This window comes from Balaenoptera acutorostrata, chromosome 8 (genome assembly GCF_949987535.1).
Source record: "Balaenoptera acutorostrata chromosome 8, mBalAcu1.1, whole genome shotgun sequence".
Classification (NCBI taxonomy): domain Eukaryota; kingdom Metazoa; phylum Chordata; class Mammalia; order Artiodactyla; family Balaenopteridae; genus Balaenoptera; species Balaenoptera acutorostrata.
The window spans coordinates 59630849-59775027 of NC_080071.1; the positions used below are offsets into that span (position 1 = coordinate 59630849).

The 144179-nt window shown below is 42.1% G+C and overlaps 2 protein-coding genes across 3 annotated transcripts; both read left to right on the forward strand.

The window, feature by feature from the left end:
- Positions 1–19689: 19689 nt before the first annotated feature.
- On the forward strand, positions 19690–92163 carry LOC103003536 (aldehyde oxidase 2-like). The gene is given in 41 exon segments (XM_057551349.1): positions 19690–19743; positions 22824–22881; positions 24369–24465; positions 25573–25681; positions 26984–27110; positions 29156–29217; positions 32127–32216; positions 34744–34839; positions 36908–37052; positions 38251–38343; positions 42859–43007; positions 44596–44689; positions 46627–46736; positions 48449–48633; positions 49198–49360; positions 50956–51010; positions 51013–51047; positions 52414–52548; positions 53393–53447; positions 53450–53511; positions 56981–57016; positions 57018–57078; positions 57519–57643; positions 58368–58389; positions 58392–58497; positions 60528–60613; positions 62285–62373; positions 62927–62962; positions 62965–63120; positions 65456–65692; positions 69882–69947; positions 69949–69978; positions 71904–72032; positions 74086–74164; positions 74911–74959; positions 76616–76729; positions 79600–79666; positions 79777–79965; positions 82137–82200; positions 82203–82303; positions 92110–92163. Coding segments are annotated over 41 exon segments (3870 nt in total).
- Positions 92164–122588: 30425 nt separating this feature from the next.
- On the forward strand, positions 122589–135232 carry BZW1 (basic leucine zipper and W2 domains 1). Of its 2 annotated transcripts, XM_007190494.3 has the most exons (12): positions 122589–122739; positions 123966–124039; positions 126134–126310; positions 128714–128808; positions 129609–129674; positions 130301–130436; positions 131198–131307; positions 131441–131611; positions 132066–132212; positions 132731–132869; positions 134245–134367; positions 134785–135232. In XM_007190494.3, the coding sequence occupies exons 2-12, from the start codon at positions 123976–123978 to the stop codon at positions 134814–134816; spliced, it is 1260 nt and encodes a 419-aa protein (XP_007190556.1). In that variant the 5' UTR covers positions 122589–122739; positions 123966–123975; the 3' UTR covers positions 134817–135232. The 2 variants fall into 2 exon arrangements, with proteins under 2 accessions (XP_007190556.1, XP_028024415.1); XM_028168614.2 differs by lacking the exons at positions 122589–122739; positions 123966–124039; positions 128714–128808 and having other exon boundaries at positions 126233–126316.
- The last annotated feature ends 8947 nt before the right edge of the window (positions 135233–144179 follow it).

Below are 144179 nucleotides of genomic sequence, written 5' to 3' on the forward strand. Positions count from 1 at the left end.
TATTTCTCACTCTCTTTTTTCATTGTTTTGTTGTGTTTAAATGCATCAAGTCAAATGTGCATAAATTAAATATATAAATGGCACAACACCACTAAATTACACTAAACAATTTTCAAAGCATTTATATAGATTTTTGTCATTTACTCCATCAAAAATTCTATAATACAGATGAAGAAGAGGATGAAATTTACTTGCCAGAGACTGTTAAATGATTCGTATATACTCATTCATTTATTCTCACAACCATCCTGTACAATAGACACCATTATTATTCTAATTTTAAAGATGAAGAAAAGTCAAGTAAATCATCCAAGATCCCACAATTAATGAGGTACAGTAAGGACCAAATCTCACATGAGCATGATTCCAAAGCATTTTACTTGTTCCTTAAACTATACTTCCTATTTCACAAGTAAAGAAACCAGAGTCTAGAGAATAAAGTGACTTAACTAATACCTGCCAGTAAGCTTTTCTTGGGTGGGGGGGAGCATATGATTTCAAGAAATAGAAATATTATTCTTCCAAAGTGGGATCCTTCACCCTGCAGTTATCTCTGGAAAGCTAAATATGTAAGCTTTGCTCCAAGGTGTCCAAGGTAGGGAAACAAAGGGTTTAAAGTATAAGTCATGCACCATTTTTTTCCAGGAAAGACTTGCCAAGTGTCACTGTATATAATGTGGCTTCTGCAGCCCAGGGATGGTGATGTCCGTCTACAGGCTGCTGAGGAACCACCCAGAGCCGACCCCTAAGCAGATAACTGAAGCTCTTGGAGGTGAGGCTTCTCTGCCTTAACCGGCAGGACCGCCGGTGGGAAGTGCCCAAATAATGAGGGAGGGAGGCCCCAGCCGCGGAGAGAAGCTGTGGCACAGCTTTGGGTTTCCAGGCACCTGGCCAACATGTAGGCCTCTTTAGCCCCTACCTTGACCCAAGTCCTTTCTAGGAAGAGCTATCCTCATTGATGCCAAGAACTGAGCAATATTGGTTTCATTACAAACCTTTCTCCCTTAATGGAGCCTGTTGTCACTCTGCAAAGGCATTCATATAGGCTGTTTCTAACACTTTTAATAAAATATTTTCCAAAAGTAGAAATTTGGGTAGAGTAGAAGAATGAGATTTTTTGGTTTATTTTTAAAGTTAATCTGTTAGAATCATTCATTAACTCTACTTACTAAAATTAATTTTACAAAGAGGATAGATTTCAGATATTTTACCTTTTTATGTTCTGGTTGGGTTCATTGTAAGATCAAGGAGGCCATAGACAGCAATTAGTTATCAGAGATAAGCTTGGTGAGCAACTCAATCTCCTATGACAAAATAGCTATCAAATTTAAATGAACAAACACAATTTACTACCAAAAAAAAGCATGCAAACAATTGTAGTTTTCTGTAACAAACATACTAGGTTCAAGGTAACTGGTTACTAGTTCTTAGAAGAAAGCCGTGAAAGCAAAGCTCTATACATTATAAGAAATCTCTTTGTCCCTTTCAATAAGCAAACCTACACAGAAATTCAGTTTTATGATGAAAAGATACAGACTAAAACAAAGTAAAATTTCAACTTAAGTTTCATGGTAACTAGAATATAAATATTTGCTAATATTTCCCCTTATCTCTCATCAACTTTTACACTCAAAATTTTTCAGTTTTTCATTAAGTACTATGAAAACTTTGGCCTATGGTTTCAATCATAATTTTAACTAAACCTGACGAGATTTGAACAGTAGATAATCTTTGTTTAATAAAATAATCCACACTAATGAGATATTTAGAGCTTTGAAAACCAAAGATCTTGTGATTTGCCTTGCTTTTTGTATGTTTCTTTGCATATGCACAGATAGTCTTATAGAGATTAATTATTTTCTCCCAGATTCTACGCCTATAACTCATATAACAACCACCAGGAGATGGCATTGTAAAGTCTGGCTAAATTATATAGATAACTTATTCTAGGTGTGGATAACTTGGAGAGTATATTTTGGTTCACACTCCATTTACTTGATTTCTTTCTAGAATTATAAATGCTAGCCACACTGATAACCTTTATGTTCATATTTTAAGAAAAACAATAAAATAAAATAAAATTCAAAGGAATGCAATTAGGTATGGCACGTGCCTTCTAAAATGATCAGCTGATATAAATCACCACTTCATTTAATCTTGTCTTTCCCTTCAAGATTAAAGAAAGAAAATTTTTGAATTTCCATGTTTTTCTCCCTTAGAATCAGAAGAATTTCTGCAATGGGTGCTATTAGTTTCCCTTGGCGGGCCTTTACTAGGGCTTTCAGACTTAGCACTGACTATGTGGCAAAGAACAAAATCAAAAAACTCTGATACTAGCTCTCTCTAACCTTTAAATTTTTTTGTAGTTTATCAATGAGAAGGTGTCCATTGTCTCTTAAATACTTCAATTTCATGCCATGTAGTTACGTTCTAGATATTTCAGCTCCTTTTCTCTACTCCAAAGAGACATTTTTAATTCACACACTTCTATATTCTTTCTTCTTAGCAAAAGGAAAGATAAAATATGGAATCTGAATCCAAATTCTTGTGCATGTAGTTTCTTTCTAAACAATTGTTGTTCGAATAAAAAAAAGGAGTAAACCTGTTAGCCGGTTTTTCCACATGACTCACTAGCATCAAGTTTCCACACAACACTTTACTTCTAGCTGACTAAACCTGCCCAGTCCACACATATACATTGCTTCTGAAATTTTTAAATTGTATTTGGACATAATAATCTTAAATTTATTTTTAGAATAAAAATAATGCATTCCTATTATGAAAAAGGAAAAAAAAAAGTAAAAGACAAGGAAAAAACTCATTCATATTTCTGCCACTAGAAGACAACCACATTAGATACTTCTATTTTCTTTCAGTCTTTTCTCTGCATAGTTTTTGTTGGCTTATTTTAAATACTTGGGACAATTATGTATACAATGTTATATTATATATACAATTTTAACTGTATAACATAAGAATTTTCCCATGTTATTAAAACCTCTTCATAAATATCATCTATACTGGCTTCAAAATTTGAATGTACTTTTTTAAAAGACAGTGGTTTCATCATCCTTTCCACCATGCTTTGAAATGCTGACTGATTAAAACAATGCCAGGTACTTATTGAACACCCAGTTTGCTGTGCTGGGAGGATTCAAGAACATCTAAGACAATCCTTGCTTTCTCCATGAGCTTAAGAGCCAATGAGAGAGATGAGGCATGTGTGTAAATGACCCTATTCCAACACAGTCAGTGATGGGCCTGCAGAAGGATCCAGGCAATGAGTGTACAGCCCTGGCTGGGGTGTAGGAGCAGCCCCCATGGAGAAGGCGGGCTGCAGCCCTGACAAATGGACACATTCTCCCCAGGAGGACATTGGAAACTACATGAGAGAAACTTAACAAAAGGCCACACATGAGATGTTATGTGGGGATGGGGGGGGGGGCGGTGCAGGTTATGTGAGTTAGGGCAGGGGTGGGAAATAAGGCAGGAGGAGCTGATTGGGAAAAACTATAGACATCTTTGTGATATTTCAGGAAGAAAATGTAATCACAAGTGCAATCTATTTTTGAAGAACATCTCTGTTTCAAAGAGCCATTTTGCTGGTTTGGGAAACAAAAAGTAAAAAGTAAAAAACTACTAATATAGCTATTCCACTGAAAAGAAGCACACATATGCAATATATCTCTATATCATTCCTTAAAAATTGATTTCTTCTTAATCAGGTAATTTGTGCCGCTTTACTGGATACCGACCAATTGTAGAAAGTGAAAAAACTTTCTGTGTGGTAAGTTATAATAAAAAACATTTTTTCAGTTGATTTAACATGTTAATAAACCTTTGCATAAAGTTATCTCTTGCAGTCAATTGTCTCTAAAATAACCCCATGTTGACCTTTCTAACCACTAAAAGTTGTTAAATGCCACTGTTGGTATTTTTTAAAATAAACCTTTAGCATCTATCTTGTTTATAGCCCTAAATTAGGCAGTATTGTTAGAAGTAAAGTATATGGTCCATGACTTCAAGAAATGCAAAGTCTATTGAAGAAAATGAAACAAAGACTAAAAAACAATAAACACATAATTGAAAAGCAAGTTATTAAAAGCTCAATATATCCTCTCTACCATGTAAATAAGTTTTAGAGGAACATGGATTAAAGAGAATTAATGAGTGGGAAGGGAAGACACAGAGGAGACTTACTGGAGAAGGAGAGTTTTGAGCTAGGTCTTAAAGGAAGTGATATAAACGGATGGGTGAAGAGAGGCCAATAGAAAATTCCCAGTAAGAAAATGTATGGAAGTAGGAAAAAGAAAGATGTCCGAGGTTCAACTAAAAAATTGATGGGGTTAAAGAATTTAGGCTTAAAGCTGACACCTAATATATAGTCATTATCTGTTCTCAAGCTAGCAGTCACACAAGAACAATATTTCAAAAGGAAAATTCTTGGCACCTGCCTATAAGAAGAATAAGCCTGGAAAGAAAGGGTGGGGATGAGGGTACGGACTAGTGCAGTATCCCACGTGTGAGGGAATGAGGACCTAGACCAGTGTGGTAGATATGGGCCCAGAAAGATAACTTCTGGGAAGGGGATTGCCAGAATCATAACCTCTAGATGAAAAAGGATGCAGTGAGAAAGAAATCCAAATCACCTTCAAAGCTGCGAGATCAAGGAATCAGATAGGATGAAGGGAGTTGGAAAAGGATGCTTTAATATATGGTGGGGGGTGGGGCGTTGTTTGAGATAGACTTAGTTTTCAGAAAATTAAATATCAAGAGGAGACATCGACAAGCTTTCAGTTAGGGTGTTTTTCATCACCCATTTTTTTTGGTAAAAATTAGTTTTATGTAATTTTGGTTGACCAAAAACAATTCAAAGTGTACAAGTTAATTCCAAATACTAAAAAGTGTTTGAAAAAAAATCTACTTTTAAGCCAGGAATGAATAATTTCAAAAAGCTTTACAAACTTCAGACTAGTTTATTTTAAATCCTGGGTAACATACTATTTATGTTGCACGATATGCATGGCCAATATGCCACCATTTTGACTCACAAAAACAGCAATTCCATACGATTCAACCTATTACTATTTTCCTGGAGACAAAATCTGTAGAATGATAGATATTTTTGTGACACTCACTCTGGGTCCCCACGTTCAGCCACTTGTTAGTCCCTTTATTGTGTGTAATGTTGTCTCAGTCCAAATTTCTTCTTAACTCTGTGGACAGTTACCTTACGAGTAAAAATATCCACCACCACTTCTGCAGCACTTCCTATGTGTCAGATACTGTGCGTACCTGTCACATATTTAAATCTAACAAACCTTTTTGGGATGGGTTTTATTTTCCTAATTTAACAAATTCAGCCCAGCCAGTATGTGTTAAAGTGGGAACTAGAACCCAGGTCTCCTTGACTCCGTGTATAAACCAAACCATAGGTCTCCAAACTGCCACAGACCCTTAGGCTATGTCTGCACATGAACAGGGCAAACAAGAATGATAAATTATCTGAGGGTTGCAGGAACTGACAGTGAATTCAGGCCAAAAACACTACTTTGGGTCAGCATGAAATATCCTGAAAATTAAGGCAAAATGTTCTGGGACTTTATTCCTCCAATACTTCAGAATAGCTCCAAAAACATCCAAATAAACTCAGGTTTTCAGTCTATTTATATTTGTGTACCGGAAATCTTTTTTTTTTTTTTGAATTTTTGAATTTTATTTTGTTTATTTTTATACAGCAGGTTCTTATTAGTCATCTATTTTATACATATTAGTGTATACATGTCAATCCCAATCTCCCAGTTCATCCCACCACCACCCCCGCCCCCCGCTTTCCCCCCTTGGTGTCCATACGTTTGTTCTCTACATCTGTGTCTCTATTTCTGCCTTGCAAACTATGTACGGGAAATCTTAAAGGCAGTTTGTCCTCCCAGGACTTCATTAAAGATACACATGTGGGCTTCCCTGGTGGCGCAATGGTTGAGAATCTGCCTGCCAATGCAGGGCACACGGGTTCGAGCTCTGGTCTGGGAAGATCCCACATGCCGCGGAGCAACTAGGCCCGTGAGCCACAACTACTGAGCCTGCGCGACTGGAGCCTGTGCTCCGCAACAAGAGAGGCCGCGACAGTGAGAGGCCCGCGCACCGCGATGAAGAGTGGGCCCCGCTTGCCGCAGCTAGAGAAAGCCCTCGCACAGAAACGAAGACCCAACACAGCCAAAAATAAAATAATAAATTAATTTTAAAAAAAACAACAACAAAAAACTAGGCATGTCTTTAAAAAAAAAAAAAAAGATACACATGTATCACCCTTATGATGAAGAGCCAGCTTTTTGGCTTTCTAATTACCACCTTATAACTATACTCCATTTACCTCGCTTCGAGTAGGAAGCCTTAGCTGGCTGACCCACCCTCCTCTAACCCCTTTGTCTTCTCCTGAGACTTGAGTGACACCATTTACAAGGCCCTATCAGGAGCATGTTTGCACACTCCCTGTATTTTCCCTGATCCTTCAGTGATGGAATAGCTTGTACTCTGTCCCACCCCATTACAGAGTCCTTGAGGGCAAGGATGAGCTCTATTACTTCTTCCATAGCTCCTGTAGGGCCTGGGAAGTTCTGGGTACTCGGGTTGGCGTTTAAAGAATTGACCAATGAATTTGTTATAAACTGTATTACTTCCTAAGGAATCAACTGTTTGTCAAATGAAAGGATCAGGAAAATGTTGCATGGACTAAGAAGAGAAGTCTTTTGCGAATAGACAGGAAAAAGTAAGTACCTGATATTCTAATTCAGTTGGGATTTACTGAAAAATACCCACAACAATCCAAATTTATTCAAGCTTTCTATGCTTTTCAGTGAGTAAAGTATAAAGTAAGTGAACTCAGGGCATAAGCAGCCTTTAAAAGCCCCCCAAATTAGCAAGCCCATGACTTTCACGAGGCCAGTCACCACAGAAGGCTGTTTTCCTTCAGAAGCATTACAACTTTCTGTGCCTTAATCTGGGTTCACCCCCACTCCCACCCCCCAACTAGCACTGCAGGGGATGAAGGCAGTGAGGCATCTTCATGCTCATGGCAAATAAACTTCTGTCTGTGATACCTGAGACCCAGCACAGAAGCTTAAACCCCAATTCCTGATGCCAAAAGAGGAAGCCCAGGGCCCAGCAAATCTGCCAGGGAAAGCATCAGGGTCCTCTGAGGGTGGGAAGAATTCCACCAGAGCTGCCCTGTGGCTCTGGCGCCTGCATTTTATATCCAGAATGTCAGAGGTGTAGGCTCTGACTCTGACGTCTCACACTTAGAGACTCCTATACATCTCTCAGCATCTCTGAAGTTCCATTTGTATTTTGTTTTGTTTTGTTGAGATATGTACCAAACTGTACAGTGAAGATGAATTCCAGCCCTTGGATCCAATCCAGGAACCTCTATTCCCTCCTGAACTGATAGTAAGATACTTTACTTTTGTTGTCTTATAACATGATGTGGTATAAGCCTTTTTGTATTACACTATGAGACTACTGAGCTTTAGATATTAAAAGTTGGAAGTGTGCCCAACACGATAACCCATTTTTAGAAACATGTTCAGCTCCACTGTGAATAATATAAAACAGCCAGCTTAGGAGAGTGGTGCTGCCAGGACCACAGAGGTGCTTTGATCTACCCCCTCCATTGAAGATCCTGAGCTCAGAGAGTGTAGGTGACTTAACCAAGGTCACACAGCTACAACTGTAAGATGTGTCAAAGGCATTTTGTAAGACTAGTAAAGTAAAAATCAGATGATACTTATCATAATGGAATTTCATTATTCCTACTATAAACCTCTGTGATCTCAACTCAGTGGGGAGGAAGAGAGAATAATACAAATAGCGTGGTAGGCCCATCATTCTATTCCATGACTATGCTCTGGAGACAGCATGAGATGAGGGATATGATTCTACTGGCTTCTCAGAATGTCTCAGTCCCTGTGTTACCAGCCAGGGTTCTTGGCCTCCTTAATCAATAGAATTGATCAGAAGCCAGACAAGAAATTCAGGCAAGGCTTTATTGGGGCCCCTGCTGCAGCAGAGGGGAGCGAGAACAAACAGCAGGTTCCCTTGCTTGCTCGCTCCCTGAGTGGGGGCGAGCTTGTTCCTTTTATGGGGTCAGGGTAGGGGGGGTGTCCAGGGGTCGGCTCGGTTGGGGAGGGGTGTGGCTTAGGTGGTTTGCCCACCCATGAGGTGGTGGTGTGTGCAGGGGGCATGCACAGCACCCTGCTTTTGCTCCCAGCTCTTCAAAAGAGGCAGTTGGGTTTTTGGTCTCTTTGTATCTTTTGTCCAGAATTTGCCCCAACCGTGCATGCACACAGTTATTTTTAGTCCCATATAGTTTCCTTGTATTTTGTTGCTCAAGGAGAGGTTTGTCCAGGTGCAGGCATTGCAGCACTGCAGCAAAGGGTCCCAGGTCCCAGCCTGTCTCACCTACACACCCCTCAGAGCATGAGAACTTGGACACACCTAGTATTTAAAGATTATATATAGATATGAATATGTAGATAAGACATGTATTTTAATATATTTATATATGTTATATGTTAATATATAAACATATTAATATGTATTATATATATATACAGAGTTGTAAAAATATTCATTTACACTCTACCAGGTGAATGATTTAAGAGATTTTTTTTCAAGGATAATTTTGCCTATAAGCAATTTCTGTCCTACCAAAACATCTAATCCCCAAAGGAGAGGCCCCCCTGAGCCACTGTTAGGGCAGAACTAGAACAAGAAGTCTGGCCCTTTCATTCCAAGCTAAGACAACTTCACTCGACCATGCTGCCTCCTTTCGGCACTCACTCCACAAATATGGAGTTTGCTCTATTCTATGTGCAGCTGTTGATGGACAGACACCTATTATGACATTTATTCAATGATGCTAACACAGACCTTATCAATCTAGGTAGTTTCAAACAAGGCCATCCTTCCCTGATACCTAGAAGTTAGGTTGCCTCAGAAAGCTTAAATGATGAGCAGGCCCCTTGGATACCCAGAGAAGTGGATATATTCATGCCACGTAGTTCAACAGCCTTACTTGAAAGCCTATTGGCTTTGCTTCCCTGTAGAGAATGGCAGAAGATCCAAACAAAAGAAGGCTAATGTTCAAGGGGAGAGGACAACCTGGATCATCCCTATAAACTCGAATGATCTTTTGGAGCGGAAAACCAATTTCCCCAAAGTCCCCCTCGTCATGGGGGAACACTGCAGCGGGTAGGTGGTTTTTAGGTTTTTAGTTTTTTAGTCTAGATTAGATAACCCAAACATCTGTGTCTCTTTTTAAACTCTTCATAAATGAGATTCATTTTTATTAGTGGATACCTGTGATCCTTTAGAATGTTTTGTTGTTTTCTTTTGCAAATGAGATGCCTTGTAATTTTCACTCTGAGTTATCAGCCAGCAACATATATTAGCACCCATTGTCTTTCTTTTCTGGTTGCTTTAAATGCTTTTCTCCTTTTAAGGACCCAGCATTAAATACAAAGATGAATTCCATCCAGTTTTTATATCTCCAGTTGGGCTTCCAGAACTATGTTTTGTGGACAGCACAGATGATGGTATGCACCTTTTTTTTTTTTCAAATAAGATGTAACCATTGGCTGCTAGTGGGCTGTTAATGATCAATTACATGCACTGGGCTAATTTGAGAACTTCATAGAATATCTGACCTCATTTATTCATTCAAAAGTATTTATTGAGCACCTATATGTGTCTCCTATGAGCTTTTTCAAACTGACCCACTCAGCTGTGTCACTATGTGCTACATTGTCATAGAAGCCGTAATGATGGGAAGATGGCACATAGCTCAGCCATGTATGGAGAGATTGACCGAATAAGAAGACTTAAGACATTGGCTGGCCAGTAGGAAACGTTCTTGCCTGATATTACTCCCTGATTCACAAATTTGCTTGAGGCTTATCCTATACACATACATATTCACCAAAAAGAGAAAAGATATGGGCCACAAGATTTGAAAATTTAACTGTAAACAACAACCTTATTTATTTTTATACTCTTTTCACAATTTACCAAGTGCTTTCACATTTCTTGTTTCTTTTGATCCTCACGACAACCCTGGGAGGTAGACATAGCAGGTAGCCTTGGAATCTCCATTCTCCCAAAGAAGATATAGAATCAAAGGGCTTAAGTAACTTCCCAACTTCACACAGCTAACACATAGTCAAGTCAGGACTAGATCCTAAGTCTTCTTATGCCTAGTCAAGTATTCCTTCCTTGTCACGCACTCAGTAAGGCTGTCTGAGACACGTATCCCACTGTCCACTACCCAAACTCAGCATGTGAATGGATAACACGTTATAGAAGCTAAAAATCCTACATCTGAGTAAATCTCAAATAAGTAAACAGAAATCAAATGGAGAATTTTTTGCTTTCCCCTCTGATCTACCAATCTCAGTCTGCCCATTCTTTTTTTTCTTTCTTTTTTTTTTTTTTTGCCTGTTGGAAAGTCAGTATCAATGGACCCACAGGAATAGGTGGAGCAAGGGGAGACCAGGCTGAACAGGGGAGGGCTGGAAGGAAGGGACTTGGTTAGGGTGGGGTAGAGGTGGAGGGACTGGGCAGGTAGAGCCTGCAGAACTAGATCAGTATTTCTCTACCTTTTAATTATTGCCTCTCTAAGGAGTGACAGACATTTTTTCTCTAATCATCCCTCCATGAAATTTTAACACCACAGATAGACTGTATATCTGTATGTGTATCAGGGCTTTATACATAAAAAGAGTAAGATGTTTTTCACCACCTCGGGGTCAGTATTGCCCCCATTGATGATGCATGAGCTAGATGACATCACTACTCAAAGCACTCCCTGTAAGCACACAGGCAAATGAAACCGACCCAAGGTTCGGACAGCTGTCTGTTCTTGTTCTGATAAGGAAACAATAGGAAGACATGACTATGGAAAAAGGGCAAATGGGTAATGCAGATTTGCAGGTCAACTCCCATTTAGGTGTAATGATCTTTTAAAAGTCTTATAGGACCTTGGTTGAAAATTTCGCATTTGATCAATTTATTCAGGAAAGCACTAAATTGGGAATAAACAATGTAATGAATTTCAGATATCTGTGGTTGAGTTGTCCTAAAATGTTAAGGCATATATAACTGTATACATGACTGAGAAACATATTAAGTACCAAGCTGGGTACTTAATATTTGAGAATAAAGCAAATTGCCAAAAATATCTTTATCTTTGTTTTCTGTCTTTCTAAGTTAATATGAAAAGAGAAGATATATTTGAAAGAGTGTTTCCAAGCAGCCCATGCATCTCGTTACCATCCACTTTAAGTTTATATTCCACAACCTTACTTTCAGGGGTGACAATAGGTGTAGGATACAGCCTGGCTCAGTTGAATGATGCCTTACATTTTATTGTTTCTGAGCAACCAAAGGAGAAGACAAAGACCTACCATGCTCCCCTGCAGCACCTGAGAACGCTTGCTGGAGCCCAGATTAGGAGCATGGCGGTATATTCTCTAGTGTTATATGAAATAAGCCACATTTATACACAGGCATACAGTTCTGTTCAGGCTAGCAAACATTACTCTGAAGAAGAATCTCAAGTCAATGTCAAACAAGTCTCTACAAAATGGGTATGAGTGTGTGTGTATGTGCCCAAAGTGAGAGGTATCACACTGTGTGTACGTGTGTGTCCAAAGTGAGAAGGGGCATATTGTATCACCAGATTATGGTACTGGAGTCTGACTGTGCCTAAATTCTAATCCCAGCCTGTCATCTATGAGTGGCCTGATCTTGGAAAAGCCACTTGACCTCTTTAAGCCACTCTTTCTTCATTTTAAGAATTAAGGTTCAACTAAATGGACCATCTCTAAGACTGTGTGCAGCTCTGACAGCCTATGAAATATGTCTTAGCCAAGGTATAGTAAATAAGAGCCTACATTTCCTAAATACTCTTTTTTTGGCTAGTTCTCCTTTTAGACCTTTGCACTGAGGTCAGTTTCCAAACATGTGTATCTTGGGTGTCTAACTTGGATGTGCCCCAGTTTTCTAGCTTGTTGAGGTTTCCTCATTATTTAAGAGTTAAGAGTAATTGGTGGGAACTCCTACCCATTCCACGCAGGGTGGATAGTTCAGCAGGATTTGGTGGAGGGCATTTCTCCTGATTGTCTCTGGCTCTGTTTCTGTCAATTCTCAGAATCGATCATATGTTTTCCCCTTCTGCATCTTCTGTCCCTTTTTCTGCACCACATTGTTCCTTTTGACATAGCCTTACCCCCTTAACTCCCCTCAAAGGTCCTCGTTCAAGGCTGTATCAAAGCAGCTTTATTGACAGTTTGGGACAACAAGAAGAATTGCATTGCACAGCAGCACAGCACACATCTGAATGTGAATCTACATATCCCGGGTCTTTAGTTTCCTCAGGCTCCAATCTCCACTCTCCCCCATGTTATTGGACACTCATGCTAGGGTCAGCTCTCAAAGAAATTTTTCTCCTCGTTGCACATGGAAAACCAATATTTTCTCAAGCAATAAGTTTGAACTGGGATCAGGGGGGTGGGAATCTTGCACAATGTGTTATCTAACTATATTTAGCTGCCCCCAAAATTTGCCAGATCTTTCTACGAAGCAAAGAAGGGAATTTTTAAAACTTACACAAGATCTCTATATACATAATTCCTTATTTGTCAAATAACTAAGTGTAGCTTTAAAAATGCCATCTTTTCTTTTTTATTTAGACTTTAGGACATGTGCTGAGCAGGCCTAAATCTTCTGACCTAAATCCCATTTTAGCAGCAGGAAATGCTACCATCAATCTGATATCTAAAGGTAAGAGACCAAGCTTTCGGCATTTTATTTTATAATCATCACATCACTTATGTAGCTCCTTCTACAAACTAGGAACTAGGAACCCAAATATACCTAACTTAGACTCACCAAATATGTATAGGCTATATCTACATTACCTCAAACGTAAGGATGAAACCGAGATCAATCATCCTGTTCTCCAGATGTTCTCTATCTTGTAGATCAGATAAGTTACTGCACCTGAAAATTTTTCTGAACTATTTGGCCACATTTATGCACAGTCCAAATTTTAGTATCAAAGCAGTTAAAGGAAAATTTAATGAGATGTATATATGTGATTTTAAAGTCTTATGGCATATTTCATTTTGGAGCTTCATAAAGGTGAAAATTTTCCTTATAGTACTTTTCATTTTAAACAAAATCAAGTTTGTGGGGCTTATTACTCATTACTTCTCTCTTTAGTCAAAGATAACTTGAGCTTTGCCAAGGGAAAATGATTTAAACTTAAAGAAATAAAGACAAATGCATATTACTCATGGGTCTATTGATATGATACCCTCTCTTTGATTAAAATCAAATTTTAAAAATTATGGTGGATCAAAAAAGAGAGCATGGTAAACTGTTTAAGGGGAAAAAAAGCTATATATCAGGCATTCTACCTCTGCCATTCGTCCCATATCTAGCTCTTTGGACAGGTCGCCTAACCTCTCTGGACTCTGGGCCTCAGTTTTCTGGTTTGTGAAATACACTGTAACCATTGTACCCATTTCCTATTTGTGAATCTACATTGTACTAGGTTGTTTCCAAATAGCTTTAAAGTTCTTTGAAGCCAAAATGTTGTGTGGTGTATAATGGGCGATAAGAACCAGAAAAGAGTTGTCAGCGTATTGGGTCCAACCTTACCATTCTGCAAGAGGAACCGGAAGCCCCAGAGTTTCCATAACCTGCATCAGCCAACCCAGCCTGGGAGCGGGACCGAGAACCCACATCTCTGGCTCCCAGCTGCACTCTCTCTTTCCACCAGATGCTTTACGTCTGTCCCTTGCAGAATATTCTCCAATTTGATAAATTCATCCTAATCAAGGTCATTTTCTCTAATAGAAGGAGAACGGCAGATTCCTTTAGACAGCCATTTCCTCAAGAAATCACCTGAAGCCAGCCTCAAGTCGGAAGAGGTTGTATTATCTGTGTATATTCCACACTCTACTCAAGTAAGGGCTCCCTAATCTGCCGCCCACCACAGGGAAGCCCAGCTCGCCCTGAGCGGTGGGTTGCAGACAGGATTCCAAGGGAGAGGTGTCCTCTCATATCCAACCAGCTGCTGCAGAAAGCCCTCTGGGACTGCTCATAGGAAGGGGTGCATTCCCAGGTGACCATCGGATTTGCTTTCATATCAGGGCCATGGTATGACCTCGTGGGCCCTAGGCACTTTGCTTCGTGAGTCCCTTCCTCCGTAAAAGATAAAATAAAGTAAAAAATATAAATGACTGTGTCAGTATAAGGATAAATATAATCCAGGCTGCCTTAAATGTTATATATGCATTATTATTATACCCACTTTTTTCTTTTGATTGTAAAAGAAATGAAAACATTTCCATGAGCCTTATCTCTCTGCCTAAAGGGTACGTTAGCCCTGCAAAAGGAGAGCCCTTTGTGTGAAGAGTTGAATTTGGGGTTTCAGACAAAGATGCAACTTAGCCAAGATTGAGTAAAACTATAGTCAACATCATCTACAGCAGGTTTCTGGTAAACTGAAAGTTCGTTACCATAAAGATACTTTCTAGTCAACCAATATTTATTAACCAAATATTTTAAATACAATTATTTATTTATTAACTACCTACCACTCTACATGCCAGGCACAGTGCTAAACTCCAAAGACTACCAAGGATTTAAAAGATACAGCGTCCGGTCTTCAAAGGTCTCTACATCTAAGAGGAAGGGCTTGAAATAGGAAAAAACTAATCATGTCAGACAGGAAATGAGTGGACAAAAAGCTGGAGTAGTTCTGGTGACGGGGAGAGCCCCACCCTGGTGTTGTTAAAGGTGAGGGTAGGCAGTTGAGATCAGCACAGATCAGTGGAGAGATGGCAGAAAATTTAAGCACTGTAAAAAAGTACAAAGAAAATAAAAATCACCCAAAAACCCACCTCCTTCAAGATATAATGATTCTTTTGTTGCAGTTTCTATAATAAGATTAATGTACAAATTGATCTAAGATAATCTAAGTAGATATTATCTTCAAAATTCCACTTTTAATTAACCTGAAAAATAAGTAAATGTTTCCAATACTGTGTCCTAAGACAGCTAAAGATGTCCTTAAAGAGCTTAAAGAAGATGAAATATTCCAAAAGGTTAATTGGCCTTCCTCCTGTCATTCTCATTATTTCTAGCATTTGGACGGTAAGTTTCTGAAGTTCTTCTAACTAGTGCTTTTACAGTAATTTTTATCCACCCATCATATTCATTGTCAACAATTAGAACTTAGTGCAAGTTTTTTCTCAGATACTAAAATAAGTAAAATAAATGCTTTCAAAGCATTTACATAGAAACTTTCATTCGTGAAAAATGTTGCAAATATCATCAATAATTCAGTCATTTACCAGTCATTACCTGTGTAGTGTATGTGCCAGATGTGGTCTAGTTGCTGGAGATATAGCAGTGAACAAGACAAAGTCCCAGATTTTAGTAGTTTTTCTCATCCAAGCTATTTGAGGTAAATCAACATTCCCAGGCCATGACATTAAAAATAATAAAAAAAAAACAATCCAATTTAAAAATGGGAAGAGGATTTGAATTGACACTTTTCCAAAGAAAACATATAGATGGCCAACAAGTGCATGAAAAGATGCTCAACATCACTAATCACAATGCACGTCAAAACCACAATGAGCTATCACCTCACATGTTAGAATAACTATTATCAGAAAGACAAGAAATAACATGGGTGGAGAAAAGGAAACCCTTATACACTGTTTGGTGGGAATATAAACTGGTGCAGCCACTTTGGAAAACAGTATAGTGGTTCCTCAAAAAATTAAAAATAGAACTACCATATGATCCAACAGTTCCACTTCTGGGTATTTATCCAAAGAAGATGAAAACACTAACTCAAAAGACATAAGCAATCCCATGTTGATTGCACCGTTATTTACAATAGCCAAGATAACGGAAGCAACCTAAGTGTCCATTGATGGATGAATGTATAAAGGAAATATATACGGATAATGGAATATTATTCAGCCATAATAAAAGAAGGAAATCTTGCCATTTGTGGCAACATGGATGGACCTTGAAGGCATTATGCTAAGTATGGTGCAGAGAAAAACAGATACTGTGTGGTCTCACTTACATGTGGAATCTAAAACAAAACAAAACCAAAACTGAGCTCATTCATACAGAGAACAGATTGGTGGTTCCATAGGTGGGGTGGGGTGGGGTGGAAGATGGAGTGCAAAATGGGTGGAGGGCGTTAAACAAGTACACACTTCCAGCTATAAAATAAATGTTACGGGGATGTAGGGTAGCGCATGGTGACTATACTTAATAATACTGTACTGTATTTTTGAAAGTTGCTGAAAAACTAGATCTTAAAAGTTCTCATCACAGGAAAAGAAATTTAGTAACAATGCGTGGTGACGGATATTAAATAGACTTATTGTGGTGATCATTTCACAATATATACAAATATCACATCATTACATTATATGCCTGAAATTAACATAATGTTATATGTCAGTTACATCTCAATTAAAAATTAAAATTTTTAAAGTAATATTAAAAAAGGAGGACTTGGTAGGAAAATTTGGGAACCACTGCATCGGATTCTAAAGAAAGCTATTGAGATATTTGAGGATATTTTGTGTAGACTTCAAAGATGGATACAGATTGCCCTCTATCTCTTCTTGCTCTATTAGATTACTGTCTGTCTCTGCTTCTTCTGTGTAATGTTTACACTCTTTCCTACTAGTAGTGGCAATGGGACAAACGAATGCTGAGTGATGCTTGCCGAGAGGTCCTGGATGAGATTTACATCCCACCAGCAGCTGAGGGTGGCCTGGTAGAATATAGGCGAGCCCTCATCATCAGCTTACTCTTCAAATTCTACCTCAAGGTGAGGCAAGGACTGAATAAAATGGTAACTGACTTCTCTGGGTCTCTGGGTGCCTTGGCGTTCTGGGCATGAGGCTGCACATGAAGGACCTCCCCAGCCTAGTTTTGATAATACACAGAGAGTGTCGAGTGTGGGGCATAAAGGGTGACACTTCCCGGCCTCCAACGGCTTTCTCCTGGCCCTTCTTGTCTCTCTCCTTCCTTCGCCCTCCTTCACTCCTGAGCTGAGAAGGGGACAGCCTTGTTATTCCATTTGCCTTATAATTTGTGTGACAAATGCTAATATGCAATATCAAATTGATTTATAGTAGTGAAGAGCCTTCAGTAAGTAAATTATATCTTTTTCTATTTCTTCACATTTTTTTAAAAGATTGATTGATTGATTGATTGATTGCTATGTTGGGTCTTCGTTTCTGTGCGAGGGCTTTCTCTAGTTGCGGCAAGCGGGGGCCACTCTTCATCGTGGTGCGCGGGCCTCTCACTATCGTGGCCTCTCTTGTTGCGGAGCACAGGCTCCAGACGCGCAGGCTCAGTAGTTGTGGCTTATGGGCCTAGTTGCTCCGCGGCATGTGGGATCTTCCCAGACAAGGGCGCAAACCTGTGTCCCCTGCATTAGCAGGCAGATTCTCAACCACTGCGCCACCAGGGAAGCCCCCTTTTTCTATTTCAAAGAAAATTTTCTTATTAAAATAAGACCTGCTTTAATACTTTGAAAATATAAATAAGACAAAAAGGAAGAGAAAATCATCTATAATCCCATTGCCTATACATAACCATTATTAATATTTTATTGTGTATTCTTCTAAACCCTTCTTTATGTACAGGTACATATGCATTTAGTATTGCTTGCTTATTTTGCTTAGTAACATAAACATCTTTCAATGTCATTAAATATTCTCCAGTGACCTCATGACATAATGGTTGCATGGCATGTTTATAGATAGTTGTGCTGTTATTTGATCTATATCTTATTTTGGGACATTTAGGTTGTTTCCAGTTCATGAGTGCTCTAGAAGACTTCACCATAGAAACACCCCAAGGAATTCAGATGTTCCAGATCGGTGGGTAGGGTTTTGTGTTTTTTGATCTGTTTATGCATGTAGATGTATGTATTATGCATATATCTCCCTTCATTTCAATAACTATATTTTTTTATTACTTGTAAAGATAAAGTCTGCTAAAGCCAGTTGATGTTACCCATTGTCACCCACACATACCTTGCTTGGTTTAGCTTCTATGCTTTTTCTCAAGGCTACACAAGGAATTAGATTCTGTATCTCCTTTCCCTGCTATTTTCAATTTTGCTGCTTAAAATGTCCTTCCTTTCTTGGCCAATGTCTGTCCTTTCTTTAAAATCTGACTCAACATTTACTGTTTCATGGTGGGGGAAACAACCAGCTGCTTAACCTCCAGGAGCTTGTTACCTAATTGGGAAAATGAGATACGAACATTGATAAGCCAACAACTATTAGTAGCAGATTAGAGACTGGTTTCCTGGTTTATTAAGTAGAAAGTAAAGAAGCAATTGGTTGGATCTGCAGATGCTTTTGGAATGAGAGAGAGCAGTGAAGGGAGGTTTGATGCTGCTTTTTGATGGTAAATAGAGAAGGAGGGAAGATACAAGGACAAACAACCACAGCCGGACAGGAACAGGGTTGCTATCACTGCAGCATGGAAGAGCCTTCTTTGGTCACTTAACAGGTACTCTTTGGGCATCTATTCTGTGCTCGGCACCATTCCAGGCCTGGGATACAGTGGTGCCCTCAGGGAGCTTACATTCTAGTGGAGAAAGCAAATAACAGGTGAAGAAGCATCCACGTCAGGTAGGACTGAGTGCCATGAAGAAAACGAAACAGAGCTGTTAGGCGAGTGATGGACATGCTCCTTCAGACAGGGTGGTCAGGGAAGAGCTCAGACCCAAGTATCCAGAAGGCACAGGCATGCCAGCATCTGAGAGAAGAGAAGTCGAGGCGGAACGGGTAACATGCACCAAGGCCTAGGACAGGAACGAACTCAGCACATTCAAGAAGTAGGGAAAGGCCAGTGTGGCAGAGACGACAACCAAGGGAGAAAGCGGTGAAGCTGTGCTCAGAGAGGTGGGTCCCAGTTTATTTATCTATTGAGTGGTTACCTAGACTGGATCACTATTTTCCAATGGAATAATCCTGTGGGCCAGGAGGAAGGAGGAAGGGTGTCAAGGTGCTGAGTGGATGCAACACCCTACACCTCCACTTCAGGGCACAGACTGGACTTGTCCATGCAATTTCCTATGAGGAGACATTTCTGCAGCTAGAATAAGAAAAACGTTGGGGCAAGTGGGAGGTCTCTGAAAGCCCACTGCTAGCGCTCCATGAGAAGGAGGAAGTCCATCCAGGACATGCCCCTGGGGCGGAAGCAGCATACAGAGTGGGTTTAAGTTTAGACAGTTGTTTATGGTTTTCACACTGAAGCCCTCCAACTTCTGAGGAAGCACGAAGAGGTGTGGGCTATTCACGAGCAAGCTTCAAAGCCAGGATTGGTGGGAGGCAAAGTGAGGCATGAGCTAGGAGGCCAGGCCACACTGGTGCCCTTGACTTAAAAGGCCACGAAGCAAGGGAGTCTCCACCCCCTGCCCTGCTCTCTGGGGCTCCAGGCTGTCTGCTTCCACACAGGGAGAGATTTCAGTTGCTTGGACCTAAATCCTTTCTGCTCATTTCTGCAGCTGGTGCCAAAGAGCATTCCCATTTGGAGCTGTAAGGTGAACCTTTATCTACGGGGGCAATGCCTTGCCCATCGAGATCGGATGAGTTGGTTTTCTTTGTGAATGGGTGGAAGGTAAGGGTTGGGTGTCACTACCATAATTTGCAGAGACAACAGGAAACTTCTAATGTGAGGGGAGCACTTGTGGCCTGTTTGGGTTGAGACCGCTCCAATCAGGGACAAGAAGTCAGAGGCTGGGAACCAGGCTAATTTGGCCTGTTATCCAGTCCGCCCAGGCTCGGCCTCTGGGAATGTGGGGAGGCGGTAAAGCATTGGGGATAATGGCACGTGCCTCGGTGTCAGACAGCTTTGGTTCCAAGTCAGCTCTGCCTTTTACTGGACAAGCTTCTACAAGTTACTTCACCTCCCTGAGCCTCAGGGTGCCCGTCTTTAGGGCTATTGTAAAGATTAAGAGAGAGATGCTTCTTTCATTGATTAGGAACCTCTTAAATTCTTATATGAGGCCCTTAGCACTGGGCCTGATAAACCGGAGGCCCTCTATTCTAGCAGCGTATACCGATTCTCAAACTCAGGAGGATAAGAAATGGAGCGCTCTTTTTTTTTTTATTTTTTGAACTTAATTTTCCTGTTGAGTCTCCATTATACAGAATTAGTTGACGTGTAATTGCAGTCAATTTCCAGGCCCCCTCTTTCCCTGAGTTGCAGTTGAATTGCGGGAGGAAACTCTACAACACTTTTCCCTGGCAGCCACCCCTCCAGGCCTCACCATCAGTCCACACAGGCCACTAGTTAACCCTCAGTGCCTTCTGCCAGGCCTGTTCCTCTCATGCGTCTCTCAAGGGACCATTCTGTGCTCCAAGGCATGCAGCTTCTCTGGGGTCTTGCCACCTCTCCTCCAGGGCCCCTCAGCCTTCCCATCCCATGAGCTTAGCTGGAATTTGGTCAGGTACCTCCACGCCTGCCCCACGTGGGGGCTTGGCCCAAGGAAGAAGACAGAGCAGGGCCTCTACCTTCTCATTACTTTCTTTTTAACTCTCTCTCCTGTAGCCAGTCTCCACTGCCAGCAGCCACCAAACACTCTTCCAAAACTCTCACTTACAAGCTGAGTCCTTACTCACTTGTTCCACTGGCCTGGGCTTTGGAGGCTCCTTCCTCTATTTTCTGTCCCGCATCCCTTCTGAGTCATGAGCCCAGAATAAAGTGGCTGCAGCCCGGACAGGGAATAAGTCAAGGGTTAGAGGAAACACAGGTTGTGTGGTAGGGGTGGAATCAGCTAGATTATAAAAATATTATCCAACCACTTTCTCATTAAGTGCTTTCAAAAGACCTGGGGGACTTCCCTGGTGGCACAGTTGTTAAGACTGCGTGCTCCCAATGCTGGGGGACGAGGTTCAATCCCTGGTCAAGGAAATAGATCCCACATGCATGCCGCAACTAAGGAGCCTGGATGCCACCACTAAGACCCCGTGCAACCAAATAAATAAATAAATATTCAAAAGACCTGGGATGAAAGTAAGGGCAGGCAGATGAGGGCTGCTTCTTTCATTGATAGCAGCCCCTAGAGATCCAGAAAGCTCTTGAATTGTAATATCTCAACTTGGAAGCATCTTCCTGTACTATTTTATTCTTTGAGGTCTACACAAGTTCATGTTTTTCTTCTGGGGAGAAAGAAGAACCAAACATGAATGGCCCACTGTAGCTTCCTTTCCTCTGTTACAACAAAATGGCTGGAGGTGTTTACAGGACACCCAAAGAAAAAGTGAAAGGAAATAAGCAAATGGGAAAGAAGCAGCAAAGAAGCTCCTTCCATGGCTTTAGAGTGCCACATCCCGCACTTTTCAAGGTGAGGGAGGGAGGAATTCTAGTGTTCCCCCAGAGCCTCCCTGGGTCCTGAGCTCGGGCCACAAGGCTCACCATTGGCCACGCTGCTAGTGGCACATTCAGGGACCGCTCCAGGATGGTAGCAACTCCCTCACCTCCCCTTTCTGCCACCAAGTCTTAGGATCCCTGATGTTATCAAACATACGCCCCACAGGAGGTGTCTCAGAGGTGCCAGAATAGAAACCTTCTTCCCTCAAGGACCCTTCACACTTACATACACACACACACACACACACACACACACACAGCATCCAAGTCCTTCCCCAATTTGAAGTATTTCAAGAGTACAAAAGACTGGGTTCAAAGACTCCACAAAATTAGATAGTGGAGCAAACGTGAAGAATTTAAGTGCCAGGGGCATTTTTTTTTTAAAATAGCTCTCTATTGGAATATAATTGCTTCACAAAACTGCGTTACTTTCTGTTGTACAACAAGTGAATCAGCCATACACATACATATATCCCCATATCCCCTCCCTTCTGAGCCTCCCTCCCACCCTCCCTATCCCACCCATCTAGGTCATCACAAAGCACCAAGCTGATTTCCCTGTGCTATGCTGCTGCTTCCCACTAGCTAACTAAAGCAATCTACAGATTCATTGCAATCCCTATCAAACTACCAATGGCATTCTTCATAGAACTAGAACAAAAAATTTTACAATTCGTATAGAAACACAAAAGACCCCGAATAGCCAAAGCAATCTTGAGAAAGAAAAACAGAGCTGAAGGAATCAGGCTCCCTGACTTCAAACTATACTACAAAGCTACAGTAATCAAGACAGTATGGTACTGGCACAAAAACAGAAATATAGATCAATGGTACAGGATAGAAAGCCCAGAGATAAACCCACGCACCTATGGTCAACTAATCTATGACAAAGGAGGCAAGAACATACAATGGAGAAAAGAAAGCTTCTTCAATAAGTGGTGCTGGGAAAACTGGACAGCTACATGTAAAAGAATGAAATTAGAACACTCCCTAACACCATATACAAAAATAAACTCCAAATGGACTAAAGACCTAAATGTAAGACGAGACACTATAAAACTCTTAAAGGAAAACACAGGGGCATCTTTACACAGTGGTAGTTCCCAACTCTAATCACATATAAGAGCACTGTTGCCACAGATGCTTGGTGTGTCTTGTACTCCATAAATGTGTGTAAAAGTTGTTTGCCTGTAGAGCACAAAAAAAGAGGCAAATGAAATCAGGCCTAATATACCCCGGTCCATAAACCAAGCAGGCCATGACAGGCATTCCTCTGGGTCACCCATTCAATTCCCATAATATTCTCTTTTCTGTTTCCAATGCAGGTGATCGAGAGGAATGTGGACCCAGAAGTCACCCTGCTGATCTTCCTACGAAAGAACTGGACCCTTTTGATCAAAGTCTTGGCCGTGTCTGTGTTTGCCTTAAAACATAGGCCAGCTACAATTATGAGAAATAATCAAACCTCTCCATCCCCACACAGCCAGGTCATGTGGCCCTTGCTCTCTATTTGCTTTTGGCAATGGTTCTAAGGATATTAAGTTAATTGAGCTATTTGGAGAGGATAAAGTTTCCCCAGAGCTTCTTATATCTTGATTTAATAGCCATGAAATAGAAGCTAAGCTCTTTCTTTCAGCACTAATTATTCCTTTAAATGCCTTCCAGATCCCCAAGAGGGTGGTTATGTAATAGAGGTTTGTGTTGCATGTACTCTTCCCTGGAAGAAAACCAAATTCTCCAGATTCAGGAAGAGCACATGTCATAGGAGAAGATTACCTTTCTCTACATCTGTTTTCTCACAACAGATTTTCCCCACCATTCTATATTCTGAAATTTAGATCTTCATAATGGCAAACATATTTTAATTGGTAAATCTAATGGATCTCTCAGAGAAGCCAAAAAAAAAAAAAAAAAAAAGACAGAAATTACAAGTTTTGTTTAAAAGCCCACATAGTTTTTAATTCGTTGTCAGTGTTTGAAAATTAGGAAATCTCATTTTTTTAAAAAAAATAGGAATTTCTCATGAAAAACGGGAAGATAGTCCTTCCTGCCTGGCAGCAGTCTTGCTTAGAGCTGAGTGGGGCCTGTCTGTCATCCTCCGTCTAAAATGGGGCACAAGCTCTCCAGTCACACCCAGCCCACTCCACTCATTCACACACCTCTCTGATAAGCATTTATGGTTATGACTTAATTTAGATGAGCAAGCCATATGGCTTAAAAAAAAAAAAAAGCCAAAGATTCCAAAGTCTTCTTAGCCAGTCTAGTTAATTACATCCAATCCATAAACTGTGTGGAAATGGGCCACAATCAGGGAGAAAGATGACTAAAGAGAGGAGCAGAGGCTGAGCCTTGGGATTGGACCTGGACCAAGCAGGAGCAGAGGGACACTCCAGGTGGGATAGGAAAATAAGGACGGGAGTTTTCTCCGAAGGCTCACTCACTTGGTTTCAAATGCAGTACAAATTACTGGGCAAAACTGGCAATACATTAAACTGCTAAAATAAGTGTTTCTCTTCCAATTACATGATTGGAACCCAGAAGAATACCTATAATGAAATAGGATTTTTCCAAGGGCTTTTACTTCTGTTATCCTACAAGATGCTTATGCTAAGCCTGTGAAGATAAAGTAGGTATTGCCTTTCCCTCTTTGCAAGCAAGGAAACAGGCAGGGAGAGGTTCCTATGTCCAGTATCACAAAGCTAGGAAGATACAGAGTGGCCTTGACTGAGGCCTGCAGGCAGGCGAATGTCTTCTCAGATCTGCACCTCACTCCACAAAGGAGACTTTCCTCGCTGGTGACACCTTAGGAAAGCAGCTCTAATGGAGGCGACGTGTCCACCTGGGAGTCTTTCCTTGACCACCCTTCCCAGTGCACCTGACAGTAACCAAGTATGCCTGCGGAAGAGGAGGCTGTGGTGCCTGCACCGTGATGGTGTCTAAGCGAGACCCCGCGTCCCAGGAGATAAGGTATCTGCCCAGATGCCCAGAGGCCAGGCTTGCACTCTCATCTCACAGCTGATGAAGATCTCAAAGACCTTCCAGCCTTGTGATTCTAACCCTCTCTAGGTCTTAGACCCCTCCGAGAAGCTGATAAAATCTAAAATCTATGAGCTTTTACAAAAACTAATAACATTTTGCACACAATTTCCGGGAGATCATGGACTCCCCAAGGTCCATCGATGCATCCCAGGTTAAGAATCCCCAATTAAGGGACCTCCCTGGTGGTCCAGAGGTTAAGACTCTGTGCTTCCACTGCAAGTGGCACGGGTTTGATCCCTGGTCAGGGAAGATCCTGCATACTGCAGATCCCACATACCGCAGATCCCGCATGCGCACAGTGTGGCCAAAAAAAAAATGAAAGAAACCGCAATTTAGGCCAAGCATTCATTTTACAGATGAGGAAACTGATGTCAGAAGGATGAAGTGACTTGTTCAAGGTCATGCAACTAGTATGTAGAACAAAAACTTGAGCCCACGTTTTCTGGCTCTGACACTAATGCTCTTTCTACTGTTGGGCTGGATCTGGGCCATGATTCCAGCCTTTCATTAAGGGCCGGATTCCAAGACTTGGGCTGCTCCCAAATCCACTGGACCAAGAAATCAAGAAATGGCCTTAGGACACAGGCCTTTCAACTCTGCTGAATGACTTTACACAGACAGTTTAAAATGAACAAGCAAAAAAATTATCAAATATGGTTAAAAGACAAAGGTGCGCCTTTTACCTGTTAAGGGATCAATGTGCTAATGTTCACTAGTTGACGTCCAACCGTGTTCCTGATGACACGAGTCCATTCCCACTGAGACCAGACCCAGGTGGGTCTGTTCTAGGCTTGGAAAGTGTTTCTGAGGTTCAGAATGCCCGCATTTCCCTTAAGGATCCCAATTCTTTTAGATAATACAGAGTCGGCAGAGAGGACTCTAAACTCTCCCTCCCAGTCACTCCTCCAGGTCCCCATGCTCTAGGCTGAGTGACAGGGAGAGGGGGTGGTGTCTGCTGCCCTTCTTGGTTCCCACATTCCCCACAGGGCAGAACTGTGTTGCTCCTTTGGATTTTCCTTGTGCTTCTCATATAAGACACTTCTCTGTCACCGTGTGCCGGGTGCCCATCTGCTCTCTGTATGGGGCTGCTGTCACCACTGTGAAAGGTGTTGGAAGCATCAAAATGAGGCTTCACCCCGTACAGGTAAAAGCACATCTTAAATTTCTCATTTCTTAACTCTATCTTTGTAATCAACGCTGTGTTGACTGTGCCTCCTGGGGCTTCTAGGTTGTGGTCCAGTAAGTAGAAGCTTTGGATGCATATTGGTCAAGATAATAATATCTGTTAAGTGATTTAAAAGAAAGCTAGAAATCCATCTACATTTCATTAGCTGATCATCTTTCTTCTTACTTTTTCTGCTTGAATGATAACAGCATGATCAAAACATTGATTAATGCCAATTAGACTGTGAGGCAGAATAAATATTGCACAAAGAGCATCGTGCATAGAATAAAACATCTCTGAGGATAACAGGGTAAAATTCAGGATTATTCCCTCTGGCGTGGAGTTTTAAGAGTACTATGACATGCACTGGTATAAACACACCAGTTCCTCTGTCATTGTCACGGGGGTTTGGAGAGTCATAGGTCCAGACCCATTAACACTGCGAGGCCTTCCAGGAAGAAGGAGTCTGGATTTAACCACATGAGTCAATTCCAGGAAGGTCAACAAAGGCAAAAGACCCAGCAGAGTTTACTAGAGTCTCTGAGAAAGTCAGAGAGGATGTTCTCCCCAAGGCCAATAAGCCCAAATCCTGGAATTATACTACATTCTGAATCCAGAGCAAGGCTTTAATGTGCCCAAGAATCAATCAGCTGGGAGCTTGTTAAAAATGCAGATTGTGAGTCAAGAAGATTGGAGCAGAGGCCTGAGGTTCTGCATTTCCTAAAAGACTGCAGGTGGAACCAACACCACTGGTCCACGGACTGCACTTTAAATAGCAAGGATCTAGAACACAGACCAAAATCGTGGACCTTTGAAAGCAGAGCTCCTTTTGAGCCACACCAGAAGAATTTAAAGAAAGTAACGTGAAGTCCACAGTGGAGAGTCTCCAAGTTAATCAGAAAGAGGTGACCCCATGCTCAGAACCAGGCTGGGAAAGATATGGGGGTGCTCAAGAAAACTGTTTTTGAAATTACACACGCTTTCCTTATAATTACTGATTTCTGGAGAATTCTTCTCACTCTGGGAATGGAGGTTGCGTGCTAATTCCCAATTAGAAGGATCTGGGCATTCGAGCTTGAGAAGTAATCGTAATGCTAGAACACGGCTTCCAGGTCACCTCCTCCAGAAGGAAAGGGGATGCCGGCCCACTCTGCCCAAGGGGAGGGTGCACTGCTCAGGGAGAGGGTTCCACCATGACAAGAGAGACACAGGATGTGGACCCTGGCAGGAGGCGGTGGCAGCAGGAAGGCAGGGCCTGTGACCATGCCTGTGTCCTTCCAGGAGAGGATTGCCAAGAGCCATGGCACCCGGTGCAGGATCTGCACCCCAGGGATGGTGATGCCCATGTACACGCTGCTCAAGAGCCACCCGCAGCCTTCAGAGGAGCAGCTGCTGGCAGCCCTGGGGGGTAGGTCTGACTTGAACAAGCCCACTGCCCGCCAAAGCCAGGTGGGGTCATGCGTCAGCCAGCTCCTCCCCACCCACAATGCCGCCCCAGCCCCGTTCAGGGACCCCTCGGCTGTTTCCGAAGTAGCTGCTTTCACCCAGGAGCAGAGAAGAATGTCAAGGTGTATCTGCTTATCAGAGCACTTGCTGCACAGAACTAAAGAGCATGTGTGGCTCACACCCGCATCTTGACACCCTGCTTTTCTACCCAGTGACTTATGTGGCTGCCTTCATTCGGGCTGTCATAACAGAGCACCTCAAACTGGGGGTGTTAAAACAGCAGGAATTCCTTCTCTCGCAGTTCTGGAGGTGAAGAGTCTGAAATCTAGGCTCTAGAAGAGGACTCTTCCTTGCCTCTTCCTAGCTCCTGGTGGTGGACAGCAGTCCTGGCGTTCCTTGACTTAGAGATTCATCACTCCCATCTCTGCCTCCATCTTCTCGCGGCCTTCTCCCCTGTGTGTCTGTGTCCAAATTTCCCTCTTCTTACAATCCAGTCACTGGATTAAGGCCTACCCTAATCCAGTAGGACCTCATCTTAACTTGATTACATCTGCATCACAGCAGATTTCCAAATAAGGTCACGGTCACAGGTTCCAGAGGTTAGAACGTCAACGTATCTTTTGGGGGGGGACACGATTAAACTCATAACACAGCCCTTCACCTATCGAAGGGATCCTTTAAAATTTGCAATGGGTTTAAGTTACTAAAGAGTTCATGGGAATTCCTTGGCGGTCCAGTGGTTAGGACTCCGCATTCACTGCTGAGGGTCTGGGTTCATTCCCTGGTTGGGCAACTAAGATCCCACAAGCAGCACAGCACAGCCAAATAAATAAATAAAGAGGAGTTCATAAACATATCCCTTTTGCAGGATCAATAAAGCTCACGTTCAGGTGTCAACAATCCCTAAACCAGACATCTGTTACACAATAGATATACAAGTCCTTAGATTGAGGCCTGAAGGGTGAGCATCACACACTCTCCTAATCTGCCAGTTGCCGGTGGACTTCCTTTACTCTCTCTGCTCCGTTGCAGAAAATCAGATCAAGTCACCTAAAACCCTGCCTTCCTTAGGTCCTTCCACTATTTGAGGTCCTTACCCCTCCTTACCCCTCATGTGGCCACGCCTACCCTCCTTCACCCGGCATTCAGAGAAGTCCAACAGCTGGCCCCCCAAACTCATTCTTCCTCCTCAGCTACATGAGTCCCTGCTGGCCAGTCTCCTCTCAACCCTCAATCCTCCGCATGTTTCCACTTCTGCACCTTTACTTGTGCTGCGCTGTGAACCCCGAATGCCCCTCCCCTGCTCTCCACCAATCCATTGCTTTCTCATACTTCAACCCAAGCTTCTTTGTGCAGTCTCCCCCGATGAACTCGATTCCACACTGACCCTCCTCCATCCCACCCTCCCCCATGCCTTCATCCTTGGAAACCTGGGTTTCTTACACTTTACCATGCAATAGAATTACCCGCAGACCTCTTAAATGCAGATTCCTCCACTGGGACCCAGACATTCTGATTTAGGAGAATTGGAGAAAGGCCAGAGAGCTGCATTTTAAACAAACAGCAGAAATTCTGATGCAGTGACCTAAAATCCACTGAGGGGCACTACTAACAACCTGTCCGAGGCATGACACTTCACTCATATGGTGCCTTAGAAACGGCCACATTTTCTTGTTTTGGGATCTCTTGCATCTTAAATGGTATCTGAAATATAGTTGCTGTCTATAAATACATGTTGAATGAATGAATAATTTAATAGATGGATGCAACTGAGCTCACCAGATAGACTATCATCTTCTTTAGAACAGGGAATAAAACTGGAATTGAGGTGGTGGGAAGGATAATTATCTAAGAAGAAGAAAAAAAGCAGTGAACAGCCTAGTGGCTATTTAAATATTCTCAAAAACAAAACAAAACACCTGTGCTTGTTTCAATTTTCTAAAGAAAAATAAATTAAAAATCAGTAAAAATAAAGAATACTGATAACTTTTCTTCTTCTCTGATTAGGTAATCTATGCCACTGCACTGGGTATTGGCCAGTTCTTGCAAGTGGAGGGACCTTTTGTTTGGTGAGTAGGAGACTACGGGGGCAACCTACAGAGCAAGAGTGACAGTGACAGCTGGTCCAGGCTGGGAGCACAGGAGGTGAGTTTTTTAGACCATCTAAATAGACCATAAGGAAGACCAATTGAGTTAGCTCCAACTAACTCACGGGAGTTTGAGCTCTTTGTTGAGAGAAGGGTGAACGTTACACCACCTTTGATGCTCTACATCACACCACTGGGAAGCTCGGTGGTCTAGCCGGCCAGCCAGACATCTTCCATGGCTAGTGCAGCAAGGCCTCGGGACAGGACATGTAGGAGGGCTCAAGGAAACCCAAGGAGACAAGCAAAGACCTGGAGTTTGCTTTGGGGAGGCAAGGTTAGTTCCAAGAATCCAGACCAGCTGGGAAAGTGTGAGCAGATAAAGAAGCCAAAAATCTAGAGTGGAATCCAAAATTCACCCCAAGTACCAGAGTGCAGGGAGTTTCCCCCACCAAAGAGCAATATCACACTAGGCTGCTGTGAAAATCAAATGAGAAATTGCAGGCTCATAACAAAGTCTTCCTTGGCACTTAGTAAGAACTCAACAAATAGTTACTACTGTATTGAGGATGCTTTCCACACTATGAGTAGTGTTTGCCAGGGAAGCCAGACAAGTACATCTGATCACCCTCTACAGAGGGCAGGATGGATGTAGGCAGTACTGCCCTTAGACCCAAGCAAGGGGGATTCCAAACTTTGGAGAGCCCCTCTCTGGTCCTCCTCCAGCCAATCTCAGGAGGCCACGGGGCCAAAGTGACTTGTTTGCCTCGAGCCTTCCCCCTTTTCTAGACTGTGCTCCAGACACATTCTTGACCCCATTTCCAGGCACAAGTCTCTTCCCCAAGTCCATCTTCCTCGGGAAGATCATAACAGCCAGCATGTGCACCCTGAGGCCAAAGACTAGCTGTTTGGGGAGCGAGTAGACAGAGCTTGGACACGCAGGCTGGCTCACAAGTGTGTGAGGCCCTTCACGGTAACAGAACAGAGCCAGGGTGGGGAGGGAAGGGCAGCAGGCCACAGGCCGGGGGCCTCCATTTGTCTTCTTGCCTCAACTCCACAAATAGTGGATGAGGGCCTGGAAATGGACCAGAAGGTGTGTCCCACTCCCCAGAGCCAGCCAGGTCCACAGTGAGTGTCCCATCTTCTACTGCCACATGGGGGAGCCAGCAGGTGACAAGCTGAGGAAATGAATATCTTGTAAACCCATCAAATTGCTGGTGTGAATAGGAAAACACTTGTGAAATACAAATAAAGGAAGTTAAAGGCAACCTCTCTCCCTCTGGAATGTGGATGTTATCCATCTTTTCAGGCACAGACTCTGGGGATAAAAGCAAAAATACAGTCAGAGACCCACTCTGCAGCCAATTGGCCCCAGGGACCTTAATGGGTGAAAGGAACCTAGCCCCGGTGGGAATACCCAAGGCTCCTATCTACTAGGCAAGAGAAGACTGGCTTCTTCTGTTATCACTCACTCATGGTCCATCGTGAGGGCACTCAGAGTTCTGAGTGAGAGAGGAAGCGCTACTGGCTTTGCTCAGCTGGTTTTGCTTCTTGGACAGAGAAGAAGCTGCCTCTGCACAAATGCCAGCCTGAGACATTTGTGCAGAGACAGAGAACTGAAGTATCTGGAAGAAAGTATTTTACTAGAGACTTAGGAGAGACTATTTGAGGAAGAAGGTGCAAGAGGTAAGCTTGGAGAAAATGGGAAATGAAAGAACCAGCAAATGGAAATCAGCTTTAAAATTCATTGACTGTCCATTCATTCCCAGTCAGCCCCATGCAGATCACAAATGTCGGGGAGATCTGGTTCCAAAATGGTTTTCTTTTTTCTTTTTTTTTGTCTTTCTTTTTTTTCCCTCTTTTTAAGGTCCCTTTATAAATGATAATACTCAGTGTTGTTGAGTCTTGTGTATACTAGAGAATGGATAAATTATTATTGCTGTGAAAAGCATCTTATCAATTGATTCTACAACTAGGAATTCACCTAAGAAAAAATTCAGAGATGTACACAAAGCTGTACATGTAATGAACAGAAATGTTCATTATGTTATTTGTAGTTATAAAATGTAAAAAAAAAAAAAACACCAAGTATACATCAATAGCAAATTTTACAACTATATTATGGAATAGCCAGAAGATGGACTATTATGCAATCAGCAAAATTATATTTTAAAGGCTTTTTAATGATAGGCAAATAAATGAACAAAAAGTCAAAGTAAAAAGTATATTGTACTATAAATATAGTACAAATATATATTACATAAAAATATTATCAGTGGAATAGAGTAATGATAGTTTATTTCTTTTATGCTTCTCCATATTCTTTATTATTGTTTTAAGCTATATAATATATACTGTGTGTGTATTATATATTCTATATATTTATCTGTATCACTGTACTTAAAAAATAAAGTAAAAAAAAAGAAAGATCTTGTGATTATCCCTATTCCAGTAGAAACCACCAAAAGTGACTTTAAAAGTTTGGAGCCTCGGGCTTCCCTGGTGGCGCAGTGGTTGAGAGTCTGCCTGCCAATGCAGGGGACACGGGTTTGAGCCCTGGTCTGGGAAGATCCCACATGCCGCGGAGCAACTAGGCCCGTGAGCCACAATTACTGAGCCTGCGCGTCTGGAGCCTGTGCTCCGCAACAAGAGAGGCCGCGATAGTGAGAGGCCCGCGCACCGCGATGAAGAGTGGCCCCCGCTTGCCGCAACTAGAGAAAGCCTTCGCACAGAAACGAAGACCCAACACAGCCATAAATAAATAAATAAATTTAAAAAAAAAAAAAAAAGGCAGGAAAAAGTTTGGAGCCTCATTTAAATTGTCAAACCCTTCAAGGCACACACCCATTTACATGTTAAAAAGTTTTTCATCTCAAGGCATTTCACTATCCTAGGAGTCAAATGGCTGTCAACAGAAAGGAACAGGAAAATGCTGCCTGGATCAGGGAGAAAATGATTCTTCCTCGCTCGACAGGAAAAGTGACGTGAGCCCCTTTGTTTGTCCTCTTCCTGAGAGTATCGCTTAATGTCGGCCAGCGCTGCAACTGTGCTTGTGAGTTTTGATGGTCATTCTCCGCTTTACTTACAAACGTCCAAAGTGCAGGCACGAATAAGGCACTTTTCATTTGGGATCTGGGTAAAGTGGTGATTCAAAGCCCACGCTCTGATTTCCCCCTTCACTCTTTGGAAAGCTGAAACAATAAAACATAAACCCACTCAGACAAGAGAAAAAAGACCTACCCCAGCTATGATGAGTCCCGTCCTTGCCTGGCCCTACTCGTGCAGAGCTGGCCTCTATCACCATCTGCTCCTTTGCAGAGAGAGGGCACTGCAACGTCAGGAAGGCTGAGGAGCCTGTCCAAGATACATGGCGAGTTCATGGCTCCCACAGCTGCGAAGTCCAGCCTGAAACACCCCAGTCTCCGGCTTTGCTCTCTGAGAGACGCTAGTTTCCAAAAAAGACCCACCACCAAGCTCTTAAAGGAATTACTTAGAGAGAATTCCTAGTTCGAATATAGGAAAAATAGAGTCTGCTCCCTGTAGACATGGAAAACTAAGAGAACACAGTTGGCCTTAGACAAAACTGAGCCCGTCATTCCCTGCCGTATCTGTTTCTATCCTTAATACCCCGGGAATTCAATCTGGGCAATGATTGCGCTCTGGGGTCCACCTGGATCACTTTTTTTTTTTTTTAATTTTATTTATTTATTTATGGCTGTGTTGGGTCTTCGTTTCTGTGCGAGGGCTTTCTCTAGTTGTGGCAAGTGGGGGCCACTCTTCATCGCGGTGCGCGGGCCTCTCACTATCGCGGCCTCTCTTGTTGTAGAGCACAGGCTCCAGACGCGCAGGCTCAGTAATTGTGGCTCACGGGCCTAGTTGCTCCGCGGCATGTGGGATCTTCCCAGACCAGGGCCCGAACCCGTGTCCCCTGCATTGGCAGGCAGATTCTCAACCCCTGCGCCACCAGGGAAGCCCCTGGATCACTTTAACCAAATGCAAAAGAACGTATTTGAACTGGACTGTGCCCCAATATTCCTTATAAAGAGAAACACAATTTTAAGGTGGATCTTATGATCACTGAGCCACATGTCCTTTCCCTATACGAAAAGACACACAGGAAGTCACATTATAAGGGGAAGGTTGCTTGGTGACCATGGATGCAGAGCAGTTGGATAATCTTAAGGGTAACATCATAGAAGACGCCCCTCCATCCATCAGGTAGACCTGCTGGATGGCAGATGTCTGCCCCATGACACTCCCTTCTCTTGAAGCTATGTTAATATCTTCCATGGGGTAACTGTAAAGTCTTGGCCTGGTCCCTGTTTAGGGGAACTTTAATTCCTCAGCTCTGATTCATTTTGTTTGTTTTACATTTTAATTCTCAGACACTATCTTGCTTCTAGGCTTTAGATATACACCACATTATTGACCTCAGGTACTGCCTACACTTCTAATTCCAACTTACACAAAAACTGATCCTTCAGATGTTGGCCGGTTATGCTTCAGTCTGGGGTCCTAACCTACACAAGGAACAACTGCAAGTTTTCCTTCTGCAACCTGGGAAGACCTTAGAGAGATAGGAAAAAAGGCAGGGGAGTATTGGACAAATGTCAGGTCATTTCACTTACTTTTCACAATTACCCTTCAAAGTAGGCATTACTTCTATTTAATCTTCAGAGAGGTTAAGTACCTTTCCATTGAGAGGGTCAGAGAGCCAAGTCATGGCAGAACTGAGAAGGAACCCAGACCTGTCTGTCTCCCTATCTCCCATGCTCTTCCCCACTACACAGCCCTCTAGCCCTGCATCCCACAGTTCCCTCCCAATTTGTCTTTCTCTTTAGGAAGGTTTCCTGGGAATAAGTGTTTCCAAAGCTAAAATATGTTTGACTCAGACAAGATACCAGTTTGGGTAACTTTTCACTGTGCTTTAGTTTCCTAATAGGTAAAGTGGAGTTGATAATTTACTTTCTTTGTACAATTGTTGTGAGGATTAAGTAAATTATTAATACGTAAATTATTAAAAGTACTTGGAACGTAAGCACCCCATAAATGTTAACTATTGTTATTAAAGCAAGTTGTGTGTGTGTGTGTGTGTGTTTACACATGGGTCTGTATGTTTACAGTCATTTTTTTACTTAAACTATAGGACTTCTCAGAGTTTTGAATCCTGACTTGACAGGTGAGGGGATAGAGGTTGGGGCACAGTGGAGAGGGTTTCCCAAACTTATTTGACCTGAGATTGTTTTTCATAGGCTGTCTTGGTGTTTCGCAGGGTACTGTTTGAACTATTTAATAGAATACTCTTTTCTTTAACATCACATTAGTGTCAAATCAGTATTTCTCTTACAACAAGATTCTTATTTAAAACTATTTGGTTTGAACTATTTCCCCATACAAGGAGAATCAGATAGTTATTACTACGTTCATTTTGCCTAATTAATGTGAAGAATTACAATGCTGTTTCCAGTTGAGCAGTGCTGACAGAACCATCTTCTTCTGCCCTTTATAAAGATTTGCATGGAGCTATTTGCAAAAGAGGAGTTCCAGCCCTTGGACCCTACCCAGGAGCTCATATTTCCCCCCCGAACTCTTGGTAAGATGAGCTGGGTGTTTTATGTGCTTGTTTCAATGCCACTGGTTATAAGCTCAGTTTTCTAAAACCACACTTTCTATCCTGTGAAATTATCAAATTGTGGAAATGCTTGATCAAATCAGTATGCCTGTCCCTGTCCTGCTCACCAAGCCCTGCCTGTTGCCCTGCACACTTTCCCCAAAGCCTCAGCTGAGGCTACTTTTTAAAGCGATTTCATCATTACTCCTATCACTGTCATCTGCAGTGTGTCCCTATTGACTGTCCCAAGCAGTCCAGTTTTTCTCAGCTTCTAACTTGGCCTTTCCAGCCTTTTCCAGATACTGACCTCAAGGGGCACTTCCAGGGCCGCCCGATACCTCAGCCTTCCCTCTGTCAGCATCTCTATCTTTCCTCTCTAACATCCAGTGGTCCCATTCCATTAAATGCCTATTTCTGAAAGATTCTGATGTGTTTATTCATGCATTCAACAAATATTCATCATTCAGCAATGTGCCAGGCACTGTTTGGGGTACTGAATATACAACAGGGAACAAAACTCACACAGACCTGACCCCAAGGAGTTTGTAATCTGGTGGCAGAGACAGACAATGAGCAAGATAATATATAAGTTATATAGTGTGTTAGCAAGTGAGGATAACAAAATAAAACAGAGAAAGGGGATAGGATGATGCAGGGGGTTGCAACTTTAAATATCTGGCCAGAGAAAACTTCTCTGAGAAGGTAACATTTGAAGAAAGTCCTGAAAGAGGGGAGGGAACTGGCCACGAAGATACACGGGGGAAGAGCAGTCCAGGCAGTGGGGCAGCAAGTGCAAAGGTTTCAAGGAGGGGAGAACTCCTGGCCTGATCAAGGGACGGAGCAGGGGCCAGCCTGGCTGGAGCGCCCTGAACCAGGGAGATCAGAAAGCGGCGGGGCGGGGGGTGGGCAGGCCATGCTGAACTTAGACCACTTGGCTTTTACTCTGTCTGAGATGAGAAGCTATCAGAGAGGGTGGACAGAAGAGGGGTACGCTCCTATTAACCTTGTAATGGGATCCGGGGTCGTTTTGGATGCTGGGATGGGAATAGCCTGCGGAGGGGGCGAGGGAAGGAGCAGTGAGCCCATCAGGGCACTAATGTCATCCTGAGGATGGTGGTGCTGGACCAGGCGGCCAGCATGCAGGTGGTGAGGAGGGAGTGGATTCTGGATACATTTTGGAAGAAGAGCCAACAAGATTTCCTGATGAATGTGATATAGGGGAGGGGTCCCCAACCCCCCGGCCGTGGACGGATACCGGGCCGCAGCCTGTTAGGCACAGGGCAGCACAGCAGGAGGTAAGCGGCGGGCAAGCAAGTTTCACCTGCCGCTCCCCATTGCTCCCCATCGCTCACATTACTGCCTGAACCGTCTCTCGCATCACCGCCTGAAGCATCCCCCCACCACCTCGTCCGTGGAAAAGCTGTCTTCCATGAATCCAGTTCCTGGTGCCAGAAAGGTTGGGGACCGCTGCTGTAGAGTGTGGGAGAGAGAGAGGAGTCACTGCTGACTCCGGGGCTTTGGGCAGCTGGAAAGGGGAGTGGAGAAGGGGAGAAGGGGAAGACCTCCGGAGGAGCAGGGACTTTTGCCTTTGGGGGATCCTTTTCCGGGGCTTGGAGGGGGACGGGATATGAGGAGCTCAGTTTTGGACACGTTAAATTTGAGATGCCTATTACACATCTAAGGAGAGACACTTGAGTACTCGTTCAGGATTTCAGAGGAAAAGCCAAAGATTCTAATTTAGGAGTATTAGTATAATTATGATTTTTAAGGCCATGATACTAAATTATGTTGAATTAATCTATACTGAAGGGTCAGTGACAGATGCCAGCTCATATTGTCGTTTTCCTCCAAAGAACTACACATTATCAAGGCTTAAGCTAAAGGAGTAAATATCTAATTATGGGAATTCAGGCCTTAGCCAGTGGGTGTAGTGAGTGTCTTTTTGGTCAAGGGGACCCCAGAACTTCTGAAATCTCTCTAGAGGAACATACCTCCACCTAGGATCTATCATAACCCAGGAATACAGGTGTGCACAGGTGCACACACCTTGTTATTTGCACGTAGAGAATGGCAGAGAACCCAGAAAAACAAACCCTGGCCTTTCATGGAAAGAGCGTCACCTGGATCTCCCCTGGGACCCTCAAGGACCTCCTGGAGCTGAAAGCAAAACACCTGGAAGGCCCTCTCATCCTGGGCAACACCTTACTGGGTGAGTGATTGCAACGCTTCTCACTCCACCATTTGTGCCGAGCTGGACTTCCTGTCCTCCACTCTGCTCACAGTCTACAAACACTACTTTTTAAGGATAAAAACCTCATTTTTTAAATAAAAATGTTATAATAATGTATCATAAAATGTACTACTATATGGTATATTATATAATAATTATTTATATAACATAGTATTTTTATATCTACTATATATTTTTATATACTAGCATATATGTGCTATATAGACTCATATATAAATTATATATACAATATTAAAGTATAATACAAATATCATATTATTATAGTAAAATGGTCTCCAAAATTGGAGGTACATATACCCTGGGAGTATGCAGTGTAACCTCTTGAGGTGTGGGAAAAAATGTATTAGAGGACTGTTTATCATTTAATTTACTTTGTCCTTTCTAAATTTGTTTTGGTTAAATAAAATAGAATTTTATAAAATACGTGTGGATATATTAACAATGCACATCCAGTTATCACCACACCCCATTTAAGAACCAGAGCTTTACCAAGAACTTTGAATGCCCCGTGGGCCCTCCCAAACCACAGGCCCTCCCCTCGCCTTCTTCTCAGAGGCACTCATTAGCCTGAATATGATGTCGGTCAGTCTCTTCCTCATTTTTACAATTTTACCCCATATATTTGAGTAACTAAGCACCATGTCCCTTAGTTTTGCATATTTTTGAACTTCACATAAATAGACTGACATGGTATTATTCTTCTGCAATTTGCTTTGTGCGTTCAACATTCTTGAGCTGAGATTCGCCCACATTGTTGCATGTAACTGTGCTGGATTCCATCGTGTGTCCAGGGCACAATTTGCTCATCCATTCTATTGCTCAAGGAGGTGGAGTGTTCTCCAAGTTTTTGCTATTACAAATGTCTTTATATGTGTCTCCTGGTGCCCACATGCAAGGGTTTTCTAAGAACCTCTCATCCATTTTATTTCCTATTTTGATATACATGTAGAGAGTATAAATAAATACATATACCAGGAGAGCCTGTGCTATAAAATTACTTGGCAGGGTGTATGGCCACTGCTTTCACAGCTATACACATTTATTGCCAGTTTTTAAAATTAGCATCTGAATATTTTTATGAGAAACTCTCAATGCCAAAAAATTGCGTTTTCTCTTTCCTAACTCTCTCTAGAATATATAATGCATTTACTTTCAGGACCTGCATTGAAATCTCAAGGACATTTTCACCCAGTTCTCCTCTCTCCTGCTAGGATTTCTGAGCTGATTACGGTGTCTAAAACAAGGGATGGTGAGTTCCAGGTGTTCTTCGTAAAATATCAATGAACCGATTCCTGAACTAAACTTAACACTTGCTATATAGTTTAGAACCTCCTCATACATTTATCTTGTCTGGCCTGTTTCTAATTCTTCATCATTTTTCTGATGTGATATGACATCCCCACCATGAAACTTTACTGTCAAAAGCTTTGCACAGAATATGAGGTACTTGGATAATGTCATTCAAGACCTTGCAGTCAGCTGCAGGATTCTTGCCTATAAAAAGCCATGGTCTTGGGACTTCCCTGGTGGCACAGTGGTTGAGAATCCGCCTGCCAATGCAGGGGACACGGGTTTGAGCCCTGGTCCGGGAAGATCCTACATGCCGCAGAGCAACTAAGCCCATGCACCACAACTATTGAGCCTGTGCTCTAGAGCCCGTGAGCCACAACTACTGAGCCCGCGTGCTGCAACTACTGAAGCCTGCACGCCTAGAGCCCATGCTCCGCAACAAGAGAAGCCACCGCAATGAGAAGCCCGTGCGCAGCAACAAAGACCCAACACAGCCAAAAAAATAAATTAAAAAAAAAAAAAAAAGCCACAGTCTTGCAGTGTCACTTTAATGGGAAGACAGCAAGAGAGAACTGGCACTCTCCAATGGTTGGATGGTCAATTCCAGGGAGGGAGGATGTTCTCAGGAGGAAAGTAGGCGATGTAGTGTCTGGCACTCAAATGCTACTTGTCTCATGGGGACAATGGCAAAAGGTCAAGTGAGACAAAAACCTGCCCGGGAAAACACCCCCAGTCACTTGCAACATCCTTAAGGGCCCCTTATGTACAGATACTGCATCAGGCAAGCTGGCACCCACAGAGTAGGAAGGAAACATGCAAGACTTTGCCTTCAAGATGCACTGCAAACCCTTTGGCAAAAGGAACCTTATTTTAGTCCTTCCCTCATCCCCCAGATCTCCTAGCATATATGTGCCTGTCCCAGATACATGCATATATGTGCTAAATTACTGACAAATAACTTAATGCAAAAAACAAACAAACAAATGAGTGGGTCAGAAACTTGAATTTGGGAGGCAGTGGTAATAATGACTTCCTTTACTCAGGCAACAGGGAGGTTGACTGAACTGAAAGCTTTAGTCCAGACTGACTGGCAGGCCACCGTATTGTTTTTGGAGGTTGGTGGTGGGCAGGGGAGGGGACCCACCTCGGCTGTATCACTGCCATCCAGGAGTCCTACCTTCCCGGCCTCAACCATCATCACCCAGACTTCGACCGTGCTGCAGACCAGCAAGCCTGCCCTTCCCTGGCCTCACCCCACCCACTTGCTAGGAAAGGGACCCTTCCTGATTTTGCCCAGCACCACAGCTTCACAGCTTCAGCCTTGGGACAACTCAGGTAGCACACCTGCATACCACTCAGAAGAGGAGGAGAACGTGCTTAGATTTATCTGAAATCTTGGGGTTGGAGAGAAGAGAAAGAGGGAATAGTAAAATGGGTGGTTTGGGAGTATAGTCAAGTAGCTTAAGCAGACGGTCAAGACCCGAAAACCCTTCCCCTCATCTTCACCGCAGGCATCGTTTAGCCCACGGTTTTCAAACTTGTCTTCAGCACCACAACCCTGTCCTCAAACAAATCTTAGTAAATGAAAATAAGTTACTCTGTTTGAAGGAGGGGGAAGACTTTCTCCATCCCGCTGAGCCCCTATATCTACCTCCGCCAGGGCCAGGACTAAAGGAAAGTGAACTTGCCCAAGGTCCCCAGACTGGCTAGTGGCGGGTCACCAAGCCACACATCTCCCACTTCCAATCCAGAACTCTTGTCTTTACTGCCATTCCCCCACCCCCAGGCCCACCCCACGGCCTGTCCAATTGGCTATTTATCAGTTTGGACTCTGCAGGCAATGTAGAGCCAGATTCTAAAATCTGAGGAAACAAACAATGCACTTTCCTTGGGGGCCCCTTAAACTTTAAGTGTGAGTAATCTCTAGTGGCCTCCAGGGACCTTTCCCAGGATGCCCAAACTTTTCCTAAGGCCCAGAAGAATGAAGGACACTGGTGGGGGAGGGGTACGTGGGAGCCAGATGTACCCACCACCACCACCAGCAATCTCCCCCAGGAAATCAGTTTCTGTGACAGCTTATGTTTGTTTAAATTTTGTGTGCTAATCCAAGTCACATACACGCTTGACTCTGTACACTTCTTTTTCCTCAAAATCTTTAGTATAATAAGTGCTCCAGGGCTTCCCTGGTGGCGCAGTGGTTGAGAATCTGCCTGCCAATGCAGGGGACATGGGTTCGAGCCCTGGTCTGGGAAGATCCCACATGCTGTGGAGCAACTGGGCCCATGAGCCACAACTACTGAGCCTGTGCATCTGGAGCCTGTGCTCCGCAACAAGAGAGGCCGCGATAGTGAGAGGCCCGCGCACAGCGATGAAGAGTGGCCCCCGCTTGCCACAACTAGAGGAAGCCCTCGCACAGAAATGAAGACCCAACAAAGCCAAAAATAAATATATAAATAAATAAATTTATTAAAAAAAAAAAAAAAAAAAGTGCTCCAGAAAGTCGCTGCACCTTTAACCCATAGACCCACAAACTCTGAGAAGCATGGAGTTCAAACAAAATCCATGTTCTGAGAATCAAACAAAGATAAGGCTCTTTTCAACTCTGTTGAAATATAGGCTAGGTTTTGTGACCAAAGATGGAATAAAATATGAATGGAAATACAGTAAATAGAATTTCCTCGGTACAGCTATGTCTTGCCTGGCACAAAGTGAGGGGGTAATGTGAGCGATGGAAAGAGCCAACCGAAAACCCCAAAATGGATTGTCTGGCCTCAGCCTGAGTTTGAAATCCATACTTCTGAGAACCCAGGCAGTAGCAACAGCTGGCATTTTACTATCCCCTAGGGCTGAACTGCCATATTCTATGTCAAATAAGGGATGATCATACTGGTCTGGGTGATGCTCCTGACCTTAAAAAGATATTAATAATAATCATAATAATAATGTCTTTGTCTCTGATTTCTTCCCTACGAATAAGGCTCTGGGTCTATAGGGTAGGAGGAACTGTATGATAGGAAACAAGCTTGGTCTTCCCAGTGCTCCTACAGGCAAAGGGAAGGCAGGATTTTGCAGAAGTTAAAGACCAAGCTTTATTGGAACTTGTAGTGATGGGAAGCAATAGACCACCCCTGGTGGGTCTGGGATGGGATCCCGTGTTACGGAGTGCCTTGTATGAGATGCTGAAGCAGAAACAGGGTGAGGACTCTAAGTTGAGAGACGCTCCAGGGCAGAGGAGAAGTTTAGTTACTTTTAGGCAAGATTTGCTTAGCATACAGATAATAAGGAGCAACTAGTGGTTTCCCTAATCAATTAGGTTAGCTATGATCATTGAAGCAGCAGGGGGTGTTGTGTGTGTATGTTGGCAGGGGTGGGGGAAGTATTGTGCCAAGTACATTGTTAATATTGATGAAAATAAAGTTATGTGGGAGGGTGAAATATTCTCCACGATTAATCCACAAGAGAAAAATCAAAGCCCAGCCCACAACCTGTTAAAAAACAGACTAACTGCGGTTAGAACCCAGCCTTGGAAATGATGTCAAATCAGACTCTACGTGTTAGTGATTCATTCTACAAACCCCAGAGAGATTAATTTTTAAAGTCCAGCTGAGTCACCTCCTGATGGTTTGGGTGACTTCTTCATTTTCAAAGATTGATCTGAACCCTTTACATCCCTACTACAGAGAAGCCCAAAGCCAGCGCTAATATCCTGCCAATACTCATGAGTATGGCTGCAACGGTTTTTAAATTCTGAATTACTTCCTTGCCAGCCAGCAAATAGCATTGTCCTGATCCCCCTAGATGGATGCTCTTCCATTGCTCTTGCCCCCCAAGCCCCTCCCTGGGAACCCCCAACATCCCCACACCTAACAACAACCAACATAATACCTAGGGCAGCTCCTTGCATGAGCTGTGTTCATTCTGATTGGCCGGTGCCCCTTCTGGAACTGGTTGTTGACGGTTTTGAATATCAAGGCTACCTGTAGAGGTGCAAGTCAACAGTAAAAGCATTATTGATTTTAGACAATGACCTAGGAAACTGAAAGACCTTTGATTGTTTTCATGCCATCATATTTATCCCCCTTAATCACAAAACAGCTTTGCATAGCTTCACTGTGGTCAGTCAGGAGGGGGTCACGGAAAGTTCTAGTAGAGTCTGCCACCTGCTAGTTTTTCCTGTCATCCTTTCTCTCTAGCCTGTTTTCTTGCATTCATTCAAAGAGTGTAGACCAACTCAGGGGTTCCCAACCCTGGCTGCCCAGGAGAACTCCCTGGGGAGACTTTGATAAAGCCCTGCACCCAGAGATTCTGATTTGATTGACGTGGGAGTGGGGCATCTGTGCTGTTTGAGTTCTGGTGATTCTCTGAGCAGCCAGTGTCGAGAGCCACCGCACAAGCTGGACACCAAGGCCCTGGAGCCATGATTACAATCCAGCTGCTCCTCCCACATCACCTGTAAAAACAATGTGCTTTCCAGGACTGACAATAGGTGCTGCCTGCAGTCTGGCCCAGGTCAAGAACATCTGGGCTGACAGGGTATCCGAGTTCCCGGAGAAGACCCAGACATGCCAAGCATTCCTGAAGCACCTGAAGAGCCTGGCGGGCCAGCAGATCTGGAACATGGCTGTATGTCCTCCGGGCCAATCACGAGGCCCACTGCACCTATTTCTTAACCTCACCGAAATGCTGAAATAGGCATTGGCAGAATCAGTGTGCAAAAGGGTCTCAGCAGATTGAAACGACAGGCACGATAAATAAATATTCAATATTTAACAAACATTATTTAATAAAACATATTTCAAAGAAGACTCTAAGTCAAGTTCAACAGAATAAGCCAAGTAGGAATACGAGTGCTAATTCTGTGATAAGATCTTCAAAGAAGCTAATTTAGTCTTAGGCTGCGTTAACAGAAGTATAATACCTAAAATAAGGAGGGTAGTCTCCTCTACCTCAGACTGTTCAGATCACAGCTGAAGAATAATGCTCAGATCAGGGAATCACACTTCAAGGTCTGGTTGTCTTTGACCTCAGAAGAAAGCAGAAGTAAGTTTTCAAAGTACACACGCTCCTTCCCTTACGTACCCCAAATGGTGTATTAGAAATCCTTGGGATACAGGGAATGGAGGGAGAACATGTTTCCTTTGAAAAATCTCTTCAAGTGATTCCAAAGTGTTCCCACTCACTGTCAAGAACTCTGACTCAAACCCTGGAGCCTGGCAAGGAGATGGTGGCAGGAGAGTTGGGGGGTTGAAAACCACATCAGAAAGAGGAATGGCAGGGGTGGGGACAATCAGAGGGACCATGAGAGCTGCCTTCAAATATTTCTAGACTCCCAAGGAGACGCGTGATGTATTTCATATGATCACAAAGGGTAGAAGTATGACCGATAGGTGAGAATCCAGGGATGCAGATTTCCACTCAGTGGAAACAAGAACTTTAAAATTGAGCTGTTCATAGAGGAGCTGGGGTTCCCTGTCCTCACCCATGTTCCAGCCCGGGTCTACACAGCCCAGGTTGTCCCTGTAGATTCCATCACTACATGCGAAGGAGAGCATTGAGTGGACGGACCAGTCATTTCCCTGCCACGTTCTGAGATGCTACAGCCTCAACCAGATCCAAGCGGAATCTCCCAAGAGGAAAAGGGCAACTCTCCCTCAGTGATGTGGATGCCCAGCACCTCAACGCAGCCCACGGGAAGTCCAGCAATTTCAGAGGCCGTGAGATGAGGCTGCGATCCCAAGGCAGGACGGCACCTCTGTGGCCAGCACTGTGGCCACCTGCACCAGCTAAGTAGGGGTGGTTCAGAATTGGCTGCTGAGCCTCGCTCACGTGAATCCCAGTCCTGCCCCTTCCTAGCTGGGAGACCTTGATCAAGTTTCATCATTTCTCTGTGCCCCAGTGTCTTCATCTGTAAAGGGGGGATAATTGCATCATCTCACTGGGTTGTTGTGAGGATTGAGTAAATACGTGTGAAGGGGTTAGACAGCAGGTGGAACATACCAAATGCCGTGGAGTGTTTGTTACCATCCGTTCCTCACCCGATCCAAAGTCGCAGGTGGGTGGAGGCCTCCCACATGGTCTGAACTGAGTCCCATCTGCAGAGCACACTGAGACTCCCCTTGACCCTTTCACTACCAGAGAAGACCATAAGCAGGTGCCTATGGCTCTCGGATTTGAGGGATCGAATGACGAGGCTGTAACTCTCTCTCCTTAGTCCTTAGGGGGACACATTATAAGCCGGCATTGCTATTCAGATCTGAATCCAATTCTGGCTGTGGGCAACACTAACCTCAATCTGATATCAGAAGGTAAGCTACCCCAGAACACTCTGAACAGCACCTGAAAAGTTTTTGTCTCTTTTTAAAGAATTGCTATATCAGAGCCCAGGTCTCTGGCTCTCCATCCACCATGGGAAGCTCAGGCTCCCGGCAGGAGGCACACTGATGCAAGCGATGGCTGACGCCTCCTTCTGCACCACCTGCCACATACACACAGCACCCAGCCTGGACCACAGCTCAGTTAGCCCGCATCAGCCTGGGGCGGTATCGGAGGCTGATGTGAAGGCTCTCTGTGGCCTGAGGACCAGCACCTCCTTCTCTTCATGCCCCCCCCCCAGTTGCTGTGTGAGAAGCCACAGATCTAATGAGGACACGCTGGGGACATCATGGGGCCCCTGGGGGCAGGAGGAAGGCAATGACTAATTTTACATGCTGGCTGAGAGGGACGCTCCCTTGGGGCGCTCCGTGCTATACGACCCTTGTCTCCCCCGAAGTGCTCAGCCTCTGGCTGCTACAAGGATGCTAGCACTCCCGTTTACTGGGTGCTGACTTTGTGCCAGGCTCTGCTGGATACTTTACACACGTCACGTCTAATGTGTCCAACCACCCGGCGGAGGTCGCTTATAGAGGTGGGCATGGGATGGAAACCCAGTCTGCCTGATTTCCAAATGGGCATGCTTGTCTCTTCTCCATCAGCGCCTCCCCAGGGCTTCTAACTCCCCGCTTCCCTTGTTCCTCCCCCTCCCTCACCCATCAAATACCCTCCTACCGGCTGACACGGGCCCAGGCACTGGGTGCAGGGGAGCACTCACACTGCCCCTTGTGGACTTCGGGGTGTGGCCAACCAGGAATTATGTTACAGGCATTGTAACCCTCCCCAGGGGATTGCTGGCTAACACAATGCTGTCCCTGGTGGGTGGGAACTGAGAAGTGTTGGGAGAGACCTACTGGCAGAGGACAAGCTCTCATGCCCCCATTCAGCTTTGTGTGGGACCCACCCAGGGGGGAGGAGAGGAAAGGCCTCACCCCTGCCTGGCCCAGTCAACTGCTTTGCTGAGTCCTCCAGGCCTGCGGTCCAGGACGACCTTAGCTCGACCCCCAAAGACTAAGGGAGAAGCAGGCTCTGGGGCATCAGGATAGCAAGGATGGCCCGGCCCCCATGGGGCCTTCTACGCTAGGACTAGGACTAGCTGTGTTCTGCTGGCGTGTTGGTCGTTAACTTTGGCTTAAGGTCTCTGCTTTCCCAGCTCTGCCAAAGCCACCTCCAGCCCGAGCTCAGCCCGCTCCGGTGAGGCCAGTAGCAGGGAGGGAAAGGTCCACAGGGGCTCCTTTGGGGTCCCCCTGCCGCCTGCCTTCCAATCAGCACACCGCTGCTGCGCCTGGAGCGGAACCCACGTCAGATTCCCTGCACTGCCGCCCGATCTCCTCACCACATCTCCTCTGTGGAGCTACAACCACTTTTTAAAGCCAGAGGGGACTTCTCTGACCACCATGCGGTGACAATGGGGCTGAAAGGAGGTTTTGTGAATTGTTCACTTTGCTTTCAAGGTGTGGGTATCCCGCTTAGAGGCCAACAGCGGTGGCAAGAACAAAAAGCAAATCCAATGATTTGAGCGCTGTTAATAATGGAAACGAACCACGTCTCAGCTTAAGTTACGCCCTTACCTTGATCACAGTATTGAACGAGCTAGATTTAGTTAACCAGCCTCTGCTGAAAGATGAAAACAGGCCTGACAGGCCTTGGGGACAGGAAGAGACCCAGTTCACACGGCACGTGCACTAACAAGAGTAAATGTCATGCAGCTGCTGCCACCCCTCCCTGTGGAAGGGACAAGGGGCCCTGGTCCACCGCACGCTCAGATCCCCGCGCTGCTCCTCGCAGAGAAAGGTGACCTTTTCTTCTCCGCTGCTGACATTTAAGAGTACAGAATAATCTCGCATTCCTGTTGCACCTGTGCAGAAATGTCATTTTCCTCAACAGATTCCTCTAAGCGAACATTTTCTTGCTGGGCTGGCGAGTGCAGACCTGGAGCCGGAGGGAATTTTGGAGTCTGCGTATATTCCCCACTCTCAAAAGGTAAGAATTCTGCTGGTCACTTTTGAGAGTTGCTTTTCTCTTTGCATAACTGAGTCCAGTCATCTGTAGAAATTTCAGAACAGATGGAAGGAAACTAAGGCTGCTCTGAGAACCTGTTTCCTGTCCTCTGTAGCCTGGTGCGGCACCAAGGCTTCCAGCAACCCTTTCAGCTCCGGGTGAGCCCCTGCGGTCGTTGCTTCAGCTGTGGGGCGGCACCTGCCCAGCCCGTGGAGGTGCTTCCATGCCCCCTCGTGTCTAATATCAACGCCGGGAGGCGGAAGTTCAAGTTCTCCTGCTGCGGAATGAGCTTCCCCACCTGACCCAAAGGAGGCAGAGGCTGCGACCGGACCTCCGCTCTCCCCACCCCTGGAGCTGACCCCAACAGTTCAGAGAAACAGGAGTGCCTCACGCACCAACCCTGGAGGAGATGTGGCCACCCAGCCAGCTACCGAAGGGGCCTTCTGTCCTCACTCCCTGTTCCCCGTGCTTCTCCCCCAAACTGTACCTGAATCCCAGAGGACAGTCTTGCCAAGAGGGGCAATACTTCATACACACGCACAGTGATCCCAAGCCAGGAGTCACCTTGGTCATTTAGGAAGTCTTATATTAAGTCATGCTTTGAGCCACATATGACCTTCATTTATTTTTCCTTGGGAATGGAAACTTTGAGATCTGTTCCCGAGCCAGTGTGCATCTGGGTAAGGGCCCCAGACAGAAAAACAAGCTGACCAAACACAGCACCCTCGGTGGCCACACAGATGGAAACACACTCGAGGCACCGGCCATCTCCGTTAACCCTGTGTCAGCATGCCAGTGGTCATGGTGCCAAGGGTAAGGGGGGCAGCTATCACCATCCTGACTCTTGTCTCAGATAGAAGAGTCCCTAGTCCACTGTTGGAAAGTTCTATTCAACGCCTTTACGAACTTTGCAAAATGGAAAAGTGATGGCATCTACAAACCAAGAAATTCGGTGGGTCTCTTTCACACTTTCAGCACGTCACATTTAAAAGCACCTGTGTTGGGCTTCCCTGGTGGCGCAGTGGTTGAGAATCTGCCTGCTAATGCAGGGGACACGGGTTCGAGCCCTGGTCTGGGAAGATCCCACATGCCACGGAGCAGCTGGGCCCGTGAGTCACAACTACCGGGCCTGCGCGTCTGGAGCCTGTGCCCCGCAACAAGAGAGGCCGCGATAGTGAGAGGCCTGCGCACCGCGATGAAGAGTGGCCCCCGCTTGCCGCAACTAGAGAAAGCCCTCGCACGAACCGAAGACCCAACACAGCCAAAAAATAAATAAATAAATAAATAAATAAAGTAGCTTAAAAAAAAAAAAAAAAAAAAAAAGCACCTGTGTTGAGAAGCCTCCTCCATCCTCACAGGGGACAAAGGGAACTGGAGACTGGAGTTAATGGCGCCCGGAAATAAGAGCATGTGGAAATGCTCCGGGCATTTTGTGCAGAGGCATTCTGGCCTCAGAGGCAAAGTGTGCAGTGATCCCTGTTCATTGAGGGTATGGGGGGTTGGGGATGGACCTTTGGGAGGACATCATTCTCTCTTTGAACGAACAGGCAGCCAAATTGTCCTCACATTGTGCCAAGCGTCCTTTGTGTCCATTTAGATTGAGTCTAAGTGATTAATTAGTGACACCAAGAAGCAGAAAACTTGCTCTTAGCTTTAACATATCAAATAACTCCAAATGGCTTTTGTCTCCACAGTGGGAATTTGTGTCAGCCTTCCGACAGGCTCAGTGCCAGCAAAATGCCTTGGCCCATGTGAATGCTGGCAGGCGAGTTCTCTTCAAAGAGGGCACAGACACCGTCGAGGACCTGAGCATCGCCTACGGAGGGGTCGGGGCTGCCACAGTCAGTGCACAAAAATCCTGCCAGCAGCTCCTAGGGAGGTAAGCAACAAACCCTGGACACTGATGGTGAAGCTTGACATCAAAGAAAAAAACAAGTGGGAAGATGGAAACTCCTATATGTAGAATCATTGCTCGTTCTTTCTGTAATTTTGCTAAATGAATCCAACCTTATTTGACTTTGATTAATTAGGTGCCACTCTTTGGGTGAGGGATACAACAAATATGGCCCAGGACTGTGTTCAGCCCCAGCGCTCTCGTGCACATCAACGCTCCAGCAAACCCACACCAGGCAGCATCCAAGTGGTACCTACCACTCCCACTGCTCGGGGGCACTCTATTTCTTCCTCAGTAAAGGCAGTGTCCAAGTCTGAGTCCTGTCCAGTTCATAATGGAATTGACCCTAATGGTCTATTTATTTAATGCCTCGTTCCAGCGTGTTCAGGCTACTCAGTGCAGCCTCCCAGGCCTCAGTTTTCCTGAACGGCTTGTTTAGGTGATTTCTAAGTGCCCATCCAACTCATAAAATGAGACTCTGGGGCGTCTGAACCGCCACCATCCAAAGTCTAGCACGTGCCAGTAGTCACTGAGGCTGCCCTTCTCCAGGCGCTGGGGTGAGCTGATGCTGGATGAGGCCTGCAGGCTGCTCCTGGACGAAGTCTCCCTCCCAGGCTGGACTCCAGGTGGGAGGGTGGCGTTCAAGAGGACTCTGGTGGCCAGCTTCTTCTTCAAATTCCACCTACAAGTTCTGCAGGAACAGAAGAAGCTAGTAGAGCTGTTCTCTGTGCCTGTAAGTGCTCTGGCTTTTACGTGCTCCTGGCAGCATAAGCTCCCACCTTCCCCACTACTTTTGCAAACTGTCTTGTGGGCAGCCTGTCAGTTCCCAGCCATCCCTTCTTCCGGAACTCAGCCCTGAAGGGCTACTGCGTGAGGCTCGGGGTGCCAGACTGTCTTCAGTGCATAGGTGTTTACCACATGCCCTGAGCAGGGAAACATGACGGGGCCCCTGCCTCCTATGTGCAATTTTTTTCTCTTTTAAAATCAACTTTATTGAAGTATAATTACGTAGAGCAAAATGCACCTATTTAAACTCAGAGAGTTTTGACAATTGTGTAAACTGGCGTCACCACCACCTCAAACAAGAGATAGGGTATTTCCATCACCCCAAAAAGTGCCCTTTTGCCCCTCTGCTGTCAATCCTCCCACCCCTGACCCCAGGCAACCCCTGATCTGCTTTGTGACACTATAGATTAGTTTTGCCTACTCTAGAATTTTATATTCAATATGAAATGTAAAACAAAATTTTATTTTTCAAAAAACCTAAAAGGTTGGGTGGTGGTGGGATGAATTGGGAGATTGGGATTGACATGTATACACTGATGTGTATAAAATGGATGACTAATAAGAACCTGCTGTATAAAAAAATAAATAAAACTAAATTAAAAAAAAAAAACCCAAAAAGGTTTATATGCTAATATTTAAGTAGCTTCTTTTCAGAATTTCTGATTATAAACTTCTGGAATAAGTTACCAAAGCAAAATATTTTCACTCTCTTTCTCCCTCTCTCTCTCTCCCCCTCCCCTCCTCTCTTTCGAATCTATCTTTCCTCCCCTGTGACTACAACTCTCACCCTAACTTGCACCCCTGTTCCCCAATCACACCCCACGCCAACAGCCCAGTGTTCCTAAACTGTCTGGTTTTCATTCATTCAGGTGAAGACCCTCACAGGACTTCCCTGGCGGTCCAGTGGTTAAGACTCCGTGCTTTCACTGCAGGCGGCCCGGGTTTGATCCCTGGTTGGGGAACGAAGATCCCGCAAGCTGTGCAGCGCGGCCAAAATAAAAAAAGAAAGAAAGGTGAAGACCCTCACAAACCACATTTACTAGAATAACTCTTGCTGCCATTGAATTTCTTAATCAAGACCGTTGATGTGTTTCAGTGACACCCAGAGAGCCTTCCCAGTTTTGCTGCTCTCCCGGAAAAACTGAGTTGCTGAGGAAAATAATCAGGATTTGGGCTCTTTTGTGTACACTGAACCACCCCAGCTCATTCTAGAATGGCTTTTCCAACCCCAGATTTTCTTGCTTCTCCTCCTGCCTCTGCCCAGCTTGCTGACAGGCCTCTCTCTCCTCAGAATGACTTGAGGATCAGATTCAAACAGTCATTCCAGGTCTTCCTTATGTGGAAAGGGGGGGGAGGGCAAGGAACATTCACAGAAGTGGATCCTGGGAGGTGATGTGGATTTGCGTCACCCAGGCTACCCGAACCCTACGATTTCTTGGCTACTTAAGCCAAGTCACTTTCAAAGCCCAGTTTAATCATAGACTAATCAGCTTATCTTTATTGTTTTGAATCGTCTTTCAGAACAGACACCGTTATCCTGAAATTTCAGACCGATTCCTAAGTGCTCTAGAAGACTTCTGGTCACAGTACCCCAGGGAGTCCAAAGGTACCAGGTCAGTGAGTTTAATTTAATGGAAACCGAGAAACTAAGAGACAGCTGTAGCTCTGTGAACAAGCAAGTGCTTCAAAGTTGTGATTTTCCCTTCTAACTTTCTAGTTTTTGCTAGCACATTGGCCCTTTGTTCAGGCCGATCCAGGGAGAGGCTGGGTCTAAGATCAGGCCTGAGCTACCGCTGGATGCACTCAGGGCCAAACCCACCTGAAACAGTTTGACCATCTGACTAATAATTGAGAGTGTCTTCAAACTGCTGTTCTTTGGGCATTTCTTTGAAGAGCAGCTAAGCCAGGAGTGGGGGGAAGGACAGAGCAGGACAGTAGCAAGGTTCAGCCTCCAGCCCTGATTGCAAATGTTTAATCTCCAGTTGGCAAAACAAGAGCCCTGCAAGTAACTGAACCCCCTCTTCTTGAAGAACAATTTAGAAAGTATCTATTCTTATCTATTAGAGCACAGCCCCTCCTGCCACCCAATCTCCACACATAGTCCACACATAGATCTTCCCTGAGAAGAGTTCCAGAATAAACACTTGCTCCCTTTACTTTTTAGTTTTTATTATAGTTGCTTTACAATGTTGTGTTAGTTTCTACGGTACAGCAAAGTGAATCAGCTATACATATACATATATCCCCTCTTTTTTGGATTTCCTTCCCATTTAGGTCACCACAGAGCACTGAGTAGAGTTCCCTGTGCTATATACTGTAGCTTCTCATTAGTTATCTATTTTATACATAGTATCAATAGTGTATATATGTCAATCCCAATCTCCCAATTCATCCATTTACTTATACTGCCAGTGATATTTTTGTGCACAAAAATATCACAAGGGCAGCCGAGGCACCTTAGACCAGATCTGGATAGACTCCATTGCCATGTGCCCCCAATCTCCCACCAGAGGCCCTGCTCCTGCCGATAAGCAGGCTTTTGGCTTAGATTTTGGTCCCACATCCTTAGGAATTATAGCACTCTAGGCCTCATCATCATGGTCACTTAATGTGTAAACACACTGATCATTGGAAAAGTAAGAAAGCAGGACAGGGAGACCCTCTGAATTCCAGAATAAAGGGGTACGGGACACCACTTGGGAAAAGAACATGCCAAAAGGGGAAGCCAGAGTGCCCATTCACCTACTTCACAATTTTGCCAAAACATTGGCCCTGTCTAAAGCATTGCCGCATAACTGAAATGACAATTCCCCAGTCTAGTTACAACATTAAATTGCCACGCTCATCTGACCCACTCCAGTGTTTGTTGCCTGAGGGTGACCGTCTGATTTCTCAATCCTGAATCAGGAGTGTTGGTAATCGGCCAGGTCACTTCTGAAGATTAAAGTTTTCCAGGGAAACTCTTGTCTTTCTCTGTAGAGTGTGGATTCTCACCAACCCCTCCAAGATCCAGTCGGACGCCCCATCATGCACCTACCAGGCCTTAAACATGCCACAGATGAAGCCGTATTTTGTGATGACATCCCCATGCTGAATAAAGAACTTTCAATGGCTGTCACATAGACTCTAACAAAATTGTTTCAAATGAAGTTAAAGACAGCTAAGCACTACTAGAGCCATCTTACGGAAAAAAACTGAACGAACCTTTTGGTCCACCCAGTACCACAGACTGGATAGCTTAAAAAAGTGAAATGTGTCTTCTCACAGTTCTAGAGGCTAGAAGTCCAAGATCAAGGTGTTGGCAGGTTTCTCCTGAGGCCACTCTTCCCAGCTTGCAGATGGCCACCTTCTCCTTGTCCTCACATGGACTTTTCTCTGTGTATGAGCCTCCCTGGTGTCCCTACCTCTTCTTCTTCTTCTTTTTTTTTTTTTGTCCCTACCTCTTCTTATAAGGACACCAGTCATATTGGATTAGAGCTCCACCCTTAGGACCTCATTTCACCTTCATTACCTCTTTAAAGGCCTTATCTCCAATACAGTCACCTTGGGGGTCAGCCCCTCAACATATGAATTTTGGGGTTGTGGGGTGGGGGGAAGAACAGGAATCACATTGTACAAAAAATATTCTCCTTATCTTTAAACTCTAAAATGACTCCATGAAGGCGACACTCGTGGACGACCCTTGACAGAGGATGCAGCAGATTCAGGTCACAGCCAATCTCACATCCACTCTGGGGCTTACATTCACTGAGTAAAATGGCCAGTAGAAGCATCTGTATGATTTCAATTAATTTTTAAATTAAAATTTAAAAGAAATTTTTTTTAGCCAAGCACATGTAGTCACATGTGGTTATTACTGGTCAACAATGATAACTGAAACACCAGCCATTGGTAAGCTTGCACTAACAGTACTTCTACCCAGAATTTTCCACCTGCTTCATGGATGTACTTTCCGCAGGTACTCTGCCTGGGCCAGATCGTCTGTGGTGTGGTTGCAGAGACAGATGTACAGGCAAAGCACACAAAAAGATAAAGGTAACCTGTGAAGAACCGGAGCCCATAATCTTCACCATTGAGGTAAGCAGGCTGCCTGATCTCTCCCGTAAGGTTGTAGAATCAAAAGTTCCTTTGCAAACTTCTTAATGCGAGACTAATTCAGGGCTTTACTTTTTTTTTTTTGTCACTGGCTTGCTCTGGAAAAATCAGCTTTCTCTGGAAGATATTACTTATATGAATTAAAATTAGCTTTGGCTCCAAGAAACAGGAGAAAAATAGAAGTTTCTTTCTCTCTCACATTCAGAAAATCTAGAAATGGCCAGTCCCGGGCTTATATGTGTTTCTAAGTGTCGGGGTCTGGCCTCCTTGTATATAGTCGCTCCGTCCTGTGTGGTTTCCATTCTCCAGATCACACTTTGGTCCACAATGGCTACTGAACTCTGGCCATTGAGTCCACATTTCAGTCAGCAGAGAGAATGAGGTGATGAAGAAGAGCATATCCCCTCCCCTTAAGGACCCTTCCAGAAGCTGCACATAACCTTCCTACCTCTCCTTGGGTAGAAACTAGTCACATGCCACACCAACATACCTAGAAAGGGGATCTGGGAAATGTAGACTGTATTCTAGGTGGCCAGGTATTCACTAGAAATTGGGGATTCTATTACTTGAAAATAGTGAGAATGGATATTGGGAACAATAATCTTTTCAAGGTAGAGCCCAAAAGCAGTGGGTCTTTCATGATGAAATTCCACAGAAATTTCCACTCTCGTTTCTGGGTCTAGATGATGGAATGAAAATGCTACTTCCAGAAAAAATAATGAATTTAGATTAGAAAAGTGAGATGTGGACAGGGGTTTGCATGTTCTAATTCGATGAAAGATAAGATCATAGCAATTAAGTTGAGAAAAGCTTATTTATTTCTTTGCTTGTGAAAGAAAATAAAATTTTTTCAAAGGCCCTAGTGAACCATTTGAACATTTTAAAAATGTCCCTAGAAGGTACAACTTGCTCAATATTCAAAGTGTTAAAGAGGTCATGTTTCTTGTTCTTTCTAAACCAAATCAACTCTGTTCCAAATTCCCATTTCGTCAAGTTTGCAAGAAGTCCAAGCCATTGTTCTTGGCTCACCCCCCTTCCTAGGGTTGTACTAGGATCCTAACAAGGGTTTCTTGAAATTTTAATTCCAATCCCATTTCCTCAAGGGGGAAATGACACCCAAAGGACACACTCATGAACTATCTTGGGACTTGGAATGTTTAGAGATCTAGAGTTCCCTCCGATTAGGACTGTCCACCATCAGCAAAAAAATTCTTTTGCGAAGAAAAGTAGGTAGGACTTCCCTGGTGGCACAGTGGTTAAGAATCCGCCTGCCAACGCAGGGGACATGGGTTTGATCCCTGGTCTGGGAAGATCTCACATGCCACGGAGCAACTAAGCCCGTGTACCACAACCACTGAGCTTGTGCACTAGAGCCCACGAGCCACAACTACTGAAGCCCATATGCCTAGAGCCCGTGCTCTGCAACAAGAGAAAAGCCACCACAATGAGAAGCCCATGCACCACAATGAAGAGCAGCCCCCGCTCGCCACAACTAGAGAAAGTCCCTGTGCAGCAACGAAGATCCAACACAGCCAAAAAATAAATAAATAAAATAAAAATTAAAAAAAAAATCCTTTTATGAAGAAAAGCAGGTAGGACTTCCATGATGGCGCAGTGGTTAAGAATCCACCTGCCAATGCAGGGGACGTGGGTTTGACCCCTGGTCTGGGAGGATCCCACATGCGTGGAACAACTAAGCCCGTGTGCCACAACTACTGAGCCTGTGCTCTAGAGCCCGTGAGCCACAACTACTGAGCCCACGCACCACAACTACTGAGCCTGAGCGCCTACAGCCCATGCTCCCCAACAAGAGAAGCCACTGCAATGAGAAGCCCGTACACCGCAACGAAGAGTAGCCCCCGCTCGCCGCAAGTAGAGAAAGCCCACGTGCAGCAACGAAGACCCAACACAGCCACAAATAAATAAATAAATTTAAAAAAAAGAAAAGTAGCTAAAAGAACAGTCATATATACCAATACTCATTAATCCATTCATTCATTAATGTGACTATATATATGAGAGGCAGTAGAGGGTACTAGTTAAAAGCACAGGTTCTAAAACCAAACTGCCAAGTTTGAATCCTGGCTACACCACTTCCTAACTGTGTGACCTTGGGCAAGTTTCTTAACCTGTCTCTGCCATGGTTTCCTCATTTGTAAAATGAAGGTAATAATAATAATACCTACCTCATCAAGTTGTTGTAAGACTAAATGAGTTAATATGTGCAAAGCACTTAGAACAGTGCCTGACACATGTTGATAGTTAGTACTTGATAAATATAGCATATATTATAATAAGATCATACTACCCTAGGACACATTTATGGGACGGCAATAAACATACTTCCACATGTACTACAGTGACATATTGAGATCTTGGTTTAGCAAAAAATGAAAATTTCAACTATATTCTTCATTTTCTGCTGCTTTGAGAAATCCAGTATTCATTATTAGGCAAGATGCTTCTGAAAACTAAGCCCAGGCTTGAAAGCTGCCTCTATCACTTATTTGAAGCATGACTTTGAGAAAGTTATTTAAACCTCCTTAAGCCCAGTTTCTTCATCTGGAAAATGGAGAGAATAATAGAATTCATGTGAGAATACATGTAAATACACTGTATATTGTACAGTGTTTGACACAAAACATGCACTCAATAAACATTAGCTGCTTTCATTATTCCCATTATCGTCATTAGCAAGAAAGGCGATGGACTTAAGGCCATTGGCAAGTGAGAATGCAGGAGTCAGGGGCCATTGTCAAGTGTGGAAAACACCTGGATCTAAAGGTTAAGCAAGGATCAGCTGTCCTAGGTCAATCCACAGAACCACAGGACAGGATGGCTTCCAGTCTTCATGTGTGAGTCAGTTCATGTAATTGTCCAAAAAACACCCCTAGAGCAAAGGGCTAGAAAGGTCCTTATGAGATACGCCAAATACACAAAGAAATGAACAAACTGCCTACTGTGTCTGTTGGGCTTTCTTGCCCAAGAGATGTGTTAGGACTTGAGTCCTCCCCCATTAACATGGTCTCCATCCTATATGTGAGCTCCCTACGTCTGACACGAGTATTTTTCTTCCAGAAGAGGGGGAAAAGGGAGGGCCCTGAGCCTCACTCTTACTGCATTTGGATCTATCACCTGTTCCCTGGAGATCTACACTGAAAATGAGAAATGAGAACTTATCATCCCGGACCATCATGGTGTTCCCAGATCTCAATTCTAAATGTTTCTCTAATCCTTGTTGGTTTTCTCTGTAATTTAGAAGGTGTTTCCTCTGACATCTCATCTCTGCGGGGAGTCTGCTACTCTAGTATGTGCTCTCTTGCTTCCCTGACTCCTTTGTGTGTCTTAGCAGATGGTGATTTTCGGGAGTTTACTGGCTTTTGGGTAAGAACAAATTGCCATTGGAAGAAAACAGTCAAAAGAATTCGCTCTTTTTCTTCCTGTCACTCAGGATGCCATAAAACACAACTCATTCCTGTGCCCTGAAAAAAAAACTTGAACAAGGAAACATTGAGGAGACATTTGAAAAAGTCGATCAAATTGTTGAAGGTAAGTGACTCAGGATGTTTCACAGAATCTTTGCACAACGTTCTTCTGAAGCAGACATGGAGAACATGTGATTTCCTCTCAGAAAGACCATCTTCTAAAGTCTTGGCATTCTGCCGAAGTTCTCTTCTCTCTCTTCCTTTCAAATTGGCTTATGTGTTGCTTTGGGGGGTGGGGGTAGGGAGCAATAGAATAAACAAAAGAAAAATTCCTAAGACTTTGATTAGTCAAGGACAGAGTGAAGAACGGAAGCAGACACTTTCAACTTGTTATCCAGAGCCGCAGTCTCTGAAACAGATGGCCTCAGTTGTCACAGGACAAATGCCTGATCCATCAATGCCTTGGTCAGGACAAATCCAGCTGGCCGGTGCACGTCTCACTTGCTTTTGAATTCCCCAACCAGCATACAACTTCAGGCATTTCCCTGTGCTTGCCCTTGACAGGAGAAATCCATGTTGGAGGACAGGAACAGTTTTACATGGAAACACAGTGAGTGCTTGTTATTCCAAAGACAGAGGACAAAGAACTGGACATTTATGTGTCAGCACAGGATCCAGCCCACGTGCAGGTGAGGTCCAGGATCACCCCCAGCTTCCTAATTGTGTCATGGCCTTCCACCGCCACAGCCTCACAGCTGGCCACCATTTTACCTGCAGAATCTTAGAATCCAAGTATTGGACATCAGCAGAGCAGCTAAGACCCCAGACCCTTTTCTGATGTTTTCTGGTCTTGTCAAGTAAATGAAAGAACTGCCATAGCTATTTTCAGTTTGAGGTGTACATTCATGGGCTTCGTGCTTAAATGTGATTGTGATTGGATGACAACACTTAATTATTTCCGTACTTGATTTTTCCCTAAAATAATCACTACAGGTAATCTTTGGAGTAAACACATCACTTCATAGCACATTTTCATTTCCCCAGTCATAAAGTGCTCCAGGGTTTAGCTGCAAACATCTCTTCTTCTTTAGTAGATTGTCACGTGTTCACTGGCTTTCACCTTGCTGGGACTTTAGGGGTAGGTGTTTGTCTAAGATCCAGGTTCTGACAGGAATCCAGGACAGTTTCCCTTTAGGAAAGTACCATTTTTCTGCTGGAAAGTCTGCTGGAGATTAACAATGTTTATAAATTCAGTAGAGCTCTGAAGGACAGATTCAGACTATCTCAGTTGTTTCTTTCTTTGTTTTTTACTGACAGTAGATGTCGATGAATTTTGCTGTGATGTTTCAGGAAGCAAAAACCTTCTTTACCATTTCACTCTTGTAAACCTTTCCCGTTATCTACCTTTTACAGAAGACAGTGTCCTCTACTTTAAACATCCCATCAACAGAATCACCTGTCATGTAAAACGAGTGGGTGGAGGTTTAGGCGGGAAGATAGGAGGACCAGCTGTATCGGGGCTACTGCAGCTGTGGGCACTATCGCCTGGGGACATGGGAGGGCGTAAAATGCACAGAGCTGAGGGCAAATCAGTGGCCTGAGAGTCACTTGGGCTGCTGTCATAACCACCTGAGTGTCCTTGGGCAACTCAGCCTCCTGTCTCTTTTTCTTTATAATTGTAGATAACACCCACCCTCCTAGAGCTATTGGAAAAGTCAAATGCACATAGAACTTTGAATAGGCGAATTTGCTCTATAAAGGAAAAGTTGTATTATTAGTTGAACACCTCCAGAGCTGTCGCGGCCCCGTCCCCGAGCTTCAGGGAAGGTGACCCATTTAGGAGTGGGGCAAGTCACCTGCCCAAGTGGAGTGTCAAGGGGGAAAGCTGCTCCCCCATTTTCCTTCCTACCCTCAGCTGAAGACAGAGTAGGGTGAAGAAAAAAAGGCTCCCACCCTCTCCCTCACTGCTCCTGGGAAGGGCTTGCTCTCCAATGTGTGTTCAATGGACACATGACATCCTCAAAGAGAGCTCCTGGGCTGACCTCAGCCAGAAGTCTTGCTCCTTCACTGTTCATGCTGTTCATGGCGCTGGCTTTTCTATTCCTCGTTCATTTTTTTTTTTAACATCTTTATTGGAGTATAATTGCTTTACAATGGTTATTCCTCGTTCATTTTTTATGGCTGTTTTTTGTTTTGTTTTGTTACTATGTCAAAGCCCCAAAGCTGCAAATTTCAAAGGTCCTGCTTCCTTTGACAACTTCCATGTAGTTCAAGGGTCCCAAAGCACTCAGATATGTGTCTCATTTTGCAATGACAGGTGGGGAAAAGGTGGAATCTGAAATCCATCCCCAGTTTTTTCCATAATGAAACTCTTTGTATTCACACCCACCAAGGAGTCAGCAAGCGATAATTAATTCATCATATTCCCACCAAGCTTTGTACATTTAAGACTTCTCAAACATGACTGCACATCAGAAACATCTGGGAGCATTTAAATCCCAGTACCTAGGCTTCCCCATATTGACCCAGGCATCAGTCTATTTTAAAACTTCCCCCGTGATTCCACTGTGCAGCCAAGTGTGGGAACCAGTGCCTTAAGCTACAACACCTGCCATGCCAGAGCAGTGTTCCCAAACTGCTGATACTAAGAGTCTCCTGGGCTCATAGAAATTCTTGCCTCCCCATCCCAGACCCACTGAATCAGAATCACCAGGGGATGGACGTGGAAACTGTACATTTAACTGATACTCCAGGTGGTCCTCATCATTAAAGAGGACCATAAAACCCTGTGGTAGAGTCGTGGTTTTCAACATGTACCTGAAGACCCCTGCATCAGAATCACTGAGGAAAATGCAGATTCTAGGGCTCCTCCCAACCTATCAAATCAGAGTCCTAGTGCTAAGGCTCAGGAATCTGCAGTTCACCAGCACTCCAGATGATTCATCTGCACTTCAAAGTCTGGGAACCTCTGCCCTAGAGAAACAGAAAGCCTGGGCGTCCTCACTACCCAAGGGCCCCACTTAGCTAACATAGTAGCATTCATAGCTGAAAATGAAGATTCTAATCCAGATTTCCTAGGCCGTGTGCTTGGCCTTGTTTTTCCAGTTGTGTTGTTAAGTTTGATTTACCTGTTCACACTCTTTCACCTCTGCAACTAGTGGCAGGGATATGCAAAATGGATGGATCTAGGTGAGGGTCAAATTTGAAGCCATGAGAACACAAGTTAATTGACATGTGACATTAATCCCTTTTGGCTAGATCGTCAAACAATGAGTTCTAGAACACAGAGATAATAGTAATTTAGCCATACATCAATTCATATCAGTGCCTGGCATATCATATGCACTCAGTGAATATGTATAAGTGACGGGTGGGTGGTTAAATAAATGGTTGGATATATAGGTGGGAGGGTGGATGGTGGATGGATGGGTAGAAAGGTGGATAGATGGATGGGTGGGTAAATAGTTAAATGAGGGGATGGATAAATAGGTGGGCGGATGGTAGATGGGTGGATGGATGGATGAATGGATGGGTGGGTGGGATGGATGAAGAATCTAAGATTTGTTTCTTTAGAACTGGTCACCCCATTCATCTTGTTCTTGATTGTGAAGATGATATGTTAATAACTGGGAGAAGGCACCTATTATTTGGAAAATAAAGTATGTATTAAAGATGAAAATATTAAAGTACCTCATTTTATTTGAATGGTTTATCCTTTTCTATTATTTTGATTTTGCTAAATTCTAAAAACAATCATCTTATCACCTACAATATTAAAATGGATGCTGTGTGTTTGAATACTCATAATAACATTTTATGAGGAACTTTTAGTAAATTTGTTGTAAAATTATGAAGAAGCTAAATGATAAAAATAGTTTCCAATAATGATTTAAAAAAAAAAAACACTATTGAAGGAATGGGATTTATGTTAGTGGTTCCTCAAAGACAAAAAAAAAAAAAAAATGAAAGAAACTACAGACATTGTTGTACCAAAACTTCTTGACTATAAAAATATTATTTTGCAGTAGAAACTGTTTGGAAACAATTTGACCGTTTTAACTGCAAAATTATTTTTTTACAAGTGTTTCCACCAAATGGTTATGAAAGCGCCACAAAAGCTTTTTGCAAATAGGAAAAAAGAATCAACTAACTAGTGAAATAATTTAAATTGTCTTAAACCACGTTCATTGCATTTTTATGCAACTATAGCATAAACACTATTAAAAATAATTGCTGGGATCTTGTTGACAACAATACTACTTTTCAAATTTGTGATTGAGTGTTAGGACAGTTCTAATGTAATGTTTCTATATCAAACATGCTTCATTTGGGAATTGCTTATAGCATACACATAGCTAGATTTTCTGTCTGATTTTGTCATTTGGTAATTTTGACAAATGCTAGGCTGAAGTTTTCATGAAGAAAGGTTTGCTAAGCAAAATAGTACCATAAATGAGGGAGCAGAGAGATTCTTAAGCTGTTCGATATAAACCTTTCAAGGATTTTGGAATTACCATAAATTCTAAATTTGTACATTTTGCTCCATTTCCTAACTTCTCTGATTTACTATCCAACAGTTCCCTTGGAGTAGATGATAACCATATAGGTAAATGGTTCCATCAATGTATTTATCCCTGATTTCAGAAAGGCAAAGGGACCAAGGCCAATTCTTTTTTGGTAGAACTACACTAGGGAGTGGGAATTTTTCTTTTCAACCTGGGCTGTGCAGACAAAATGATCCAGGTGGGCGGGAGGGGAGTGGCAACTTGAGAAAAATGCAAGCTTCCCGGTAGTAACAGCAGCACGAGCTCACATTTGTTACATGCTTCATCAGTGGCAAAGTGCTTCACTAGCTCAGTAAGATGAGAGCAGTCATTCCCATGTCCATTCCCGAACCTCAGAGGCTTTCCCGTAAAAAGATGCACTGTGATTCATTCCAATGCACTCTGGAATCCCAGAGACTTTTCCGCAAGGGGGAAAACCACAGACTAAATTAGAAGGAAAACCAGTAAAAAGTGAAGGAAAATCTTCCAAGAACAAGGAGGAAGAGGGTAGCAATTATATGCTGGGAGACAAGTAAGAACTTTAGAATTCCATACTGACTGTGAAGCCAGAAAATTACACGTTGAAAGGAAAGCGCTCAGCAAAATTCAGGTCAGAGGAGGTCTTTGTCAGCCAAGCACTGAAAAACAAGAGAATGTCCAGATGTGGTCCACCACAGAGCAAACGGGGGTGGTCTGTCTTCAGTCCTGCCCGTGGAGGAGCTGGGCTGCGGCTCAAGCTTAACATTAAATTCTAAACATATTGTAAAATGTCCATCATTTGGTGACAGGTGGGATTCATGAACAACGGGCGAATCAAAGCTCTAGACATTGAGTGCTTCATTAATGGAGGGTGCACACTGGATGACTCGGAGCAGGTATGTGCATCAGAAACCGGCACCGTCCTGGTTTGTGAACAGAATGCAGAATTTCTTTCTTTTTATTTATTTATTTATTTATTTATTTTGGCTGCATTGGGTCTTTGTTGCTGTGCGCGGGCTTTCTCTAGTTGTGGCGAGCGGGGACTACTCTTCATTGCGGTGCGTGGGCTTCTCATTGTGGTGGCTTCTCTTGTTGTGGAGCACGGGCTCTAGGCACGCAGGCTTCAGTAGTTGTAGCACGCGGGCTCAGTAGTTGTGGCTCGCAGGCTCTAGAGCACAGGCTCAGTAGTTGTGGCACATGGGCTTAGTTGCTCTGAGGCATGTGGGATCTTCCTGGACCAGGCTCAAACCCGTGTCCCCTGCATTGGCAGGAGGATTCTTAACCACTGTGCCACCAGGGAAGCCCCAGAATTTCTATATGAGTCTTTGTGGAGCACTTTCTTCAAGTACTTACCTAGTTCCACAAGCGGTTCAACTCTGTACTTGACTTTTACAGGAAAGAAAAAAAAAAATGTTGTCCAGTATTATGTGAATATCTCCTTTACTTCAGGTAATAGAATTTCTTATACTGAAGCTGAAAAACGCATATATAAAATCCCCAAACTCAGGTTCCAGGGCTATGCGTGCCTGACAAATTTACCATCTGACACGGCCTTTCGCGGATTTGGCTTCCCACAAGGAACCCTGGTAACAGAATCTTGCATCACAGCTGTGGCAGCCAAATGTGGCCTTCCGCCAGAGAAGGTAAGGTTGTAATCGAAGTCATAACCAAGGTTGTTGAAGAATCAGATGAGGTGTGAAACCAGCTACCCAAGGAAACTCCCCAGAAGAACCGTACAAATTAACCCTGGCTCAGAATTCAAGATAAATTAGGGGCTACCTAAAAGAACTCACCGCCACCTATCAGTCTCCTTCCTTATGCAACGATTTCTCTTTTTCTTTCTTTTTTTAATTTGTACAAAAGGTATTACTCTTTTTAAAATTCAAACCATACTGAAGTTATTAAAGTAAAAAGTGGGGCTTCCCTGGTGGTGCAGTGGTTAAGAATCTGCCTGCCAATGCAGGGGACACGGGTTCGAGCCCTGGTCTGGGAAGATCCCACGTGCCGCGGAGCAACTAAGCCCGTGAGCCACAACTACTGAACCTGCGCGTCTGGAGCCTTGCTCCGCGACGGTGAGAGGCCCGCGCACCGCGATGAAGAGCGGCCCCCACTCGCCGCAACTGGAGAAAGCCCTTGCACAGAAACGAAGACCCAACACAGCCAAAAATAAATAAATAAATTTATTAAAAAAAAAGTAAAAAGTGAACATCCTTTCATCCCCCATCCATATTGGTTGAGGGTAACCATTGTTAACAGTTCCATGTTTATTGTTCTAGCCCTTTCTCTATGTTTACCCACCCATCTGTATTCATACACAATTACATAAACGCTGACATATGATGCAAACGTGCACATATGTGCTTATTTACCAAAATGAGACCATAATAAACATGTAATTGTGCACCTACTTTTTCTACTTAATATGCCATGGCCATCTTCCCATGTCAGTAAAATGATCTACTTCATTCATTTTCATGACTGAATACTTCTGTGTAATATGAATGTACCATAATTTATTTAGCCACTCCACTATTGATACACATTCAGGTTGTTACCCATTTTTTGCTATTAAAATGGTATTGGTACAGAGGTACCAAGGTTGTATATTTGCTCTATTGTGCATATCTGTAGGATAAACTTACAGAAGTGGAATTGCTGGTGCACTTGAAAACTTTTGAGAGGTATTGCCAAAAGAATGCCCTCCAAAAATATTATTTTATGCTAGATCCTAGAAGGTACACAGTATGTACGATATGCCAGACCAAAGAGAGGCAGCCACTGGCAACTGAGATAATTGTTGATAACACTCTTCCACTCCTCACACATTCCAAGCAAATCCCAGCCTGCTTTTTCCACTTCTATCCCCTGTTTCCCCAGTATAGACCTTCTGCTCCAGCAAAGACTCTCCATGTCTTCGAACCCCTTTGTCCTTAAATTCAACAGGGAGGACCACCAGGTCTGTGAATTGTGATTGTTGGGGTACTTCCTACACACAGGGGAACACCTAAATATTGAACAAGGAAGACGGTAGTTATCCTAAGAGAAGTCACATAAAGTGTTCTATGGGTACAAAGGAGAAAAACATCACATTGGCTTGGGGGAGGGGAGTCAAGCAGAACTTTCTGGAGAAGATGGCACTGGGGTAGGCCTTGAAGAATAATAGCACAGGGAATGGAAAGGTAATCTGGGCCAGTGGAACACTTGAACAATGAGAGGCAGCCTCTTTGTGGCTCAGTTTCTTTATCTACAAAATGAGGACAATATGACTCACCTCACAGAGTTTCGGCAAGAATTAAATAAATTTGTTAATATTTGGTTTCATAAACTAGGTAGTAGTATGCCAGTGTAACTGCTGATAATCCTAATTCCTTTATTGTCATCAGAGTGGTTGCGGATGATGAAAAACCCTGAGCATATCTCAGCGGGCTCCCCTTCTTCTTTGTCAGATATTGCAAGTTTCTAGGACATGACACACCTATATTTAAATACATTTTTAAAAAGATTTGACCACACATTCCAAAGGCAATTGGAAGGCTTAGAGAAGATCTGCTATTTGTCACTAACTGCAGTGCTCTTCCTCTCTAGCAAAACAAGTCTTCAGTTATGACAATAAATCCTTGCTTTCATATCCTGTCTACCAACACTGCTCCCCCCTCTGAACCGTGTAGGAAAAAAAGGAAAACCTGCCCCCTTCAGCCCCTCCATCCCACTGCCCTTCAAAGATCAGTTACTACCTCTATCTTCCACTTCCAGGAGAGAGAGAGACCCCGATTGGTGCGTTGAAGAAGACAGGAGAAATACCAACCCCCCCCCCCCAATTATTTCTGCAAAAACACATGCTGTTCAAAGAAAAAGAAGAAAGACCCTGTCTTCTCCCCACTGAAGTTTACGCTTTAGTGGGGAGGATTTACAAGTCTCTATTTTGCAATCATTTTCTGTCTTATCATAACTATTGACTCAATTTCCCACCCACTTCAGATTAGGGAGAAAAACATATGCAGAACAGTTGATAAAACCATCTACAAACAAGCATTCAACCCTGAAACACTGATAAGATGTTGGAATGAATGTCTGGACAAGACATTTCACAATGTCTTTCACAACAGAAGAATGCAATAAGAAGAATTCACTAAGAAGAATTACTGGAAGAAGGGAGGCATTGCTATGATCCCCATGAAGTTTTAAGTCGGATTTGCTGCAACAAGATATCATCAGGTAAGTCTTGTATGTGTGGGAAGTAACCCTCGTTCAGACACACTCCGGCTCTCCGACTTGGGAAGAATGTCACAGTTCCCAGGGTACTGAGCCCCCTCCCCCAGCCCCTGGGAGAATTGTACAGAACTCTCCTGAGCAGTCCACCATCTGCAAGCACTTTCAACACAGGACAGTAGAAAAACACCTCAATGGCAGAAAACGCCATCAGCAAGCATGAGATCCACAGAAGCAAAACTGCCATGATGGAGCGTTGACCCCTACTAAACCCCCGCTGCTCCAAAAGGGGACAGGAGCCCACGAGGCCCATGGTGCCATGCTTTCTGAGCTTGGAGGTCTCACGGCTTGGGCAAGAATGGGCTTCGCCTGCTCTGTGCCCAAGACCCTGCAGCACTCTTCATGCCCCTAAGTCTGAGGCAGAGAAGTCATTCCACCTTGCCGTTGACAGGCTGGCTGTTCTCCTAGCCACCTCTCCTGGGAATCTGTGTCAATTCTGCGGGGGTGGAATGGGGGTGGGAGGGTCCAAATATCCTCCCAGGTAGATTTGTGAAAGAAGAGGCAAGTCATTCAGAGGCCCATCCAGAAGGGAGGAGGAAGGGCGGCATAGGGATGGGACCTTTGAACAGCACAAAGACTGGTACAGACGAGTTTCCCAGCAATCCCAATGGGTCATATACAGGAAGGATGTTAGAAAACTGGGAAAGGCTGCTGCCTCCCCATTGCTGTCCACCAAAAGCAGAAACTCAGCAACTGGAACATCTTACATGCATTAGATCTAGATCTAAATCTAAAATCCAAATCTGAAAGTGCATTAGATCTCCCTTGTGCGTATCACTGAAAGCATTCTTCCACTTATACTCAGCTACTGGCAGCCAGCACACACACATACACACACACACACACACAACACAAAAGCTGCCCTGTCAAAGGGAATCCCTCTTAGGGAATAAAGCAGTTGCCCCAAATCCCTAATCAACTGGAGCCAGATGGACCTGAGAAATCCTTGGCCCTGCCACTTATTAGCTGTGTGATACTAAGCAGGTTATTCAAGCTCTCCGAGCCTCAGCTTCCCCAATTATAAAATGAGAATAATAACCCTTTCTCCTAGGACTGACGAGGATTCAATGAGATGCTGAATGTAGGATTTGGCAGCGTTCCTGGAATGCTGTGTGCTATCCAGGGCAGCCCTAAGCCCCTCCACAGGAGATCTCAGACACATCACTCAGGGCTGTGGCTCCCCTGGTGGGTAGGACTCCCTGGACTCCTGGATCACATTCCTGTTTGGGTCCAGAGTGCCCATTTTATAAAGAGACACAAGGAGGTTAACCGTCACGTCTACAAGTCTGGACTGAATCAACAGCCGGGGTATAAGAGATCCTGGATAGCTGCCAGTGTGGTTTTCCTCTCTGACACCAAGTGCTGTCTGTCCTCCACCAATTCCCCAACACCAACTGGGTGTCCAACAATTCAGTTCCGGCACTAACTACCCAGAGTTGGCGCAGAACCCACAGATCAAGGACTGAGTCCTATAGGATGGTCCCCACTTCAGATGCCAGTGCAAGAAGGGTACCCGTACTACCTACACTTCTGCCCAGACAAATACAAATTCAGGGGTTTCCACTACCCACCCTCAGGTTTGATAATGCCATAGAACAGCTCACAGAACTCAGGAAAGCACTTTACTATGATTATTACCAGTTTATTACAAAGACTACAACCCAAGAATAGCCAAATGGAAGAGATACACAGGGCAAGGGATGGGAGAAGGGGAGCCGAGCTTCCAATGCCCTCTTCATCCAGGCATGCTGCCTCCAGCTTGTGGATGTGTTCACCAACCCAGAAGCTCCCAGAACCTTGTCACTTGGGGCGGGGGGGGGGCGGGGGTTGACAATGGACTTCATTACATAGGTGTCGTTGATTACATTATTGACCATTGGTGATTGAACTGCTCTCCCCTCCCTGGAGACTGGGAGATAGGGCTGAAAGATGGCACCCTCTGACCATGTACTTTGTTGTTCTAGTAATGAGCACCCATCCTGAAGTTATCTAGGCTCCCTCCATGAACCATCCCATTAGCATACAGAAGACAGTAAATTCCAAGAGTTTTGGGAGTTCTGTGCCAAGAACCAGGGCCAAAGACCACATCTTTTTGGGGTTTTATTATTTTTTTATTGACGTATGGTTGCTGCACAATATTATATAAGTTACAGGTATACAATGTAGTGATTCACAATTTTAAAGGTTATAATCCATTTTTAGTTACTATAAAATATTGGCTATATTCCCCATATTGTATAATATATCCTTGTGCCACATATTTACTTTTTATTATACCACATCTCCCCTCACTTGCATGGCCACCTTTCACCTAAACCATAGCCTACTCTCTACCATCATCCATGGGAGACAGCTTCTCATCTTGCTCCAAAAAAAAAAAAAAAAAAATCTTTAAATCAAGCGCTGACTTTGTCTCCATTTGAAAGGCCTCCAGCTTCCCCACAGAGTTCTAAATTGACACACCCAAGAATCATCTGGCTGGGAGTTGAAGTGTGTTATTCCAGGTCAGCCGATGACTCACAAAGCTGGAACACCTACTCTCTAAATTTGGTATGAGAAGTACTCTCCTCAGAGGGAGCCAAAGGCCCACAGTGAATAAATACTATTATTCGCACCTACAAGCCTTGATGCCCCGGAGTGTCTCCAAGCCACCCTGGGCTTCCGGGCATCTCCAGACACGAATAAAGTCCCAATTCCTCCTCCTCCTCCTGGAAAGAAAAATACCACAGTTCCATTTGTCCAATTCAACAAACATGTATTTAGTGTCTCTGTGATTCAGACCTGCTCAAAGTTCTCTGCAGGACTCAGAGATGAACAAGACCAGGGGCCCCTCCTCTGAGAGACTCACAGGAGAGCCTGTCACCCCAGTATTTCTTTCCTATGGCTGCTGTAACAAAGTACCACAAGCTTGGTGGCTTAAAATAACAGATTTATTCTCTCACAGTTCTGGAGGCTAGAAGTTCAAACTACAGGTGTCAGCAAGGCCATGTTCCTTCTGAAGTCTCCTGGGAAGAATACTTCCTTGCCTCTTCCAGCTTACGGTGGCCTCCATCTTCACGTGACCTTCTTATAAGGACGCTAGCCAATGTCCTAGTGGGCCCGCCCTAATCCACGATGACCTCATCTTAACTAATTACACCTGCAAAGACTCCATTTCCAAATAAAGTTACGTTCTGAGGTTCTAGGTGGACATGAATTTGGGGTGTAGGAGGGGACACTATTCAACCCAGTACACCCCTGTAAGAGGAAGTGCAGAGGAAGGGGTCATTGATCCTTCCCAGAGGGGAATGAGAAGCATTCAAGGAAATTTTCACAGAATAGAGACTGGGGGTGTGGGTCTGAAGGCTGGGGAGCAGGCCAGGAAGAGAGAACAGCATCAGCAAGAGCACAGGTCAGGAAGGAGTAGCTGTCAGGCCAGACTTGGAAGCAAGGAGGGAAAAGACAGGGATGAATCTGGGAAAGTTCAAGAGACCAAATCCCAAAGGGCCTCGTATTGTGGTAAGGAGCCGGGCTTTCCCTTACAGACAATAGGGAGTTTTCACCCACCTTGCCCAGTGGTGAACCCTTCTTCCCTCCATGATTCCATTCAGTGGTCATTTGGGGGAACGCTTTCCGGGCTCCCCAGAAGCAGCTGGATCTGTTCTCCCAGGGCCCCTTCCGCCACATCCGTTATCTCACAGAACATTCCACACAATAATGACTTGCTCTCTAGCCTATCTCCCCACTATGCTGTGAGCTATTTGAGGAAGAACCACGTCTTATTCCTCTTTACATGTCGAGCTGAGCACAGGTTGCCACATAACCTGTGCAAGCACTTACAAATGTTTAAGGAGCTGGTTGAGTGGTCAGCCAGAGAATTTAAGCAGAGGGATGACTTTCAAATAGTTGGAACTAATACGCAAAACTCCCGAGGTATCCAAAGGGGCTCCTACTGAAACCAGTTTCCTAAGTAGGAATATTCTTCATAGGCAACTTTAGCACAAAACAGAGCTAAGCTTCAGAATCCTACCAGGAAAGCTTGCCTGTCTGCCCCTCCCCGCTCCATGCAACTGGTGTTGCACCACCTCATTTCTGACACTGAACCTCCCTAAACGCTGACTTGCACTAAGCTGTGCCCTCCGGGTTGTTTCTCTAGGCAGCTGCACTGGTTCATATCTACACCGATGGGTCCGTATTGGTCACACACGGAGTCAACGAACTGGGGACAAGGTATTCACACCAAAATGCTACAGGTGAGAGAAATAAAATTCATCTCTCTATACATTGTTGACATGACAGACATTTGGCACTAATTTTAGAGTCAGTGATGACTCCCTGTATGCAAACCCTAAGATCTTGACTATTTAGTTGAAAAACTTCTTACATATGAAATAGAATGGCTGAGGTGGTGGAAATCCTACATGTGTGCAGATACTCCTGGAGCTTGGCCCAGGTTTATGGACGGAGATGGTTCTTAGTGAAAACACCATTGATGTGTCCCCAGAACACTGTGGTGGGTACACCGTGCAGGTTTACCTAGAGTAGGGGTTTCTCAACTTTTCTATTTTGAGACCAGTATGTATAATTTTTAAAGTTTGGACAATAATGTCAGGTGGCTAATGTATTGTTTTGAGAAGCAAGGACAAGTATTTCATCAACTGTCATCATCCTATAATTTTTAAAGGATATCTTAACACACACACATATACCCAAAGTAGGAAGATATAATCCCAGGATAAAAAAAAAGAATAATCCTTTAAATTGAATAAATGTAACTTTATGACTAATTTACTAGTAATTTACTAATTACTAATTTACTAATTGTTACAGTGCACATCTGCAGCTTTTTACTATCCAGACCCTTAGCTCCTTTGGAATACCCCTCCCACATTCCATATAGTTCTGAAGGACTCCTCAATTCTGGTACCTTTTAACCTCATCCCCCTCCTGGCCCCAATGCCTGCCACAGATATATAGGCACAGGACCCTGGTCTGGCCAATCATAGTTCCTGAACCCTGCTGGCTGCAGGGATTGGTCCAGGAAGAAGACACATGGCCAAGCAAGGCCAATCAACGTCCTTTCCTGGAACTGATGTGTAGATGTTACGAGAAAGGAACTATTTTTCCCTTGTTGTAGTTTAGCTACTATGCTATAGGCCAGTGGTTGTCAGAGGCAATTCTGTGCCATGGATGAAATCTGTCTATGGTTGAAAATGACATGGCCATCGTAGAAAGAAAAGCAAATATGAGAGGCTGTGGGAGAATCCAGATGAGACCACAAAGCCCCTAGATACAGATATATGTGATACTAGCTCCTCCATCCTTCCCAGTTATGTGGACCAATAAATTCCTTTTGGATTTTCATCACCAAGAATTCATCAAATTGTCCTTTTTTTCTCATTGTGCATCTTTCTGGAGAAACTTAATCACTGAACCGTATTAGTCTGAAGATTGGCAAGTATGAACAGGTACATACCTGCAAACATCTAGAGAAAGTGTTTTTGCAAAAACTAAAACACAGTATCGGCCAAAACAGTGCTTTTTTCTTTTCCTTCCTTCTCTCCCTTTCTTTCTTTTTCATTTTTTCTTGATTAAATATCTTAATTTCCACATGTGTCTGCTAGAGAAATGGAAGGAAAAGCGCAGAAAAGGGAAAAGTGAATAGCACATACTAGAGGAGTATAAGCAAGTGGGAACAAATAGAAGAAAAGAGGGAAGAAGCTAAAATTAAGGTGGGAATGAGGGCAAGAAAGAAGACAGGCCCTCAGTGTCCTTCCAAGTTCATCTGATAACCAACACCAACAGACTTAAGACCAAACTGAGTCAGTCAATCTAATCTCTGTCTCTCTTCCTGCCACTGCCACTAAGTAAATGGGAATAATCTCAACTTGGCCTATTCTCTACACATGTAAAATTTAGAAAAAAGGAAATACTTAACATCCTAAATGCACTAAATTTGAATAGAAGAACTACTGTGGGATATTACCAAGAAAACACTTTAAAAATTAGCATGAGGCCCTACTAAAAAGTAGTTTTAATTCTTAAAAGACACATTATTTTAGGCTTTAAAGGATATTGTGGACGTAATAAAAGTAGTAATTTTTTAATTAAGAAAAATAATGACTCAAGTCTTCATAGAAGTCCTTACCAGACTTGAAATTATTTCTTTTTCTCATAGGTGGCCAGCCGTGAATTAAAAATACCCATGTTGTACATGCACATCTGTGAAACAAGTACAGCCATGGTACCTAATACAATTGCTACAGCAGCATCCATCGGCTCAGATGTCAATGGCAGAGCCGTGCAGGTGCTTCCTCCTGTCTGTCTTTCCCTGGGTGCTTTCTCCACATCTCTGGTTTTCTGAGCTGGATATAGGCACAGTGGTTGGCTTCAGAGAAGTTATCTGTGTCACTGAACATAGGCTTGGGATCACCAAAATGCCAGGAGAGGGTGTTAGTTGGAGTAGGCTAAACTGAGGTGACAAATAGACCCAGAATATAATGGCTCCAACACAACAAAAGTTCTTTCTTGCACACAATCCAGAGGGAATATTCAGTCATTCGAGCATCCAGAGTGTGATGGCAATTCCTTCATCTTCAACACATGGCTTTCAAGGTTGCCCTAAGCATCATCACTTGGATGATCTGAAGGGAAAGAACATGGAGGCCAGACTTGGGAGGGATGCAAGTCACTTCCCCTCATCAGCCATTAGCAGAACCAGTCTCAGGCCATGTCCAACAACAGGGGAGGTTGGGGGAATGTAGAGCAGTGGGAAACCATGGCCCAGCTACTATGGAAGAAGGGGAGAATGGATTTTGGTGAACACATTTTCTGTGTCCCTGGTAGACACAGAACAAAGAAATCTGGGTACCAAGTAATGCAGACCTGTGCAAGTTTCCCTTGACACAAACAAGTTCTTTCAGGCAGGTAGGCAGACAGAACCCCAGCCAGGTAGGTATGGTGCAATTAAAGTGTCTGCATTAGTAGAGTTCTACCAGAGTACTCATCCTTTTTCTTTGTACTTATTTTTCTAACTAATATAAAAAAAGACTGCTAAATTTTCACTAGTTCAAAATAGAACCATGACTTCATATTCCTAATTCAAAGATCTGACTGCATGTACTTTTGAAGTAATATCTATTTGTCATGTTTCTGTTATAAACTGTCCACTTTTTCCACTGGGACATTCTTGGGAGGCATACAGCCTCACTCCCAGGACACTGCACTTATGCTACCAAGAGTAACCACTTTCAAATCCATCTTATCTTTGTGGAGACACCTCCTAGGGGCTCAAAAAACAGACTGTTTTTGCTCAGAACAAGGTGGGAAACCTCAAATTCATGAGGTCCAATTTTAGGTAGAATCAGACACAAAATAGGAACTGCTCTGTGTGTATGGAAGTTGTCAGCCCAAACTAGGCATTAATCCATCTTCTAGGGTTTGGGGTTTCTATATCAAGGATCATAAACTCGTGTGCTTCCCTGGTGGTGCAGTGGTTGAGAATCTGCCTGCCAATGCAGGGGACACGGGTTCGAGCCCTGGTCTGGGAAGATCCCACATGCCGTGGAGCAACTAGGCCCGTGAGCCACAATTACTGAGCCTGCGCATCTGGAGCCTGTGCTCTGCAACAAGAGAGGCCGCGATGGTGAGAGGCCCGCGCACTGCGATGAAGAGTAGCCCCCGCTCGTCGCAACTGGAGAAAGCCCTCGCACAGAAACGAAGACCCAACACAGCCATAAATAAATAAATAATAAATTTTTTTAAAAAAATCTTAAAAAAAAGGATCATAAACTTTGTGGATCTAGGTTATTACAGAAACAAATTTAATTATTTTCTCACTTCACACTCAAAGCCAAGGCCTTCACTGCAGTAGTTTGATGACAGATGGATGAACAGACAAAAGACTGGACAGACAGTTGAACAATATTTCAGACCCAGAGGGATACTGGCATGTCATTGTTACAGACTAAAGAGCACAAATTTGAATGAAAATAGGATGTTTTGTTCCATAGATCTTAATGGCTGGAAAATACGAAAGAAGGTATAAATCCAAAATGTAGAAAAAAAAAAAGAAGAAGGAATTAAGAACATTAATATTCTTAGAAAGGGGATCTGAGAGTAGAAATTCAGCTGAGCCCATAGTTTCACAGGAAGTGAGTGAGGAAGAGAAAACACCCTCTGTAACTGATACTCTCCTCATGATCAGGGGCTGTGTTGGTATCGCCTCTGCATTCCCAACGTGTCAGTATCAGGCACCCCAAAAAGCATTCACTGAACTGATCAATTGTCAACCAATATTCTTTCAAATCCTAACCACCACGCTCTTCTCTAATGAGGATTCACTTCCTTACTCCTTCAAGAATGCTTGTCAGATTCTTCTGAAACACCTTGAGCCCATCATTAAGAAAAATCCAGAAGGTACCTGCAAAGACTGGGTAAGTGTTCCACTCTGTCTGTTACTACAAATGAGAAAGCAATCCAAACCTGTGCTGAGAGCGCTGTGGTAGTGCACACACGCACCACGTAGAGTCAGACCTAGGAGTGGATTTCTGTGAAACGGCAGGGTCACCAGGTTGATACAGCTGCTCCATGATGTGTCCCAGGTATGAGTGGAGAGAGAGCACAGGGAACCGCATCGCTGAAAGGAGGAACAGAAGTGTATGAAGAATTACCAGAGGCCTTACCTCTTTTCTTTCTTAAATAAGAAAGAAAAGACTGAGCCTTCCTAAGCCATAAAAATGTGATATTTGGGGAGGGAGGAAGAAAACTAAAATGCCTAATTGCTACTGAATATATCTCAAGGGAGAAGACTTGTTTAATCCAACTTTACAATGTCCTATATCTTATTTCATTAGAACAATTATCTCACACTTGCACACACACTTACCAGAGTTCTAACACTTAGAAATGAAGCTCCAAATATCTTGTGAACTAAGCCCCTACATCACAGATGTGCAGCAAGATTCTATTTTACTTGCTTAATTTAGATTTCTGAACTCAATCAGAAGGAAATTGTTAGTGCACTAGCTGAGGAGAAAAAAATATTAGGATGGGTTCTATTATTGGTAACAAAGCACCAGTAACAATTGTCAGATGTCAATTCTGATATACAGAATATTTTCCTTCTCACCTATCAGATGGTATGTTTATTTTATTCTGACTAAATATGCCCATTCTGCACATAGAAACTGCTTTTGAACAAAGAGTCAGTCTTTCAGCCACTGGATACTCCAGGTAAAAATTACAATAATGCCTTGACTTGGCTAAGAAATTATGAGGCCATCAAATCACTCTGGGCCTCAGTTCCTTCATTTGTAAAATAAGTTGGGTTTTTTTTTAATAAATTTTATTTTTATTTATTTATTATTTTTGGCTGTGTTGGGTCTTTGTTGCTGTGCGCGGGCTTTCTCTAGTTGCAATGAGTGGGTGCTACTCTTTGTTCCGGTGTGCAGGCTTCTTATTGCGGTGGCTTCTCTTGTTGCGGAGCACGGGCTCTAGGCACGCGGGCTTCAGGAGTGTGACTCATGGGCTCAGTAGTTGTGGCTCGTGGGCTCTAGAGCACAGGCTCAGTAGTTGTAGCGCACGGGCTTAGTTGCTCCACGGCATGTGGGATCTTCCTGGACCAGGGCTCGAACCCGTGTCCCCTGCATTGGCAGGTGGATTCTTAACCACTGCGCCACCAGGGAAGCCCGTAAAGTAAGTTTTTATTATGTGATCCTTAAGGTTCCTTCTAGGCCCCCAAATTCCATGACTTTGAATAGGCCTTTGAGCTATGTCCAAAGAAATATTAAATAATAAAAATACCCCTATTTGGTAAAAAAATAAATAAACATGACTTACGATGTCTAATCGTTATTTACTATTCTTTACTATGAGTAGTAATATCATTAGAAATAAGTTGCAACTCAATTTTACACATCTCCCTCTCTTTACCATAAAACTTTTCTATTTTGAAGCTCCTTGCTGGGCAAGAGAGATGGATAGGATGCTTAATTTAGACTTCTGAACTCAGTCAGAAGGAAATTGTTAGTGTATTAGCTGAGGAGAAAAAAATATTAGAATGGGTTCTATTGTTGGTAACAAAGCAAAAGAGATGGAGGGATGGATAGGATGGATAGGACGGTCATCACCAGGCATCCTGGGTGCAGTGCCTGGCAGTGGGAGGCCCTCAGTAGATGCACGTTAATTAAATGAGGCACAAAGAGGGGAGCTGATTGTCAAACGCAGGAAGTGTATGACAGTTTTACAATCAAATGAAACAAGCCAACAAACCACACACACACACACACACACACACACACAGAGAGAGACACACACACACGTGTAGACAATCCTTATGAAGAAAGGAGGTAATGGCCAGCCCAGTGCCCTGTACGTAATAAGATCCAAATTCTTGAGTTCAGTTATCCAAGAATAGGGCAAATCAGCCCTCTAGCTGGGTCCATCTTCCATTAATAAACACATCGAATTACCGGCCCTTTCTCACCAGCCCTGAATTACCATCAGTCCCCTATGAGTTTGGTTAGCACAATCTAGGGGGTCCCTCTGGGAACCCTAATAAAAATCAATTGAGGTTTTCAACATGCAGATCTAAAAGTCAAACCTTAAACCCTCAAGATGCAGACACCCTGTGAGGTCTGGACCGGAACAGATTGTTGGCTTCTCTCTTTTTGGCATCCTAACTGCAGCACAAAGCATATCCTCTTTAAAAATGGAGGCAAGTGTTAGTGTTGCTGTAAGGAGCTAGACTGTAAATATGGGTAACTTAAAAGCAGTCGCAATGAACATCAATCAAATCAAATGCTGTCATTAAAACTTTGGTAAATTTAAAACAAATCAACATTGTTTGCGCCCCCCTCCCAAGCTAAAGGGCTTTATTTCTTCCATCAGGGGCTACAAGGCCTTCGTGGACTGGGAGAAAGGAAAAGGAGACCCTTTTTCCTACTATGTCTATGAAGCAGCCTGTTCCGAGATTGAAACTGACCGCCTGACAGGAGCTCACAAGGTAAGTCGTTTGACAGCTTTCCTCTTAGCAAGTAAAAACAACAGCAACAAAATTATGTTTACACTAATAGCCCAATTTCATTATGTAATACTTGTACAATAAGGACAAGATTCTTTCAATTCCATGGGAATGTCTAGAAATTCAGCTTTATCCTGAATTTCCACTCAAAAAGAAGTACAGAAGGAATTGCTCATGACAGCCTAAAATGCATTAAATTTTTTATTCCATTTCAGACAAAATTACTTTCCAAAGTTTTTTTTTTTTTCAAAAAATGGGTCTATTCCTAAAGGAAGGTCAAGTTATCTATCTGACTAGGTAATTTAGTAAATTGTCTTGAGTAAAAGTTTTGAAAGCACATAGCAATGTGATATCCTCCCAAAGTCAATTATCCCAAAGGTACTACTGGTCCTAAAGAAATAGACTGGGGGAGAGGGAAGGGCAGGTAATTAAAATAATTTTTGTGTTTACTATTTAATTGAGCATCCAAAAAAAAAAAACCCTTATTGGAGATAGGGAGTCATATTTAACCAAAAACTAATAACTTCCACCATAAAGGATAAACCCCAGGTACCATTCTAGAAACAGAGAGATTACAGAAACCTTAAATAGAATATAGTATAATCCAAAGTATAGGAAATTTACAGGATGGACCGATGACACATCTAAATTCCATACACTAATTATTCTAACATCACCTTGAACCATCTTGCCCCAAAACAGAAATGGTCAGTTCATGTAAAATTGGAAGGACTTTGCAAATACTGACCTATAAATTTTATCAAAATGTCTTTTATTGCGCCATTGTTGGTTAACTTTCCCACTGCTTAAATATTACATAAATAAGATAAAAATACAATAAATGAAGGGATATCTGGAGAGCAGCTGCCCTCACATTCCACTCGTTTATCCTTAGGACACATTAATGTTATGTCTCCATCTTCATTCTAGATCATTGTGAAGAAGTAAACTCATGAAATTAGGATCACAGATTACTCACATGATTATTTTAAAACTTGTGTTTCTGGATGTTTTTCACATCCTGGCACACATAGACAATGATAATATTTGCACAGCATACTGTTGCAAACAAGGAAGCCATGTTGGCAGGCGACCAGCCTGGGTGCCCTGCCCCAGGACCTCCGAAAGCCTGTGTCAGTATCTTGGCACCCCTGTAACCCATTTGAGGCTCTACACTAGGTGGGAAGCTGTTTTTAGAAATCAACTAGCTGTCTGATCCTCCACCTTAAAGGGGATGTTGCCAGATTTAGCAAATAAAAATATAGGACTCCCAGTTAAATTGGAATTCCAGATAAACAACAAACCATTTTCTGGTATAAATATGCTCCATGCACTATATGGGACATACTTATTTTATCTGGCAATTCCACCTGAGGGTCCTGGTAGAAATCCCGGAAGAAATGAACCTCATGGAGATCTTCCAGAATTTGGGGTGCCGGAAAAGTTAAGATTTGGTCTTCCCTGTGCCTTCCTTATTATGGCTTAAGGTTCAGTCATTTCAGTATCACTTTGGTCCCTTGAAATAGTTTATTCTTTGAAGAGGCAAAACTTATTTTTTTTCTTTAAAGGAATTCCTTTATTTTTATTTGTTATTTATTTATTTTTGGCTGTGGTGGGTCTTCGTTTCTGTGCAAGGGCTTTCTTTAGTTGCGGCGAGCGGGGGCCACTCTTCATTGCGGTGCGCGGGCCTCTCTTGTTGCGGAGCACAGGCTTCAGACGCGCAGGCTCAGTAATTGTGGCTCACGGGCCCAGCTGCTCCGCGGCATGTGGGATCTTCCCAGCCCAGGGCTCGAACCCGTGTCCCCTGCATTGGCAGGCAGATTCTCAACCACTGGGCCACCAGGGAAGCCCAAAACTTATTTTAAAGAGGAATCAGAGAAATAAAATGACAGGCCTTATTGCTGATGGCTATTTGTGGTTGTTGAACTAAACCATCTGAAGATTCAGCTAGTGCACAGCCATCTCTTTCCATTTTCCAATACCTATAATGCAACATACACCAGGTTTCAACATGGAAATAAGTTGAAAACTCACTCTGGGGTGTGTCTAATCTCGTGCCCTATCCAGGTTGAGAATGGACGAAGGCTGGTCTCAGTGCCCATAGTAGGTTGTCTGAGAGGCCAATGGTTGAATCAAAAGAGAATTTCCCATTCAAAGAGCTAGAAAGTAGGAGCCCAGGTGTTGGGCCTAAACAGTGAATGATGATGTTGGAACAAGCACCGGACGTTGGGGAGAAGGAAAGCCCAGAGATATTCCTGAGATAGACCACAGGCATATAGGGCTTTCTGTGGCTCCTTCGCAGCCTGCATGCACATGCCCAGTGACACAACAGAAGGGCCAGATTAGTGTGATTTTTCTCAGGGAAGGAAGTAAATTGGTCTCAACATTCGCCCTTAATACACCCAAGATCTTGCAAATCCCCAAATTCATACAAGCCACTGTGGCTACCTGATTTCCTCAATAAAACGGCAATAATACCACCTACAGTGAACCATTATGAGGACTAGATGAGCTCATGATTATATTAGAACAAATCCAGGCTGAGAATCAGATGAACAATCAGGCTCAATTATTTACTTAGAGACGCTCAAACACACCAACATGCCGTGGCTTTGGAGTCACTTGAGAGGAATCAAAACCATGAATGCAGAAGACCTTCTGGGGTCATTGACAGTCCTAGCACTAAATTTGAAGAGCTTAGCAGATGTCTTGTCACCTCTAATGTTGATGGGGTTCAATGCAGTACTAATTAACCAGCCCGAGTCCTGGAATAAATTGGGACCATTTGAATAAACATTAAAATAGTATTTTTAATTCAAGTTCTCATGGTCAGGTAATTTTAACTTTGGCCGAAAATCAGAACAGACATCGTTATGGATGCATGTTGCAGTCTAAATCCGGCCACTGATATTGGGCAGGTAGGTGCTGGCCCACCAAGATGGGTGCCGCTTCCTGAGAGCCATTGTGGGGTATGTAAAGGCCTTCTAAAAACCACACAATGTCACAGAGCTTGACATTTTCCCTTCAGATTGAAGGTTCATTTATTCAGGGAATGGGCCTTTATACCACTGAAGAGGTGAAATATTCCCCAGAAGGTGTCCTGTACTCTCGAGGCCCAGATGAGTACAGAATTCCAACCATGAGCGATGTCCCAGAGGAGTTTAATGTCTCCTTGTTGCCATCATCACAAACCCCACTAACCATCTATTCATCCAAGGTAAGCATCCAAACCTACTACTGCGCAATGTGATGGATCAGGTAGCTTGGTAAATGAGCGCAGGTGGACGAAATACAAGATAAAGGTCAACGGTTATCAGGACCCAATCCCGATAAACTGTTACAATTTGGAGATGAATCACCTAGAGAAAAGTGAGATTCAGAGAAGATAAATGATCTGCCCAATGGCAATCCTGGGATTTTATTTATTAATATTCTTTTTCACTGAAAACTCTAAAATTCAGCAAGAAGCTTTGATTTGATAGAATAACATTTTCACTTAAGACATTCTCACTTAAGAACCTGAAGACTGAAATATTAAATGGGATTGAAGGCACGATGCTACTGAAATCTTAGAAAGCAGCGGCAGCATGGACAGAATCCCGGACTGAGGGCTCAGAAGACCTGGATTCCTGCCCAGCTCTACCAATTCCCTATGATGTTAAGCAAACCACTCACCTCTGAGGAGCCCAGAGTCCTCAGTCATACTGAGAAATGGATCTAAATCAGCGTTTCTCAACTGGGGGAGGGGGGATATTTGGCTCCCACAGGGAACATCTAGCAAATGTCTGGAGACATTTCTGGTTGTCACAACTGGGGGAAAATATTACTACTAGTGGGTAGAGGCCAGGAATGCTGCTAAACGGCCTTCGATGCACCAGACAGTACCCAACAAGAAATTATCTGGCCCAAAATGTCAATACTGCCAGGAAACAGACACCAACCCTGAGTAATTGCTAAAGTAGTGAAATTGCGAATTAAAGGTCAGAATTTGTTTGCACTGCTGTATGCAGATTATGTGAAAACTACCCTTGGAGCAGAAACTTCATTTAGGTTTGAGATGCATTGTTAAATTTTTCTTTAAAATCCTTTGGGTGACTTCTTACTAGGGGTAGCAAATTGATAGCTTTTAATAAATGAGTTCACATATATCTGCTGGAATTTTACCATTTCCAAACTGGATCCCACTTTCAGCCCAGAAACTGCCTCTGGGCATATGGTAATGAGGGTGAAGGTATGGGGGTGGGGCACAAATTTGAAAGGAAAAACAATTAGCAGCACCTTTGGATCCTCTCTGGGTTGGAAATCACTCAAAAGGGAAAAGGCAAAAGGAAGCTCAGAGCCCAGCTTTCAGTTCGACGAGAGTAATAAGCAGGCCCTTGAGTCCCTGTGTTTGTGGCCAGTCACTTACAGGCAGGCATTCAGGAAAACCATGGGTTTGCAGGTGCCTTCATGGAGTGTACTGTGTAATAATAAGAGGAACCTACCAAGTACCAGGCACTGTGCTAGGTGCTTTTGCACTTCCTGAACCTCATGACACCCTGTAAAGTAGGTATCATTGCCTAAATTTCACTGATAAAGGAACAGGGGCTCAGAGAGGTGATCTCACCCAGAGAAACACAGGGAGTAAGGGCCAGGATACAGACTCCATCTCTCTAGCTCAGGGGTTGCAAATTGGGGGCCCACTGGTAGAATCTAGCCTGCAGTGTTTTCAAAGGTCAGGGAATCTTACATTAAAATACGAATTTCTAAATTCTCTTGAAAAATTGGATGTTCTGGTAATTTGGACTACATTCCTGAAAAACAACAATTAGCTAGAGCTGAAGGACAGCTGCCCCTTTAGACAGGCCACAGAGTTATCACTACTACACCACAATTCCCACTATTCCTTACTGTTCTTCATCTGCCCACATCATTCATTTACATGACCTTACTGTTCCTTACAGATGCTAAGCCTGCAACTCATCATCTGGTACCAAAGTGTGTACTCTTTCCTCTAGAGTACCTTGCCTCCGCTGACCCTGGAGTCATAATGCGGCTCATGAAGTTGTCCAGTTCAGTCCACTGAATGTGCTTTTTAAAATAGGGTATCGTCCCCTCACCCAACACACACACACACACACACACACACACACACACCCCTTTCCTATAGAACAAAGATTTAACCCACACAGGATTTTTGAAAAGGGAAGTTCAGGCAATACTAGGATTTTTGAGTACTCAAGCTTCATTCAGTCAGTAAGTCAGTCAACAAACAATTATTGGAAATTATTGTGTGCAAGACACTATGCTAGGAGTTGGGGTTACAATGGTGAAAAAGATCTGTCCCTCACCTACAGTGGCTTGTGGTTTAGTAATAGAAGCTTCTAAAACAAATGTGTTTTTTTGCAGCGTCTGGGAGTGTCTGGGATGTTCCTGGGGTCATCGGTGTTCTTCACCATCACTGACGCTGTGGCTCAGCACACAGAGAAGGAGACATAGCTGAGGACTTCACAGTGAAGAGCCCAGCGACCCCAGAATGGGTTCGAATGGCCTGTGCAGATAGGTTCACAGAGATGGTATGGAATTACTGTTTATTTTCCTAAAAGGTGATTTTTCTACTTCCTGCTCCTTAGACCACTCAGGTAAATTTAAAAGCTAATGTGTGTCTAATCAAATTATAAGAGCACATTATAAGATATAAGCTAATCAAAGTACAAGATGATAAAAATAAATCACACAAATAACTTTAGTACATGTCATAATTTTAACTTTATAAAAAGCATTTCCCCATCTGTTATGTAATTTGATCATCTGGGCAATCCTGTAGTAGGATAATTTATGGTGCCTCAAAAACTAATAGCTAAATGTGAAATAACTGACTGATTTCACAAAACTGTTCTAAGTATTCCCTCCCTCTACCTAATCTATCCAATTCTTCAACAAAAACAAACACAAAAAATAACCCAGATCATGGAGAAGTATTTGATAATGCCACTTTCCATGTTTCCTATACAAATATAGAGTACACACAGTCTGTCCTTCATTTAGGAAACATGTGATCTCATGACCCGCTGCTGCTTTTCTACTTCATTCCATTTCATGACAGTGCCTCCCAGCCCGGGGGCGAGGACTCAGGAGCCATCTGCTAGATACACATGCACACAGCAATGCCAACCTGCTGACCATGGCAGACACGCAGCGTTGGGTAGGTCACTGAGCCCACCCTGTGTGGATTTCTTCATAGCTTCTTAATATCAACAATAACAGTAGTTTGCATTGACTGAGCACTGCACTCAATATTTTACAGATTATCTCATTACTCATTCCTACAACTCTATCAGGTAACTATGATGATTTTCTTCATTTTACTATTGAGGAAACTAAGGTATAGTAATTTACCCAAGGTCAAGATTCAAGCCCAGACCGTCTGGCTCCAGTAGAAGTATATTGCCTCCTAGAGAGAAAAGAATTGATTCTCTACTTCTTAAAAGAAATGTGTTATTTTCATATCTATATTAAAAGAAGCCCAAATACTTAACTGACCTCTTCAAAACAGCCAGCCGTAGAGTGAAAGAATAAAGTGACCCAGGATTTAGGAATATTGCTTAAAGGAATACGTCATAATTACTCATTTCCTTCCCCTACATGATCCAGTCCTCTTCCCATCTCCAGATCTGACTCAACATTTCTTGGACTCCAATAATACTGACCACCCAGGATTTTTCTCTGTCCCCTCAGGCTGACGCTCAGCTGATTGCACTGACCACAGAAAGGATTCCAATCACCTGCCTTGGGCCAGTCCCTCCTCAGATGGCCAAGACCAGGGAATCAGCCCTCCTCCACTCCGGAGCTCCTTCTCTGGGCTGATTTTGGCCTGGAGAGCCATGTCTGCCTATTCCCAGCAGCACCAGTGACATGGTAACTGCAGAATCATGTGATCTTCACCCCAAAAGCACAAGCACTTCTGACCTTTAAACAAAAGTTCTTGATTGTCTTTGACAGTAATAAATATCCTTTTCTGGAATGGGGCAGGTTAGGGAACCCAAAAAAACACCACACAACAGAAAGATACTTCTAATCTTCCTTTCTTGCCTGGGCTCAACATTTTCAGTCCTCAATTGTCCCTGTTTTCAGAAAATTAATTCCTTTGTTTCCAAGATTTCAGGCCATTTTTCATAGTCCAACGGTCTGGCAAATTCACTCTGTCACATGCAACGGTAAGAAGTGAATCGCTTTGATTTCATTCACTGTTTGAAACTCAGCCTATCGGCTACCTGGTCCATGTAATGAGGCCATATTTTCTCCCCAGTCTGATGGTTTCTTGATAAGATTAATTAAATGTCTTCATGGATATAAATCATCTACTAATTTGTACACCCACCAATCAAATGCTCAGAGTCAATGTGAGAGTAATCTACCATTTTCTAAAATACTCATAAATGGATGCATGGCCTCTAAATATCACCTCTTATGTTATAATCTATATTTCATATTATAAACCTCATTTTTGTAACAAGTATTTTTTATCTTCATAAAAGTCACACATGTCCATTATGGAAAAATTAGAAAATGCTGAAAAGAATAAGATGAAAATTAAAATCACCCATAATCCCACTCACCAGAAATAGCCATAACCATTTTTGGTGATATATATATACACATACATACACACACACACACACACATGCACATAAACACATTTTTAACCATATTTTAATTCTTATAGGTTTATATGTACAAAATATCTTATTTATGTATTCATTTTACAAAATTGGGATATCTCTGACATAAATGTTTAAAAAGATTTGAACAGTTTAATTGGGAGTTACTCAGTTGAGCCTTCATCCACAGGAAGTCTGGATTGAGAAGATTATTTTCCCATGCAATATCACTCAAAAATATAGTTGCTTAAACCCAAAAAGAAAATACCTGGCCAAAGTTGTTTATCCCCAAAACTCATAATCTTTATTTATAGCCACTGGAATAAGTTTTGGAGGCAAGAGCAGGGCAGAAGTTTTAACTTCTTAATAAGAAGCCTCTTGTTATTAAGGCTACTTAGAACATGTTGAGAAAGACCATTTATCTTTCATTCTCATCCTGACCCACAATATTCCTAGCCATTCCACTGACCTCACATATATTTGAATCAATGAGAATATAGGCTTCTTCAAATCCTTGAGAAGACTTCAGTGAGCCAAGCGTTTCTCTGTTCTGGCCTGCAGATCCCCTCCCCTCAGCTGTACACCAACAGAGGAGAGGACAGCCAGAAGCCAGCTTTGAGTGGGGCCTCCCAAGAGAGACAAAGAGGAGGAAGTCCTGACTCTTAGTTTAACAGAGAGAACCAGAAATACACAAAACATAGATTCTTCTGCCACTTCCTGTCACAGGAAATGTCAATACTCCTTCATCCATATAGTAACACAAACCAGAAACCTTGGACTTGGCCTGACATTTCTCTCCCTCATACTCAGTAGCTAGTCCTTCACCATGCCCCTAACAATCTTTTCCACCAGTCTATTTCCTCCATTTCTAACCACTATGTCACTCATTCATTAAACAAACATTTGCTGAGTATCTAATAGGTGCCAGGAATTGATCTGGGTGCTGGGAATACAGCAGTGAATGAAACAGAGAGTGATCTCTACCTTCAAGAAGCTTATTTTCTAGAGACTCTAAGTCCAACTACCATCTCTCTAGCCTGGGTCAAAGCAGCCTCCTAACTGGTCTCCTTACACCCACTGCAACGTGGTGTGACAAATATGATCATGTCACTCTAGCATGTACACAGGCGAAAAGGTTCCCATTGATCTTAGGATAAAGATAAACCTGTTTACATCCCTCTGCCAAACCTATAAACCTGCGAAGTCCAGCATGGCCGGCCCCCACCCACTTCTCCAGCCACACGGGGTTCCCTACCCCACCTTGTCTCTCCACATTCGTTACATTTGCTTTCTGTCTGTTCCTCATGTCAAGGACAGAGGCCTCCACCAGCTCTTCCCACTGCGTGGAACCATTTTCTTGTTCTTCCTCACCTGGCTAACCCCCTACTCACCTTTCATATCTTAATCAAATTTCATATCTTCAATCAAATTCATATCTTAATCAAATCAAATTAAATGATACTTTCCTTCTCGCATAGTTTGAGGTACGAAGAGTATAGTGGTGAACTAGACTCAAAGGCGCCTTCTCTCTAGTTGTTTATGGTATAGCAGAGGGGGAAGACAAACAATCACTGTAAATTATAAGCGCTTGCCTAACTGTGGGTTATCCCTGTGTGTCAATAGAACAAACTGTTCTAACTTAACCTTTTCTTACAGTCAAAGGGGTATGAGAGGTGGCCCCAGCTTTGATCATTTATCATGCAATTATTCATTCATCTAGCATACTTATTCAGCCCTTTCCATGTACCAGGCACTGCTGGTAACTAAAAAAATAGTGAGATAGTCAATCTCTGCCATATGGAACCTACATTCTGTTGGGGAAACCAGACAGTAAACAAATAAAGAAACACACAATTTCAGGTGGTGATAAATACTGTGAAGCAAAATAGAAGAGTAGGGGGCTAGCTTGTGATAGATTATTTTAGATTATTAGAGAAGTTTTCTCTGGAGTATTTACATTTGAGCCGAGGCCTGTATGAAGCGGGGGAGCAAGCGTAAAGCTGGTAATGGTGTGTTCCAGGCAGAGAACAGCTAGTGCAAAGGCCCTGTGGCAGTTTCAATGGATTCAAAGTAGCCTGGGACTAAGTAGTCCTCAAAAATGGCCTTCTTCGTAAGTTTCTGATCTTGACTCCCTGGTGGAAAAAAACTTGTAACTGAAAGGCTGCAGTTGTTCTCCGTGGCAGAGAGATAAATGAAGTAGAAATATGTGGTCAAGCAACTTTATCTTCACATCATCAGGGTGAAACCCGGATAGTCCTTATCCAATCAGCAGTTTCCTGGCAACTAGCCCCTATCACAGTGCAGGTCTACTGCTTCAGATCTTTCGAAACTACAGTTCATTCACACAACAGGCCTCCTGAAATTGTTATAGCCTGGCTCTTGACACAGACCAGTTTCTTTAAAGCACCTTGGAGCAAATCTGAGCCTGTAGCATTTACATTTGGTCGAACTCCAATGTGGTTTTTTAGTTGAGATATATAATGCTTCACACTGGCATACAATATTGTACTATGAAAAAAAATTTTTTTTTGAGAAATATAGATACTAACACTATTTGTATTTGGCCTTTGAATACTTTTGTCAAAAGAATTTGTTCTGACAAGTAAGAAGGTGAGACGGTCAGGTCTGTGTACTAGAACATGAGCAATGGAAAATCCCAAACCTCCTCTTATAACAAGCTTCTTATAATCATAAGGTAAATAAAAACCAGCATATAGCTACTTCTTAAACAGAAATCAGGGTCAGACGTTCAGTATTTTTCCTTTGGAATTAAGTAAAATAATGCATGTAAAAATACTGTGTAAATACAAGTCACCATGTAAATATTACAGTTAAGATCTCCACCTAATACCTATAACTGTTAATGACGTTTTTCAAAATATGCCTCTCCCAAAGGCTTAAAAAGAGTTTTCCACATAAATCAAGTTGAACTGCTGAGGGCAGAAGAAACAGCCCTTAAGATTTAGCAGCCTCTTTTTCACGGGTAATTGACTTTAAGCATCAAGGAAAAGCAGACATATGTAAGAAGGCTGGAGCATTTTTGTTATAAAAATTTCTGCGGTTTGAATAATCATATCAAAAGTTGTTTGTTTTTTTTTTACCAGTGTGGCTTTGGTAACCTTGATCAGAGTTGTTGATTTTTGCTCTAATCCCTTTCTTAGGTGGTTAACTCTTAGTCGGAACAGTGTTGCTGGTGATAGTTTCTGCTCTGAGCCCAACAGAGCAGCCTGGCTTAAACAGATACCACAAGAAATATCATTTCTATACAAAATTTCCTTTTTGGTGATGGGAGAAAGAAAAATGTATTTACTGGAAAATGTATTTTGTGTAGTCATTTAAAATTCCACAAGAATAAAAATGAAATTTCCTTTAAAGGTATACAGAAAATGCCTAATTAACACTTTCAAATTAGGACCTTCCTTAGAAACAAGGATTTCATTTTTTAAAAAATCTTTAGGATTCAGAGACATGAAGGGTTCCACAACCTTAAAAATTAGAAAAATACTGCTTTGGAGAACTTGTCCTGCCCTGTTATTCTATAACGTTGGCGAGTGTCTTGTTTCTAAAGACATTTACCTTCCCCACTTTGAAAACCTAAAACCTACCAATGGGGAGAGGGCCTGGGGGAGGGGCATTAAGATTAAGAGACACAAACTACTATGTATAAAATAAATAAGCAACAAGAATATATTATACGGTACAGGGAAATATAGCCACTATTTTGTAATAACCTTAAATGGAGTATAATCTATAAAAATATTGAGTCACTATGTTGTACACCTGAAACTAATAAAACATTGTAAATCAATTTATACTTCAATTTAAAAAAAAAACTAAAAAAAAGGAAAACCCTAAAACAGCCTCCTTCCACCTGCTCTCCTCCCTCTACATCACTAGCACCCATGTCTCATTTTCCCTCCCTGCCTCTTTTGCATTTCTAGGTACACAGACTCTGAGAGCTGGCAGCATTCAAAGTGCCACCTGTTCAGTGCAGTAAAGGAAGCCCTTCCTGCCAGATGAAAGAGGAAAGGCATGTGAACATTTCCTGTGCTGTGGCCAGCCTGCTTTACCTGCACTGTCCTTGGCTGGTTTGACCCCAAACACTAGTCCCCAACCCCATATCCTATGCATACACAGCCTTGCATTTCTCCGGGCAGGGGGAGGTGTCCTGACAGTCCTACAAGCCTGCATCCTTTTTCCTTACGGTTTTGGAACCTACCCCGATAACGTGTAGAAACACGCAGTCTCCAGCCTGTTCTGCTGAAAGCTGAGCCACAGACAATTGGCAGGGCCTTAAAGCAGCACAAACATACCTCAGTCACATGGATTCTGTGAGATGGAGCACAGACTCAGGAGACTCAGAGCGGAGGCTGCCGCAGCGCCTTCCTCAGAACACCGAGCCTGTGGTCCTGCTCCCATGAGATGCACACACACTCAGACGGGTGGGACACACATGCACACACACCTACATACACCCACATGCACACACACTCAGACAGGTGTGCATTCGCCCATTCTTCACCACATCCTCCTCCTCCCTACCTCTCACGCTGTCTTGGAAGAGGTTTTGTTGTGAAACTGGTTTCACGTTGAACATGCTTATTCCAGGATGCAATATGTGGTGACAGCTCACACAGTGACCTTTCTTACTACTGAAGGGGATTATCTGATACTGTTAGTGAATGTGTATATATATATATATTTTTTTAATATTTATTTATTTATTTATTTATTTGTATTTGGTTGTGCTGGGTCTTAGTTGCAGTAGGCGGACTCCTTACTTGTGGCATGCATGTGGGATCTAGTTCCCTGAACAGGAATCGAACCCAGGCCGCCTGCCTTGGGAGCTCGGAGTCTTAACCACTGCGCCACCAGGGAAGTCCCAGCGAATGTATATTTTTGCATCTAAAAATTCTCCTACCTGGTCTCTGGAAGGTTACTCCTTTAGTCTGGTAAAGCTGGAGGCATCCTGGAATAAACATATTTAATGTGGAACCAGGGAGGGAATAAGTGATGCGGAATGGGAAAAAGGAAAAAGGTAGCCATCTTATCAGGTCAGGGAAAGGAGTTATGACACACTTTTTCAGCTTTGTGATTAAGACATGGCCCTGGAGCCAAAGGGACCTGGGTTGCAATCCCAGCCCTACCTTTGATGATTTATTTAACCTCTCTGATCATTTAGTTTCTTTATAAAATGAGGGGAGACGTTTGTGGAGAGAATAATTCTAGTTTCTTTACAGCATTGTTATAAGGTTTGAATAAGAACCATGAAAAGCATTTAGCAGTTGTCACACATAGTAAATGGTCAATATACATTGATGATGATGATGATTGAGTCAGAAGTCCCCAAGGCTATCTTCAGTTTCGATGTTTCAATGATGGACTCACAGAACTCAGAAAGCTGTTATATTCATGGTGATGGCTTATTACAGTGAAAGGATACAGATTAACATCAGCAAAGGCAAAGGCACATAGGGCAAAGTCCAGGAGAGACCAGGTGAGGCTTCCAGTTGTCTTCTTCCAGTGGAGTCACACAGATAGCACCTACTTTTCCCAGCAACAATGTGGGAGAAGATACACAAAGTATTGCCAGCCAGGGAAGCTCAGCTGAGCCTTGGTGTCCAGGAGTTTTATTAGGGATCAGTCACATAGACAGAGGTCACCTGCATAGCTGACCTTAGTCATTCAGTGTCCAGGCCTTCCAGAGGTCAAGTGATATCACATGGCCCAAGGCCTCAGGTAAACAAAGACACTCCCATAAGGCAGGATATTTTGAGGGCTGAGGTGTTATCTCCCATGAGCTGGTCAAGGGCTAACCCTTTCTTAGGAATGTGCAGAGTTGGGACAATGGAGCCTCCTGAATTCATCCTTTACTGCACAATGAGGGTGATTAACAATCCTGGATTGATGACACTAGGCCTTGAAACCAGTGAGACTGGGCAGAGATGTATCTCAGAAGATTTAACTAAAAGTGGAATCAGTCTTGACAGCCATAGTGATATATTGCCTTAATCATAGCTATCAAGAACCAACCAGGATGAGACTTTCCTAGTGGCGCAGCAGTTAAGAATCCGCCTGCCAATGCAGGGGACACAGGTTCGATCCCTGGTCAAGGAAGATCCCACATGCCGCAGAGCAACCCTGAGCAAGCCCATGCGCCACAACTACTGAGCCTGTGCTCTGAGAGCCCGCGAGCCAGAACTACTGAGCCCGCATGCCACAACTACTGAAGCCTGCGCACCTAGAGCCTGTGCTCTGCAACAAGAGAAGCCACCGCAATGAGAAGCCCACGCACTACAATGAAGAGTAGCCCCCGCTCGCTGCAACTAGAGAGAAATCCCACACGCAGCAACAAAGACCCAACGCAGCCAAAAATAAATAAATAAATTTACATACATACATACATATATATATATATATATATATATATATTTTTTTTTTTTTTTAAAAAAAAGGAACCAACCAGGGAGAAAGAGGAGGAAGGAGGAAGGGAATGATGGCCCCAAACAAGGGAGAAGTTAAAGGGAACATCAGCCAGGGCCAGTGAAGAGCAGTTTAAGTCCCAGAGCTGGGATCCTTGAGAAAAAAGGAAAGTTGTGTCCTCACTCAAGGAGCTAGGGAGTGGATGAGACCCAAGAAGGCTGGGGTAGCTAGAGAATAAGTATTGATCTGAATCCCAAAGTAGAAGGGTACCCCAGGAAACCAGGTCTAGTGAGAAGAATAGGAAGCAGGTTTTAGAAGAGACTAAAAATTGCCATCACCTTTAGCAGAAGAGTTGACCTGAATCTACCTCAGATGAGACTGAGGAGCTTTGTCCTGCATCCAGCCCAGCCCAGGTGGAACAGGCTGATTCTCAATAAAGATAGCCAAGTAACTCCCAACGAAGCAGTTAGGTAGAGAATAAGGGAAGTCCCTTTGAGGAGGGCAAACTAGCCCTCCATTTACGTTTCAATACAGATTAAGAGCAAACAGTAAGAATAAAACTTGTAAAGGTATCCTGGGGGTCAGGCTGTGTTTTTATTTGTGTTTGTTGTCGTCTTGTTGTATTTTTGTGAAATAAATATCAGGAGACAAGCTTTCCGGAATCTTCATAACTTTTCATTATTTATGGGAAGTTTTTTTTATGTTTTTAACACCTTGTGTAACTAAAAGTCAACTCTGCAAGCAAAAAACATGACAGCAGCGGAGGCGGGGAATGTACCTCCTGCTTGTTCTGCTTTTCGGCCAAACCTAAGAGGGAGAATTCCCAGCAGAGACAGGAGCTGAGGACCACAAGGAAGATTTATTTGTGTGTACCACACAAATCAGTTGGCTAAATGTGTAGACAGGGCTGTTCTCGGATCACTGCGAAGGAGTCTGGGTCTAAAGGCTCCAAGCAACACTCAGCCTAACCACATTCCCCTTCCTGTTCTCCTCCCCCAAACGTTTTCATAGGATTTATAATTCTCTTTGGGATTCACATCTGAGAAGCAGAGAAGATAGGTAACGAATCCAAGTGCGCTCTTAATTAGCAACATTACCGGTAGCAGAGATGGCAACACTGACCCACTGTCTTTTCAGAGTTGTCACTTGAAAGGAGTGGTACAGTCCCGTTCCCCAGGAAAATCCTGCCGCCTCCCATCAGAAAAATTTTTCAAAACCTACAGATTTGATATCATTTTCCTGGTGAAATATTGCAATCGTATTACAATATTAAGTATTTAATTTGCTTTCTTTCTTAGATCCCAAGAAACGATCCTAAGACATTTAAACCCTGGTCTATCCCTATAGCATAACACTGCAGTCATTTCCTAAAAGGTAAGATCAATAAGCTGAAAGATTATTACTCAAAATGACAAGATCAGCTAATCCAGTGGCTTTCAAGCTGTGCTCTGTGGAATCTTAGGATTGCACAAGTGTGTAAATCAAGTTTCCTTTTCAAATCTTATCCAACATTTCAATCCTTCAGCACTAAATGTGAATGGCTTTGGATGCTGACAAAGGAAAGTCAGGGTGTTTTGCCCAACATTCAGTTTTTCTTTTTATTTTAAAATAAAATTTTAAATGGAAATGCTGTGGATTAAGATATTTTAAAGATCCTACTCCCTGATTCTTTCGAGAGTCACTTACAACTTGAGTGCAAAACATCAAATTAAAATCTATTGATTACTGCACTTGTAATTAACCAGTGCTATTTGGAAGAGTTGTCTATTTGTATTCATTGAGTTCAACTGCTACAATTTTGTACTGCTGCTTAGCACAAAATACAAAGCACTGAGGACTTTGGAGAGTGGCCACCAAAACCACCTGGGAAATATATGCTGATAAAAAGGAACAAGTATTTTCCTTGTTAGAAAATTAAACTTCTGCTTTTCTGCACACTTAATAGGCAACATTAGAAAAACTGAAAGCAAAAGAGAACAACATTATAGATTCAAAGAAAACAAAGTTTTTTCATCAAACGCTAATTTTCCAATTAAATGTCTAAAACAACCCACAAGTTGTGGGCTAACATATGTATGTTTAATTCCATTGTGCTTTGTCAGATGAGAACTTGCATTGATAGTTTTGCTAAATCAGACTAAATAAATGAGACTTTTGTTTCTCCTCTCACAATACCAACCACAAAAATCAAAATAGGCAACGTTTAAAATTTTGTTTTAAATTATTATAAAATAGTAATTTAACAACATACACCCAGGTATGGATGTGATGGCGAGTCCACTCTAATTCCTACATAAAGCAAGGTATATAAAGTGCATAGTATTATGCCTGACACTAGTACTCAATAAAGGACAGCTACACACACACACACACACACACACACACATACACACACTCAGATGTGCTAAATGCCATATTTTAACAAATCGGAGACCACTAATGAATGAACAGGTTGTTGAGTTTTTGTACAGACTTTAAAATAAAGACCATCCTCAGATTGCAAGACAAATATAAAAAAAAAAATGAAATGAAACAAACCCCCCCCCAAAAAAAACCTCTTGCCACTTTACCACTTACAACTATTTCTATGTGTCAGAATTTTCTCCGTGCTATGCAATTAAAACAAAATGCAGGGCTTCCCTGGTGGCGCAGTGGTTGAGAATCTGCCTGCTAATGCAGGGGACACGGGTTCAAGCCCTGGTCTGGGAAGATCCCACGTGCCGCGGAGCAACTGGGCCCGTGAGCCACAATTACTGAGCCTGCGCATCTGGAGCCTGTGCTCCGCAACAAGAGAGGCCACGACAGTGAGAGGCCCGCGCACCGTGATGAGGAGTGGCCCCCGCTTGCCGCAACTGGAGAAAGCCCTCGCACATAAACGAAGACCCAACACAGCCATAAATATATAAATAAATTTTAAAAAAAAATTTTTTTAATGCAAATAGAAATTGCATTCTGAGTCTTTAACTGTCATCCTTTACCTGCAATTTCCAATTTTTGCACTCTTCAAAGTAGCATAACTTCCTTATGTATTTGCTTTATAAGCTAGTGTTAAACATTGCCCTTATTAAATTTATTCCACACTAAAATCATATGTTTGTTGTTCCCCATAACATTTTAAACCTCTGCTAAAAAAGTGTAAAAACCTCTGATCTCATTTTATATGATCTCTCTGATTCTTATTTTATAAATGAAGACATGGAAGGCAAGGGAGAATAAGTAACTACCTAAATGTACTTATTCAAATCTGTAAAGCTTGCAATCCATTTTTTCAACTATTTATTGTTCTCACACACAAAAGTTTAGAGATTTGTACACTTTTATAATTATCTTTTCCTTTTTTCCCAGGCGTTTCAGTTTTTCACAAGTGAAAAGATGGCTTGTTAATCCTAACTAGACTCCAAACTGATATTCTTACATTGTGGAGAGGAAAGAAAATGACACAAAATCCAGAAACATTATTCAGGTCTGATTATATTAACAAAATGAATCGTTATCTACAAATTTACAAATTACTTACTTAGACTTTCTAGCCTAGAGGCCACCAAATACTGTGATAGTCACAGCATGGAATGTAATGCTGATTTATTTCTGAAGATATCATGTAAATATTGCTGTGAAAGCAAAATTTTCCTTTGTGTATCCATCCAATCTAACTGAACTAGGAATACAGGTTACAATCCTAGAATGAAAGATACTTCTCAGTAGATGAACATGTGATTACTTTTCCCAGGGCTGTGTTTGATTCAGTGGCCACAAGTAAGGACATGACAACAGTTCTAAAGGTTTTGTATTGTTTTGTTTTTACTGTGGAGTAGCTGTGGGTCTGTGTATTGTTTTTTGTTTTTGTTTTTTTTTTTATAAATTTATTTATTTATTTATATTTATTTTTGGCTGTGTTGGGTCTCCGTTTCTGTGCGAGGGCTCTCTCCAGTTGCGGCAAGTGGGGACCACTCTTCATCGCGGTGCGCGGGCCTCTCACCACCGCGGCCTCTCCCGTTGCAGAGCACAGGCTCCAGACACGCAGGCTCAGCAGTTGTGGCTCACGGGCTTAGTCGCTCCGCGGCATGTGGGATCCTCCCAGACCAGGGCTCGAACCCGCGTCCCCTGCATTGGCAGGCAGATTCCCAACCACTGCGCCACCAGGGAAGCCCTATTGTTTTGTTTTTACTGTGGAGTAGCTATGGGTCTGTGCATTGCATCTCACAGCAAAGGAGTATTTTCCTCATGTAGGTCAGCTATTCAACTGGTTAACATTCTTTTGGAATTTGGAGGGGAAAAGCAATGTAAAAACGTTTTAATAACATTATCACAAAACATTTTATTTTTTTTTTGTTTTTTTTTTTTTTTGTGCTAGGGCTTTCTCCAGTTGTGGCAAGTGGGGGCCACTCTTCATCGCGGTGCGCGGGCCTCTCACTATTGTGGCCTCTCTTGTTGCGGAGCACAGGCTCCAGACGCGCAGGCTCAGTAGTTGTGGCTCACGGGCCTAGTTGCTCCGCGGCATGTGGGATCTTCCCAAACCAGGGCTCGAACCCGTGTTTCCTGCATTAGCAGGCAGATTCTCAACCACTGCGCCACCAGGAAGCCCCCAACATTTTATTTTTTAAAATTTGTTTATGAAAAACATACAATCTGGTATCAGTTTCATAAATACATAATTGCTCATTTTCCCACATACTGAAGTGGGTAACATGGAGCAAAAGAATTCTAAATTGTAATCACCTTTGTGTTGTAGTTAAAACATGCAGGTTTGGGACTTCCCTGGTGGCGCAGTGGTTAAGAATCTGCCTGCCAATGCAGGGGACACGGGTTCGAGCCCTGGTCCAGGAAGATCCCACGTGCCGCGGAGCAACTAAGCCCGTGAGCCACAGCTACTGAGCCTGCGCTCTAGAGCCCGTGAGCCACACCTACTGAAGCCTGCGTGCTACAACTACTGAAGCCCATGTGCCACAACTACTGAAGCCTGCTCTCCTAGAGCCCGTGCTCCGCAACAAGAGAAGCCTCCGCAATGAGAAGCATGTGCACCGCAACCAAGAGTAGCCCCGCTCGCTGCAACTAGAGAAAGCCCGCGTGCAGCAACAAAGATCCAATGCAGCCAAAAAATTTTTTTTAAATAAATAAAAACCTTTAAAAAATACTTATCATTAAAAAACAACAAACATGCAGGATCCATCAAATTCTACTAATCTGCATTTTAGAGACCTTCAGAGAAGTAGAAACCAGCATATGAATTAGGCCTTATTTGACCAGAAAGTGAGAGGGGAAAATGACACCCTGTCAGCCAGAATCCACACTATCGGGCTCACCAAGCCTCATCTGCAGTGACTCCCGGAATGAATGCACAGAGGAGGTGAGGCTGAGCTGGGAGCACTGGGTGACTGGGGAGGAAGGCAAAGACTGGGCACCTAGTCAGTCTGGAGGAGGCTGAGGGCTGCTGAAGGCCATGAGTATGTCTGACTGAAGCGACCGGGACACAGCCGTCCACAGGCTGACTGGAGGCCTCACCGGGCCACAGGAGTCCAAGGGAGGAAGTGGGGCAGGAGCACAAAGAGAAAGGAGACAGAAGCAGGAGGGTCACGAGCAGGACAAAAAATTACACAAGATTTTTGCACACAAGAGCCGAAGAGCTGGGGAACTGAGTGGGAGTAGCCAGGGTAAAAGAAGTTGAAAGTAATAAAGAAAAAATGTTTTGGCTCTTTAAAAAAAATCCTTAACTGTGTAATCTAATATGAATGTGAGAAATTTGTGTGTTTTATCGTTTGTATCATTTTAAATGATGGTGAATATAATTTTTATTTTAATTTGGTGCATTAGGGCTAAGGATGATTACTGGGTGTTGATTTTCCGTTTGTCACGGTTGAGAACAATAAAGCACTAAGAACAGAGGGGTCTGAATAAAAATTACTCATGTGAGTTGATGCACTAAGATCAGGATGGCATGGATGTGAATAAAATACTTTTTCAAAAAGACATATTTGAAGCCACATACTAAAAACCAGTTCTTTGGGCTCTATAAGCCTTGTTAAAGAATAAAACTTACTAAATTTTTTAAATAAGTAATACATTCACACAGTTAAAAAAATATGAAAAGTTATACAGCGTAAAGACTCTCATACCACCATCCCATCCAGCCAATTCTTACACAAGTGCAGAGTATAACCACTTTTATTAGCTACTTTTTACTTTTTTCTTTCCTTCAGGAATAGCTGGTCCCAGAATGCCCAGTCACTGTTGTCAAGATTAGAGCTACTCCCGACTAGCCCCACAGATGGATGGGACACAAAGGCCAAATGTCAGCATGTCGGGGGGAGTCTAAGGCAGCAGGACAAGCACGTGGTTCCTGCCTTTTACACCTGCTGGACCCACTGAGCGAGATGCTGTTCCCCCTTTCTTTGTCTAGACAATTCCACCCCCTTTTCCATGTCAGCAGTACCTTGGTGCCCATAATAGTGAGAAATTGTAACCCTTGACACTCATCTGGGCTCTATGTTCTTCCCCCTTGGGTCTTGGGTGCACAGGAGGCATTTGAACACTTGCCTTCGGAGCCTGGCTTCTCTGGGTGGGTTTCCTCTCACGTAAAGGAAAAACAATCCGCTCTGAGCTCCACCCTGGAACAGTAAAAACACTTGATCATCTCATATAACTGGGTAGACAAGTAGCAAAAAGGTAGGCTTTCTGACTTTCAAGATACCAAAAAGAAGTAAAACAATAGGCAGAAATAATTGGCGATAGAAAATAAAGGCATCTCTCAGCCTCCCTACACAACATTGAATGAGTCAATGTTAAGAAACCACAGATTGCAAAACAAGAGTGTTCTTTCCTTGGCACAGACATGGCAGCAGGAGACGCCCCCATGCTCCCTTAACTTCACTCTGGCTTACGTCACCAGCTGTCTAGCTGCTCTTGCTGCAAACCGTTCTGCACAGAGCTGCCAGGATAATCTTTCCCAACATCTGTAACCACCCACCCTTCCCTGGCTAAATGAGTAGCATCCAGCAGGACAGTTTCTTCTTCCAAAAAGGATGGTGCTAACATTGGCATAGTGGTCATCTGTCATTTTATCTGACTGGGGTCTTTTCCTTTGAGAAGTTACCTGTCCTCCACTCCATGTGTTCCAGGAGGGCTGGATAAGCCAGATCAGAGTTTCTCTGATGAGAGTCAGACTCTCGAGTGAGGTACACAAGGTTAAAAGGCCCCTGGCGCAGATTGCCTGGATGGCCGGGCCAGGCCTGGAGAGCACATGAGCTCTGCAGCTGAGATCCTCGGAGGTGCCCCTGTTCCTACACATCTGAAGCCTGGCTTCTTCAGCTCAGCACTCAGTTCTGTGAGCTACAGAGTATCTTTCCAATTGTATTACTCTCCTTAAAAAAAAAAAAAAAAAGGAATTCCCTGATGATCCAGTGATTAGGACTCGGCGCTTTCCCTGATCGGGTTCAATCCCTGATCAGGGAACTAAGATCCCACAAGTTGCACGGCGCAGCCAAAAAAAAAAAAAAGTATTACTTTCCTAGCGTTGTTGTAGCAAATGACCACAAACTGAATGGCTTAACTATTTAGTTCCGCACAGTTCTGGAAGCTAGAAGTCTGAAATCAAGGTGTTGGCAAGGCTATGGGTTCTAGGGAAGAATCCCTCCTTGCCTCTTCTGGAGGCTCCTGGTCTTCCTTGGCTTGTAACTGCATCACTCCAATCTCTTCCTCCATCATCATATAGCCTTCTTCCCTGTGTGTCTGTGTCCAACTCTCTCTCTCTTTCTCTTATTAAAACAGCAATCATTGGATTTGGGACAACTCTAATCCAGTATGACCTCTAATCTTAACTAATTACATTTGCAAAGACCCTATTTCCAAACAAAGTCACATTCTGAGGTTCCAGGTAGACATGAATTTGGGGTGACACTATTCAACCCACCATGCCAATAAGCCTTCTTGCTGAGGCTAACAGGTACAGTTTGGGGTGGATGTGACCTTTCCTCCTTTATGCCCTATTGTACCTGGTTCTTCTTTCTCTCCCACCAACTATTTGTCTACACGTGTATCCTCCCTTTCTAGACAATGGGTCCACTGTGGTGGCAGGGACTGTGTTTTACTCATCCTTTACCACAGGGTCTATCTCAAACTGATACTTAACACATGTTTGACTAAGGAAGAGCAAACAAATATGCTCTATTCAAACAGAAAGTTTCGATAGTTGTGAAACCTATACTGGTGTAACTCAGATATTCATGAGCCAGGAGATCTAAGGAAGGTAAAAATAAAGAAACTAGTTCTTTACCAGAGAAATCAGGCTACATTGTTATTGAATTTTAATCTGTTGGAGTCACTATTTATGTTACTTGCACATGTTAAAAATTTTTCCAAAACTTGGAAATAAGGGGAAAAAATACTGTGGGAGGTTTCAAGGTCATACTCCAGAACTAATAAACCCATTAATGAGTAATCTGATGCTCTAGGGATGCCCTGTCCAATATGGTGGCCATAAGCCACATGTGGCTTATTTAGATTTTAATTTTAATTATTAAATAAAAAAATCAGTTCCCTAGTTACCCTAGCCACCTTTCAAGTACTCAATAGCCATGAGTGGCTGGTGGGTACAATATTGAACAGCATAGAGGAGCCCATATTCGTCATCCCAGAAAGTTATATTGGACAGTACTGCTCTAGGGAAATGGAACTTTATGTATCTACTATTTATTAGGGTTCATCCTCTGAAAAGATATGTCTTGAGGTAGGCAGTCTCTAGAAGCTGGAAAACGCAAGGAAATGGGTTCGCCCCTAGACTCTCCAGAAGGAACACAGCATTGCTGACACTTTGATTTTAGCCCAGTGTGACCCATTTTGGACATATGACCTCCAAAACTGTAAGATAATAAATCTGTATTATTTTAAGCCACCAGGTGTGTGGTGATTTGTTACAGCAGCAATAGCAAACTAATACAGGTGTTAACTTGTAGAACATTGACAAACAGCAAATGATTTCTGTATAGTGGAAAAGATAACCCCAAAGGTTTCAGGGGTTTTTTTGCCCTGTAGGACATTCACCAGTTTTGTTTTGATTTTTGGTTTTGGTTTTTTGGTTTGTTTTTTGTTTTGTTTTTGTTTGTTTGTTTGTTGTTTTTGTTTTGTTTTGTTTTGGTCTGTGTAATCTTATTCTGGCATTCTTTTCTTCCGTATCAGTTTCTCATATCTTCCTTTGAACTTGTGTTTTCATCTTGGCTCCCTCATTGACTATATCTTTGACCTTGCTCACTGTACATTATATGAGTCATGGTTTAATATTTTTAAAGTTAGACACTGATACACGGCTAGCAAGGAAAAACAAACAGACGCAGGACTCTGAGATTTTGCTGTATGTCAGAAGAGGCTACACAATTTATATAGTGATGAAATTGATGAACACAGTTCATTTACAATTTAAATGAATAAATTTCATATCCTACAACAAATATAATTTATTGACTAAATGTAACCAGTAGACAATTACGTTCCAGAGAGAAGATGCACGGAACTTTGTCTTAACTTTGAACAAGCCCAATGTAATTAACATTAAATGTATAACTAAGGGGCTTCCCTGGTGGCGCAGTGGTTGAGAATCTGCCTGCCAATGCAGGGGACACGGGTTCGAGCCCTGGTCTGGGAAGATCCCACATGCCGCGGAGCAACTACGCCCGTGAGCCACAACTACTGAGCCTGCGCGTCTGGAGCCTGTGCTCCGCAACAAGAGAGGCTGCGACAGTGAAAGGCCTGCGCACCGCGATGAAGAGTGGCCCCCGCTCGCTGCAACTAGAGAAAGCCCTCGCACAGAAACGAAGACCCAACACAGCCAAAAATAAATTAATTAATTAATTAATTTTTTAAAAAAAAGTATAACTAAGGAGGAACTTCTTCCTTTTTTAGCAAATATTACAAGAGCAGAGCCTGTACCAATACCAGCAAGACCTTTTTCCACTTGTTCAGTATCTTAGTTCCTCGTGCTCAAGAAATTGCTGGCATATAAATGTTCTCCAAGGCTTATCCAAATCAGTATATTGAAAATGCAAAGTACTTGATTTTTTCCTCCTCAGGCCTGTCAAACACCATTGTGACAATAGTTTATTTATATTTTTAACCAAAGACTAGATGAATCAAAGTTTAGGGGCTTAATATTTCAACATCCTATTCTCAAGTTGCTCACAATGTATAAACATTGAGGAGATAAAATGTACATACAAACAAAACAACAGCAACAACAAAACTCTGTCCCCTCTCCTGCCCTGAGGCTCTTCTCCCCACTCCCTTAAGCACCTGGAACAAGCAAGGGTGAACATATCAGAACTATGTAAAGAGCTTTTTCAAAATTACGCTATCTGGCTGCCCACCCCTACCCTATCCTGATACACCACCCTGAAGTGGTATTGCCAGAATCTAGGTAGCTTAAAAATCTATAGAGAAGCAATTATACAAAACACATTGTAAGAGGTATATATCGCCCTAGTTAAAATAGAATACTATGGGGTCTCACCTCCTAGCCCACCACACCTCCCTTCCCCCAGAGTGATCTTTCTAAAATGTTAACGGTCTGCTTGTGGCTTACTTTGATAATCTCCAGTGGTCTCCACAGTTGACCAGATTGTCACAAACTGATCTAAAGCAATTGGGCAATTGACAAATACAACAATCGACAGATTCTTTTAATAAATATTGGCTGACTCCACCAGTTAAGGGTTAGGTCAAACGTCTCACATGGCAGGTTCACTTTGAGTGGGCACAACACTCTGATGGCAGAATCATCTAACCTTCCAGTTGGACAAGTGACAGCATCCTCTGGGAAGAAGGCACTCAGAACCAATAGGGCCCCCAGCACTGCCTGCTGGATCCCTCCACCTTCTTCAGATAAGGGTCACAGGGCCAGGTTATCTTTCTAGACAACCATGTTATCTTATTTCTATCATTCCCTATGCCAGTTAACAAAACCTTAAGATGGAGTTTTAGAAAATTATTTGAAATTTTTTTTAATATAAATTTATTTATTTATTTATTTAAATTTATTTTTTATTTTTGGCTGCATTGGATCTTCGTTGCTGTGCGCGGGCTTTCTCTAGTTGCAGTAAGCGGGGGCTACTCTTCATCGCGGTGCGCGGGCTTCTCACTGCGGTGGCTTCTCTTGTAGCGGAGCATGAGCTCTAGGCACGCGGGCTTCATTAGTTGTGGCTCGGGGTTCTAGAGCGCAGGCTCAGTAGTTGTGGCGCACGGGCTTAGTTGCTCCATGGCACGTGGGATCTTCCTGGCCAAGGGCTCGAACCCCTGTCTCCTGCATTGGCAGGCGGATTCTTAACCACTGTGCCACCAAGGAAGCCCTGAAATGTTTAGGGAACCAGTTTTGAAGCGCAAATTCATGATTTGGATCCTTCAAATGCAAATTTACTACACAAGTTGACTATATCTAGGGTATAGATAAAAGTTAATTTATGTTTAAATACATCATATAGTTTATACTAAATTTCTAAAGTATTTTAAAGTAAATTACTACACAGAAAATGGAACACAGATTAAGACCAAACTCTTTAGCATAGCCTCCTAGGTCCTTCTCAATCCCCACCTCATCTCTGTCACCCTTCATCCCACATACACAGACACAGATACACGCACACTCTACACTAGACACACCAAGCTGCTTCCTGCTCTTAGAATCTGGCAGCTATCATCACATTTCAGTCTTTTCCACGTGCTGCTTCTTGGCTCTATTTCTCCATCAAACCAACCTCTTCTCTTCCTTCAAGACCCACCTCAAATATCTCCTACTCAGGATTCTTTGGGAATCCCTTCCTTCCCAACGGTGGATTTGGTCACTCCCTCCTCCACATTCTAATGGCATCCAGTACAAACCTCTACATCTGCACATTCACAATGGTATTGTGCTTGTCCTTACTATGTCCCTCACTGGACAACGCAAATCATAAGTACCATGATTTACTGTCTTCAGCTCTCCATTACAGCACACCAGACATACAATTGGTATTTACTGGATAGTTATTGAATCAGGAAATTAAAATGGAGGGCTTAGAACATTTTGTTGTTACCTATTTTCTGCCTAGAAAAAGCAGAGAGCTTCCTAATGTGTTCTCAGCGAATGCATTTCTCAAAGACAAATCTGTTGCTTGTTTTTGTTTTGTTTTTTTTTCTTTCTAGGCAACTGATTCTCAAAATGTCATAAAACACCAAAGTTCCTTTTTTTCACTTTAATGTGAATTTTTAAAATTGAAGTATAGTTGATTTTACAATATTACCTTAGTTTCAGGTGTACAACATAGTGATTTGATATTTTTATAGGTTATACTCTACTTTTTTTCTAATTATCTGTCCATAGCACTTTTTAAAAAATTTTTATTTTATTTATTTATTTTGGCTGCATCAGGTCTTAGTTGCAGCACACAGGATCTTCACTGCAGCATGCGGGATCTTTTGCTGCGGCATGGGGGCTCTTCATTGCAGCACGCAGGCTTCTCTCTAGTTGTGGCGCGAAGGCTCAGTAGTTGTGGTGTGCGGGCTTAGTTGCCCTGCAGCTTGTGGGATCTTAGTTCCCTGACCAGGGATTGAATCTGCGTCCCCTGCATTGGAAGGCAGATTCTTAACCACTGGACCACCAGCGAAGTCCCAGGTTATATTCTATTTAAAGTTATCATAAAGGGACTTCCCTGGTGGCGCAGTGGTTGGGGGTCTGCCTGCCAATGCAGGGGACACGGGTTTGAGCCCTAGTCTGGGAAGATCCCACATGCTGCAGAGCGGCTAGGTCCATGCGCCACAACTGCTGAGCCTGCACTCTAGAGCCCACGAGCCACAGCTACTGAGCCCATGTGCCACAACTACTGAAGCCCGCATGCCTAGAGCCCGTGCTCTGCAACAAGAGAGGCCACTGCAGTGAGGAGCCCGCACATTGCGGTGAGGGGTGGCCCCCACTCGCCACAACTAGAGAAAGACCTCATGCAGCAATGAAGACCCAAAGCAGCCAAAATAAATACATAAATAAAATAAATTTATTAAAAAAATGTTATCATAAAATAATGGCCATATTTCCCTGTACTGTACAATATATCCTTGTTGCTTATTTATTTTATACATATTTAGTTTGTATCTTCTAGCTCCCTACCCCTATCCCGCCCCTCCCCACCACTTCACTCTCCCAACTGGTAACCACTGCTTTGCTCTCTACATCTGTGAGTTTGTTTCTGTTTTGTTATATTCATTCATTTGTTTTCTTTTTAGATTCCACATATGAGTGATAACATACAGTATTTGTCTTTCTCTGTCTGCCTTATTTCACTAAGCATAATACCCTCTAGTTTCAACCATGTTGTTGCAAATGGCAGAATTTCGTTCTTTTTTATGGCTGAGTAATATTCCATGTGTGTGTGTATATATATATATATATATATATATATATATATATATATATACATATATATCTATATCTCACATCTTCTTTATCCATTCACCTATTGATGGATACTTAAGTTGCTTCCATACCTTGGTGATTGTAAATAATGCTGCAGTGAACATTGGGGTGCATTTGTCTTTCTGAATTAGAAAACACCAAAGTTCTTAATGTTATTTAACCTTTTTACTTGGCTTCTGAAAATTCTTCATGGCATTTTTGTATTTTAAAATGGGAACTGAATGCTAAGAAATAGGTATAGGGAACTGATGGAGAATTTCACTTTAACATTTCCTATAACAAGTCACCTAGTGCTAAGAATCTCTGTTGTGGGTAAGCCTTATTGTATAATGTCCCCTGAGGCTACAGCTCCTGCAACTGGTCAGGTTCTGAAAAAGGAAGCTATGTTTTAGAAGAAAACTACTTTTATACCAGAAAGACCTGGGAAATCCTCCAAGACAGTTTTAATACTGCATTTTAAGAGTAGAACCTGAAACGCATCTTAAGAAAAAAGGTTCTACTTTTTTCTCACCAGCTAAATTGATATTAAATTTACTTAACAGTAGTCCATGGCCTTCTTTTGGAAGAATAACAATCATTGTCAGCTTACTTTGAAAGTAAAGCAGTCCTTCTTACTCAGAAAGTTTCTGCGGAAAGTTATAAAATGCATGTGAGGGATTTCCCTGGTGGTCCAGTGGGTAAGACTCCAAGCTCCCAATACAGGGGGCCTGGGTTCGATCCCTGGTCCGGGAACTAGATCCCGCCAAAACTAAAAGATCCTGTGTGCCACAGCTAAGACCCGGAACAGCCTAAACAAATAAATAAATAAATAAATCGATAAATATTTTAAAAATAAATAAAAAATAAAATTAAATGCATGTGAAAATATTTTGTAAACTTTAACATCCTCTATAAATGTAAGGTCTACTATGACCAGTGTATTAATATTAATAGTAGTAGAACACACCAATTAGTAGCAGTAGTAGTAGTGACTACTACTAGTAAGAGTAGTAGTACACTGCTGCTGCTGCTACTACTACTACTTTGAATAATAATAATAATAATAGTAAAGCAGTTCTATTTAGTTTAGTTGCCTTTTTATTTTTGGTAAATAACTTTACATCACACAGAGGCCTCCATAAAGTAAAATTTGGTTTATAAAAAGACATCAAAGAAAGACGGCCATGTAAATATGTCAAGCAACAGTTCAACATACATTTGAGATAATTTTCTAACACAGAAACATTTAAATCCGGGTTATCAGTACGATTTCTTGTTCTTTAGGAACAAGGAAAAGATTTCCTTTGCATTTTAATATACCAAAGGATATGAATTAATAAGCAATAAACAGTCCTTCCTAAATAATCCTATAGCTAACAATTATACCATATGCTATCACAGTTAACTTTGTTAGGTTCTTTTTGTTTTATTAATAAATACCTTGAATGTTATATAACTTAGAATGTAGATATTGTGGTCATCCATAATATTACTTACTTAGCAAGTCACCTCAAACTACTTTCTGAATAAACAGTTTACAAGAACAAAGAGTTTCCACCTTAACCTATCATCAGTCCTATGTGGAGAGATTGAATGCCAGGTTTCTTGAATCCCTAAGCCTCAAAAATCTAAATAATAGAGTGTGTTTGCTGATCCTGAATAAACCCATTTTCGCTGGAGAAATACCTGCCAGTCTATTTGTTTTAGGTCAATATTTTGGTAACCCATATGGGGGCCAGAGAAGATCCTCGATGGCTATGGGGCAGATGAGCCAACAGGTGCAGTAACAACAATTAAGCCCTGTGAGCTCACTGCTTTTCTTGCTGACCCTGAAGTTTGAAGGTATGTCTTTCTCTTGGACTCAGGCTTCCAGCCTCTTTGCACTAGAAGCTCTCCAGGACTTATTCAGGATCTATTTTAAGGTTTTGTCCTTTCTGGTTAAGGCCTTGTTCTGTATGTGAGTACTCATTTGGCACTTTATTCTGAGTCTGAGATCAGACTGTTTCAACTGAAGCTGGCTGAGAAGCCTTTGGCCCATTACTACTGCAACAGGAGCTGTTTCACTGAAACTGTGTCAATTCAGCTGTCTGCCTATTCCATTGGAATAGGGGCTGTTCTATGGGAACTGGCTGAGAAGTCTTCAGCCTGGCTCCTCAGGGATCAAGCTGTTTCCTTAGAACTGACTGGTATTAGGCCTGAAGGCTGTTTGAGCTATAAGTTGTTTGAGATATTTGACTGTTTAAGCTATTTGAGTTGAGTTGTTTGAGCTGTAAGTTGTTGAAAAATATTCTTTCAGAAATGGAAAGATATCCCATGCTCTTGGATTGGAAGAATTAATAGTGTTTAAATGGTCATACAACCCAAAGCAATCTACAGATTTAATGCAATCCCTATCAAATTATCCATGACATTTCTCACAGAACTAGAACAAATAATCCCAAAATGTATATGGAATCATAAAAGACCCAGAATTGCCAAAGCAATCCTGAGGAAAAAGAACAAAGCAGGAGGCATAACCCTCCCAGACTTCAGACAATACTACAAAGCTTCAGTAATCAAAACAGCATGATATTGGCACAAAAACAGACGTATGGATCAATGGAACAGAATAGAGAGCCCAGAAATAAACCCACACACCTAAAGTCAATTAATCTTCAACAAAGGAGGCAAGAATATACAATGGGGAAAAGACAGTCTCTTCAGCAAGTGGTATTGGGAAAGTTGGACAGCCACATGTAAATCAATGAAGTTAGAACACACCCTCAACACCATACACAAAAATCAACTCAAAATGGCTTAAAGACTTAAATATAAGACATGACACCATAAAACTCCTAGAAGTAGGCAAAACATTCTCTGACATAAATCGTACCAATTTTTTCTTAGGTCAGTCTCCCAAGGCAATAGAAATAAAAGCAAAACTAAACAAATGGGGAGTTCCCTGGTGGCCTAGTGGTTAGGATTCTAAGCTTTCACTGCCATGGCCTGGGTTCAATCCCTGGTCAGGGAACTGAGATCCCACAGCCATGCAGTGCAGCCAAAAAACCCCCAAAACTTACAAACTTTTGCACGGCAAAGGAAACTATAAACAAAATGAAAAGACAACCTACGGAATAGGAGAAAATATTTGCAAATGATGCAACTGACAAGGGCTTAATTTCCGAAATATACAGACCGTTCATATAACTCAACAACAACAAAAAACAACCCAATCAAAAAATGGGCAGAAGATCTAAATAGACATTACTCCAAAGAAGACATACAGATGGCCAAAAGGCACATGAAAAGATGCTCAACTTTGCTAATTATTAGAGAAATGCAAATTGAAACTATAATGAGGTACCACCTCACACTGGTCAGAATGGCCATCATTAAAAAGTCTACAAATAACAAATGCTGGAGAGGGTATGGGAAATGCTGTTGGTAGGAATGTAAGTTGGTGCAGCCACTATAGGAAACAGTATGGATGTTCATCAAAAAACTAAAAATAGGGGCTTTCCTGGTGTCGCAGTGGTTGAGAATCTGCCTGCCAATGCAGGGGACACGGGTTCGAGCCCTGGTCTGGGAAGATCCCACATGCCACGGAGCAACTGGGCCCGTGAGCCACAACTACTGAACCTGCGCGTCTGGAGCCTGTGCCCCGCAACAGGAGGGGCCGCGATAGTGAAAGGCCTGCGCACCGTGATGAAGAGTGGCCCCCACACCACGATGAAGAGTGGCCCCCGCTCGCCGCAACTAGAGAAAGCCCTCACACGAAACGAAGACCCAACACAGCCAAAAATAAATAAATAAATAAATAAATAAATAAATAAAGTAGCTATTAAAAAAAACCCAAAAAACTAAAAATAGAGTTGCCATATGATCCAGCAATCCCATTTCTGGGCATATATCCAGACAAAACCATAATCAAAAAGATACATACACCCCAATGTTCATAGTAGCACTATTTACAATAGCCAAGGCATGGACACAACCTAAATGTCCGTCAATAGATGAATGGATAAAGAAGATGTGGTACATATAGACAATGGAATACTACTCAGCCATAAAAAAGAATGAAATAATGCCATTTGCAGCAACATGGATGGATGTAGAGATTATCATACTAAGTGAAATAAGTCAGAAGGAGAAAGACAAATACCATATATCACTTATATGTGGAATCTAAAATATGACACAAATGAACTTATCTATGAAACAGAAACAGACTCACAGACATAGAGAACAGACTTGTGATTGCCAAAGGGTAGGGGGATGAAGGAGGGATGGAGTGGGAATTTGGGGTTAGCAGATGCAAACTATTATATATAGAATGGATAAACTACAAGGTCCTACTGTATAGCACAGGGAACTATATACAATATCCTGTGATAAACCATAATGGAAAAGAATATAAAAAAGAATATATGTGTATGTATAACTGAATCACTTTGCTGTACAGCAGAAATTAGCACAACATTGTAAATCAACTATACTTCAATAAATATATATATATTATTAAATATAATAAATTTTTTAAAAAATTATTATTTTACTCTGGAGAAAAACCTCTGAGAAATGATACCCCAGTTATCAAATATTTTGAGGATGCCGCACCCTAGAGAGGGACTCCGGCTGATTTCATGTTTAAAACCCATTGTTCTTCCTCATGCACATTTCTGACTAAATGGACTGACTTGACCAAAGGCAATTTAAAATAATGGTAATTCCCTGGCAGTCCAGTGGTTAGGACTCTGCGCTCTCACTGCCAGGGCCCAGATTCGATCCCTGGTCAGGGAACTAGGATGCCGAAAGCCACTCGTGAAGCCAAAAATAAAAAATAGAATATCAATGGCCATTATGGGGAACTTTTGAAATCCCCAAACTTAATTTTCTTAAAACCAATTTATATTACAATAGCTCTAAAACTTCCAGAACTGAATGGAATGCCTATTTTGATTGTTATTTTGAGGCTTCTGAATGTAAAATTACCTCTCTGCAAAATAAGATTTTAAGATTAACTGAGGGAAATAAACAAATAATTAAAAGAAAAATGGTTCCCAAAGCCTCAGGCTCTTCTTCCTCAGCGTCTTTGTCTCAGGCTCCACCTCCAGTGCCATCTTCCTCCCTTCCTTCAATGCCCTCAGTTCCTCCATACTATTCTCTCTCTGAACTTAACCTTTTTCTCTGAAACTCTCCCCACTCCTTTTCCTCTGAACTTATCAGAACCTGTCCCTTTAAAATTAAGCCTACTTGGGCTTCCCTGGTGGCGCAGTGGTTGAGAGTCTGCCTGCCAATGCAGGGCACACGGGTTCGAGCCCTGGTCTGGGAGGATCCCACATGCCGCGGAGCAACTAGGCCCGTGGGCCACAGCTGCTGAGCCTGCGCGTCTGGAGCCTGTGCTCTGCAACAAGAGAGGCCGTGACAGTGAGAGGCCCGCGCACCGCGATGAAGAGTGGTCCCCGCACGCTGCAAGTCGAAAAAGCCCTCGCACAGAAACGAAGACCCAATGCAGCCAAAAATAAAATAATTAATTAATTAATTAATTAAAAGAAAAAAAATTTTTTAATTAAGCCTGCTGAGGATCCAGGGGCTAAACCCTTAACTTCTTATATTCCCTAGACTAAAGCTGAACTGTGAGCCATAGTCAAATATTTTCCCAAAGTAACCAAAGATTCTCACAGATTTGCTGAGGAATTTACTATAGTCATTCAAACTTATCAATCTGGTTTCTCTGACTTATATCAGCTAGTTCATACGCTTGTCAGTGAAGGTCTGCCCACTATTGGATGAAAACTGCTAATTGAAAAAATCCTAAAAGGTTTCTAAAATTACAAACAGGAAACCAGCCCACTACCTTGTTATATTATCAGGCTTGGGCAATCGCTACGGGACTTCACTGAGCAATTCCTAGGGCTTTTCCAAAGCCTGTTGACTGGAACAGAATTCAGGCTTGCACACAAAAATCTGATGAAACTGTTCATGACTGTTACAGTTGACTTCAGATAATTTTTAAAGAAAATTCTGATTTTCCTTCAGATGTTGATTCCACCCAGGTGGGTTTTAGCTCTATGTTTATTAGTGGGCTGAACTGGCACCTTTCCCTTCAAGTAAAAAAGGCCAGAATGGAATGCAAAATTATTTCCACTCCAGATTTAGTGAATCTGGCAAACCAGCGCTCTCACACTCTACATGACTCACCTATAAGGAAGACGGCCAAAATTCATAATCTTCAACTCCAGCAATTGAAGGTCCCTAAATAAGACCAGAACCCTCCTAGTTTCTGCTACTACTACAAAGAGCTAGGACACTGGAAAAGAGATTTTACAGATTCAAGCACTTCAGGTGCCTTCAGCCCTTCAACCAGCCTTTCCAACAGCCTCCCAATTCTCAATGATGGGCTGCCAAGGAACTAAAGGGGCTCTTCCCAATCCTCCCTCTTAATTGGCTTAGAGAAATATTTCTCCAGGTTGGGGATGAATCTCTTCCAGTCCTAACAGATATCAGAGCCACACTCTCAGTGCTCAACCGCACTATTATAAAGCAGCCCCTGCTTCGGAGTACTAAAACAGTTCAAATAGTGGGAAGCTCTAGTAAGCCAAAAGAGATTCCTGTCTCTGAACCGATTCCCTTTCATTCAGACCCTTTGAGACATACACACCCTTTTCTCCTTAGTTCCTCCTCTTCTATCCATTTATTAGGCTGAAACTTCTTAGAGAAGTATCATGGCAGAATTTCTTGCTCCCAAAAGGGGGAATAATTCTAGAATTTGAGTCATCACAGCAGCCAACAAGGTGACTCAAATGACCCTATGATGTCTTTTATTTGCTCCATCTCTCATGGCACTAGAAATGATTGTGGAAACACTGATCATTTGTCCCTATTGAATTAGGAGCTACCATCCTCCTTATGGGCAAAATCTCCAACCGATATTGGCAAAATTCACAGCACACCTCCCATCAAGATTCAAATAGATCCTTCAAAACCTCCTCACAGAATTCATCAATACCCTATAAGTAAAGAAGCCCTTCAATGCACAGAGCCCATAATAAAAGAATACAAGGCTCAAGGCCTCAGTATCCTTTGTACTAGTCCCTGTAATACCCCCATTTTACCGGTGAGAAAACCCAAGGGCTGACGGTGGAGGTTTGTCCAGGGCCTCCAAGCAATAAACAAAATTGTTCTCCCTTGACACACTGTTGTCCCTAACCCTTACACATTACTAATACCCATTCCCACCAGAGTAAATTCTTTATGGTAATTGATTCAGGTAGCGAACTCTTTAGTATTCTGATTGATGAAGCTAGCCAATACCATTTTGTCTTCACTTGGGAAGAAAAACAATTCACATGGACACTAATGCCTCAGGGTTTTTACTCGGAGTCCTAAGTCTCACAAATCCTGAAGGCTGTTCTGGACGATATAAAGTTCCCTTGAGGTTCTACTTTGTTGCAATATGTGGATGATTTGCTTCTTTGCTCTCCTTCTCAAGCCTCCTCACAGGAAGACAGCATCTACTTGCTAAAGCTTTTAGCCTTAAAGGGACATAAGGTCACCAAGGAAAAATTGCAGTTTGCCCAAACCCAGGTTTGATATTTAGGGCATCAGATATCAGAATAAGGGCTACATCTAGATCCAAACAGACTTCATGATGTCCTAAGTTTCCCAGACCCCCAACTAAGCACCAACTGTGAGGTTTTTCTCAGGCTAGCTCGTTACTGCTGAAATTGAATTCCAAATTTCTCTTTTATGGCCAAACTTCTGTATATTTTACTAAAGAACATCAACCCCGACCCAATTTTATGGGAAGAATCAGACAACATAGCTTTTAAGTCCTTAAAGGAATTTGATGAGCCCACCTGCCCTTTGGACATCCCAATTATCAGATTCCCTTTTGTATATGAAAAGGAAGGCAAGGTCCTTGGGGTACTCACCCCAAAACACAGGGGCCTCTGTTAACCCATAGGGTATTATAACCAGAAACAGAACCGTGTGGCACTGGAATACCCCCTTGCCTTAGAGCTGTTACAGCCTTTTGGTTAAGGTCACCAAGAAAATAATTGTGGGATCCCCTTTATCCATTTTTATACCCCATACAGTAGAAGATCTCCTCAATTCTCATCACACTCAACATTTTTCAGTCAGCTGCCTCACCTCCTGTGAAATCCTTTTGTTAACTGCTCTTCACATAGTTCTTTTATTTTGTAATAACCTTAACCCTGCTACTCTTCTCCCCTCCATCACTGACAAAGTCCCTCACCACTACTTAATTCTGACAGGTCACCTCCAGACTCCCTATGATGATCTGCAGGAAATACGTTTGCGTAACGCTGACATCTCACGGTCCAATGATGGCTCTTATTTAAAAGGTGACAATGGCCAGTTTTTGTAAATGTTCTACGTATTTTTGAGGAGATTGTGGATTTTCAGTTTGTTGACTCTGAGAATCCATATGTCCATTAAATTTAGATTGTTAATAGTGCTTTTCATAGCTTCTCTTTTTTTCCTAATTTTCTATATTTGCTATATTAAACAATGTATAGTGAAAAAAAAGGTGACAATGGCAAATGTGCTGGGTATGCTACTGCAACCCCTTTTGATGTTGTTGAGGCAGTATCTTTACCCATGACTACTTCAGCCAAGAGGCTGAATTATACACTCTTACACGGGCTTGCACTTTAGCCAAGGGCAAAAATGCCAATACTTATACTGATATTAGATATACTTCTGAAGCACTTTCATGATTTTGGAATGTTGTGGAAGCAACATGGCTTCCTTATTTCTGCAAAAATGAAATTTAGAATGACCCCTATGTTCAGGCATTATTGGATGCAATACTTTTACCTGCCTCTTTACCTATTATTAAGATTCCGAGGCATTCTAAACTTGACTCTCTGGAAGCTAAGGGAAATCATCTTGCTGACATTTCCACAAGGAATGTTGCTCTTAAAGGAACCAACAGCAGCCAAACCTCTGTCATGGTTCAAAGGGATACTTCCCCAAATGATAACTTAGAAAAACTGGCTAGAGAAATTAGCCAGCCTCAAAAAAAAAAAAAAGAAAAGCGAGATTTAAAATTCAACAATTGTTGGTTTGATAAAGAGAAAACTCTCATTTGGATGAAATAACACCCCAGGCCTACCGAAGACTAAAATTCCCACTGCTCACCGTTGTACATGCACTAAACCATTAGTCTACTGACAAAGTGATAGCATTCATCAATCAGTATTGGTGGGGAAACACCAAAGCTGCAAAAAGTGCCTATCTCACTTGTCCCACTTGTCTGAAATAAAACCCAGTGATTCTTGTCCATATTGCACCCATTTTTTTTAACATCTTTATTGGAGTATAATTGCTTCACAATGTTGTGTTAGTTGCTGCTGTACAACAAAGTGAATCAGCTATACGTGTACATATATCCCCATATCTCCTCCCTCTTGTGTCTCCCTCTCACCCTCCCTATCCCACCCCTCTAGGTGGACACAAAGAACCGAGCTGATCTCCCTGTACTATGCGGCTGCTTCCCACTAGCTATCTAATTTACATTTGGTAGTGTATATATGTCCATGCCACTCTCTCACTTCGGCCCAGCTTACCCTTACCCCACCCTCGTGTCCTCAAGTCCATTCTCTACATCTGCGTCTTTATTCCTGAACTTTTTTTTTTTTTAGATTCCATATATATGTGTAAGCATACGGTATTTGTTTTTCTCTTTCTGACTTACTTCACTCTGTATGACAGTCTCTAGGTCCAACCACCTCACTACAAATAACTCAATTTTGTTTCTTTTTATGGCTAATATTCCATTGTATATGTGTGCCACACCTTCTTTACCCATTCATCTGTCGATGGACACTTAGGTTGCTTCCATGTCCTGGCTATTGTAAATAGAGCTGCAATGAACATTGTGGTACATGACTCTTTTTGAATTATGGTTTTCTCAGGGTATATGCCCAGTAGTGGGATTGCTGGGTCATATGGTAGTTCTATTTTTAGTTTTTTAAGGAACCTCCATAGTGTTCTTCATAGTGGCTGTATCAATTTACATTCCCACCAACAGTGCAAAAGGGTTCCCTTTTCTCCACACTCTCTCCAGCATTTATTGTTTGTAGATTTTTTGATGATGGCCATTCTGACCGGTGTGAGGTGATACCTCATTGCAGTTTTGATTTGCATTTCTCCAATGAAATTAGTGATGTGGAGCACCCTTTCATGTGTTTGTTGGCAATGTGTATATCTTCTTTGGAGAAATGTTGATTTAGGTCTTTGGCCCATTTTTGGATTGGGCTGTTTGTTTTTTTGATATTGAGCTGCATGAGCTGCTTGTATATTTTGGAGATTAATCCTTTGTCAGTTGCTTCACTTGCAAATATTTTCTCCCATTCTGAGGGTTGTCTTTTGGTCTTGTTTATGGTTTCCTTTGCTGTGCAAAAGCTTTTAAGTTTCATTAGGTCCCATTTGTTTATTTTTGTTTGTATTTCCATTTCTCTAGGAGGTGGGTCAAAAAGGATCTTGCTGTGATTTATGCCATAGAGTGTTCTGCCTATGTTTTCCTCTAAGAGTTTTATAGTGTCTGGACTTACATTTAGGTCTTTAATCCATTTTGAGTTTATTTTTGTGTGTGGTGTTAGGAAGTGTTCTAATTTCATTCTTTTACATGTAGCTGTCCAGTTTTTCCAGCACCACTTATTGAAGAGACCATCTTTTCTCCATTGCATATCCTTGTCTCCTTTGTCATAGATTAAGTGACCATAGGTGCATGGGTTTATCTCTGGGCTTTCTATCCTGTTCCATTGATCTATATTTCTGTTTTTGTGCCAGTACCATACTGTCTTGATTACTGTAGCTTTGTAGTATAGTCTGAAGTCAGGGAGCCTGATTCCTCCAGCTCCGTTTTTCTTTCTCAAGATTGCTTTGGCTATTTGGGGTCTTTTGTGTTTCCATACAAATTGTGAAATTCTTTGTTCTAGTTCTGTGAAAAATGCCATTGGTAGTTTGACAGGGATTGCATTGAATCTGTAGATTGTTTTGGGTAGTATAGTCATTTTCAAAATGTTGATTCTTCCAATCCAAGAACATGGTATATCTCTCCATCTGTTGGTATCATCTTTAATTTCTTTCATCAGTGTCTTATAGTTTTCTGCATACAGGTCTTTTGTCTCCTTAGGTAGATTTATTCCTAGGTATTTTATTCTTTTTGTTGCAATGGTAAATGGGAGTGTTTCCTTAATTTCTCTTTCAGATTTTTCATCATTACTGTATAGGAATGCAAGAGATTTCTGTGCATTAATTTTGGCTCTTAGACATTTTAAATTGCTTAATGGACCGCTCAAGGTCTGGCAAATGGATTTCATACAACTTGCTTCATCTCATAGATATAAATATGTTTTTGTCACAGTCCATTTGTTTTCACACTGAACTGAAGCCTTCCCTTGAGACAGGCTACTGCCTCTTCTATGGCTAAAGTTTATTCTTTAAACTTTACGGCTAAAGTTTTGGAAAAATTTATCCCAACCTGGAGAACTCCTCTTGAACTTCATAGTGATTGAGGAACCATTCTGTTGGTCAGGTACTTCTTTTTTTTTTTTTTTTTTGCCATGCCGCACAGCATGCAGGGTCATAGTTCCCCGATGAGGGACCAAACCCGTGCCCCCTGCAGTGGAAGCTCAGAGTCTTAACCACTGGACTGCCAGGGAAGTCCCACTGGTCAGATACTTTGACAAGTCGGCACTGTTTGGTTGGTCTTACAACACTTTTACTGTATTTACCACCCTCAGTCCTCTGATTTAGTCAGACACACTAATAGCACTATTAAAACTCAATTGGAAAAATCTGTAGAGGCCCTCCAAATACCTTGGCCAAAAGCATTGAAGCTGGTCCTTCTAAATCTCAGATCCACGCCTTCTGGAACTCATAAACTTTGAGAGAGTCACAGGACGCCCAATGTAATTGGCTTTTGCCTCTTTTGATCCACAACTTATAAAAGGAAAGATACTCCAATATTGCAAAGGCCTAATTGCTTCTATCAAAAATAACCATGTTTTGGTAGGACAAACTTTTCACAGGTACTCTCGGAAGACAAAGACCTTAAGCATCCCACCTTGAAACCTGGAGATTTTGTCTTTTGGAAAAGAAACCTCCAGAAGACCTTGCTGGAGAGGGCCCTTTCAAGTACTACTAACCAACCCTTGTGCCACCAAACTCCAGGGAACAGACTCTTAGATTCATATGACACACTAAAGAAAGAACCAAACTCTGACTGGAACTGCAAATCACCTGGTGACCTGACAGTAAAGATTTTCCAGAATTGAAGCAGATGACATCTAATGAGACAGTTTTCCCAAGATACAGAAAAGGCCTGTTGGAAGTCTGTTGCTGAACCTTTGATGATGACATAATACTTCAGATAATCTCCAATCTCTATAATCTTGATAACATATGGACATTAAATAAAAAGTGCTTGAGAGTTCTCCCTCAAATGTGACCTCAATAGGTTTCCAATCTGTGCACTTTCCCCCAGTATGAGACACTACACGCAGGAAAGATCCTTCCTGGCATTGATGATCAAAAAGCCATTGAAACTGGAAAACCTGACTCTTGATCAGCAGTACTTTCAAAGAAAGATCTTGATCAAAAGGGGGAACTGTAAAAAATTAATAAACGGAAACCTCAATTAAATAGAATTGGGAGACCAGCCAGGGGAGCACTCATGGCCTGGGACAAGAGCAGAGCCCAATAAGAAAACTCTTTTTTCCTGACAACAACTCAGCCAGTGAAAAGCCATGGACTCTTTGTTTGCTATAGCCCTCCCCACTTCCTTTTCCCCTGTATAAAAGAGTTCTCCTTTCCTTGCTGTGCCAAGACTCACATGTGTCTCACTATGGTTGCAGACCACTAACTGCAATTATCTGTTGATCCCAGATAAACCTATTTTTACTGGAGAAATAACTGGCAGTCTGTTTTAGGTCAAGAACACACATACATATATGCATACATACATATGTATTTATGAGTGTGTGTGTATATATGATACAGTATCTAAGCCAGGTTCATCAGGTGTTCCATAATCTTCTATTCAAAGCACAGGAGTATAAATACTTTTCCCAGATCATTTTCCAAGGGAAGCAATGTGTTTGTTGAAACAGGCCCTTGGCATCTTCCTAGCTATGGGAATAAAGACCTATTGTTACTTGTCTTTGAAAAAGAAGCATCTATTTCCACCACCAAAGTTAAAAGCAATATCAAGCTCACATGTTGCAACTAACACCTTTCATCTAAGTAGGTCAAAATTTTTAATCCAAAAGTACTATGGGGATGTCACAGCAAAGGCAGAGTAAAGAGGTCAGCAAATCCTCTCTCCAAAAAAACTAGAAAACTGGGTAGAATTGTCCAAAACTACCATTTCAGGACTCTAGAAATCAACCAAAGGGCAACAACAAATTTAGAAGTTTATTCATGAAAAACTGCTAAACCTCAGATAAGAAAAGGAATTCTGTGGCATTCTTGTCTGGAAGGAAAGAATAAAGATCAGAGTGGAAATGAATGAAATAAAACAAAAGATAGAGAAAAATCAATGAAACCAGAAGATTTTTGTTTCTTTGAAAACATCAACAAACGGATAAACCTTTAGCTATACTGACCAAGAAAAAAAAAAGAGAAGACACAAATTTACCAAAATCAGGAATGAAACAAGAGACCTCACTGCCAACTTTAGAGATATTAAAATGATTATAATAAAATATTATGAACAACTTCATGCCAACAAATTAGACAATTTAGATGAAATGACAAATTCCTAGAAAGACACAAATTACCAAAGTTGACTAATGAAGAAAGAGAAAATCTGAACAGATCTATAACAAGTAAAGGAATTGTACTATTAATTTAAAATATTCCCATAAAGGAAAGCCCCAGTCCATATAGCTTCACTGATGAATTCTATCAAATATTTTGAAAAGAAATATCAGTCCTATACAAATATTATGAAGAATGCCAGGAATGATTTATAAAATATGCTCATTCATGAAATAAATCTTAATTCAAAGTAGGGAAGCCAATCTGGCCTATCAGTGATAAAAGTTCCAAAATACTTTTAATCATAAGACACTGTCTCAAGGACTTCCCTGGTGGCTCAGGGGTTAAGAATCTGCCTGCCAATGCAGGGGACATGGGTTCGAGCCCTGGTCCAGGAAGATCCCACATGCCACAGAGCAACTAAGCCCGTGCGCCACAACTACTGAGCCCGTGAGCCACAACTACTGAAGCCTGCGAGCCTAGAGCCCTCGCTCCGCAACACGAGAAGCCGGCGCCCCACAAGGAAGAGTAGCCCCCACTCGCCGCGACTAGAGAAAGCCCACACGCAGCAACGAAGACCCAATGCAGCCATAAATAAATAAATAAACTTACTATAAAATAAAAACACTGTCTCGAATGTTGCTAATATTTTACCAAAATCTTTATTATTTACAGCTGGAGTTTGCAAGTTTAGCCAGTTTAGTATTCTTAACTGAGCATTGAAAGTCTGAATAACAAAGTTTTATACAGCACTAACAAAACAAAAGCCAATTTGAGGCAGCCCTGGACCTTGTCTTATGAGACATTTCCTCAAAGATCTGATTTATTCCTCCTCTCCTTAAGGTCATCAGTTACACTAGTACAGTATTTATCAAGTAGGAGCAGAATATATCGCTAGGAAATCCAACCAGTTCAAGGATACCAATAACGAGGATACAAAGAGATCTGGAACTCCAATTATGAGAGTTAGAAGAGTCTTAACTATCATGTAAAGCTTTGGTACTCACATTTTACAAAGCGCTTAAGTGACTCATGTGAAATCACAAAAATAGCCAGGGACTAGATCCTCCTTTGTCTATCTTCCAGCATTCCTGTAAGTAAACCAGCTTGAACTTGCTTGTTACCCTTTCTCCTCCATAGTGAAGTCTATGATTGTGATGTAAGTACTGGCTTTATCAAATTCATTCCATACATATTAAAGCATGTTGCTTGCCATACATTGAGGCAGCACTAAAATGAGTGAGAAATTGCCATTGCCATCAAGAATTTCAGTTTAAGAGAAAAGATAAGACAATTGCACATGCAAAAGTAGACCAAATATCAGGAAGAAAGTACAAGGTGCAAAGTTCAAAAAAGGAATGTGTTCACATCAGATGCAATGGCTAAGAAAGGCTTACAGGAAAGGGCAGTATTTAAGGTACAGCTTGAAACAATAAGTAGGATTTTGACAATAGAAAGTGAGGAAAGGACATCTGAAGAAGAGGGAAGACACAGTGTGTCCAGTCTGACTAAAACATAGAGTTCAGTTGTTTAAGAGCTTTCTCTGCCATGACAGCAGTTTATAAACATTTTCCATGCCAGCCCACTGCACCTTCTCCCATGGATGCACCCAAAAGCATAGATAAAATAGGCTGCTTGCCATATACAACTCCTAGTAACCCCACTCCCTCTCTCACTTCCAAGAACATATATCAGAATGCAAATGAATGATAATGATCTTATAATAGATGACTTTCAATCTGCTTTAATTTTTAAAGAAAATAATTTGCTAACTTTAATAAAGTTTTTTGTCAAGAATTGCTTGCTACACACCCCATAATGGATGGTAATAAGTTAAGAACCACCAATGTGATGGGAAATAGTGGTAGAAAACATTGGTCAGAGCTATCCTCAGGTGGCCTCAAGTACAAACCAAGGTATTTAAACTGTGAAGAGAAATGATTCTGGTTGCATTCGGGAAAATTACTCTGGAAGTGTGGAGAAAGAGATAGCACAGTTAGGAAGTTATTGCAAAAGTCCCAGTTAGTTAGAGGTAATAGAGGCCCAAATCAAGATAGTACCAGGAAAGGAGGATGGAAATAAGAAATGTGACAAATATAGAAGATAAGCTTTGTGAGTGCACAGGTCTAAGTTATGACTTCTGTATCTCTAGAAGTCTCTAATTCAATAAATATTTGTTGAATGGGTAAATAAATAAGATCTTGGTGGCAAGGCAGTATATTATAATGGTGGAGCCAGACTGCTTGGGCTCCAATCAAGCTCTTTACTTACTAGTTCAATAAACTTGGGCAAGTTACTTGACCTCTCTATGCCTCAGTCTTCCCATCTATAAAATGGGGCTAATAATAGTTTCTAGATCATAGTGTAGTTTTGAGGATTAAATGAGGTTAATATGGAAAGTGCTTAAAAGAATACATGATACATACCTGCTATATTAAAGTAGCTATTATTTTTATTAGTGAAACATTATATCTTTAACAGAACTTCAGAAGTGAGAAACGCAGTTTTGGGGGAAGAGTAATCAATAGTATTAAGGGTTTAGTTTGGTATTCCAGGAGAGATACCAGATAGGGTGGATTGGGGGCTTGAGAAAAAGGATGGGGCTAGACTTAAAGGTCTGACTCTTGCCACTTCATTCTGCTCCCATAGTTCTCTCATCTCTCACCAAGCTCCAGTCACACTAGCCCTGTCAGTTCCTCCAATAGGTCAGGTTTTTTCTCCTACCTCAGGATCTTTCCACTGCTGTTCCCTCAACCTCAAAGAGCACAGAGCATGGACTCAACAAATATTTGTTCAATAGATAAATTTGGAACTCTTTTAAATGGAGATAAAAGTCAAATCCCTGAGAATGTATGACGCTGCCACGTAAGAAAATCTGAGGAAAGATGATAAAAGGTGTGACTACAAAAAAGATGAGCCAAGTAAGTCAGAAAGAGAAAAACAAATACTGTATGCTAACACATAAGGAAAAAAAACCTAAGAAAAAAAATTGGTTATGAACAACCTAGGGGCAGGACAGGAATAAAGACGCAGACGTAGAGAATGGACTTGAGGACACGGGGAGGGGGAAGGGTAAGCTGGGACGAAGTGAGAGAGTGGCATGGACTTATATACACTACCAAATGTAGAATAGCTAGCTAGTGGGAAGCAGCCACATAGCAGAGGGAGATCAGCTGGGTGCTTTGTGACCACCTAGAGGGGTGGGATAGGGAGGATGAGAGGGAGACACAAGAGGGAGGAGATATGGGGATATATGTATATGTATAGCTGATTCACTTTGTTATAAAGCAGAAACTAACACACCATTGTAAAGCAATTATACTCCAAAAAAGATGTTAAAAAAAAAAAAAAAAAGATGAGCCAGCAAATACAAAGGACTATGCAGAGGTAACCAGGAGAGTCGGAGTGAAGTTTTAAGGAGATGGGTAACACCCTAAATGCTCAAGATTGAAAGAATCACGGGATTTGGCAATAATTCTGGGAAAGAACTCTGAGAAAGTAATTTTCCATGAAGTTGGGAGGAGCATGGGGCAAAGATCAGATTGTTAAGGAAAAATAAATCAATTAAACTAATTTACCAAATGTTTGATAAGGAGGAGAAGCAGGGTCCAAGACAGGTGATTTTAGGGACAAACCCTGTTTTTAGGGCTTCTCTGGTAGTAGGAGAGTAAGGAAGCAGATGGAGAGGCAAACAACTAAGGTACAAACGGAACAAAAATATGAGGCTAGATCCTGGAGACACTGTGCATCGTTATTTGTACAGGTTTATAACGTCCACAGTGCTTTTCGCACTTTCCGTCCCCCAGCTCTCTGATGATACATCCTCTAATTCAGTGATTCACACATGAGGTCCCTAGACTGGCAGCATCAAGCATCACAGGGAATTTGTTAGAAATGCATATTCTTGGGTCCCACACCAAATCTACCTAATTCAGGCGAAGCTCAGCAAGGTGTTTTAACAAGTCCTCCAGAGGATTCTGATGATCTCCAAGTTCCCACAACCATCATACTCAGGACGGAACTACCAAGACCACTACAAGGATGGCGGCCGCAGTCGGAGGGCCGAACTTCCTTCCGACCCCTACCTGGATTTTCCTCGCTCCTAAGAGGGGCAGTGCACAACCCCACCCAGCCAGCACCGCAGAGCAATGTTGCCCCGCTTCGGACCTAACCTGAGCAAGTGCTGCCAAGCCCAGCCGGAGTAGAGACCACGTAGGGACCCCTTAACAAACTCGGCCTCCGCCCACGAAGGGCCCGGGCGCCCCCAGCCCTCGGGCTTCGACTTCCGGCGCTAGTGGGGCGTTGGGGGTGGGGGGGCTCGGTGGGGAAGGGACTCAGGCCGGACGTGTCCAACTTCCTCGACACCGGCAGGGGTGGTGGGGGATATTCGTTCTCCTAACCCCTCCATGTACTAACTAAGAGACCGGAGGACACGGCGATGTAAGAAAGATGGGCTAGTCTAGGCTAAGTGTCCGGGAAATCTGGAATCCAATAGAGGAATAAAGAATCTTTGAAAATCCTCTTCGCTTCCTTTGCCTCCTTTCCCACCCCACGCCCCGAAGCGGCCGTCAGGGACGGGCGGGCCGAACAGCAGAGGAAGAAATCTCGCGATAGGAGACCGGCCGGGGCGGGGGTAGCACCTCTTCCCTCGTCCTCCCCTCCTCTCGTTAGTTCCGGTCGCAGAGGAGACACCGCTGCAGTTGCCGCCACCTCCGGGGTTTCTGGCTCTTTTCTCTTCGCCTTAAATTCGGTGAGGCGCGGGGCCCGCTCGTCTCGGGCCGAGGTTGCGGCCCGTAGTCGCTGGGCAGAGGATGAGGGAGGCGGCAGGTCCTGTGCGGCCCGGTTTGGATGGGCCCGGGCGGAGGCCGCCGCATGAGGCCGGATCAGATCCGGCGCCGGGATTCAGAGGTCGGGGCCGCTGCTTCAGCAGGGAGGCCGAGGGGCGGCTGCCCGGGCCGGAACGTGGGGCCCGAGTGTGCCCCGGGGCGCCACAGGCGGAGGCAGTGGGCTGGGCAGGTCCCCCTGCGGCCCTGTCCGGCCTGGGTAACAAAGCGGCCGCGGCCTCTGTTGGGTGATGTACGCGTGGGGGGTTTCGGCGGGTGGGACGGAGGAGCAGCCACCACCACTGCGGCCGCCTCCGCCGCCGCTGCTTTCGCGGGAGGGAGGGCGGATGTACGGGGCGGCTGGGCCCCAGGCGCGAAGCGCCTCGGCGCCTGTGGTCCGCTCGCTGCAGCGGCCGCCACCGCCAACAACGGGGTCAGTAGAGAGGGGGCTGAGGGCGAGGAGCAGCCCCTACGGCTACCCGCCGTGCCCAAGGGGGTCCTGGGCGGGAGTGGGTTATCCGTTGCTGGGCGGGAGGCACGGGAAGGGTTGGATGGGGAGATACGTGCCCAGGGAGGCGGCTTGTATTGTAAGGTATGGGGCGGAGGAGACTAGGCCGGCTCTCAGCCCCTTTCTCAGGCTGGAGTGGTGCGAGCGGACGCTGCGGTCACGGGCACGACTTCAGAGGAGGGTAATGCTTCTCATAACCAGGCCCCTCGGATGAAGGGATTCGCCCTCTGATAGCGTCTTTAAGTTGACATGCATATTTTGGATACCTCCTGACTGTGGTGGTCATCTCTGTGAGTCCTCTGTGGTGCTCAGAGTGGTGGAAGATGTAGGCGAATTTAAAGAGGAAGAGACTAAACTCTGTTTATGGTGGGTGATTTGCCACTAGTCGCTGTGGCGCTGAAAAGTCATTTAAAAGTGTGCTTCACATTTCATCTTTAAAGGGTTTTGTGTAGGGAGAAATGCACGTTTTGAACTTAAGTTTAATTCAAGCAAAGGTAATTCTGTGTGCGTGCCTCAGGTCTCTTGCTAGGCTGGAAGTGTATGTCCTATGTGGTTTACATGTGACTAGGCCAGGGTTTGATGCTTTGTTTTTAAAATGGATGTTATGGCACTGATATTTTTAAGGCCTTATTTTTCCCCCCCTAGGGTGTCTTTTATGAATAATCAAAAGCAGCAAAAGCCAACGCTATCAGGCCAGCGTTTTAAAACCAGAAAAAGAGGTAAATATTTATATTTTGATAATATCTCTCTTCAGACTTCCAAAGTAACTTTTATGTCTTGGTTCCTCTGGCAAGCTATTGCTTAGCATTAAAACCTAAAGAGAAAGTACCGAAAGGAACTTGAATTTCTAGTTCACTGCCATTTCAGATATACCCTTAACATTTCTACTACCTTTAAGACTTTTGGTATCAACATATATGTATCTAAGCAGGCTAGTGAATGATGTTTTTGTTGTACAGATAAAGTGCCTCTAAAAAAAGAAAAGTATGGGCTGCATTTTCACTAGCTAAATTTCATTTAAGGAAACTTTTGCTTGAGGGAAAAGGTTAATTTATAAAAGGAGAGCTCCTAATGTGACTACTAGTTTCACCCAAACTTTGTGAACATTTGTGGGAGAAAAATCAGACTTTAACCCATGGATGTTAATTATGGAACAGAGTTCACATTGCAGTGTCTTTTGAAACTATTCCCTCACAGACTTAGTAAGAAAACTACGAGAATTATATTAACTACTTCTGTGTGTTATCAGGTACTTCGATGAATATTGAATTCTGAAGCAAGGCACTGCACTAGTGACACACAGTTAAATGAGATGTGGTCTCAGATATATTTTGTATTGGGTTTAATATTTTACCCCTACACTTTTCAGTGTTGTTGCTCAAAAGCACATATTGACCTTATTTTACAGGAAACTTTTAGGAAATAGAGAACTGGGTAGGCTACTCATTATAAATTGTGTTTTTCTATCCTGAGTGGCAGACACTTTGAAATATATATTACAGAATATTTTATGATCTCTGATTGTAGCCTGCCCCCTTACAGCAGGGAGACCAAGGAGTAATTGGATTCTAGTCTTTGCAGATTCATTTAGATTTAAGCCAGTAAATTTTCTCAAGAGGAGGCATAGAAGTTGGGAACCAGAGCAATTCTGCAGTAATGGAAAACTCTGTATTCTCAAGTTATGTGGATTACTGATACCGCCTTTGTGTAAATATAGTATCAAGTAGTTTTATTATTGTTGTTAGTACCAGGAAGAGGTGTCACTTCCCCAGTTCCAGATTGAGATCACTCATGGCCTCCTAGTTCTTGATGACTGGGTCCTGGGTATGGTGAACAACCATCCCAGTTTGCCTGGGACTGAATAGAGTTCCCACGACACGGATCCTTTCAGTTGTAAAAACAAAAAAGTCCTAGGCAAACAGGGAAGAGTTGGTCACCCTAGTGCTGTGTAGAAATTAAGATATCATCTAACCTAGATAGGGAAATCAAACCCTACCCTGGAGTGTGTGACAGCAGCACAGTAAAGGCTAGGTATGTACCCAAGGCACTTTTTAGAGTGCTTTATATTTTATTTATGTCATTTAATATTCACAACAACTTTATGAGATAGGTCCTACTCTTAATCACCATTTTACCATAGGGAAATTCAGACATGAAGAATGGGGCCAATTGCTCAAATTCAGACAGTTAAGCGGTGATCTCGATTTGAATCAGGCAGTTTGAATCCAGAGCCCTTACTCATAACTGCTACATGTCATGTATTGGATACTCAGTAAATGTACTTTCTAAAGATTACCTTAATAAGTATTAAATGAGTGATTTTTTTTTTTTTTAAGTAGAAAGTGTTATGGGCACTTTTAAAGAAAATCAAGAGCTCCCTTTCACTCAGGAATGAAGTTTACCTGAGGTATAGAAGATATCCTAAATTTCAGAAAAGCTCAGAGGCAGTGGAAGAGTATTCCAGGTGGAAATTGTAACCTGGCAGTAGGAACACACCAGCTCATTTAGCTCACTTAGGAGACTTGTGTGAAAAAATAGTGGGAGAAAAGCCACACACTTCTTATGATAGGCAGTCCTGCCTTGCACTTGTAGAGGTGCAACTTGCAAAGCACGTGTGTTTAGTCTCCTGTTGTGTTTGCTTGTGTTGCAGGTCTTGGGTAATCTAGGTAGTGTTTGTTTTTTCCAGCTATTGAAATAAATGAAATTGTGATGAATGTGGTTAACTTATTCAGTAGTTATAGCTTCATAAGGTTGTGGTTTCATGGCATTTGAGTAAGCCTTTTAAAACTAAATGTTTTGGGGTTTTCCCCCAGATGAAAAAGAGAGGTTTGACCCTACTCAGTTTCAAGACTGCATTATTCAAGGCTTAACTGAAACTGGTACTGATTTGGAAGCAGTAGCAAAGTTTCTTGATGCTTCTGGAGCAAAACTTGATTACCGCCGATATGCAGAAACACTCTTTGACATTCTGGTGGCCGGTGGAATGCTGGGTAAGTGTCTGGGTCTTGTGGGAAGTGTATTGTATGGGGATTGTGTAGAATCCAGAATATGAACTATTTGACAAACCTATCAAATCAGGGTGGCTTTTTTTTTTTTTTAACCCCCTTAGGATTTTCCCTTTTTTTTCTTCTCAAATTATAGTAAATTTCCCAATTGCCTTGCTCTGTCTAGCTTTATATTTGAAATCCATTACAGAACCATAACATCTGGGGAAGATTTGTCTGACATATAAGTCCCAACAATGTCTTCCATCAGTGATTTTTCCAACCTGTGTTTGTACACTCTCAGTTAATGAAGAAATCCCTATCTTTTGTTCTGTCTTACCAAATACTTTATAAATTTAACCCTCGTATCCGAGGGTTCCGCATCCATGGATTCAGCCAACTGTGGATCAAAAATATTCCCCGGAGTGGTGGTGGGGGATTGTCCAGAATGTTCCAAAAAGCAAAACTTGCATTTCCCATACTCCAGTAACTATGCAGCATTTACATGGTATTCTGTTTTATAAGTAACCTAGAGACTGTTTAAAGTATACATAAGGATATGCGTAGGTTATATGTAAATACTATGCCCTTTTATATAAGGGACTTGAGCATCTGCAGATTCTGGTATCCACGGCGGTCCTGGAACCAATTCAGGACAACTCTGTACCTGAAGACTCTAATCCTGAACTCTCCTATGTATTAGCCACTAGCCACTTGTTGTTATCAATCACTTAGAATGTGACTAATACAAATTCAGAGGTACTGAAAATGTAAAATACACATTGGATTTTAAAGACAATGCTAAAAAGAATGTAAGATATCTCTAATATTTTGAATACTGAAATGTTAAAATCAATATTTTTGATGTGTTGGGTTAAAGTATATCAAAATAATTTCACCTTTTATTTATTTTTTAAAATTTATTTATTTATTTTTGGCTGCGTTGGGTCTTCGTTGCTGTGCACGGGCTTTCTCTAGTTGCGGCGAGCAGGGGCTACTCTTCGTTGCGGTGCGCAGGCTTCTTACTGCGGTGGCTTCTCTTGTTGCAGAGCACGGGCTCTAGGCGCATGGGCTTCAGTAGTTGTGGCTCGGGGGCTCAGTAGTTGTGGCTTGCGGGCTCTAGAACACAGGCTCAGTAGTTGTGGCACATGGGCTTAGTTGGTCCGTGGCATGTGGGATCTTCCCGGCCCAGGGCTTGAACCTATGTCCCCTGCATTGGCAGGCGGATTCTTAACCACTGCACCACCAGGGAAGCCCCTCACCTTTTATTTTTAATATGGCTACTAGAAGATTCAAAGTTACATTATATGCTCACATTATATTTCTATCCATAGCCCTGCTGATTTACTCCTGCCTCCACCCTCAACGGCTCAGACTATCTTAATAGAATGTGCTACTTAGTTATATATTTTCAAAGGATACTGGTAATTTCATTTCCATGGCTCTTTTAAAGTATTCCAAAATGTTTCCACAGTAACAGTGTATTGAACCTCGGCCAAGCTGATAGAATCAGAACTCTACTTGTATACATGCAGGATGGAGGCTTAGAGAGGCTTCAGTAGCTTGCATGCGATCAAACAATTGCTCAGTGGTGGAACGGGAACTTAAATGTTCATATGTTCTAATGCCTAGTCAGATGAATATCTCTTTTATTGTATCATTTGTAGTAAGAAATGGGAAACATACCTATTTTCTATTCATAATACTGCTATCAGTAAGCCGCTTTTTAGAATTCTTTTTAAAGGATCATTTTTAATAAGGAGATTTTCAAACATATCCTGGAGAGAACAGTGTAATAAACTAAGGATCTGCTACCCAACTTCAGCAATTTTTAACGATCTTACTTCATCTATTACCCCACCGACTTCATCTCCCCTCCCCTGTATTTTAAAGTGTACATCAGACATCATTTTATCCATAAATACTTACAAATGTATCTAAAAGATAAAGTCTCTAAGTTGCAGGTTTTTATAGCCCAGCCTCTTTGGAAGTTTATGAAAGGTTTTCTGTATGGAAAGTCAGAACCAACTCTGAACATCTCCACTTGAGTGACAGATTTGGCACTGCTGAATTAATGCAGTGAGTGAGTTTCACTGGGTTGCTGAAGAGGGTTATTTTATTTATTGCAGTAAATTGTTTTCACTTTGTTCACACATATTGAACCAACCAGCCATGTTCCTACTGAGAAATTGACTTTGCTTTCAAATCATCTCAGAATTTTTATCAGTTTATTTTATAATGAGAATCCTTACAGAAAATAAGATTGACTAGTATATATAGATGTTGAACTATAATGTTGTACACCTGAAACATAAAAATAAAAAGTTAAAGTTTAAAGGAAAGTAGGATTGAAATAATTACTAATTTTAAATGAAGGCCATTGCAAATTTTTTGTAAAATATACCTTAGCCCCAGGTGGTACACTGGCAGATGACATGATGCGTACAGATGTCTGTGTGTTCGCAGCACAAGAAGACCTAGAGACCATGCAAGCATTTGCTCAGGTAAATTAAACTTTACATAATTATTTCAGTTAGCTGTTATCCATCTAACCAATGTTTAAGGAATAGTCTGCTTTTTTAAGAGACTGCTGGTAGCAGGTTGAAGGAATCTGAGCTGAAGGTTTAGAGGTGTTCTGGGTGTGCAGTGTGATCGTTTAGGAACTTAAAAATGTGCTGAGGAAAACAAAATAGAAAAAAATTGAATCAGCTCTCCTTTTCCTATTTGTCCCTCTAAAATTAATCCATTTTTTAGGAAAAAAAGTCAAGCTGAAAAAGGAAAATCAGTTCCCTGTCGTGATTTTCATCACTAAATTATTCTGCATATAGCTTTTTAAAGGCGAATGAGTTATAGGCAGATTAGCTTCTTTATCAGTCAAAATCTCATTTGAAAGTTGCATACATAGTCATGCTTGTGTTACTGTAAGCAAAGAATTAAAATGCATCTAACCTAGGGATTGTTGTCTATGTCATTAGGAAAGTAGAACTATATTTTATGATCCTATTTTGTTAAAATCCTACAAATGGGTAAATGACTTGTATTTGAGCAATATTTAGTCCATGCTTTGATATTTGGCAATAAAATCTATTGCAGGGTGGCGGTTAAAGTGTTAACAGTATGGTATATTGTAGGATTTGGGAATGGACAGGTTTCCCAAGCTGGTTTAAACATCGGATGAAACGTTCACTTCTTTGCTATTCTGGAGATAATGTGGAGAGGTCTTAGTTGCCCTGACTTAGATCTTTTGGGAATCTGACATTTTTACGTATGAGGTTATCATTCAGTTCCTTTACTATTCTTACAGGTTTTTAACAAGTTAATCAGGCGCTACAAATACCTGGAGAAAGGTTTTGAAGATGAAGTTAAAAAGGTATGACCAGCAATATGCTTTGTGGAAAACAAAAGGTTGGGGTCAAAGAAGGGAATGTTAAATCCTAATTCTGCCACTGATTTGAGATAATTTTAGATATTTAGGTAGGCTGTCTTTGAAATGAAGTTTGGGGGTATATCATTTTGTAATTTGCTGTACACTGTTTCTTAGCTCTATATCCAAACAAGTGGCAAAGGGGTTAAAATCCAAGTGGGGTTTGTTTAGAAGACAGAGAGTAGCAGATCAGATCTAAACACATTGACAAAGAGAAATTTAACATACTTGCTCTCTGAGTCTTAGATATTCTACATATAGGTGCACAGAAAATTTGGTAAGGTTAATAGCAACATTTAATGAATATGAGACACTGTCTTAATTATTAACTCATTTAATATTCTCGAAAGCCCTGTGAAACAAGTTTTATTACCCACATTTACATATGAGAAGACTGAGACAGAGGTTAAGTATCTTGCCCAAGATCACTCAGCTAGTGAGTATTATAACCAAGATACAAACTTGGATGGTTAGGCCCCAGAGCCCACAATTTTAACCAATATAATATGCTTTACTGCTTCTATTTATATAATGCATTTGCTCATTTAACCCTTAACTATTTACTTTTATAGCTGCTGCTGTTCTTAAAGGGTTTTTCAGAGTCGGAGAGGAACAAGCTGGCTATGTTGACTGGTGTTCTTCTGGCTAATGGAACACTTAACGCATCCATTCTTAATAGCCTTTATAATGAGAATTTGGTTAAAGAAGGTAATCAACCTTTAGTAAAGGATGATCTTTAGTTGGCTGAGGGTGGGGTAGATAAGAGCCTGAAAGATGAACTGATATGAAAGTTAAGATGTAGTTTATGTAGATTGGACTTGTGTGATAGTCTTAGTTTTTTAACTAGTATCCTTAAATTTAATTGGTTCATTTCAACTCATTAGTTATTTAATGTATACCTTTGGCATTCAGGCTTAACGACTTTCTTTAGACATACAGCAAATATCCAGGGTCTAGACAAAATGTGATTGATTGTAAAGTAAAAATAGAAATGCTGTGGAAACCCAGAGAGAGATTAATCCCAACTGGGAAACTTGGGAACATCTTGAATAGAGAAAATGGGGAAAATGGCAAGCTGAAAAAGAAAATAAGTTCCCTTTTGTGATTTCCATAGTTAAATTATTCTGTACAGTAATTTAAAAGCTGACTTTTTTTTTTATTGCTTAGAGTACTGAGTTATTTAACATGCCTTATTTTTATTCTCACAACAACCCTGTCAAGTGTAAGAATTGTTACTGTCATTTTACACATCAGAAAACAGTTTAACTTGACTAACAGTACACAACTAGCAAATGGTAGAGTAGAGAAATTGGAGTGCAGTGGTAAGCAGTGGCAGAGGGACGTTCAGGGGTAAGCTTGGGGATAAAGTGAATAACCCTGTGTGGTGGAACCTCAAGAGGGAGGAAATGGGAGATAGTCATTGAAATCCAGGAAGGTACTTCTGTTAAGTAAGCTCTGTTTTTCTGCAGGGGTTTCAGCAGCTTTTGCTGTAAAGCTCTTTAAATCATGGATAAATGAAAAAGATATCAACGCAGTAGCTGCAAGTCTTCGGAAAGTGAGCATGGATAACAGACTGATGGTTTGTAACTTTTCATTCTTCACCGTCTTGAAAGCTTAATAGGCAACTTTTCCATTTTTAATCTGTGAAAAGAGAAAAAGTTTTTCTTAATCTGATTTGAAGACAATTTAACCAGATTAAATTCTCCTTTCAGGAACTTTTTCCTGCCAATAAACAAAGCGTTGAACACTTCACAAAGTATTTTACTGAGGCAGGCTTGAAAGAACTTTCAGAGTATGTTCGGAATCAGCAAACCATAGGAGCTCGTAAGGAACTCCAGAAAGAACTTCAAGAACAGATGTCCCGTGGTGATCCATTTAAGGATGTGAGATATTCTTATTTAAACTATCTTTATATGGCTAAGTTTCTGGCAAAGAACATTTTTACTCATTTGAGAAACTTTAAAGTATTTCACCAGTGAGTTTTAATAATAGCTATAGAATGTTATGCTGGGGCTTTGCCTCAATCTTTTTCATATTCATTGCCTTATGGGTACCCAGAAATCATAACACTTGGGGATTTTTGTAAGGTGCAAGCCAATAGACAGACCTTCTGTTTCCATCTTGGTCTTTTCCTAGGTAGTTTGCCTATGTGTAATACAGGGTTTGAACTAGAAGTCCATACCTTCTCGTTCTAAAAGTTCTGTGATTATATGTGGTCTCCTGGTCATTGCTAGTGGCATGGAAAGGTGTTTATGCTTTTGTGAAAGGTCTAAGTTTCATGTGTGTAGTATCTACATATCAAACTTATTTCTGTACTAAATTTGGATTCTTTTGCAGATAATTTTGTATGTCAAGGAGGAGATGAAAAAAAACAACATCCCAGAACCAGTTGTCATCGGAATAATATGGTCCAGTGTAATGAGCACTGTGGAATGGAACAAAAAAGAGGAGCTTGTAGCAGAGCAAGCCATCAAGCACTTGAAGGTATTAGAACTGTGCCCTGATAAAACATTATTCTTGTAAGTGGGGATAAGTGAACTGTCAGTGTACTTTTCTAAAAGGATTTATCACATCCTGTGCTTTCTGGGGATAAACCACCGGTAAGTAGACAAATAACATATTAACTATTGATGATAACCTTTTAAAAAGTCTGATTTGGGCTTTCTTTGGCTCACAGGTTAAAAAGAAATACATGTTTAAAAGTAGATTAAACCTGTAATTTGGTCTTTGCTTCTGAGAGAATATTGGAAAACAGGAGGATTCCTTTTTTTTCCCTTTAAAATATTAACGTTGTATTCACAATTATCTGGAATCCTTGGCATAGTATTGCTTTTTTGATTTAAATGCTTAATTTTTCTGCTTTACTCTTTTTTTTTTAACTTCCACTAAATAGAATATAATTCACAGTGATTATAAAAGATGAGTTATGTTATGTCTTAAGAATTTATAATAGATGGTCATTGTACTAAATGACTAAATCTTTTCTCCCTTCCCTTTAAAAGCAATACAGCCCTCTACTTGCTGCCTTTACAACTCAAGGTCAGTCTGAGCTGACTCTGTTACTGAAGATTCAGGAGTACTGCTATGACAACATTCATTTCATGAAAGCCTTCCAGAAAATAGTGGTGCTTTTTTATAAAGGTAATTTAAATTTTGAATTTTGTGAATACATTTGACAAATATCCTAGAAAACTCAAAATAATTCTAATGAGTAGTTCTCTGAACATCAGCACCCTAAAGTATTTTACTCTAATCACTGGACTGAGTTGTCTCTGATTTAATTAGTTACTTTTGAGTGCATTATCTTTAAAACATCTCTCTAAAGCTTATTAACAAGTTAAAATCTAAAGCCTTCTTGATGAGGCCTCAAACTTTGCCTCCTATACTCCCCCAGTCCTCTTCCCCAGACAGATGATTTTGTTGCGTCCCATATTTTAAACTTAGAGGTCTACCTGCATACCTGCGTCCCCAGGTTTTGTTTGTTTGTTTGTTTGTTTTAAAGGATAGGGTAATGAACTCCAAGTACCCTGTGCTTCAGTGATTATCAGCTTGCGGTTAGGTTTCTTTAAAGTATCTATACCTCCCCTTCCTCCACTCAGATTGTTTAGAAGTAAATCTTAGAAATCTTCATTTAATTCTGGAAAAGTTAGTAATTAACTTTTAATTTTATCTATAAAACACATGGACTTTTAAAAATCACAGTACCATTTTCACACCTAAAAAAAAAAAAATTAAAGAATTATCTATCAAATATCCCTGATCATTTATCACAAGATTTCTCAACCTTGGTACTACTGTTTTGGGCCAGATAACTATTTTGTAGGTGACTGTCCTGTGCACTGTAGAGTGTTTAACAGCATCCCTGGCATCAGCCCAACAGGTGCCAGAAGCACCTCTCCCCAGTGTAACAACCAAGAATGTCTGTAAACATTGTCCGATGTCCCCAAGGGATAAAACTGCCTTCAGTTGAGAGAATCACTGGTTTAATAAGGTTGATTTCCTGTTTGTAGGTTCATACATTGGCCACAAGTTGATAAAAAGTTTCTTAATATAGTGTTCTCATTTCATCTTTTCTACTTTAAATTTTAATTCATTGAAGAAACCAGTTAAGAGAGAGTTCTGAATACAGATTTATTTTGTAAGCAACAAAAATATTTGCTTTGCAGTAAGATCTTTTTTTACCATGAAGGCATTTGCACCTTAGGGCAGGGGGTCCCCAACCCCCAGCCCGCGGACCGCTACCGGTCTGCGGCCCATCAGGAACCGGGCCGCACAGCAGGAGGTAAGCAGTGGGCGAGCGAGCGAAGCTTCATCTGCCGCTCCCCATCGCTCGCGTGACTGCCTGAACCATATCTCCCACCCCCACCCCCCATGGAAAAATCTGTCTTCCATGAAACCGGTCCCTGGTGCCAAAAAGGTTGAGGACCGCTGCCTTAGGGGGTTTCTAACTCTGCCTTAGTTAGAGAAGTACTGTATGAAAACTCCACGAATGTAAAGGTTGCTCTCTTCTTTATAGCTGAAGTTCTGAGTGAAGAACCCATTCTGAAGTGGTATAAAGATGCACATGTTGCCAAGGGGAAAAGTGTCTTCCTTGAGCAAATGAAAAAGTTTGTAGAGTGGCTCAAAAATGCTGAAGAAGGTAAGTCTTTTCATTTGGGCAGGTTTTCTTTTTTGGTAAAGCCTGAGAACTTATTTTAATGTGACCAAGAGTATGTCCATACATGTTGCCTTCTTTCATTCAGGTACCATTTTGTACCTGAGTACAGATTTTTGTTCATTTCTGACAGACCTGCAAAAACTTATTACTTTAAAGTAGGTGAGGAAAACTAGACTTCAGGTATTTTGATGGCTTGGCCATAATACTGTCATTCTTAGGAAATTAGAAAATTTTGAGAATAGTTAATATTTATGAATTTTGAGATTTACAAATGAATACATTTAATATCCCCTCATATGAGTAGAGCATTATTAATAAAATTCCTTAAATAAAGTTATAAACGGAAGTTTTGCTTTCTGATACCATGTAATGCCTGACTGCACTTTTCCCCTTTTCTAGAATCTGAGTCTGAAGCTGAAGAAGGTGACTGAATTTGAAACTACACCCTCAGTAAAGCAAACAGGAATTGTAGATAAAATGTCATGTCTCATGTGTCCTGGTTCTTACATCTTCCTACCTCCCTATATCAAGCATGATATAAGGGCTTTCATGGCAAATTTTATTTTAACTGTTTCTATGGTTACTGGAAATGTTGGATTTAGTTTCTAAAACCATGTTTTAAGTAGCTACAGGAGCTATAGATTTGAATCTAATGTTGCATTAGTCTTTTCAGTTATCTTCTACCTCCTGTATTTTCTACTGTAATAATGTAATTTAAGGCCTTCCACAATGAACAGTTCACTTTTTCCCTGGGTTTTCTATATAAACAGTTTTCAAGATATGATTTGGTTAAAAATAATTTGTTGTAAAAATTCTGTTTGCAAATTAAACTGTAAAAGTATCCAAAGTCTCAGAAGGCAGTGATTTGTGTGATATTTTGGTATGCCCAAAGCCCTGCTCATCAATGAAAATCTCATATACAATAATTAGATTCATTAACATGAATCTTGAGTATTTGGACCACTGCTTGCATGTTAATATTTTCTTGCATTTTTAACCCCAGATGTACTTGAGCTCAATTGTTTGCGCTCTGATTTTCATTCCTTAAAATGAAGCCATGGAGAACAAACTTGAAAGTGAGGTGTTGGGAAATTGTATGTGGCAGAGGTGGTGGGAAGAAAAAAGTTGAGCTTTTACCCATTGAGAAACCTCTGCATTCAGTTTGCTTCTTTCTAGACAAAACAAATGAATATTCTTTTCATACCGCCATTTTCAAATATACCTTGGGAAAGCCTTGTCATTTAAAGTATTTTACAGTTGTCATACACTTAGATTGGTAAGAAAGAAGGACTCATAAAACAGTATAAGTAAAGCAAATGACTGTACTAAACTAAACTAAAATTGTTGAAAGAAAAGTGGTTAGCATGTTCTAATTGGGATTCTAAATATAACTCATATTTCCTGTTGGCTTAGAGTATTTGTTGCAAAGAATGAAGTGCAGTGATAATGATTATCCTACTTGGTCATACTGGGCCAGCTTCATTCTCTTCACAGATTCATGTATGACTCAAGCATCTGCCTATTAATTTACCCCAGTTGCCAATATTTTAAATTGCCATGAGCCAAATATCTCTTCTGTACAGTTGATCCATTTATTTTAACGGCTGCCTTTTCATTTCCATGTTAATTTTCTTGCTGCTAACCATCTTTATATGTAGTCATTAGAAAACAAAATGTGGCAACACTTTTTGGTGGAAAGATTTCATGTTAAAAGTGAACATTTTGAAAGCTTTTTTGATTGGTGAAAGAAATGAGCTTGGAATAATGCCACCAGAGACTGAGTGGGAATTGCCCCTTTCAGAGGTGCCGTTCTTAGGAGCTAAAAATCAGGTGTTTAAAAGTTTATCTTGAGGGAATAACATGTAATACAGTTTGAAATAAAGGTATAATAACCTTATGAAGAAGAGCATTATAACTGATACCGTTGCGAAGGGGGTGAAATTGTTAAATGAATGACTGATAAAGCTTTCACGCGCAGACAAAATGTATTCACTAGGTTTCTACATAGTGATCTACTTTTACTTTGTAATTTGTAGTCCTTAAAAGACTTTTTTTAAAAAACTAAAGTCCATCCTTACACTTAGGTTTATATAGGTTAATCTTTTTTAATTTTTAGTTTTTTTGTAATTTCCATGTTAACGCCTACTGGTAACTGTATGTTATGCATTCAGACATCTCTACTGTGTAAGCATTAAATAATTGCTCTTTTCATCCTTATGACCCCCAAACTGTAAACACCTACACAGAATTCTGATGCAGCAGAAACTACATTAATGTTTCTACAACCAAGTCATTGCATGTTACTGCAGTACAGAGTGCACCTTATTATATACTGTGTATAGTGAAAGTGTATAGTCTTCCAGAACTACATTATGATCTCTGATCACAGTTTTTTCCTTCATGGCAAAGTAGTGTTTACTTACTACAATATTATAGTAAATGGATAAAGTAACCTGTGACAGTATAGTGTAAAGAAAGGGAATGCTATCTAAAAAGACTTCGCAGATTTTCATTTTGAATTTTAAGTGGCAATTTTGAATTTCAGCTGCCAGTGCCAACCTCAAACCTGTAATTCTTAATATAGTTGTTAAGATTGTACTTGTAATTATCATCAGAAAAATGTTAATTGATTTTCCTAACTTGGTGTCAGTTTCTAACGATAAGTCTCCTCTTAGATGCCATAATTAAATGTGTTTAGAGCTGATGATAAATTTCTTAATCTTAATTATTCTGGGAGTATTGTCCTAGAGACATTATGTTCTTATGTTCTTATGAAAATTCCAAATGCCAAAAATGCCACAGGGTATTTTGACATAGCACAGCGATGGTGGGGAGAAGAAATGCATGTGACTGAGAGACTGACTTCTAATTCAGTGTTTCTTAAAGCTTTTTTTCATCAACCCCAGCCCCAAAGCCTTTTAAACTTTTTTTTTTTTTAAATAGTGCCCCAATGAATTTTTTTGGCCATGCCACACAGCTTGTGGGAATCTCAGTTCCCCAACCAGGGATTGAACCCCAGCCCTTGGCAGTAAAAGCGTGGAGTCCTAACCACTGGACCGCCAGGGAATTCCCCCCAATGAATTTTAATATCATAGTATGCTGTATATATATTATATCTGCTTTATACATGAAAAGAGTAAGGGGTTTTTTTGGTCCTGCTTGGGGGTGACACCACCCCCATTTGAGAATGCATATCCTAATATATCTTTTTTAAAAGGGGAGGGGACCTAGTGATAGACATTTACGTTGGCAGATGTATCTTTATGTGTGTCCAAATCTTGAAGCAGTATTTTTTTCTGCCAGGGTCACTAGAAAATAGAAGAACTTTGTTGTCTGCCAGTCACCATCTTTTAACAGCTGTGCTTTATACCCTTTCCACCATAGGCATCAGACAAATCATTTCCCATTGGCTTTGGAGGTCTTGCCAGATTCTTACTTGACTTATAAATGTATCATAAATAGAATCATTCAGGTTCCTTCTCATCTATAAAAATCAATTAAAATCCTAGGTGAATGACTTACTTTAATTAAAGTTGTTCATTATAACACATTGATAAATGGCATTGAAATTTTACTGATGAGTCGACTGTCATATTCAAGTAGGCTGCTTGCAGGAACTGATAGAACTATTGGTTGATTTAAAATGTAACATAGATGCCAAAGTTCTAGTGTACATTATTACCTAGACTACTGAATTATCTTTGTAAAAATCTCCTCAGATGCTATTTACAGGTGCCATGTAAAATAGGCTAATGTGCATTTCTATGAGAATTCTGGTAAACTGCCTTGCTATGATTTTTCATGTAAAGTGTAAGTCCTCTAGTACTGATACAGGGTATGTCTATTCACCAGCCTACTGAAACCTAGTGGTTTGAAATATTATTAAGAAATAAGTTTTTAAGAAGACTTTAAGTGGGCTCTAGAAGATGTGATAAGTACTTTTGACTTCGAAATAATGAATTTATAATTGGCCTCTGTCTAAAAACTTGAATTGCAGTGGATTTGTACCTAAACACAATCTTATGCATAATTGTATGAAATTTGGTATGGATCAGAAAGCCTTCCAAACTCCCTTTCTTTCCCTCCCCACTTTTTTTCCTTCTATTTAATTATGGGCTATTAGCAGCCATATCAAATCCAATCATTTTAATTTTCCAATGCACCTACAATCCTTTTATCCTTATTCTAAGATTATCATTTCACCTCTTAATGAATTGAAAAAATGGTGAGGATACTTTACAAATTCACTCTACCACTGTCGATTTAGTAACTCTTAATAACCTTAGTTAAAGTAAAAGCTCAACTGCTTGTGCCTACTACAGTGCCGTAGAGGAGACGTGGCAACAACTCTGCTCAGTCCTTTGCTTTGTAGACGTTACCTAGAGGGACCAATATCTTATTAAACTATGATACGATTAGAATGGTTATGGTTGTATTACTGCAGGTCTGGGAACTATGCATTAAATGTGTGTAATGAATTTGGGGTGCTACAAAGTTATCAAATATAACTGAGCTGTTTCATTTCAGGGAATTTCCAGTCAGTGTAACCATTTTAAAATAGGATGAAAATAGTTTAAACCATTTTTTTAAGCTTGAAATCCTGAAGGCTGTGCTTCAAGTTGACTTAGAGGTAAACCTATTGGGGAAATAAGTGACCCACTTACAGACTGAAGCCTCTATTACTTCAGAAAGATGTTCTACATTTTCTGGCATCCTGAGAATAAAATATTATCTCTGTAAGTACACCTCATTTTCATTCTAGTTAGGACTAATGGATCCTCACGTGGCAAAAAGCTGAAGAATGGAGAAAACTGGATAGCCGATAATCCAGATAGTTCTTGGCACTCTGAACAACCTCAAGTACAGCCATCCAAGCCAGTAATTATATTGCTGCATTATTTCTTTGTGAAATTTGCTTCTTGTCTGTACCCTTGAAATTGAATAAAATTTCATGAGACTCCTTATTAATGTAAAGAGAAAAGCAATGACTTGCACTGGTTGTTGTATGCTAATAACCTTTGAGTGTTGGAGTTGGTTAACACTCAGTCCTTGTCCTTACTGTTTTGCCTTTGTGTTTAAAATACCGTCAAAAGGCCTGTGCCCTCAGAAAAATTTTTTTTCTCCAAACGTTTGCTTTTGTTTGGCTCACATGTACTTCAAACTCCTATCCAAACACATACATGTTCAAAAAATGCCAGTGTTTCACTTCGTAAAATGTAATGCCATCTACCCGCTCCAGAAGGCTTCAAGTCCCTTCCCTTTCAGCCCTCACATCTAATAGATCAAATCCTGTCTATTCCAATTAGGAAATCACTTCTCTCCAGTGCCATCAGCGTCTATTAACAGCTAGAGTAGTGTTTAAATGCAAGTGTAGTTTTAACAGTTTTAAGGCATTTGCCTTTGCCTGGAGGGCCCTGCATAATTCTTTAACTTAATCTGCCTTCCCCTCGTTCACCACTATATACCCAGTATCCAGTATTTGTCAGGTAGTAAGCATTACGTTTTAGTTGAATAAGTGAAGTAATGAGAACAAATCTGGTGTTTCCTGGATTAGAAGTTGAAGGTATGAAAAAATGAACTGAGGGGGATGTTTACATGTAGAATGAAGGCTGTTGTGTGCATTACAAATATTTAAATATTTAGAAGCAACTTTCTTTAGACAAGACGAATCCAAGATTTCTGTTCTGTGGTTAGGGTTGCTATGACTGATATGGCCAAGATGGATTAGAGGCTGTCAGTGAACAAACAGATGTATGCTGCTGGGTGCTCCGCTGAGTTCAGGGCTGTGGAGGTGAGCGGGGCTGGGTGCCAGAATTCAGGCCTACAGGAGGAGGCAGGTAATGGAGAGTGAGGTGAGTGCAGAGCAAGGACGCTGGAGGCGCTAGCACATTGGGGAGAGTCCACTTCAAGGGCTGTCATCTACCATTCAGATACCATGAGGGGAAGCTACACTGGACAAAATACGGTTTGCAAGCCCTCAACATCAAAACAGTGCACGCCTACCTGAAACACAGTCTTGGAGAAAGATGTCTCACTCATCTACGAGCTGTGCAACTGAGGCAAATAAAACTCCTGAGCCTTCTTTTCTGCATCTGTAAAATCAAATGATGCACATCTCATGGAGTGGTTGAGACGTTTGCAATGGAATAATCTATTTAAATAAAATAGAGGTGCTTGATGCAGTACTTGTCACATAATCACTCAGTGAATAGTGGCTATTATTTTTATTTGGCAAGGAAGGATATGTTCATGGGGAAATAAGAGCCCTGGCAGGTTTGTTGTTTGATTTGAACTGGTAAAAGGTAAGGGAAGTTCCAACAACCATCATCATCATGCCTGCTTTAGCAACGTGTAGAAAGACCTATGATGACAACTGGAAGCCTCATGGCCTAGTAAGAATGGATGTCATGTTTTGTAAGTGTGGTCAAGCATTCAGAGTAAATGTCCTCCCAAAACTTCATTCTCACCTTTTTAACTTTTACATTTAACAATGTAAAAGTTAAAAAGCTACAAAGACAACAAGAGAGAAGAGTTAACGGCAGATGAAAAATAATCAGCTGTTGGAAGAAGGAAAGCAGATAGATGACCTACTGGCTTGGTTTTAGCTTACCCTGTTCTAAGCTCCTGTAGCACAGCAGAGAGCTAACAACAATGAGAAGTAGATTGATACTGCAGGGCCCAGGAAAGTCTCGGGTGTTGGGACCACTAGTTTTTCTAAGGATGGGAGTAAGGACTGGAGCTGAAAATAGATGAGCTTACTGGGCTCTGTAAAGAGGAGTAGCCACCTTCTCTATCCCTTCCCCTTAACTTATGCCACCAGCTCTCTGCCCTTCCACAAGTTCAGCAGAAAATGGGTTACCATCTGGAGAAACGGGAGAAATGACAGGGTCTATGGACTGGTTGATACCAGACACAGATGAGAGTAAGCACCGTATTAAAATTCAGAACCAAAAAAAGTTAATAAAATGGGCAGATCCCTAGCACTACTATACCCCTGTGTGGCAGACGTATCATGGTCCCCAATATTAATTCTCTGTTTTTTTCTTAGAATCCCCAACTTTTAGCTGGACACGTCTGCTCAGAAAACATCTGCCAGCCTCCCTTGTAAGTAAGTGTGGCCATATGATTAAGCTACAGAGGGTAGGATGGGCTCCTTCGAGTGCCCTTAGGGCAGGGGTCCCCAACCCCCGGGCCGTGGACCCCTACCGGTCCATGGCCTGTTAGCGACCAGGCCGCACAGCAGGAGGTGAGCGGTGGGCAAGCAAGCAAAGCTTCATCTGCCACTCCCCATCGCTCCCCACTACTCGCATTACCACCTGAACCATCCCCTCCCCACCCCCGCAAAAACTGTCTTCCACGAAACCGGTTCCTGGTGCCAGAAGGGTTGGGGACCGTTGCCTGAGAGGAAAAGGCTATGTCTTTTTTCCTTCCCTATCTCCTTCCTGCTAGCTGGGAAATGGGCACAATGACTGGAGTTCAAACAGGATCCTTGGACCGTAAAGATGAACTATTTGTGGAGAATTGCAGAGCAACAAAATAGGAAGAGCCTGAGTTCTTGACACACACAGCATTCCATCCCTGGACAACCTACATCTGGACTTCTTTCAGATAATAAAGAAAGAAAATTATCTTATTTAAATCATTTTTATTTTAGGTCCCCTAACACATGCAGATGAATGTAATCCTGAATGGTTATTTAAAAATATAAGGAGGGACTTCCCTGGTGGCACAGTGATTAAGAATCCGCCTGCCAATGCAGGAGACACGGGTTCAAGCCCTGATCCAGCAAGATCCCACATGCCGCGGAGCAACTAAGCCTGTGCACCACAACTACTGAGCCCGCGTGCTGCAACTACTGAAGCCCACGCACCTAGAGCCCGTGCTCTGCAATGAGAAGCCACCGCAATGAGAAGCCCGTGCACCTCAAAGAAGAGTAGCCCCCGTTTGCTGCAACTAGAGAAAGCCTACACACAGCAACGAAGATCCAATGCAGCCAAAAATTTAAAAAAAAAAAAATATATATATATATATATAAACATAACAGACTTGAGGAGAAAATCCAAATAGATCAATCATCTCAGGAAAAGAAATCAAGTGGTAGTGTGTGAGAGATGATGAAGCTATCATCTCTCAGCTCCAGACCCTTTCATCCTGTGTGATGCTGGGGCTGGAACTCTGCCGACTACATTTCTTATACGTCATCTGGTTCCCAGTTAGGCTCTGCCTATAGGGGGTTCTAGAGGGAGACTGGAGATGGAGGAAGAACTTGCTCCTTCCTGTTTGTTTCCTGTTCCTGTCAGTGTCACCACAGCAATGGCCCTCACCCTGGCAGTGGCACTTGGTTCCATTTTGCAGTATTCCCATACTACCAGAATCAGTCTTATTATGGTCACTCTCAGAGATACCAGCACCAGCCAGTTGGCATTTTCCTCTCAAAGGTCTGCCCCCAGCTCTGTGAAGTTTGTTCTCTGAGTTCAAGGCTCTAGTACCAGCCAGGTAAGGGCACCTCCCCAAGCTAAATCCCAGCTCTTTGGGCTCTCTTCTAAACCTTTAAATTTTAATCATCCAAACATCTTTCCTTTTTACCCCCAGCCATAGAGATGATTTCTACTTCCTGCAATTACTACCTCTGTGATACATTAGTATTCCCTCTTTGCCTTTTCAATTCTCTAGTTCTTGCTTTAAAATACTTTATATTAAATCTCTCTGTTAAAACAATTAGATTTTCTCTTGTCTCCTGGCTGGAAAGAATGGTACCAGGAGTGGTCCTAGAAAATTCTGAAAGAAGGGTTTTGGGATCTGGTTTGTACTTGAATACACTGCTGAGCTTTTTGTCAGTGGGAAACAGAAGTTGAGGAATCTATGGCATGGAATAGCATCCCAGTTAATCAAATTATTGATGAAGCACTTACAAATGAAGTGTTTGAGGGACCAAGTGCCTGCTGCATTTGGCGATTTTTGCAATAATGATTACTACAAGGACTGTGGCTTGGAATGGCTGCATCTGAATGCATGAGACACCACAGAGGCCAGAAGGCAATGAGATCACATATTCAAGGTGCTAAAAAAAAAAGAAAAAACAACGCCAACCAAAAATTCTATATCCAGCAAATTTATCCTTCAAAAATGAAGGATAATTTGAGACATTCCCAGAAAAACAAAAACTGAGAAAATCTGTTACTAGAAGACCTGCCCTACAAGAAATACTAAAGGAGTCAGTCCTTTAGGCTGAAATGAAGACAGTGGGGACTTCCCCGGTGGTTCAGCGGCTAAGACTCTGCGCTCCCAATGCAGGGGGCCCAGATTTGATCCGTGGTCAGGGAACTGGATCCCACACCTGCAACTAAAATTCCTGCATGCCACAACTGAGATCCCGAGTGCTGGAACTAAGACCCAGCGCAGCCAAATAGATAGATAGATAGATAGATAGATAGATAGATAGATAGATAGATAGATAGATATTTTTTAGAAAAAGGACACTAGATAGTAACTCAAACTCACATAATGTTGGTAAATGTTACTACATAGGTAAATATAAAAGATAGTATAAATGTATTTTTTGTTTCTAATTCTTTTTTCTCTCCTGATGTATAATACAAGTACCATAAACCAATAATAGTAAAACTGTTGATGAACTTCTGATGTCTAATGATGTAATTTGTATGACAGTAATAGCACAAAGAAGACTAGAGAGAGCACAGCTACATAGGAGCAAACTTTTTGCATACTGTTGAGCTGGATTCCAAAAGGTAGTCCCCCAAGAGGGAGCTGCCGAGAGCAGGTGTTCAAGGAAA

Coding starts and splice junctions, on each gene's coding strand:
- BZW1 (XM_007190494.3), top strand. CDS start 123,976: ATGAATAATCAAAAGCAGCAAAAGCCAACGCTATCAGGCCAGCGTTTT. Junction 128,809..129,608: donor CCATGCAAGCATTTGCTCAG/GTAAATTAAACT, acceptor CTATTCTTACAG/GTTTTTAACAAGTTAATCAG. Junction 132,870..134,244: donor AGTGGTGCTTTTTTATAAAG/GTAATTTAAATT, acceptor TCTTCTTTATAG/CTGAAGTTCTGAGTGAAGAA.